At 37.6% G+C, this 144,179-nt stretch overlaps 7 protein-coding genes and 1 long non-coding RNA gene across 10 annotated transcripts in view; 3 read left to right on the plus strand and 5 right to left on the minus strand.

Moving 5' to 3' along the window:
- Nucleotides 1-2,231: 2,231 nt before the first annotated feature.
- Nucleotides 2,232-5,630, minus strand: LOC134822951 (short transient receptor potential channel 4-like). Its single transcript, XM_063834225.1, has 4 exons — nt 3,849-5,630; nt 3,615-3,737; nt 3,103-3,285; nt 2,232-2,989 (listed from the first exon to the last, which is right to left on the minus strand). The coding sequence occupies exons 1-4, from the start codon at nt 5,628-5,630 to the stop codon at nt 2,540-2,542; spliced, it is 2,538 nt and encodes an 845-aa protein (XP_063690295.1). The 3' UTR covers nt 2,232-2,539.
- Nucleotides 5,631-19,890: 14,260 nt separating this feature from the next.
- Nucleotides 19,891-33,391, plus strand: LOC134823027 (nuclear transcription factor Y subunit alpha-like). 2 transcript variants are annotated; one of them, XM_063834346.1, is made up of 9 exons: nt 19,891-20,360; nt 23,474-23,605; nt 23,820-23,936; nt 24,450-24,595; nt 25,589-25,766; nt 29,827-29,931; nt 30,724-30,833; nt 31,775-31,865; nt 32,149-33,391. In XM_063834346.1, the coding sequence occupies exons 1-9, from the start codon at nt 20,076-20,078 to the stop codon at nt 32,179-32,181; spliced, it is 1,197 nt and encodes a 398-aa protein (XP_063690416.1). In that variant the 5' UTR covers nt 19,891-20,075; the 3' UTR covers nt 32,182-33,391. The 2 variants fall into 2 exon arrangements, with proteins under 2 accessions (XP_063690416.1, XP_063690417.1); XM_063834347.1 differs by lacking the exon at nt 19,891-20,360 and adding an exon at nt 21,743-21,874.
- On the minus strand, nt 26,978-28,890 carry LOC134823322 (Golgi-associated plant pathogenesis-related protein 1-like). The gene is made up of 5 exons (XM_063834745.1): nt 28,619-28,890; nt 28,325-28,424; nt 28,002-28,150; nt 27,653-27,757; nt 26,978-27,197 (listed from the first exon to the last, which is right to left on the minus strand). The coding sequence occupies exons 1-5, from the start codon at nt 28,802-28,804 to the stop codon at nt 27,126-27,128; spliced, it is 612 nt and encodes a 203-aa protein (XP_063690815.1). The 5' UTR covers nt 28,805-28,890; the 3' UTR covers nt 26,978-27,125.
- Nucleotides 33,392-35,780: 2,389 nt separating the features above from the next.
- Nucleotides 35,781-74,372, minus strand: LOC134823316 (SH3 and PX domain-containing protein 2B-like). The gene is made up of 18 exons (XM_063834738.1): nt 74,283-74,372; nt 73,885-73,965; nt 73,370-73,436; nt 73,018-73,189; nt 72,783-72,840; nt 72,573-72,669; nt 58,434-58,535; nt 55,401-55,466; nt 55,126-55,223; nt 54,875-54,950; nt 54,666-54,758; nt 50,773-50,837; nt 48,191-48,292; nt 47,466-47,585; nt 41,470-41,701; nt 41,064-41,127; nt 36,915-37,092; nt 35,781-36,692 (listed from the first exon to the last, which is right to left on the minus strand). Exons 1-15 carry the CDS (start codon nt 74,364-74,366, stop codon nt 41,546-41,548), a joined length of 1,437 nt encoding a protein of 478 aa, XP_063690808.1. The 5' UTR covers nt 74,367-74,372; the 3' UTR covers nt 35,781-36,692; nt 36,915-37,092; nt 41,064-41,127; nt 41,470-41,545.
- A 33,325-nt stretch (nt 74,373-107,697) lies between these two features.
- LOC134822673 (uncharacterized) lies at nt 107,698-108,739 on the plus strand. Its single transcript, XR_010161214.1, has 3 exons — nt 107,698-107,768; nt 107,955-108,191; nt 108,611-108,739. It is a non-coding gene; the product is annotated as an uncharacterized LOC134822673 (long non-coding RNA).
- Nucleotides 108,740-111,833: 3,094 nt separating this feature from the next.
- LOC134823029 (coiled-coil domain-containing protein 6-like) lies at nt 111,834-126,996 on the minus strand. 2 transcript variants are annotated; one of them, XM_063834349.1, is made up of 9 exons: nt 126,914-126,996; nt 126,665-126,753; nt 118,373-118,513; nt 117,874-118,002; nt 116,430-116,533; nt 115,854-116,050; nt 115,195-115,348; nt 113,501-113,618; nt 111,834-112,847 (listed from the first exon to the last, which is right to left on the minus strand). In XM_063834349.1, the coding sequence occupies exons 1-9, from the start codon at nt 126,987-126,989 to the stop codon at nt 112,752-112,754; spliced, it is 1,104 nt and encodes a 367-aa protein (XP_063690419.1). In that variant the 5' UTR covers nt 126,990-126,996; the 3' UTR covers nt 111,834-112,751. The 2 variants fall into 2 exon arrangements, with proteins under 2 accessions (XP_063690419.1, XP_063690418.1); XM_063834348.1 differs by having other exon boundaries at nt 115,821-116,050.
- Nucleotides 119,100-144,179, plus strand: part of LOC134823030 (eukaryotic translation initiation factor 4H-like) — a 27,428-nt gene continuing 2,348 nt past the window's right edge. The window contains exon 1 of the mRNA XM_063834350.1: nt 119,100-119,140. Coding sequence (XP_063690420.1) covers nt 119,126-119,140 — 15 coding nt within the window. The 5' untranslated portion in view covers nt 119,100-119,125. The remainder of the gene's footprint in view (nt 119,141-144,179) is intronic.
- LOC134823031 (nuclear nucleic acid-binding protein C1D-like) lies at nt 127,892-129,155 on the minus strand. The gene is made up of 3 exons (XM_063834351.1): nt 128,910-129,155; nt 128,488-128,673; nt 127,892-128,279 (listed from the first exon to the last, which is right to left on the minus strand). Exons 1-3 carry the CDS (start codon nt 129,117-129,119, stop codon nt 128,235-128,237), a joined length of 441 nt encoding a protein of 146 aa, XP_063690421.1. The 5' UTR covers nt 129,120-129,155; the 3' UTR covers nt 127,892-128,234.

A 144,179-nucleotide genomic window follows, 5' to 3' on the forward strand; every position in this document is an offset into this window, starting at 1 on the left:
TTAGAGCATAAACAAGTTATACTGGACGAATCTCACTCGTTAACGGGTGATACTCGTAATTTACTATCACGCGCCGCTTTTTCTCAAAATATTAGTCTAAGCCTATACCAGCCGGCAAAGTTTTTATATGTAACCTACATACAACGTTAAAATTTAGTTGAGTTTTGAACGTTGCTTATTATATAGTTGATAAGGTAACCTTGATCTAACGTAAAATAATAAACGTTTTGAACGTTAAAAATAAAACCTATAACCAACGTTAGATATTTAACGTTTAACAACGTTTTATATGTAACCTACAAACAACTTTAAAATGTAGTTGAATTTTAAACTCTGCTTATAGTTAATAAGGTAACCTTGATCTGACGTCAAATAATAAACGTTTTGCAACGTTAAAAATAAAACTTATAACCAACGTTAGATATTTAACGTTTAACAACTATAGCCATAGCTATAGCTGTCGCCGCGATATCTAGCGCTAGATAGCGCTATCTAGCGCTATCTAGCGTTGACTGTCACAAACCGATATTCTCCGCTAGATAGCGCTATCTAGCGCTAACAAGCGTTATCTAGCGGAGAATGTCGGTTTGTGACAGTTTACGCTAGATAGCGCTATCTAGCGCTAGCTGTCGCCGCGATATCTAGCGCTAGATAGCGCTATCTAGCGCTATCTAGCGTAAACTGTCACAAACCGACAGTCTCCGCTAGATAGCGCCAGATAGCGCTAGATAGCGCCAGATAGCGCTGCGTCAGATGTCGTTGCGACATATAGCGTTAGATAGCGCTAGATACAGCTAGATGTCGCAAAAAAAAGGGCGGAAATTTTATGAAAATAGCGCTATCTGTCGCCTGGCGTCAGTGCTGCGTGCTTAGCGTCATCTAGCGTCATCTAGCGTCATCTAGCGTCATATAGCGTCATATAGCGTCATATAGCGCTAGATAGCGCTAGATAGCGCTAGATAGCGCTAGATAGCGACATTCGAAAGGTGCCGTGCACTTAGCGACAATGTCGCTAATTGGCGTCATCTAGCGTCATCTAGCGTCATCTAGCGTCATCTATCATCATCTGGCGATATTTCACGCTAGATGACGCTAGATGACGCTAGATGACGTCATATGTCAAATTTCAACTATCAGTAAAGGTCCTTTAATTGGCGTTTTTGACACCACTTGGGGGTCCACATTTTCGGCTCTAAAATCATTATTCCTTGGCCAATTTTTTATTTTTTCATGCTGATTTGAAGGCCATTAAAGCATTTGACCCAGCCAAAAAAGTTCAAGTTGTATATCTTTTACGGTTTTTGCGGAAAGTCGCGTTAAAGTTGATGCCGTGGTGTCAGTAAAATGGCACAGATATATATATATATATCGTCTCGCTTTATATATAGTAAGATAATATATATATATATATATATATATTTTGTTGCTGTACTCCTACACATTGTATATATATATGTATACATATACATTCTATACTTTATAGAATGTTTACATACATTATCTATAATATGTATGTAAACATTCTATGAAATAATATGTGTGTACTGTGTATATATGTATCTCATTTGGTTGGATTTATCCAGCGACAGAGGTGCTCAAACCGGAGGAAGCTGGATACAAAATGAAACAACAAAAAACGTAAAGTTTCATGCATTACTACTAATGCAATCATCAGTGTTTAGAAAATAATAACAAAAAAATAGCTGTTTCTGTATATAATATATAGTGTATAGAATATTTATATTATATGATATATATACATATATAAATACATCTGTCCGATCTATTGCCCAACACCAAGTCATTGGGAATCACGTGAATAAGTCTCAATTAAAGCAAAAAATGACCCTAGCAAAGTACATTTAACGAATTAAATACACAATGAACTTACGAGCTTTACCAGACAGCATGTAACTTTAAAGTAAAAGCTGGGTATTCTTGACAACCCTGTTGCTCATCACAATAGGAGTTAATTGTTATTCTGATTGCTGATCAAAGGGCAGTTTTTAATGAGCATTATTTGGCTATTATAGATTCCATGAGTGGGAGCCAGATTAGAATTAGACTATGGATCGTTTTTGCCCACCCCAGATGTGTTATAAATTTGGTATAAAGAGAGAACTATTAGTACTAAGTATTATTAAGCGAGCAATCATAATTTCTGTGGAAATTCCGATTTTGTTGTGGAATTTTGGTCGTAGCCCCAGAAAATAAACAAAAAGTAAGCTTCTGGAGTGAAATTTAAAATTTAAAGATAACAATATAGCTTTTTTCTAATTATAAACAAAAAAAATATAAGACGTAGTCAATCTCACAAAATATACAATTGTCAGGATTAAGTTAAAAGTCGCAAAACCACGTATTTAAGTTTAACGCATTTAAGAATAAAAGACAATAAATAGAGAAAGCTATTTACAAGTCGTTTGTATTTAAAGCAGTTCGAATTGGTATTAGCAGTCATAATCAACAAGCGAAGTGGACTGGTTCTTTAACTACAATCAATCAGGATGAGATCGCGGTGATGAAATGTTTGGCAGTATTACCAAATCATATCACCGCTTTCAAATTCACTTGATTGACTTTTTGAACTTTTTCGGTCGACTGATAAAAAATTTTCACTTTCATGATTATTTTTTTGATTGATCACACAATGTCTCTTTGATTTTTGACTTACGGATCTCCTAGCTTCAACAGTGAAGGAGTTGTGTCGCTGAATAGCGATAGCCTTGGCAAATGTTCGATCGTCCCTTTCGCTGTATAAATCTACAGACGTGTTACTGTTACACATTTCGGAGGTAGCCGTTGATCTTCTGTAACGGTCACAGAGTGTACAGAACAGTTTGTCTCGATCTGTTTGTCCCTCCAGATTCCCTGATGATGTTGGTTGTCTAAGGGTATCACGAGTCTCGATCTCAGACCGGTACCAGATCGTCACAGGTATCAGAACGATGTGCAAGGGAAATACGAAGGGTTGTCCGTTTCTGTACTCCTGATTAATATTGTTAATATAACTTACTCAAAGTCTAGGAATGATTTCAAATAAGTTACTTCCAATCCTTTCTAAGACTTTATCATTGGTATATAATGCTTTCTGTTTCAAACCTTGAGTAGCTGGCTTCTTGCATATTTCCACTCAATGTCACAGTTTCCCTGAATTCTCTCGAAGGTGTTGTTGAGAATAGCTATCAACATGTTCAGCATCAGGACAACAGCGAGGATGATGTAAAAAAGGAGAATCACGTAGACCACGTTAGTTGTCATGCTGTCGTTTTCTACTTTTATGTCCTGTTAAGGTCATTCATTACATGATGTAATTAAATGAGAAGATATGGAATATTTTACATGAATACATGTATGTTCATAAATATGTATAAACATTTTTTTTCAAAAATATATAAATTGAAATAACTTTAGATGACCAAAAGGCCAATGTCTGACTTGATGATTTGACTCCATACATAGAAATATATAATGTGGTTTTCTATTTACAAAAACGGTGTCTGTCAATCTAAGTTTGGATGAACCCTTCAGAGTTGGTTAGCAGCAACCATTTTGTTAGACAAAATAATTGATCAAGCAACTTTCAAGTTATTTTTGTCACTCCAAACACTTACTCCAAATATACCAAATGTGGACCACATCACATTTATAATGCACGTCCCGAAGTCCTGGAAAAATGATGAAATTTCCTTTGGTTTGACTCCTGCCTTGGTAAGGTTTGAATTCGCATCCCACCCCTGAAAATAAGATAAATGTTAATATGAAACACGAACAACAAACATTATAGTTATACTCTAACTCAGCACAGAGATATGCAAATACAGCAGACAAATCAAAGTAACTCTTACCTGACGGTCGGTGATGGTTTTGTTCTGAGATCTTACAGTGTTCACGACCGAATGGACGGCTATAGCAGTACCCATGACACAAGTGAACAACACGATGAGCACAAATCTGAACACCTCAGTTATCAGAGTTCTTAAAGCAATCAAGACCGGTCCCAAACCAGGAAAGAACTCAAGGAAGTTTAACCACCGCAGGATCATAATAAACTCAGTTAAGGCGTACATATAAGTAATCTTTAGAATGTCCTTATGTAGATTATTCAGGTTAATCAAATCGTCATCGGGCTTGTCTTTGTATGTAAAGTACACTATTATTCTATAGACAGCTGCTGCCGAGATCATGACACTGGAGAAGAGTTCAGTGATGTTCCACATGTTTGCCAAGTATCGCCAGAGCTCTTGCTCCAACAACTGATCAATTTCTATCAAGAGTCTGGATATTGTGCAGAACCATAGAGCTATCTCCGTGTTGCTAGGGATGTGAGACTCTTTGGGGCACAGGCATGTTGCTATCAGCAGTCCCAACAGGATCAAATAGTTCAATATATCAGTGAGAAAGCAAATGAATGGGATAAACAGAAAATGAATATGCTGTACCCCCCTTGACAATCTTGGTGGAATTTTCAGCACTTTCTCAACTACCAAGAACTTGATCAAATACCACGGTAGAAGGAAAGGGCTCAGTATATACTTAGCTGCTATTTTTATCTTATCCCAGGTTGATTTGTATGCTTCGTTGCCGTACCATTCTTCTAAAATAATCTGCTGACTAAAAGGATGGCCGACAAACCTCTTCTTCCCCTCATCTATTGCTTTTTTGAGTATTCCATGTGACTTATCAAGAACCTCCTTAGTCTCCCACATCTTTTCACATTGATCCAACATTTTGTAAGCAAAGACGTCAGCGTCTCGGATTAGCAATTCAAACTCCATTCTAAACTCGCTTCTGATCTTAACAATTGCCTCTATACTCTTGCTCACTTCGAAAGATGCTGTAAAGGGATCCCTGCACTGCAAATAAACATCGTTGGACAAAAGAAATGACAAGGACTTCACGCTGAAGCCCGACTCTGCCTGTTGAACATCAGCATCTGTGCTATTACCAAGATCCGAAATGAGTTTGGTTACAGCCGCATTGAGGTTAGCTCCTGCTTGAAGGAGTGCGTCTATAGAGTCCCTGTCACCTCGCGCAGCAGCAATACTGAGAGGACCATCACCCTTCTTGTTTGTTGCGTTTGGATCAGCTCCGTATTTCAAGACAATTTCTACCATCCTGAAGTTGGTTTTAGATGCTGCGATGAGGACCGTGTCTCCTTCCTTGTTTTTGATATTTGCAATGTTCGTGATTGTGTTATAGTGGACCTTAGGGCAGCCTATTTTGGGTAGTATTTCCACTTTGTACCCTCTTTCAGCTAAAGTCGCAGATACCCCATCATAATCTTTCAACTTTATCATATCGAATATCTGACCAGGCAACTGATTCAGGCATATTAGACTTGGGTCTTGGAATATTTCCTGACATTCCAGCAGTGAATTTAGATGAAAGGAAAACGGACTTTTATTATGGTTGACATTTCCTTGCTTGCCGAATGTAAATCTTCGGTTAGCCGATCCGATTTTAGAATTAGTAATGGCTTCTGCCCTTTTGTTCTCGAGATCTTTTGCCTTATCGTCCGCGTCCTCTGGTGTACAACTTACTTCGACAACTGGTAAGTTGTTTGACTGTGCAACAAAGTGATGAGAAAGAGGGTCCTGCTGGCAATATTGGACTGCATCGTTATACATCTAAAAATAAACGGAAAATTAAGGCCCAAGCTATAAAACGGTAGCAACTATTAGGAATCCGACTACTTCTCGAAGTAAGATGCAAATACTTTATAGAATATATAATGTACATATATATATATATACATTATACAGGGGGATGGGGGAGGGGAGGGGCCAAAGTCAGTAAAAATATAATGTGTGGGCTTCTTTCTCAGTCACTGAATGCCCGATTGAAATAATGTTTCTGGTATAACATGCTATTGTCACTCATTTGAGGAATATGTAAAATAAAATAATAACAATGTTAATTTTTTCCGAATGAACGTTTTTAGATGTTTTGAATGATCGGAGCAATTCAAATTGTAATGGATTGTGTTTGGCCTTTTAAAATACACTTTCCTTGAAACTGAAATGGGAGCCCTAGCTACTCAGATGACTGAAATATCAAGCATAAAAGGTTTATTTAATACGTGGTAACAAATGATTGGGTTGACACATATTGGGGTCCGCATATTTGGAATCGTACATGACAGAAAGCCCAATTACGGTTTCCCAGCACGCTATCACATAATTACCCAATCAATTTGGCTAACGAGGTTACTTGATAACTTCATCACTTTTAAACGTTTCAGATCATATTCCACCTATTGCGATATTTTAAAATGGAGTTTCGAGCATGTAAGAACATTATAAAATCGAATTTATAAATTTTACAACAGAATCCTCGAATGAGTAGTTACAATTTATCATCGGAAAAGTTACAGGTTTTAAATTATGAAACATGGAGTGATCCAAATTTATATAAAACATTTGTAAAATTTATTTCGGCTGATCCAAGACAAGGCAGTTAAACCATAATGACATTGGTGCCGACCCTACATAAAATATAGAATTGAAATCATTAATAAATTATCAAGAAATACTTTAGATATTAATACTATACCCACTCACTATACTACTCAACAGACTTACACAACATATCAACAATAACCATAGTGTAATATATCAATATAGATGGTAAAATATGTATTCCCGGATAGGCATTCTAATCAGGCCAACATACGTCAGAAGACCACAGACATTCGGTTAGCTTTGTTTTGAAAATGAATTTTTTTTATTGGACATAGCCACATAGGCTGGCAAGTCATTCCACAAAAGTAATAGTATTGATCTATAAAAGAGGCTGTTTCTGTGTATAATATATAGTTTATAGAATATTTATATTATACATAGATTATATACATCTTTCCGGATCGATATATTGCTCGATCCCAAGCCGTTGGGAAGCTATTGAATATAGGTTTCAATAGGTTTCAATAGCTTTCAATTAAAGAATAAAATAAATCTAGCGAAGTACATTTAAAAAATTAAATAAACAATGAACCCTCGAGGTTTGGTAGGTATAGTTTGGCTATTCTTGACAACCCTGCTGCTCATCACAATAGGAATTAATTGATATTTTGATTGCTGATCAAAGGGCAGTTTTAATGAGCATTATGCCGTTTTTGTGAGTATTACATTGTATAAATGTATGCCATATGGTTATTATAAATTCCGCGAGGATTAGAGCCATACTGATACCACTTTCAAAAAGAATAGAATGGGTATCCCCTCAAAATGTAACCTAATTTTTTCGAGTGATCCTAACACTCCTAAATCTATATTAATATTTTACGTCATTAAGACAGCAGTCGTCTTAAAGTCTTAATAGAGGCAACATCTTACTTATAATTCAAAGAATTATGTTAGTCTGTATGTACTGTACGACCGCCCACGTGCAAATTAGGTAAAAAGCAAAAGATTACATAGTAACCATGGTAACGAGGGTTATTACACGCACGTGCACGTGCAAACATTTGCGAGCGATATTTTCATCGGTTTTGTGGTATGGCAATTACGTTGTGTTTAGTGCGAGCTACATTGTAATCGGCCGTATCTTCGGTTTTGACTTGTGGCGGATATTTTTTGATGCGATAAAAACTGAATACAAAAGAATACTATTACCTTCCTCCATCTCTCCATGTGACCACGGGTTTTCTAGTCTTACTTGTAATTCAAAGAATTATGTTTGTAGAATGTATGTACGGCCGCCTACGTGCAAATAAAAGTTGCATAGTAACCATAGTATAACGGTGGTGAACGTGCACGTGCAAAGATTGGCGAGCGACATTTTGATCGGTTTTGTGGTAATTACATTGTGTTCAGTGCGAGCTACATTCAAATCGGCCGTATCTTCGGTGGGGATGAATACTTTTTGATGCCATTAAAACTGACTGCCAAATAAATAGAAAACTACTAGTTTCATCCCTGTTACCACGGTCTTTCTAGTATTATATATAGGTGAGGCAGAATTTTGCAAAAAGTGCGGTATTACTTACCTTAAACTCTTAAATTGCTCAGTGTGTGGCCTAGGTGTGCGGCAAATTTGACGAATAGTGCGGCTCGAGTGCGGCGAATAATTGCGCAATGTGCAGCAAACGTGCGGCAAATGTCAATGTTTAAACATGAAACTACAATTGCATCAAAGTACAATTACATCTATCTGTCTATGGCGTTGATTTAAATGTGTACCTAAATAACACACAAGTTAATTAATGTTCAAACCTTGGAATCCAAAAATCGTTTGATCACGAACTTAAGCGATGATGGCCGATTACAACATTGCAAGATTTACAAAAAAGGTTTCCCCGTTTTCATACAAGGACGAACTTCAACTAAACTCCTGGGCTGTGAATGAAGTGGAGATATCACCTTGTTTGGAGGAAACTTTCGGCCTTTTAAGAGCTGGCAAACTGGCGATGCAAACTTGCGGTGCAGGACGTTTAAAAAACGATTTATGATTAGCAATCATTATCAATTAGTGTGAAAACAGACGATTTTTCAATAGGCAGATCTAATCACAGTGAATTCGGTAACGTGCTAACAACACATGATAACACGGATATCTTTGCATACTTTAGTAATTTTTATCTGAACTCGACCCGGTTGTCTAAACTCAGTCCAGTTTTTGCCAAACTTGAACCAGTTTTCGTCCAAACTTGAACCAGTTTTCAGTCTAGTTAGCGAAAAAGTTCGGAAAACGACTGTTAGAGCGAATATGTGCGGGAAACGGCTAAAAGTGCGATTCCGGACTTCCTGCACTTATATATTGTCTTGTCTATGTTGCCTCGTCTATTTTGGGTTCACAATAGTACAACGACGTATGGTCGTACGACGGACACAAGCTATCATCCTTACTCTCCTCACGTCCGACAATGGCGTTTCTCTCGTCGCTAATAGTATAATATACAAAATAAATAAATATGTCTATTAGACATATTTGCATTATTGGCTTCTGTGTATTATATTTATAATATTATGTTGAATGCATTATGCAGCATAAAAGATTAAAGGGTGCAGACTACAAGTACAAATGAACATTTCATCCTTCGAGTTTACATTATGTACAAAATAACTTAATTCGGGCCCTCTCCGAGTTCCAAAAAATAATTCGTGTGATAACGGGCAACTAAACGGCTTGCTTCAGCTTATAAAATAAATAATATAAAAGTTACGAACTATTGCCAAACGATTCGGGCAAATCAATATCAGACATGATTCTGTAAAAGATAGCTGATACGATCGTGAACATCCAGTTCTAAATTACTGGGCGGCGCTCAGTCTGTCATTCCGCCGCATCTTTTATCTGTTTATTAAACAGAACAAGCCTGAAGTCACCAGGTAAGTTCTAAATAACTAAAGAGCCGTTTTGTATTGAAAAGCTGAGTGATCGAAAAAATTCCGAATGAAAGTAAATGTGGTTTTGGGAAAAAGTAATTTCCTTTACAGCTTCGTCATTAAATCAAGCTAAGATTGACAATACGATTTACATATGACGTAGAATGACTCATCATGGCTGCTCACTTGTTGCAGAAAAAATGAACAATTGCGGCTACATGTGATTGTGTCACAACTGTATTGACATTGTTGTCATAACTCGAGCGTAGTGCGATTAATCACTTAATTACACTCGAACTTCGAGATGTTTCTTAATGTTCAAACCAACTTGGTTTGATGCATTTTTGAATGCTGATTCCAAATCACCCCACATGACATGGGTTAAAACGCTCCCCTGGCGAGTTATCGGCGAAAACTGTTTCGGTCACGGAAGTTGGCCTAATTTATCGTTAGGGTTAGGCCTAGGCCCTAGGGTTTAGCATATGCATCAGTTATAGGGGTTGGATAACTGGGTAAGGGTTAGGATTGTGGTCAGAGCAGAGGGTTAGGTTTTTGAATAGTCCCTCAATCAGGACCATCTAAAGAACGTGCTTAAGTTTTTTTTGTGGTTTTCTTTGTTGTTCAGGAAGCAGGCTTGCCATAAGCAAAAGTCCGAACACGGAGTCTAGGAAATTCCTGTGAACGAAATAAACAGAATCACGTGTTTAAGTAGATCACGTGATAGTCGAGTGTAGAGTCAATAATCATCACCCGTCATAACACGCGATTCGATTTTTACTTACTTGATACTTGATAAGGTCTCCTCAATCATTCGAGTGGCCTGCACCAAGGAATTGCCGCTTATGTCGTATCATTTCTCTCCAGTGCTTGCGATTTCCTGCCAACTCTCGGACCTTATCAAATACAATGTCTGGATCTCCTGTAAATGTTATTGCGTCTTCCAGGACACAGGTTCGCCAATTCTTTCTTGGCCGCCCACGTGATCTTCGGCCGTGAGCAGGTATCCAGTCAAGTAGATACTTTGGTAGCCTGGTGTCCGGCATTCTAGAAACATGTCCAAACCAGCGAAGACGGTTGGCACTGATGTAGGTTATAACCGGGTTTATTCTTGCCCGCTCCAACACTTGAACATTGCTCGTCCGGTGGAACCACTTAATTCGAAGGATTCTCCTCAAACAGTTTTGATGGAAAACTTCGAAGCGATGTAGTTGCTTTGAAGTAGTGTTCCAGACTTCGCTTCCATAAAGTAATATTGTTAGAAGTAGAACCGCTGCAACATATATCCGTATTTTGGTGTTAGTTTGGATATTGCGATTCTTCCAAATATTACCGAGCTGATTGACTGCTCCTGAGGCTTTCTGGATCCGTGCAGGCAAGTCCCGGTCAATAGTCCCATCACTTGATATAATCGACCCAAGGTAAGTGAAGTTGCTGACTTGCTGGATAGCCGTGTCTCCTACTGTAATGTCCACCGTTGATGCTTCAGTATACGGCCTCTGTGATGTATTCTTGCCGATGGCCATAACCTCTGTTTTCTTCGCATTGATTCTGAGGCCAGCCTGAGCCGCATACTTGCATAAAAGATCAGTCGTCTCCTGGAGACCGTCCTTGGTGTTGTCCATGATAGCCAAATCATCTGCATAGTCAGTATCCAAGACGACTGTATCCTGACCAAAGCTGGTGGTAGCTCTCTGCAGCACTGCCGATTTTTAGATATCATTAAAAATATCGTCACAACATCAATAACAAAAGCGTCTAGCAAGGCGGAAGTTTCTTTGGCTCAATTCCAATCCCAAAAACGTGCTAACGTACTGTTGGTCGACAAACCACTGTTTTGAACGATAATCGATACCATGTTACAATCAAAATCTTTAATACAAATGACAACGTTAAGTTGATACAATAAAATTTACATAAATTGATATGAACAGTCAATGTTCATAAAACAAAAGGTATGACAAAATCATGACCAAATTACAGTGGTCATGATATATCCTATAGTGATAATGACCACAGTCCCCTGCGAAGAAGGAAAATCTGACAATCCGATCGTTGGGTTCAGTTGTCGTATTTCCAATTTAGGTGCAGTTGTGATATGACCTGGGTTCAGTTGTCGTTTTGGGATTTAAGCTGATTGGTCACCCAATTAAGCTGATTGGTCACCCAATTAAGCTGATTGGGTGCCTGTTAACTGCGTGTGAACTAGGTTTAATTGGGTTCAGTTGTCGGTCACCTACATTCCTTCTTCATTGTATTTGTCATTTACCGAATACCAGTCTGCCACTGCAATTGCCTGCAGTTCTCGGGCCTTCTCCGCTATGGTTTCGTGAAGCAAAGAATTAGTACTGACATTGCCTACTTCTCTAAATTTCGGTTAAAATAAAAGATCGTGTGAATCACATACAGTGAAAAATGAAGATGACTCTAAAGTCTAAATGGATATACAAAATATGTAGGTACGTATATACTTACTCTGTCCTTGTCATACCTACTTTTTCAGCTGAATCAGTTATCTACATTCTACAGGGTGGGCCAAAAGTCAGTGTGCAAACGTTGGCCTTAATAGCTCAGTCACTGAGTGCTCAATTGAAATACTTCCTTCTGGTATGACTTAGTACCACTACTGGTTCGAGGAATTTGTCAACTCGAAAAATATTCGCGTTCATTTTTTTCAAATGGAGGTTCATTTTCACATTTATTTGATAGTTTGGATAGTCGGATCAAGCTAAATTTTATTGAATTGTGTTTGGCCATTCGAATTACGTTTGTCCTGAAAGAATTAGAACTGTAGCTTCTCAGATGACCGAGATATGAAGCATAACGAGTTTATTCATTACGTGTGATCAGGTGATTGGTTTACCTAATCACGTGATAAGGTGCCCCCGTTAACTACCCTGTTAAACATTATGGGAATTGTTAAGGGTGCCCAATTAAGGTGTCGTGTCACGGTGTCACATAATCACCCAGTCAATTTTGTTAACGAGATACACAAAATGCTTGATAACTTCGTCATTTCTAATCCGTTTTGCCTCATGTTTTCGGATCATATGCAACATTTGATAATCTACCGTCTCTGAAAAAATTAGGCGTTCAGCATGTTCAGAGAAAACAATATAGGTGTTTTAATATTGAATGGGCGTGGTCTAAAATATTCGAATTTTCAAATTTTGACGACGGAATCCTCGAACCAGTAAGTACAGTATGCCATCTGCAAAGCAACAGCTCTCAAATATAAAACACGGCGGAGGTATAAGACCCAACGTTTGCACACTGACTTTTGGCCCACCCTGTACATTCTCCCCATTTTTGCTAAAACCTCTAATTAACTGAAACTCCAAAGATATATAATTTTGATCATGATGCACGAGTTTAGTCACGTAGTTTTCAAAAACAACGTTAATTGTGATCTATATCTGATATTTGAATCCTTCAATTATGCTATATCAATATGAAACCACCTTAGAAATTGTAACGAGGTCCTAGCATTCCAAAGGTTTAAGGTATTACAATCTCATTAATCTGAGATTTTAATGTCTGGCCCTCTGGCTCTGGGTCGAGTGTCATTAAGACAGTTAATTGCGTGCTAAATTTTACAGTCACCTCATTACAGCAAAGGTAATTAAGAGGTAATTGTGTGTAATTAGCTAATTAGTTATCAAGCACTTCCTAGAAACGTCTACTTAAACCAGCTCTATCTTGAAATTGATTAGATTTGATTGCGTTCATCACACCTGTTGCTTTCGAATCTCATATCCGAAATTTTTACATTTTGTTTTACTTGTTTGATGTTAATATGTCCAAAAACATAGCCAGCTTAATAGCGTTAATTATTTGTGTTTACGTTTATCCATTTACGTTTTAAATAAAAATTGTTTACTTTACGTATATATAGTATACGGACACGTTCATTTGAGTTTGAGGATATTGGTAAATATAAGTGACCCTATTAAAAGGCACAGTGTAGTTGACTTTGTCACACTATGAAATTACACAAACCCTTGATGGTTAGGATAATCGTCTCATCCTCTAGGCTAACTTTGTCACATAACGATATCTTAATCAGGTGATAAGAGTTTGCTTAAATACGGCCGGCACGGAAATGGTTACATTGTCACACTATAAACATGTGACAGAGTAAATATGGACCCCTTGCTGCCGTTTTTTACCAAAATTTTGAGTGTCCAGTTGATTGGATGGGTACATATGACCATTACCTACATATTTGAAGACTTTTTTCGTTAGATGGTGCACTCAGGTTTACTCTGTCACACATTTAAGAAAATATGTGAACAATGTTTAGGGAACCCTGATAAGCAATGCTGAGTAGTGTAGGTTTAGTTAATGGCCTGGAAGTGCTAGGAATTGTTATTATATCATATAGTCGTAAGGAATTAAAACACAGAAGGCACAGACAAGTTTACTTTGTCACATAATCTTGATGATATCTGAACATGTGTGAAATTGAACAAATAATGATATACCAGCTTAAACCTTTTGTATTACGTACTATGGATCAAACAACACTGCTAGTACCATGCACCAGTCACATAAATCATTATCGGGTGGTAATCCGTAATATGGTAACAGTGTCACAATTAAACTACCGCAACATGGTCAAAAATAGGGTAATTTTGTCACAAAAAAATTATTATAACTCTGTCAGCTCCTTGCTGGCAAAATAACTAGTTTATCGAAATTTTTTTGATGATAAAATTACATAGTATTCTAATAGAGGTATATAGTTCTTCAAAATAGGGGCAAGACCTGTTTACTTTGTCACATCAGTTATTATAAGAGTTAGGTAATCGTCATCAGATTAACCGATCTTTTTCGTAGTATGGATCGATTAATATAGGCAATAAAGCATCCTAATTCCTATGCCAATTTTAACACACTGTCTTGATATTGTTGGGGCAGGAAAAGTTAATTTTGTCACATTTTTAGTGATTTTGACAAATTTAACCTAAAATTGTTAAACTTGAGCTCTGATGTTCTGGACAATATTCTACCAATCGTTTCTGAAAGAATGTTGAATTCTAATACAGTTATAGATCTTCAAAATAGGGGCAAGACATGTTTACTTTGTCACATCAGTTATTATTAGAGTTAGGTAATCGTCATCACATTAGCATATTACATTCTTTTGTAGTTTGGATTGATTTATTTAGGTAATAAAGCAGCCTATGCTAATTTTTACACACTATCTTGAAATTGTTGGGGCAGGAAAAGTTAATTTTGTCACATTTTTAGTGACTTTGACAAATTTAACCTAAAATTGCTAAACTTGAGCTCTGATGTTCTGGACAATATTCTACCAATCGTTTCTGAAAGAGTATTGAATTCTAATACAGTCATAGATCTTCAAAATAGGGGCAAGACATGTTTACTTTGTCACATCAGTTATTATTAGAGTTAGGTAATCGTCATCACATTAACATATATTCTTTTGTAGTTTGGATTGATTTATTTAGGTAATAAAGCAGCCTATGCTAATTTTTACACACTATCTTGAAATTGTTGGGGCAGGAAAAGTTAATTTTGTCACATTTTTAGTGACTTTGACAAATTTAACCTAAAATTGCTAAACTTGAGCTCTGATGTTCTGGACAATATTCTACCAATTTTTTCTGAAAGAATTTTGAATTCTAAAAGAGTTATAGAATATATAGATCTTCAAAATAGGGGCAAGACATGTTTACTTTGTCACATCAGTTATTATAAGAGTTAGGTAATCGTCATCAGATTAACCGATCTTTTTCGTAGTATGGATCGATTAATATAGGCAATAAAGCATCCTAATTCCTATGCCAATTTTAACACACTGTCTTGATATTGTTGGGGCAGGAAAAGTTAATTTTGTCACATTTTTAGTGACTTTGACAAATTTAACCTAAAATTGTTAAACTTGAGCTCTGATGTTCTGGACAATATTCTACCAATCGTTTCTGAAAGAATGTTGAATTCTAATAGAGATATAGGTCTTCAAAATAGGGGCAAGACATGTTTACTTTGTCACATCAGTTATTATAAGAGTTATTATAAGAGACTATTTCATTATATAATCATTGTTTTTAACCTATTTATGATTTCGTATAATTTTTTGTGACAATGTAAACATCAACTGATCTTAACTTGCATCAGCTACATTGTCATCATGTAAAGTTTTTCCGCCTTTCAAACCAAAATCAGATATAAATAATTCGCCCAAAATTTTAAATTCCATATATTGTGACAGAATTAACCTCATTTCCCAATAACCAAGTGCCTGTAATAGCTAACTATTCAAAGCAACATATTTTAGGGCTATGATTGGTACTCCGTACTTGGTAGATCAACCATCAAATAATGAGTAAAAAGGGTTTTGAGGACACCTCACAGTAGAATAGAGGTATGGTATTCTGAGTGTGACAAAGTTACCTAAATATTGCCTTGTAACCGTTCCATCCGTGCCCTTTAACCAATGTTGTATCATAATTGTTAGATTGACCTAATCTACTATGTTTCAGACCTAGGAATGATAATTAGACAACTGCAGTTAACTAAGTCACAAAAATGTGACATTTGAAACATTATAGTGCCTAACAACAATAGATTTTCTTTCTGAGCAGTGCATATGGGAGTATGGGTTACGTGGCTAATGTTCAGAACTTCTGAACGTGCTAGGTTAATAGATGTCAAAATTAAGCCTCTATCGTCAAAAACGCTATTATTTTTGTTTACCAATATCCTCAAACTCAAATGAACGTGTCCATATACGACATACAATTTAATTGTTTTTTCTAATTTACTGTTTTAGCCTTTATCCTTAGGTTTTATCACTGCTGGATCTTGAAATGCGCAGCTAATGTTATGACATTGACAGTTAATGTCATCTCAACAATCCACAGACCGCAGCCTTTGTCATTTCTGCAAAATATAGCTATATAAGTATATAGCGATCAACAACATTATTGATCCTGGACCAGAGGTGAGTATAATGAAACACGCATTGCACATACAAATGTCTTTTATTTTATTTGTCTTTGCTCGCGCTGAACACAACGTAATTCTACGTAACAACCACAAAACCGATCAAAAGACAAAATGTCGCTCGCAAATCTTTGCACGTGCATGTGCGTGTAACAATCCTCGTTACCATGGTTACTTTGCAACCTTTTGCTTTTTGGCTCATTTGCACGTGGGCGGTTGTACAGACATTCTACATTATACAGAAACTAGAAAGCCCGTGGTAACAGGGACGAAGCTAGTAGTATTCTTTGAAAGAAAATTGTAATCGCAACAAAAAATATCCATCCCAACCGAAGATACAGCCGATTTAAATATAAAACACTTTAAACACAACATAAAAACAACAAAACCGATCAAAATGACGTTAAAACAATCTTTGCACGTGCACGTGCGCATTAAAACACCGTTGCTATGGAACGTTTTGGTTGTTACCTAAATTCTTATTTTTCATCTAATTTGCACGTGGGCGGTCGTACATACAGACAACAAAAACAATTCTTTGAATTATATACAGAAATAATTCTTTGAATTATAACAGAGACTAGAAGTAGAAAGCCCATGGTCACAGGGCACACTGCACAGGGAGGAAGCTTATAATACTAATAGTATTCTTTGGTAGTAATTTTTATCGCATCAAAAAATATCCGTCACAACCGAAGATACAGCCGATTAAAATGTAGCTCGCACTCATGAACACAACGCAATTACCACAAAACCAATCAAAATGTCGGTTGCAAATCTTTGCACGTGCATGTGCGTTTCAACACCGTTGACTGGTTACTATGCAACTTCTTATTTCTCGTCTAATTTGCACGTGGGCGGTCGTACATATGTTATGTATTTGTAAAACATATGTTTTTTTGTTTTTGTGAAAAACTGTCTCGATCACGTGATATATTTTGACCTTATAAGGAAGTTAGTCTAATTTCTCGTTAGGGTTATATATAATATATAATACATTATAGGGTTTCAGCTTACCTGGGGACCCCAGGCTAGTTCATAAACGAATAAAGATTCGGCGGAATGACAGGCTGAGCGCCGCCCAGTAAGTGGTAAGGTTTTAGCATATGTTTTTGTTAAGGATTGGGTTAGGGTTTTTGTTAAGGATTGCGTTGGGATCAGATTAGAGGGTTCCTGTTAGGGTTTCGAAAAGTCGTTCAGAACCAGCTAGAGAACGGTTTGAAAAAGTCACGTGACAGTCAAGTGTAGAGTAATTAATCATCATCCATTCAGTGAACTTAGCATGTAATAATCTTAAACCCACATGCATGAATGCACGCGCTCCCACTGAATATCGCGAATATTTATATTTTATATGTTAAAGTAGTAGTAGTAGTAAAAAGGCTCTGGTATTATATTATATCAGTGATTATATTGACCATTGTTAATGGTCTGGCCCGGCACGCGCTACTTCGTAGCACTTGCCATCGGGCCAGTAACATTTCGAGAAGAAAGCGGCGCGCGCTACTTCGAAGAAATTTAGACGAGTAACATCCGTTAATGATTATATTACCTGATATATACCTGATATATATTGCTTGATATAATATGAGGACCTCAGGCTTTAAATTTTCTGTTTATAAACAAATTGAAAATCCGGTGGAATGACAGTGGACGGGCTGAGCGCCTCCCAGTTTGACATATTACGTTGCATGCGCCATTGGCCATGCCACTTTTCGCGCGCGAAGCCGCCGAAGATATAATATTTGGGATACGTAACATGTATCAACGCCCAGTAATCATATATGATATAATCAGAAATATAAACATTGATTTGGTGCTGTGGCATGTGGTATGATCTAGTGGAAAGTAAATTTGAGATTAATTTGCAATCAGCAATGTTATAATTTTGGATGCTGATTCAAAATGACTCTCGATCCATGACCTATATAATAGGTCTACTACTAGGTCAGAGGCCTAGGGTCGGTAAAATTTTGACGGATGTTACTCGTCTAAATTTCTTCGAAGTAGCGCGCGCCGCTTTCTTCTCGAAATGGCACGAGCTACGAAGTAGCGCGCGCCGGGCCAGATCATTAACAATGGTCAAGGTAAAATTATGTATTCCTAAGGAGTAATATATTAATCTATATAAACGCAAACGGATTATATTAATATAACGCAAACAGCAAAGGGGTAAAATTAAAAACTATTTTGGCCTTAGTCACACTATTCTGCAAAACCGAAAATGGCCATGGAAAAACCATAATTGATAATAATCCGCACGCGCTGCAATTTGTTGCAGAGCCAGAATTTGGAATTAATGGGTGATACTCGTAAAATATTTGATTAAATTAATTATATTAAACAGTCAACAGTCGACGATCGAGTACAACTCGGCGTGCGCGTGGCGTTTTGATAGCATATAGGGTATAGACCTACAAAGCCAAAACACAAAACAAATAAACACATGTGAAATTTTTTACAAATTTGATATGTTTGACTTAGCTTTGATCATTGATATTACATTTGACGTTACATTTTTCCTTTTTAATTGTTAATTGGCCCTTTTTGCGCGCAAAAAAGCTAAACCATAAACACTAAACACTAAAGGAAATACAACGTGTATCAAGTAAGCAATTTGTATTCATTTTTAGCTCTAATTTTGGTGCTTATTTTATTTTTAAAATCATTTAATATCCATATTACGCGGCACTTTTATTAATTTTCAGAACTACAATTTTTTAATCTGCACACTAATAAATAAATTGTGTGGAATAATCAGCTATATTAGGTTAAGTTTTTTAAACATGTGCATGTAACCGCTTTTACTAAATCGCTCGCCCAAATTTTAAGAAAATTCTTATGAAAAGGCCCTTTCGGTATGAAATTAGTCTCGATCGGTGTATTTTTGGACGCTGATTCCGAATCACCCCCCCCCCCCCATGACGCGACGTAGGGTAAAAATGCTTCCCTGGAGAGTTATGGGCAAAAAACCATTTTGGTCACGTGACAGGCTAGTAAAACATGAATTCGATTGTTTAGGGCTCGGGTTAGGGTAACGGTTGTGGTAAGGGTTATGGATAGCTAGCTTCGGGGTTATGGTTAGGGTTGGGTTTAGAGTTTATGTAAAACCGTTTTCAGTTTTGTACGGCTGCAATACCATAAAAACCAAAGTCACGTGAAATTTTTGGGCGAGCGAATTAGTAAAAGCCGCATGTGACATTAAACGGGTGATACTCGTAAAATATCTGTTCCATATATTCAATATTGGGACCGTCGACAAGTCCAACTCGGTGCGCGTCCTGGTAGGTTGTAAACCTACAAATGTGACATACGCAGTGATTTAGAGTGCTGATATTGATAAGTAGTGGAAACTGATTGCTTAATTTCTGTAATAATATGTTTTATTTCTGACTTCCTCATCAGACTATTATTTATTACTTATATAACTATATTTATTAGCCAGCTACTTATTATATTCATTATTGTACGTCATGTCATGTAACATGTAAGCGCCGCGCATTATATTACGCGCGGCTCACAAGATATTGAATAAAAAACGTGTTGCGCAGGAGTGCCTAACTCGCCCACTAAGGAAGTGCAATTATTCCATATACGGCTCAATTTAGTCACGTGTGTCGAGAGAGCCCTTGCCGTGCTCTCTGTGATTGTGCGGCTGAGTTGTGTTTAGCCAATAGCAGTTTGTAGTTTGTAGTGCATTGTACAATCAGAGTTATTCTGCCCTGGAGGAGGGATATTTGTTTAGATCTGGACAAAATTTAGATCGGGTGCAAAGTAATGACAGAGAGCTGTCGAGAAGCTCAACCTCCCGTTAATTACGTCAGAGTCGCCGGGACCGCCGGAACTTTTCAGAATCTCACTGCAGTTCAGATAATCGGTAATGGAACTGGGGCTGATCAGTTGCAACTGTTCCAAACAACTGGCAGTGATCCATCACAGAGACAGATCTATGCCATCATCGATCCCAACTCAGCCACCGGCCAACAGTTGGCGATGCTAACAGCCTCCAATACCGCCGTGGCCGTTCCTTTGGCGGGAACCATCGATAATAGCCTTATTCAGGTGAATAATGGGATAACGGATCCATTAAGCGCAACAGTTAACAGCCAATTGTTTACACGTTTGTGTACGATTTGTAATTCATTGTGTGGGATCTCCACTTCACGTTTAACTTTTGTGTCCACGTGGTCAGATATGGCCGAATTGTATCTTGATTCATTTAACCTCCGGACCAGAAGCATGTTAATCATATTCTTTATGTTCTGTCAACTTGTCTATACATTGAATGGCAGCACTTTCTTATTCAACCAAGTGTTCATTGTTGATGTTATATTTGGGATATTTTGTACGACGCTATTCTCAGTTACATCATTCAGATCCAAAAGTGTCCACCTAAAAATCAAAATACATCTCTTATCAAATGTAGTGTTCTTGGATTTCAAAGCCGTCTGCCAACTACTCATGAGTATCATTCAAATTGTAGTGTCGTCACACGGCGCCCGGATGTCTCCAATCTTACCTTACTCTTGAACCAAATTGTGTTCTGAGTATGACGTTGTTCAGTGTGTGAGCTGTAGCAAGCAGGGTACGATTATGTGTGAAATTACGGCATTTTCTGTGACCTCATACTATACAAGCTGGTCACTGAACCGATTATCTTCGTTTTGGCCTCTGTGGTTTGTCATTTGGTCAAGTGACTTATTGTCTTTGTTTTCTCTTTTGTTTGAATCCTTACTTTGGTTCACCACTGAGCTTTCCAAAATGCATAATTAAAAGCCAGAACAGCTGTGCTGTTACTCAGAATGTGTGTGTCCCAGAGTTTAAACTTTATCGTATGTGTTTGTAAAATGAAACTTTCTTCTGGCCCGGTACTCCATGCTTTTTAAACTCTAACACATCCTTGTCAATCTTGAAATGTTAGTTTTAACAATCGTGCACTTTAGCGGTGTATGCTGTAATACAATCCTGGCCCGTGCCTGAATTTTCTAGAATGCCAACATATCTCCTTTCTCTAAGGAGAAAATAATCCAACCTGTCTCCTTATTACAAGGAGAAAGTCCAACCTGTCTCCTTGTTACAAGGAGAAAGTCCAACCTGTCTCCTTATTATAAGGAGAAAGTCCAACCTGTCTCCTTAATATAAGGAGAAAGTCCAACCTGTCTCCTTATTACATGGAGAAAGTCCAACCTGTCTCCTTATTACAAGGAGAAAGTCCAACCTGTCTCCTTAATATAAGGATTAAGTCCAACCTGTCTCCTTATTACAAGGAGAAAGTCCAACCTGTATCCTTATTACAAGGAGAAAGTCCAACCTGTCTCCTTAATATAAGGAGAAAGTCCAACCTGCCTCCTTATTACAAGGAGAAAGTCCAACCTGTCTCCTTATTACAAGGAGAAAGTCCAACCTGTCTCCTTATTATAAAGATTCAAGCTCAGATTGTTCCTGTTTGACACTAACCTCTTACAAAACACTTACAGTTGCAATATACACAATATTGAGTATATGTGTCATACTGTGCGTGATATTCGAATGATATGATGGTCTTTTTGTCCCAGTTAATCGGAGGAGCTCAAGAGGTAAATCTTACTCAGACCCCGAGTATATTTATATTAATTAATTTGTTAATGTAATTAATTACTCAGCTTTACAAGTGGTTCAGTACCGACTGATACCTTACTCAGTTTTAGGGTATTGGAATTACCCCTCGAATTGACTCCTTATGCAGTATCTTTTACCAACCTGGAAGTTTTACCCGAATATGGTATGATCAAGGCCTGTCCCAACCCAATAACATACCTATTCAGGCATTTTATTCCTTTATCCCCCGTTAATGAAATAGTGGACCATGGGTGTGCATCATTTTACTCTAGGATTGCAGTAATACAAAAGGCTCACTATCTTAACTCTTAAGATGGAAAACACTATTGCCTCTTGATGTAACCACGACCTTTGTGAGCGACAAGGTAGAACCCGGCCCGTCCCTCACATCTGAAATAGTGAAAAACTATAGCAGACGCGTTAAAAATAACTAAATTATATAGTTTACAATTTACATAACATAATTAACTCTCAATGTCACACACACTCTGTTCTGGAGTGTCTCCGAACAGCTGCACCAGACCACCATCACGGCATCACACAGGTGTTACAGGTGTTGTGACATCTGGGATATTCCATCAAACAGTGTCTTGTGTTAAAATGAAATGTAATGAAAGTACATTGTGTACAATATCTCTCACGTCTCCCTCCGAGACTGTCATGCAATAAAGCAATGTCGCTCTGTACTCTACATGCATATCAAATTTACATGAACTTCTCTTCTACATGCTTATCAGATTAGATTAACTGAAAGTTCACCTCTATGACAAGTGCATATAAGGGTAATCTTATCTTATAAACTAATTAATATACGGTTAATTGACACTAAACCCCGCAAATTTGGTAACTCCGTCTTTATTGGTGTGTTATTATTGTTAATGGCGTTATTCGTGGAATAAACCTAGTTCTTCTATTCGACGGCAATCTGACGGAATGTCTTCTTTCCATTATGTTTGGGTAAGTGCCAGGACAGTGCCAGGACAGTGCCGGAACAGTGCCGGAACAGTGCCGGAAACAGTGCCAGGACAGTGCCGGAACAGTGCCAGGACCCTGGTCCCTGAAAGTCATTACAATCAAGCTGTTCACTGGTCGAGCTTGTTCCACTTCTGACAGTCCGTTCTTACAACAGGGATCTTTAGACCAGATTTGGACTCTTTATTGAATTTGGCTATGAGAGGGATGTGATGCTAGAGATTGATTCGGCATATAATAGCAATTTGTTTATTGTATGGTATGTATCAGCAAAGTATCACTTCCCTCCCGTAAATCAATATATAGATCTGGAATGTGACCATATTTGTTTCGACACGTGACAGTGATTCTGTGTTTTGATAGGTCAATGCTGGAAGCTGATTGTTAATCCCCTCCCATCTATTTAGAATCGCAATTATTCCACGAGCTTCCTTGTAGTTGAATTCAATGACCACCCTTGGTCCACTTTTTCCGAAAAAAATCTCAGCCTACGATGTGATCTAGAGAATTTCCTGTTAATCTCAGCCGCAGTCTTGTGACAGTGTTTATATTGGTAAATTCCACAGGTCCTCTTATCATACCAGGTAACACAGTGCCACTTTCAGAGTAACATCGTATCCAATGTTGATAACGATGAGCCGCTGTACGTGAATGCCAAACAGTATCACCGGATCATGAAGAGGCGACAACAGCGTGCCCGGCTAGAAGCTCAGGGCAAGATACCCAAGAGTCGCCAGGTTTATAGTGTAGTTAATTTTGATGGTTTATTTGATTTTTAAGTCGTTCTAAAAGTCTAAAATAGGTTAATAATTTTACAGATATCTCGCTGCTACCTACTCAAACTACACATTCTAGAGAAACCGAATACATTTAATATTGGATTACATCAATCTTGGTTTAATATGAACATGATCCCATATTAATATTTACTTAATACAACCTTCTCCACAGAAATACTTACACGAATCAAGACATCAGCACGCACTGAGAAGAAGTCGGAATAATGGCGGACGTTTTCTAGCTGGGTTACCGGGGTCAGAATCAGAGGCTGGTGGCAGTCCCGAGAAGGTTAGAATTCCTAGGACTGAGGTTCTTCAGGGTTTTCTTTGAAAATTTTATAGTTCAATATAAGTTAGGAACTTAATTCTTAGGAATGTTTGTTGAAAGATACAGCTAGATAATTATTACAATTATAGTTTATAAATTATATAAATTACATCTTAACATGGAACATTTTACACGTTAATCTAAATGCTGATAACTGAGTAGCAGTTGGTCTGTTGTGTATCTGTGAATCACTTGAAGGGTTTGCACCGCCTCCCCGTTGGTTTACACATGCTCAATGTTAACACTTGATTACCTCACCGTAGTGGTGTTGAGATGAAGCTCCTGACTTCTCCTGACTTTAATTCTCCTGGCAAATGTTTGACAAAATCAACCCGAAATACGCGCACACACTTCGGAATGATTGGATGAAATTTTACCCTTTGATCATTTTAACCTAACTTCACTCTTAGCTATATTTCACTTAATTTCACTGTCTCTCCAGCTATATTTCACCTAACCCAACATTCTCCCCAGCTCTCAGACGCCACAATGTCGGGTAACAACAAGTCACCGACCATCTCAGTACAGCGCCCCCTCCAAGTGAGGCCGGAGAACCTGGGTACCCTGGCTGCTGCTGAGGGTATGAACCAGATCAGTGCTCTCATGACCTCCCAGTTCAGGTGAGATTCGAGGTGGGGGTGGGTGAGACTCCCTTTCTCCTCAATTTAGCAAGTAGTAAGTAGTAAATCTTACTAGTTGCATGGTTTATTTTGCCAACTTCTTGTAAGTTTAACCTTTGGCCTGGTAACTGGCCTGGTAATGGTTTTTAAATTTTCCTGGTCTCCTTCAGAGCTGCCTTCGTTAACTGACCTTAACTGACCTTGTAAGTCGAATTACAGAGACTTTAATTAAAGTTGGAATCAGTCTAGTGTTGAAGTGCGTGCTACATGTGCAATAAGTGCATCCCGTGCCTGTCAGTTTATATCACTTCATGTGGTAAGTGGGTAAGGGCCAATGTCTTAGTTCCACAGAACACAACTGAGTGCCTTGGAAATAAATATGGGGGCGTTGTAAATTTCTGATTTTAACATATTTTAACTTTGATCTCCCACTGATGCGACTTAAACAACACAATATAATAGCGTAGACTGGAGTCCCGTGTTATGTGTTAATACCACATTCTTCTATAAAGTATCATAAGTCTCCCTGTTAATTTTATCACTATTAGCATCTCTTCAACGTCGGAGCCGCTTTCAACGGCTCGCATACGAAATTTTCTAATTTCACTAAGTCCATACTGTCACATATAATGTCATTAGAATCGAATATTTGACATTCCAGCGATCTGTCATCTGTCAAGTCCCTAAATTTCACCATTAAGCGATACTCAAGGATAACTACATGCTGGTGATTAGTGTGCAGTAATAATTGTAGCTGTAAGGTTACATTAAGAATAAGATTAATGGTCAGCAGTTTATGAGTCTGTCAAGGCCAAATTAGTGTCAAAATAAGGGACTGTTACGATAATATAATATGTGTAAATGTAATGTATTTTTAGTAGAGGGATGGGGTAGTCATGCGATTTTAAATCTTGTAAAATATTTGAATTATATTTCGAATTGTACTAAATTGTACTAAATATAACTAAATTATACTAAAAACCCTTGTTTCAGTTCCCCAGCGAGCAGTAGCCTAGCACACACCGTGACTCAGAGCATCGTGCAGGCAATGAACCACACCCCCAACCCTAACAGTAGCAACAGCAGCAACAACAGCAGCAACAACACGGGGAGACACCTACAGGCCATCAACAACCAGATCTCCAACAACAACCAGAACAACAACATCATGGTATGTTAACTGTTAAGATATTATGGTCGGTGTGTTAGAGTAATAGTCCCGTTTAAGTCGTCCAATCAAAGGCTCCGAATCTCACCAATTGTCCAATCACAGAGCGTTTAAATTTTGTTAGAGAACTACTTTTTTGAGCTGATCAATTGGTTTCGCTATTCGTCTGAGCTAGTTTAGATTTTTTAAATGTATTTTTCAAATTTACGAGCGGTTTAACAGTTGAACAGTGGCACGACTTTTTAATGAATGAAGTCACTAAAACGACCTAGACCTGACACTTGTACAACTTTTAAAGTTTAAGATGCTAAATGACATAATAAACGTTCCTAATATTCTAAGCCGATTGTTCAACTTGGTGATCTCAGTTTGGGGACCAATTTAGTTTTAAATACGATCCTTTTATTGTCTCATAATAACTGATGACACAAATTTAGTGATTGTTCTAAAAACGAAGTAAACGAACTTTTTAAACGACCACTTACCCTCATTGTAAGCTACTTAAAGACTTTATCCTACTATACTCGGCTATACTAGTGACTACTGACTCACCACTTATCAACTATTAACTCCGGCCGTTTCAAACAAAGACCAGATTTAGATTTCACTTTAATGGTTCCCTAATCACCTTGACAACCAGCTTGGCTCTTCTGTTATCTCTTTATCATATTATCTGCCTATTTTAATTAGTCAACTCGTTAATTAGCATCAGTAATTAAGTTATTATCGTATTAAAATTGAGTGTAGACTGTTATACTTAGCGGGCATTTTGTGTGACTTGATGTTTCACAATGCTATTATGTAAATTTCTGTATAATGGTTTTTAAACGTTGCATATTATTGCATATTTTGGGTAAGTCCGCATAAGTATTAATGATATTTCAATCAATAGTTTAGCCATCAAACTAAAAGCTAACAGCTATGATATGCTGTATAAAATCACAACAGATCATCTCAACATGATAAAACTGATTTACACAGAGAGCAGCTGTGTGCCAGTCTCCCACTAGAACGCGAGATATCGTTGTGATATTTAATGAACTTTAGAACATCTGTCATTAATATTACTACATGTCATTAATATGACTCGGTATTATTAAACTGAACATTGTCCCTATTACTACACGGGACCAGAGAACACTGTTTATAATACATCTTACAGATCACCGCCTTTGTTCTTTGCTTTTTATAGAGTACAGAAGAATTAAACTCGGTTGTGAGGTAGTGACGTAAATGTTAAAATATTAAATAGATATCAGTAAAAGATGGTTAGTGTTACTGCGGGGGTACACAAAACGTGAGTAGTAATTGTAAAGAGAGTCGAGAGAGGGGTATGTAAGAGGGGGTTGTAAGAGGGGGTTGTCACTTGTCATCATCAGCTTCGTCACTGATTTTGTTACCGATGTTGGTTTCATATTCATATAGCACGTTACCCTGCAATAGATAGATTTGTTACAGTTACTATCATAGTAACACCATGCAAATTGTAAATAAACTCCGGTCACTATGCTGGCAAATTGTAAAGTAACTCCGGTCACTATGCTGGCAAATTGTAAAGTAACTCTGGTCACTATGCTGGCAAATTGTAAAGTAACTCCGGTCACTATGCTGGCAAATTGTAAAGTAACTCTGGTCACTATGCTGGCAAATTGTAAAGTAACTCCGGTCACTATGCTGGCAAATTGTAAAGTAACTCCGGTCACTATGCTGGCAAATTGTAAGGTAACTCTGGTCACTATGCTAGCAAATTCCCAATTCCCACCCTAAAATTGTTACGTAGGTGTCGAAATTGACAACGACACTCTCCCAGAAGGGATTACATTACTACATATTACATAACTAGAACAGATAACACTATCTCTACGTACGGGCCGATAATATCTACTTACAGGTGGATAGTATCTGCAGACTACATATGCACCATGTGCCCCCTGTGCCACAGCACATCCCACAGCTGTTGTTTCTCTCCACACTAGTGCTGTAAAGTGACCCACCTGTCGAAGAGCAACAATTCAACTGCATATCTCATTACAGCTTAAATAGAGTCCTTATGTGTTAATTTGAATAAAAAACTGATGTCTATAATGGCAGACTGCGAAAAGTGTTGTCTCAAATCAAATACTCCTGATAAAGTCCAATTTAAAAAACATATTCCTGCCATATAAAATCCCTTGAAAAACCCCCCAGAAATGCCCCCCTGAAAACCCCCCAGAAATGCCCCATTTGCCCAACACTCACAGTTTCAGTAGGGTTGAACTGCTCCTCCTTGAACATGTAGTTAAAGAGTGGCTCCTCGTCCGAGTACCAGGCGTTAGTGCACTTCTCCACGCAGTGTGCTGCTCCCTGATGTAGCAGCATTTTCTTGTTCACTCTACACAGGTTCTCTCCTGCAGGCATTTCTCTGTTAGTCTGCACGTGAGGAGGGGGTTTCTCTTTCAGCACGTGCAATTATGCAGATTGTGTGAAACAAGAGGCATTCTTGTGTGGGACAGTAAACTTAATGAAAACGTAACATTATGACGCCATGGTAACGTAACATTATGACATCGTAACTTGCAAACCTTCTAGCATATTAGTGGGATCATGTTGGAAATAGCTTATGTCTGTTGCCTGAGAGTCTAGTTCAGCCAGGGTATTTGCGTAAGTTTCTGCCGAATCTTTCTGAAATTTAGATATTCCAAATGTTCACGAATTTTAAAGTTAAAAGTTAGAAAAATAATTCCTTGACCTGTAATGATATGTTATTGATATGACTTGGACTCTTGTGCCCTTGCATAATGCCTCATTTCATGATTTAAGATAATGATATGTAAATGACAAATTAAACATCCAGCCAAGTCAAAATGAAGGCTCACCAGTTCCTGATTGATACATAGATCGCTTGTGTTATCATGATAAGCCCTGAACTCGTTATGAATATGGAGGGTTACATTATCAAAAGTAGAGGTGGTATTCATGCAGGAGTAGCTCATCAGATCCACACTACCAACCCCCTCCACCAACACCACAACCAAGAACAGTAACATGGCTAAACCTGGCATTGTTACACTAACTCGGAACTTGTTACACTAACTCGGAACTTGTTACACTAACTCGGAAAAGTCAGTTGGCGTGTGTGAGGGAGTCCTGGTTGGGTTGGTTGTCCTTAAAATATGGTTAAACAGTTTGTTATGTCTGGTTAAGTTTAACTGTCGAGTACGGGAATAGTGGGTTGTTGTAATACGTGTCTTTTATTCTGCAGAATAAATGTATTGGCTCAGAACACAAATTTAAATAAACATGCCAGTTTTATTGTACAGGAATATAAACGTTTTCGATTTGTTCAAAAGTTGAAACTACTATTCACGATGTATAATGAGTAGTATGTATAATGCATAAAATATCAAGGATACTATTGTTGCCTAACGTACGTATCCATTACTGACATCTCTTAATACTTTGACCAACCATATCAATATACAGCACCACTAATACTCCACGATAAGTATAACTTATTAACTTAAATCCATTTAAATGTATTTAAAATTCGTTACACCCATTTAGTTTTCTGAAACAGTGTTTCAGAATTCCCCCACTTTTCTGAAACAGTGTTTCAGAATTCCCCCACATTAAGTACCACCACAATACTCACAACTTCTAGAGAAGTCTTATATTCGTTATCTAGAACATTTAAAATGTGTAGTACACAACATTACACCTTTATGTTAGACAGACGCACAAACAGTCATATAATGTTATTTTATTATATACTAACGATGTGCTAACATAATATGTAAATGTGATATCTCTGTGTCAATAAGTTAATTTAGCTGCCGGTTCACCGGTTAAGGACTCTACTATACAAATGTGTTGTGTCGACATATTATTATCACACATACCATTATAAATCAAGAGGCTTGCATATAATGAACATATTGACACGGGTGCAGAGTTATATATAATATACCGATTTAGCAGGGGGTGTAACTACCATATTAATGTATAAATAATTACTTAATTCTCAATAATTAATCGTGTGTATGATAGTGTAAGTGTGTAATTACTTATAATTTATTCATTTCAGGGTCTGAGGATAATGCCGGCTGATCGGAGCAAGCTGAATCACATGACCCATTCTAACAACTCTCTTGTTCATCTGCAACCTGTAGCTACACAGATGTTCAGACAGGTAACTTATAAATTAGTCAATTAGTTAATTAGTTAATTGGTAGACTTGGCAGATCATAGTTAATAGCCGATTTTTATTCCTCTCAATATTTTTGATTATTCAACGAAACTTGGCGTGTAAAATGCATGTGTACTCTCTAGCATTAGATGCATATGAACCATTCAAATCATCTTAACAGTTTAACACACGTTAGATTTAGAAGTTAACACACGTTTAAACCACTGTTGTGACAAAATTCGGATAATAAATGTAACATTACAAATGATTACCGACATTTGGGTAAATTGGGTTTAAACCTCATCGAGCAATGTCTTCATCAAACTAATTATAGTGCCGAAATTTTACTTTAAACTCACACTAACTGGCCCCTGCGGCATATGTCACATACTCCAACTATTCATACATATTAAGTTATTACATAGTAATAACATAGTAACTTGGAAAAAAATTTGGTATTCATGAATACCAAATCTAATCTTTCCACGTTTTAATGCCATGTGTAATATACACTATATAGTATATACATTATACAACATATACACTGTATAGTGTATAGATTTGCATTTTTACACGTGTTTAGTTTACACATTGTTAATACACTGTATACACTTTGTATACTGTATACATTGTGAAGAGTGTATACACTATACACTAGTGTACACCGCTATCTGTATACATTGTGAACAGTGTATACACTATACACTAGTGTACACCGCTATCTGTATACATTGTGAACAGTGTATACACTATACACTAGTGTACACCGCTATCTAACATAACCTTGTATTACAGCCGGCCTCTGACAGGTACACTGTCACACAGACCCAACCTCAACCAGTTTACTACAGTACTGTAGCTTCAGAGAATAACAGTACTGTTCCCTCTCCTTCTCTCGTTATCAGGTAACTGCTAGTATTTCACTATTTCACTATTGTTTCACTATTGTTTCACTAGTATTTCGCTATTATTTAAATTATCTGGCGACTATTTCTGCCCCCGCAAAACATAATGCACTTAAGAACTTACAAGTACAATGTACATATTTGTCATTTACTGGTATTTTACATTATTTGACCGTAAAGAATACATTGTATTTGTAATAGTGTAGGATATACATTGTGCGTGTATATTGTCTGTCTTATTAATAATAATATGTACGTGCAAAATATGCTCAAAATGTCAAAACGGTGCGAGTAATGTGGCTCAATACAAAATGTTGCATTTGTTCATATTTAAACCCAATTTATCACAGTTTAGTTTAATGCAAAGCTTACTGCTGTTCAATTTACATATTACGGTTGTGATAAAGCGCGATTTTATTTAGAAAAGATAATGAAATTGTTTCTAGAGGGGTCTCTAGTATATTACAGTATGTTACAGTTCAGTTTACATTGTACTATTTCACTATTATTATATAACACTATTTCATTAAACAATTTCATATTAAATAATAAATACACTATTGTATTATACACTATTATATTACAGTGTAGTGCAATCCTGACTTGTTATTGTTTGTTAAGTGGGTGTAGTATAATCTGTAAGGAAATTAACACACGAGCATCGCACGCCGCTGTAGCTGGATGTTTATGAAATATGCATGCCTCCAATTGTAAATACTATTGATTTCCGGCATATTTTAGCGCACTGAAAGGAAAATAAAGATTCGAGCAGGCTGTAAAGTGCCGTCAAACTTAGTGACTTATGATTGTTATCATTATTTCAGCAACTCATCACTCTTATTTCAGTAACTTATTATTCATTTTATGTCTTGATAATATTGTTATTTCAGCAATTTATTGTTGAACTTATTTTTCAGCTCAACTTACTATTATTATTTCAGCAACGCAAAGCACGTGCGACAAGATGACCCCGTGTTCGCGCACAAAGGTGTAAAACAATACGGTTCTAAAGACGTGAACAAGTCTATACCAGTGAGTCCCAGTCTTTATTTTCCAGCATTCGCGTTGTTCTTATCTGCACGTGTATTTTAACACGTGCATTTAGATTAAAATCTTGATGCTTGTTTTTAAGCTCTTGTTTTGCGGTTGTAGCTGAAATTTACCTGCACACAACACACATGGTACCTTAAAGTGGATGTTGATCTAAGGTACCAGCGCGTCGCCCAATTAGTGTTGATATGTTTAAGTTAGTGTGAAATAACTATTCCTTTTGTTTTGGAAGTAAGCTATTCAATTTAACAACCCCCATTTTCAGAGCCGTTTAGCGTGGGAAGATTTTGGAAGATAAAGTATCGAAGCAACGGCGCCTCCCTCGCTAGAGGGACACATTCCTCACACTCTACAGAGTTCAAGATATTTCAGAGATAAGATAAGGATTGTACAGTGTACAAGATGTTCTCTACACATGATGACATTATGGGTTACACGTGCTGCGTCGCGTGTGAAATATTGGTCAGATTGTCACGTGCTGCGTCACGTGTGACAAATTAGATTTGGTCAGATTGTCAGTGTTTCTGATGATGAAACGGGAATCTAAACGTATGGATTGATATATCAGAAACCGGTCTAAATTTTCAGACATTAAATAGACGTTTTATAGTTATCTGTGTTGATTATAATAATATATTTTATCTGTAACCATGTGTTTTGAGCTGTTATTTAAACATAATTATTAAATTGGTAACAGTAATGATTACGATACCGACCATGTTTTATTAGCATATTATTTGTTAAACGTGTGAAAAAGATTCTTTACTTTTAAATTATTGCAGAGACCGGAACCGTGTACTTTGATAAGGCATTGTTAAAAGGTTAAATTTATTGATGTTTTGTAATATCTCTTAAATCCTTGTAATTATGTTGACCAAGTTTCCCCTTTTTGAGGTACTAAAACGCCAGGATTTGCAAATTTATTAAGTACATACATTACTGGGATTTTCTAATTTTTTTGCCGTTAATTATCAGTTATAGAGTATTAGAAGGTCATTTGACCAAATTATTGATACAGACTTTCTTGAAACAGCCAGTAAAATCTTAATTAATGCAGCATACGTCATCTTAATGCAGTGCCCATGATGCGATCACAACTTTTATTTATTTTTTATAATCTTTTTACAACATTTTAAATCGATTTGTAACGCGCATGTTACGTTTCCCAATCTCGAAGTTTGGCCTGCTTCACTGCTCTGATAATGATTTATTCCCACGACACATATTATGACGTCACTAATTTACCCGATTGAGAGAGAGCCTAACTCATTAAATATATGTTTTTCAGGGAGTAGCATTAGTTTATTAATTCTCAGCACTTCGTAAAATGTTTTACTCACAAGCCTGTATCATTTTATTTTGAATTAAATTTCTCCATATTATGTGGTGCTACGCGGAGATTTTTTAAAGGAAGACACTGGGCCTAACAAAGTTTCCTGGATTGATAATGGCAGTTATGGACCGTTCTAATTTGATTGAAACTTTTATTTTTAATGAATCACAGAAAACCTTGTCTCTTTGAAGTATTTGTTATCAAAAATCGTAGAACTCATCGACCATCGTTAATTAAAACGAACCTTGTCTCTCTCTCTGTGGATAATATAAGTTTTTCTGGTTGGCGACGTAATAGTTCAGATAAGATCTCAGTGGGTGTTTTTAGTGCTCCTGTCGGCTCCCACATGTACCAGAATACACTACTCTCACTGGCACATCACACTGCCTGAATTAATACCAATCAAATTAGCGAACTCGCCCACGTGCTATCAGGTAACCAATGGTAACGTGAGAGTTGGTCACGTGTACTAATTTCTTTAATTACTCCTGTACACGTGATATTTCCTCCTCTCCTCTGCATGTAATGTGGATCACGTGCTACATGAGTGCTGCCGGAGGCGCTCTGTTACTTGCCACTCTTAATTTAATGTATTTTCTTCGGTTTCCATATTCCCAAGAACAGTTCCCTCTCATCACATGTTTTATCACTCTTTAGAATGTTGGAAGGGACTCTCGAATAGGGCGGCTTTCACTCTGAACAAAGGCACGTTCATGTAATTTGAGCTACGGAGGCGGGCTATTGGCTGTTCGCGAAATTTGAGCCTAATTTTCGGTGTTGTTGAGCGCGCGCTGAGCTTTATCGATAAACATGGCGTATTCTTGAACCTAGCTAGCTAGCCCGGCCGCGCACCTACGACCAGTACGCGCTCTATGTAGCCCAGATTATTAACTGAATCCATAGCATCAATCGACAATCATCTCCGCAGTCAACTCCATGTTCCTTATTCCTTAAATTTATAATATTTTATTCTCTTGAATGAAGACTATACTGAACTCTGGCCTAATCTGGATAATGATTCCAAAATCTTCTACTCACACCTATAATACTGCAGCTATTGTTGAACCTATCGAGAACAGTGGTGAGTGGCGTAACGTTAGTGGCTGATTTAACTTGGCGCCCCCCGGTGGCTCGAAAAAGTCGCCCAAATTTTTTGTGTCCCTAAAAAAAATTAAAAAAAAAAAGGTCGGGTACCTTTTTTGGCGCCCCCTACAGCTTTTTTGCGCCCCTGGAGCAAAAAAAGGACCCCAGAAATTTTTTTCACACCGACTGAGCGCTAAATTGGACAGGGGAATACACCAAGGCGTTATTTTCAGTGAGAGGTCATAAAATTCAAGAAAAATTCAAGAAAAAACCTAGGGGCGACTTTTCGTTGAGAAAGGGCGCCTTTTTGGCGCCCCCTGAGGGTGGCGCCCCCCGGCGTAGCCGGGGTGGCCGGGGCAGCGTTACGCCACTGAATTCGAGAAGTTTAGAAGTATGAAATAGGCATCTTCACGATCAACAATCTGTGGACCACTTCCTTCACTGCACCTAGCCTTATATGGATCTGGATACTGGCAGGGAGTTCAGAGTTGACTAAGGAACCATATTTGATTTGAGTACATATCGAGCTCGGAGCTGTTGAAAATTGAATCACAATACGGGCATATACACTCAGTTTGTTTTATAAAAACGCCCTTTATCATTTATAAAGACGGAGCCTTTAAACGGGGGAAAAAAAATTTAGACGCCACTACAGGTCTCAAAATTGAAAATAGATCGGATGTAAACCAGAAAATTTGATGAATTTAAGACGGTGCAGCCTTCAAAATGGTCAAAATTAAATACGCGGACGCCTTCGCCAAAATGAACCGTCATTATAAAACAAACTGGGTGTAATGTCAATGACCTAGCGGCTAGTGCATGGGGTATTGTGTAGGAGACGCTTCACGCTTAATAGGTATTTGAGAGGTCACCGACTCTCAGATACTGAGGATTGGGATCACATGGACCAGTTGGACCTGTCGGCTGTCTATATAACGCGTTTTTTCCGAGCGTGCTAAATCACTCTACAGTCGATCTTTGAGATTGTTCTAAAAGGGCACCCGACAGTTGAAACCAACTTCGATCGATGTATTTTCGGACGCTGATTCCGAATCAACCCCCATGACATAGGGTTAAAATGCTCCCCTGACGAGATATTGGCGAAAAACTGTCTCGATCACGTGATATGACTGTATAAGGAAGTTAGTCTAATTTCTCGTTAGGGTTAGGGTTTCAGTGTATGCTTTTCTTAAAGATTGGGTTAGGGTTAGGGTTGGGATCAGATTAGAGGGCTAGGATTTCGAAAAGTCGTTCAGGACCAGCTAGAGAACGGGTTGAAAAAGTCACGTGACATTCGACTGTAGAGTGATTAATCATCACCCCGTTTTTTCTATACCGTGGACTTTCGTTTCCCCCGAGAGGCCCAGTATATGGAGGTTTGACTGTACTATGTTTTAAATTTATCTTAATTCTTACTGCTATGCATAGAAGATGCCTTGTAATTACTGAAAGTACAGGAAAATAAAAAGTTTAACACTATAAACAGCTGCGATCAGCAACCTAAAATTTAAATATGATGTTGTTCCGTAATTATTTACTATTACATTTACACAACTTTAAATCAACATACATTTTTATTGTCAAGATCTAAATCAACGTTTAAATGGAGCGAACATGCAATATCATGTAATAAGCACTGCAGCCTGCAAAAAAAATTAATTTTCTGGTAATCGGCAAAATAGCAAGAAGAGTTCCATGTACATTATAATCGACTGTCGATCATCGCGTATATCATCGACATACGCGCTATTCAATGCCAATAGTAAAAAATGCAAAAGGTGCTACCCAATCTATTTACCATATAATAAAGTATTAAAAATGATCTAAATTCTGATTCTTTCAATAAAAACAAAGCATTTCAATTCGTTTCAAACCCTTTCCTGCAATCTGACAATTCCATCTTCATACAGTAATCTTTAACACTAATAAACATCAAGTTCACCACCACTTGGATCGCTATAAGATCTAAACCTAATAGATAACTTTCCTCCGGGCAATCTTCAGATTTAGAGGAACTAATTTTGGAGTCCGTCAAACTAATGCATGTCTCTATCTTAGGTAAAACCTTCAAGTGTTGACGCTTATCATAATCGGAGTTCGTTTCAAGGACATTTTTAGAACTGGATGTAAACTTAAAGCCGGATTGTTTGAGCTGGATTGGACTACAATCCTGTTTCAGTTTAGTGTCAGTACTGTGGATCAAGGGGTTAGGAGTAGGTTTTGAGAGAATTAGTTGTGGTTTGGAGGGAATTAGTTGTGGTTTGGAGGGAATTAGTTGTGGTTTGGAGGGATGACAGAAGCCGCTGGTCCTTTTCCTTCCAAGGTCGATGATACAGCTTCGTGAATTCATATCATTACGAGCAGATTCGTCAACTTTTATTGTGATATCGTTTCTGAAACAAACAAAATAGTGTGAGTATAATTTGTTAAAAGGACAAATTGGGCTGTCTGGCTCCAAAAATTAGGTCCAAAAGCCGAAAGAAACATTTAACTTGAATTACAATGAGCATTTTAAACGTTAACTCACAAGTCATAAATGTATCTAAGGTTGAACACCCTTGATAGTTAGTCATATAAGACCACACAGCTAACATTAACACTGTCTAAATAAATACCTGATAGAAGGAATGATGTGGTGACTGCTGATCAGGTGGTTGAGGAGATAGGATTCTGATCTGAAGACCACTCCACACTCCGAGCAAGTTTGGTTTCGGACCTTCTCGTGGTAGCGTTCATGTCGCTTTAGAGTCATGGAGTGTTGGAATACACGGCCACATTCCTTGCAACCTAAATCTGAGGAGAGGACCAGGGTTAGGAGGGTTCAGAAATTAACATTTTTGTTTTTGTAGAATCACATATTGTTATTGTATGTACTATTTGTAGAATCACATATTATTATCACAATGCTGGCAAGCATTACCGTCGCCCTTATATTCACAATACTATTTACCCCCTATACTATTATATCCCCTTTATTGTTTTCCAGGCATTAAGACTCATCGAAAGTAGTTCAGCAGGTATATTTAAGTTCAAAACATTCTAATTCAATGTTAAAGATGACAGGAATAAGAAATAGTGATATGGAGGTTTTTAAGAAATTTGCGCAAAATACGCGCCAGCATGTTATACGAAATTAGGTAAAAAACCCAAAATCGCCATATTCAGGTGCCTTAAAAACCATGTTAAAATTGAGTAAGAGATCTGAAACTTTGCAGGGCGTCTAGACCTTGTCCAAATCGACTGTAAACAAAATTTCATGTTTCAGCAGTATCGGCAAGTGGGTTTTCTGGAACCCCTGTTTTACAACAGATTGTCGTGAAGTATATATCACAATGCTGGCAAGCATAACCGTTGCCCTTATATTCACAACACTATTTACCCCCTATACTATTATATCCCCTTTATTGTTTTCCAGGCATTAAGACTCATCGAAAGTAGTTCAGCAGGTATATTTAAGTTCAAAACATTCTAATTCAATGTTAAAGATGACAGGAATAAGAAATAGTTATGTGGAGGTTCTTAAGAAATTTGCGCAAAATACGCGCCAGCATGTTATACGAAATTAGGTAAAAAACCCAAAATCGCCATATTCAGGTGCCTTAAAAACCATGTTAAAATTAAGTTAGAGATCTGAAACTTTGCAGGGCGTCTAGACCTCGTCCAAATCGACTGTAAAATTTTTTTCATGTTTCAGCAGTATCGGGAAGTGGGTTTTCTGGAACCCCTGTTTTACAACAGATTGTCGTGAAGTATAGTATAGACGCTTTGGCAGTCAATTGGCAGTCAATTGTAGCCTACATTTAAGTGTCCGTAGATTCAAAAGTATAAACGATACAGTCATCTCGAACCACAGGTTTTAAAGATAATCGTTTCAACTTTAGTTTTCATTATATTTTAAAATAATTTAACGCCATCATCATCACTTGATGACGTCATCAAATTAAGTGTTTTTAAAACTTGATTTTTGACAAAGTAAGAACTTTTCAAATCGATTTTACACCATTAAGGAGTAATTTTATTCAAAATCTGAGGACATTTTCATCTTAGATAATTGTTCAAGCATTCCGAAAATCTACCGGAAAATTTTCCTACCTTGCTCCTTCATAAAGATATTTGCTATTGAAGTTAGTGCTTTTTTGAAGAATAATTTTATAAAAACACAAAAGTTGTGAATTAGTATTCTCTGGTGTTGGGCCATCCCTTGGGTTGTGGAGCTCAATTTTGCTTCTTAAAGGTCTAAATTGTGTTATAGGCTAGTTTTAAAGTTAAAAATCGAAAAGTTGCACACGTGGGGACACGCCCAAATTCATTTAAAATAGCTAAAATCACTAAAAATTTTGATTTTCACGATTTTTATCAACTTTGGAGTCCCGTTGTGATCCAAGTTCTTAATGAAATCTTCTGAAACTTTGCATGCTTATCAAACTATATATTAAATACCACTATGCAAAAATTTATGGTGATTCAATATTGGATGCGCACGCAACGTCCGCTCAAAGTTTGCACGTGCGAAAGGTGAGAATTTTGCTCATTCGTGATTTCGAATATATTCTGCTTTCCCACAATATTTAAAATTTAAATGGCATTATATATGAATTTAATGCCAACTTGAATGAGTAAAAAGTGCCATATTCAGTCGGTTATCGACAGATATACCTACCTAAACACAAGGAAACGTTTTCAAAGGCAGAATTTCGAAATCGTTGAAATTACCTCTTTATTAATGAAGTTTCGACTGTGTAAATTATCCTGACATTATAATCAAAAAGAGATGATATTTGACCAAAACCCATAATCATGGGTAGAGTGAACCGCTGCCAGTGTCTCTCTTTTCCAAACAAAAGGAAATGATATTAATTTGAGGAACCGTCCGCAAATGCAAATTGATACCGAGAATGAAATCGGTCGCTCGCTTTTCCCATTCAATAAGCTTTATTACAATTCGTAAGCCGTGAATGAATGGGAAAAGCGAGCGACCGATTTCATTCTCGGTATCAATTTGCATTTGCGGACGGTTCCTCAAATTAATATCATTTCCTTTTGTTTGGAAAAGAGAGACACTGGCAGCGGTTCACTCTACCCATGATTATGGGTTTTGGTCAAATATGTATATATGTATATATGTATGTATAGACGCTTTTGGCAGTCAATTGTAGCCTACATTTAAGTGTCCGTAGATCCAAAAGTATAAACGATACAGTCATCTCGAACCACAGGTTTTAAAGATAATCGTTTAAGCTTTAGTTTACATTGTATTGAAAAATAATTTAACGTCATCATCATCACTTGATGACGTCATCAAATTAAGTGTTTTTAAAACTTAATTTTTGACAAAGTAACAACTTTTCAAATCGATTTTACACCATTAAGGAGTAATTTTATTCAAAATCTGAGGACATTTTCACCTTAGATAATTGTTCAAGCATTCCGAAAATCTACGGGAAAAGTTTCCTACCTTGCTCCTTCATAAAGATATTTGCTATTGAAGTTAGTGCTTTTTTGAAGAATAATTTTATAAAAACACAAAAGTTGTGAATTAGTATTCTCTGGTGTTGGGCCATCCCTTGGGTTGTGGAGCTCAATTTTGCTTCTTAAAGGTCTAAATTGTGTTATAGGCTAGTTTTAAAGTTGAAAATCGAAAAGTTGCACACGTGGGGACACGCCCAAATTGATTTAAAATAGCTAAAATCACTAAAAATTGTTATTTTCACGATTTTTTTCAACTTTGGAGTCCCGTAGTGATCCAAGTTCTTTTTGAAATCTTCTGAAACTTTGCATGCTTATCAAACTATATATTAAATACCACTATGCAAAAATTTACGGTGATTCAATATTGTATGCGCACGCAACGTCCGCTCAAAGTTTGCACGTGCGAAAGGTGAGAATTTTGCTCATTCGTGATTTCGAATATATTCTGCTTTCCACGATATTTAAATGGCATTATATATGAATTTAATGCCAACCTAAATGAGTAAAAAGTGCCATATTCAGTCGGTTATCGACAGATATACCTACCTAAACACAAGGAAAAGTTTTCAAAGGCAGAATATCGAAATCGTTGAAATTATCTCCTTATTTATAATTATGTTAATGAAGTTTCGACTGTGTAAATTATCCTGACATTATAATCAAAAAGAGATGATATTTGACCAAAACCCATAATCATGGGTAGAGTGTACCGCTGCCAGTGTCTCTCTTTTCCAAACAAAAGGAAATGATATTAATTTGAGGAACCGTCCGCTAATGCAAAATGATACCGAGAATGAAATCGGTCGCTCGCTTTTCCCATTTAATAAGCTTTATTACAATTCGTAAGCCGTGAATGAATGGGAAAAGCGAGCGACCGATTTCATTCTCGGTATCATTTTGCATTAGCGGACGGTTCCTCAAATTAATATCATTTCCTTTTGTTTGGAAAAGAGAGACACTGGCAGCGGTACACTCTACCCATGATTATGGGTTTTGGTCAAATTGTATGTACTGTTTGTAGAATCACATACTATTATTGTATGTACTGTTTGTAGAATCACATATTATTATTGTATGTACTGTTTGTAGAATCACATATTATTATTGTATGTACTGTTTGTATTCTTCTTGTCTATCACACTGCCCCAAAGACGGCCCAAGAACAACTGCACAACTTTTGCAACGTGTTTTGGCCTATTGACAGTTGCGCCCCCTTCAGATCTACGACATTGCTCGTATACTTATTTTATCGCTGGATTTTAGAATAATTACTTATGTAATAGAATTAAAATTACCTGGAGTTGTAGTTTTCAGAATCCCTCTTCTTATCTTGGCGGTTCCATGTTGTCTTTTATACGCCTGCGATAAAACAAATATTATTCACAAATTTCGCCCACGTTATTCAGAAACGAGACGTATTCATATAGTTAATTATAATACGTTTGTAAACGAATTATCTTAAGCTTCTAAAAGTAAACGGTAAATTCAACAGCTACGCCACGGCTGCAAAATCTCGAGCTTATGATACAACTAAAATGTTATTTTAATTGTAATTTCAAGTTTTTGCGGCCAGCTATTCGGGGCTGTGATATATGCTCATCCCTATCCATCCCGCTTAGCCCTTACCCACTACACATTCCTTGTTCCGCTATGTAGGACATTGATAACTTTAAATAAATACAGTAAAACAACGTATCTTACCTGCTTGTGGGCTGAGTTGTGACGGCGGAGACGGGTAATATCGGGTAGTACCTTCTGACAGTATTCACACGTCAAATCACGGAAACCGTCCGCTTCCATATTGGCAAATCTTTCCATATTGGCAAATCCTGGCATATTGGCAAATCTTTCCATATTGGCAAATCCTGACATATTGGCAAATCCTTCCATATTGGCAAATCCTGACATCAGAAGGCAAATGTTTAGTATAAAACTCAGAATTAAAACAACGATCCCTAATAGTAATAGTAATACACAAAGTAACGGTTAAACATAAATCGGACAGTTCACCATCAATATACATTATCATTTGTAAGCTTCTTCGTTGATAGGGCGCGGAAGCAAACTACTGAAACTAATCGAGAATATGTAGTAAATATGGGGTCACAGAGACGAGTGCTCATGGGTTCTATCGGTTCACTTGTAAAGTGCCTCATGAGGCTAGTGCAGTGTGTGCGATTGCTTAGTTTAATAGTTAGCATCGATACGATTATTAAATATCGATATATTCTTCCGCCTTTTGTTTGTGTCAGCAAATGTTATGACCCGATCTGTAAACAATAGATCTAGAAGTAATTGAGCTATAAACAATAAAACTAGAAGTGTAACACGATAGTTTACGACTATAAACTATAATAAATGTAGAAGTAAAGCCCGACTAAAAACTATAAAACAGAAGTTTAATCTTCTGTGACGTGGGACTCGTTATTGCTATGTGATACCTAAGTGTATCCTGCAGGAATGTTATCGCAACGCCAATAAGCTGATAGCATGTGACACGTCACCAGATCAGGATTGTAAATCACAATTGGCTTCGACAAGGCTAGTAAATAAAGGGTAATGCTTTTATGACACCGTGGTTATTGTGAAAAGATAACAATGAAGGTATATTTATAATGATTGTCTTATGCTTTTGAACGAACATGATTGAAAGTTGGCACTATGCCTCCAGAGTGCCGCCATAGCGCCACGACAGTACCACGAGGGTGCCACGATCAGAGTGCCGCGACAGTGCCATCGGATGTATGACCCTTGGAGGACTTCGCCGCTTCGACGCGCCGCGCAAACTAGCATTCTTGCTTCGCAACGATCTGGAAGGGTTGACAACGTCAATCAAGTATGACCCAGGCAAGCTTACAGTCGGCACCGACCAATATAACTCAATAAGAAGAAACAATAAAACTAGAACTTCAAAGTAAAGCCCAACAACCCGGAGTGATGTGCCGGGTGATCACGCTGCAGAGAAATCCCTCACAGAACCTTGTCGACTGTATAACAGTGACCCAATGACATGTCAGAGAGGTAATTACATTTCTACTTATAGGCTGGACAGAGGTAGTAATGTGAAAGTTAAGGCGGGTAGTTAGGGCACTAAAGTGACATGACTTCGATCTAGATTCTAGGTGCTGCGTGACGTGGGTAGATTGCTGGGTGTAAATATGGTGCACGTGTGCTTAGTGCACGTGGGCGCAGTACACGTGTGATCATGAGAACAAGTGGTTATAATTGCTCCCTGGGGCCACTAAGCTTGCTCAGAACAAAACCTGATGTGTGGCCTAAAAATACAAAATCTTAATGAGATTAGAGTAAGGTTATTTAATGAATGGACGAACTAATTGGGTTGGTTCGATTTTAAATTGATTTAGCATATAGTAACTGTGGAACAAGAATTGCGACTATTTTTTGAGATGGACCACCGATTTTAATCCGACACTGCTAGTTGCTACCACTTTAAATTATTATGTAAAATGTTCCCCTCAAATCAGTCTATCGTCCACAACATCAGCTGGTTAATAAAATATCACTAAGGTAAACAAACAAACAAAGCAATAATCAAATAGATTTAAGTGGAAGATGACGGCAATTAACTTCAGAATATGTAAGCGAACCGGCAACAACTTCCTCAACATTCAACGCTGGTCGCTGAACACTAGCTAGTGGGAATACTCATGTATTTGGTTCCTCAAACTGATCAAACTGTGGGCATTATTTAAACTTTTGAAGGGGGCCTCATTGAAATTTTAAATTCAAACGTTACCACGAACACAAAGGAGTAAAAACATTTTGCGACAAATTAATATTAATATTATGTGTAAGTCATTGAATTTCAATTACTTACACATTACTTAAATGGGTAAATGTAAAATGCTGTGGAGCAAACTCTCCTATATCTTGTTAATTTATCGTAACAATTTAATAGCAAAATTCGAACTTTTCTCTCTCGACGTTTTGGGACTAATATAAAGGGACTGAGTGTTTCTATAGTGCTATTAATACAGGTAACAGTTAAAGCTTAAAGCTTTAAAGGGCGCCACGTTTGTCGTTTCTATTGCACAGTATTACTATTAATATGTATAATACATACATCAAAAACAGGACACTATTTATGAAACCGAGCGTGCTAAATCACTCTACAGTCGATCTTCGAGATTGTTCTAGAAGAGCCCCCGACAGTAGAAACCAACTTCAATCGATGTATTTTCGGACGCTGATTCCGAATCACCCCTCATGACATAGGGTTAAAATGCTCCCCTGACGAGATATTGGCGAAAAACTGTCTCGATCACGTGATATGACCGTATAAGGAAGTTAGTCTAATTTCTCATTAGGGTTAGGGTTTCAGCATATGCTTTTGTTAAGGATTGGGTTAGGGTTGGGATCAGATTAGAGGGTTAGGGTTTCGAATAGTCGTTCAAGACCAGCTAGAGAACGGGTTGAAAAAGTCACGTGACAGTCGAGTGTAGAGTGATGAATCATCATCCTTATGAAACACCCTGTATAATATGTTAATAGCAATAACATACTTGGTTCTTTTGCGATAGTCTGAATGCGATAGCTAGCGGTAACTAGCGCTTACTGTCGCTAAAACAGCGCTAGCTATCGCATTTCGACTATCGCAAAAGAACCGCATACTTTATGTAGACAAAATGACAATCTTGATAAAAAAGCGGATTTCAGTTTTCGAGGTGAGCTCCAGTTACAGCAACGGATAAGAAATAGAGACTGGTCCACACTCCACTTGGGATTTCGATCTTAACGAATAAATAAAATCAACGATCAGCGCACCTCCAATGACCATTAACAATAGTTCGACTTTAATGGAAATAACTCAGTACTTTTCGCATGATGACTGAATAAGCAAGATGGGGTGTCATGGGGTTGAGACTTGAGAGTCCCATTCATCGCAGCCCGCTAGTTTTACTGCCTCTTAAAGTATAGATAAATGATATATATTATATATATATGTGATATATATATATTAAGTACATAATTATTGACTACACATATATTAATCTGTTATATTAGAACAATCATATCAGAATCAAGATGAAAAGTGACATGGATAACACGAAGATAGAACAATGAGGACCACATCGCAGCGTCCAGAAACAGAGCACGGTAATTAACCACTAGATTAGAGCAATACGGCTTACTGTCTGCTTCGATGTAATGGTCAGGACAACTGCGGCTACTTTTACTGTTCCGGCTCTTTAAGCTTGGGCGCAGAAATTTATATTGTTTGATTTTTAGCGCACGTTTCTCGTTAGGTTTGAGAAGTAACTATCGGAAGCTGGTTTATAAGGTGAACCGACTACTTTTAATTTGAGTGTATCACCTCATTATCGGTTAATATCTTCTGTAATGAGGGTGCTTAAATCTATCGGGAAGGGCTAGTGTGTAGTGGTGAACAAATGAAATTAACAGTACTATTAACTCAAGATTCGGTTTTAATAAACTCACAGTGAAATATCGTTTTAAACACCTCATTGAACAAATAATATGAGGTTGGACACGAAAACATCGGTATTAATGATAGCAGGATACTGTATTAGTGTATTGTTATCACATACGCTATCTGAATTCATTTTTAATTTGTAGATCCTCAAAATCTCATTAACTGGTTAGCCAACACGTAACGAACAATTCCATGAAAGATTTTACAGATACGAAGGAAAGTTAGCTTCGAATTAATTCATATGTCTTATAAAATTGATTTTTCTAAATTGAATACTTCAAATAACTATTTCGCGGAGTAAAATTTACAAAAATTGATATTTCAAAATACAAGATCCCCGTCAGTCAAAGAATCAAAAATATGTTATTAAATTTCAAGTGTCGGATATGGGTCATATGTCAATTGTCATAATAAAGTCAATGGCGGCAGTGTTGTGATAAGGTCGTGTCTCACTCCCACTAGTATCAATATGTCGTGGTCAACTGTCGTGGTAGTTTACCTTTATTTGATCTTCTGGAGGAAAGAAGAAGGTATCCATCCTTCCTTCTTACCTACACTACCATACCACCAGTCACCGTTTGATGTCTGGTCGGTGATCAGAACAGTCTGTCGAAGGGATGATTTATCAAAAATTGTTAGTCAGTTATTTTATCGTTCAATTGTCATGGAACGACCAACTAATTGTTGCAGTGTTTTGATAAATAAAATTTGTCAACTACCGTAATCCGCAAAAATTGTTACAACATTATGTTGGGGCACGAATATTCTTTTATATTAATAGAGTGTTTTTGTTATTCGATTTACACGGAGCCTGTAATGAATTTTATAGAAAACTTTATAAGAATTGGTGACTAGATACATAATATATTAGTAAGTAAAAGTATATTCAACTTTTACCCCACAAAATAGCACCCAATTTTCCCAAAAATGGTGATAGGAAGTATGTACTAATCCAATTGTCAATATTGGACGAGAATCATCTCATGCTCAAAATTCAAAGAAAACCAAGATCCAGAGATTTTGGTCGGCAAAATTGTTGGGCGGGTGTTAGTCCACCAAAAATGTGGGTGTCGAATAACGTTTACGATAAGTATGGGCGAGAGTGCCCCCCAAATTTGTCAAACAGGTATCAATAAAGTAAGACAAGAAAAATTAGCTGCCAGACCACAAAGAAAAGTGGCATCTATGAAAACATTATCAAGAAATGCTGACTGGCGCTGCAGAGGAGATTGGTCCTGAAGAGGATACGGTCAAATGGTCTCCGGAAGTCTATTGTTCTTATAGTTTTCTACTGTTGGTATCTCAGGAATTTGTCAGCTCATTGTTTGCGGTGAAGACGTTTGGCGTGAAGACTGCTGTCCCTAGATTCCTCAAGTCTCCTCTGGTCTGCAGTTATTTAACAGGGGCAAGTATAAACAATGGCGGGTGCCAAACAATAGCAGGTGCCAATAGCGGGTGCCATTAAATCTACAAGTATAAACAATACTACCGGACGCCAGTAATCTACCGAGTATCAATTGAGCTTCTCAAACAAAGCAATTTCAATTTGAATCTTTGCCAGCACTGTTGAGTTCAAGGAAGGTAGGCCACAACACTGCCTGTCATGGCCGATGAGGTAGTCCTGTTTAGACTTTATGCCTTCCTCATGAGCGACGTGAGGAGTTCGGGGCAGCCAAGTCAGCATAATGGTTGTCTGCCTTCAAAATGATATGGAGTAGTCTGACAAGGTGTAGCAGTGACATCATTAGACTAGTCCATGTCTTAGTCAATTAACTTAAATCCATGAATCGCATCATCAATTAATCGTCTCTAAATTATACCTCATTAAATCTCAATTAATCGATCTCTTTGGGAGCTAACTTGCCCATAAAATTGAGATTGGAAGTCTGTTGTTAATTCAAGAGTCGATCTTGAACGAGAGAAAGAAAATTAAAGCTAGAGATTTTGCTCGACAAAATGATTGGGACACTGAAAATTTTGGCGTCACTTGGGCGAGAGTTCTGTCCAAATTTTTTGCTGCCCAAATTTTCGGAAGGTATCGTCAATAAAGCAAGACAGATGAAAAATCACGTTTCAAAATATCTTTGTATCACATCCACGTTCCCTGCGTAGTGCGTAGTGAAATTTACGTGCCAATTAACGAAGATTATTAAAATTTAGCGTATTAAAGTAGGTATTATTACTATTAATAATGATTTAAATAAGTAATATTAGAAAGTGTGTTCAAGTAAATGTTTTTTACCTGTCCTTTTTTGGCTGCCAACTCTTGCGCACTGGCAGCCTTGTAATCGGATATAACCTTAAAACTTTCAGGTTTTTTAATCTCATTCTCGTCCATGAGAAACGCAGCTGGAAACCACCCCTGAGAAGAAAATATTTGTTATTTAAATATTTAGGTCAAGCAATTTTACAGGTATGCTTACAGGAGTTTTTAATATTAAATTTATATGGCGTAACCTTAAACGTTAAAGTGAGTAAGTTATGAATAAAATCGTCTTTCTGAATTTCAATCAAGTATACTACTGTAGTACTGTCTCATAATCATATAATCGATTCGAAAATGCGAATCAGTGAATACACATCACCTCATGAACACATCGTCCTTGAACTAATTGACAATGTTGATATGTTACTATAAATCTATAATAATAATATACTATTGGTTAACGGCTCAACACTAACACTGTAAACTGTTAATTACAGTTACACTTTTTGACGTAGCAACCCCGCCTGCAGACTGCAGAGGGGCGCCCGCCTCAATATTCCCTCATTTTTTATTTTCAATTATATCAGTGTTCTATGTCTAATGTCTATTGACTTTTCTAAAATTTATCGAACATATTAGATGTGGTTCCGGTTGATCACACTTGCACTTGTGTCAACATTTTAAAATATTTAATCGGTGATTCGGTATTATCAAATAAGACGTTAATTAATCAATCACAGAAGAAAGATTATTATAATTACCTGCTTAGTGTCTTTCCAAACATACCACCATTCATCCTTTTCCTGATTAGTGACTATAACCCTGTCTCCAACTGACAGAGACATCTGACCAACTCCTGACGCCTGGGTATTAAACAGTAAACACAGGTGAAATAAAGGTGAAATAAAGGTGAAACACAGGTCAAATACAGGTGAAAAACAGGTGAAACACAGGTTAAATACAGGTGAAACACAGGTGAAATACAGGTAAAACACAGGTTAAATACAGGTTAAACACAGGTTAAATACAGGTGAAACACAGGTTAAATACAGGTGAAACACAGGTTAAATACAGGTGAAACACAGGTTAAATACAGGTGAAACACAGGTTAAATACAGGTGAAACACAGGTTAAATACAGGTGAAACACAGGTTAAATACAGGTGAAACACAGGTTAAATACAGGTGAAATACATGTGAAATACAGGTGAAACACATGTGAAACACATGTGAAATACAGGCGAAACACAGGTGAAATACAGGTGAAATACAGGTGAAACACAGGTTAAATACAGGTGAAACACAGGTGAAATACAGGTGAAACACAGGTTAAATACAGGTGAAACACAGGTTAAACACAGGTGAAACACAGGTTAAATACAGGTGAAACACAGGTTAAATACAGGTGAAACACAGTTTAAATACAGGTGAAACACAGGTTAAATACAGGTGCTATACAGGTGAAATACAGGTGAAACACAGGTTAAATACAGGTGAAACACAGGTTAAATACAGGTGAAACACAGGTTAAATACAGGTGAAACACAGGTTAAATACAGGTGAAACACAGGTTAAACACAGGTGAAATACAGGTGAAACACAGGTTAAATACAGGTGAAACACAGGTTAAATACAGGTGAAATACATGTGAAATACAGGTGAAACACATGTGAAACACATGTGAAATACAGGTGAAACACAGGTTAAATACAGGTGAAATACAGGTGAAACACAGGTTAAATACATGTGAAACACAGGTTAAATACAGGTGAAACACAGGTTAAATACAGGTGAAACACAGGTTAAATACAGGTGAAACACAGGTTAAATACAGGTAAAACACAGGTTAAATACAGGTGAAACACAGGTTAAACACAGGTGAAATACAGGTGAAACACAGGTTAAATACAGGTGAAATACAGGTGAAATACAGGTGAAACACAGGTTAAATACAGGTGAAACATAGGTTAAATACAGGTGAAACACAGGTTAAATACAGGTGAAACACAGGTTAAATACAGGTGAAACACAGGTTAAATACAGGTGAAACACAGGTTAAATACATGTTAAACACAGGTGAAACACAGGTTAAATACAGGTGAAACACAGGTTAAATACAGGTGAAACACATTAATTCGAGGATCACTAAAATCGTACAATTGCTGACAAAGAAGAGCCTATCAGAGAAGTAGAAACCATTAAAACCTGGTCAATAGATGAATTGATAAGGTTATCGAAAAGTGCCAGCTACCTAGCGCCCAATTGATCTACCGATTATATTTCATGTGGGTGAGAGTACTTGTGCTGCATACAAACTGTTACCAGAAGGCCAGTTCAACAGCAAGCTACTGACAGATGAGAAGGTACAACAACCAAATAATGCAATTTTTGAGCTTTGAAGAAATTTACCCGAAAACTGCCAAGAACTGTGACCTGATGTTAGCTATAAAAAGGATGATTGTACAAATGGTATTCGAAGTGACTTCAAATTTTTGCAGCCCACAACAATAATTTGCCTTGAATGTTTTTCGAGATAATTACTCAGCATTCGTCCCATAAACGATTTGCAACATCGAAAACATTACCGAGAAATACTGACTGGTGTTGACTGCCGAATGATTGATGTTCAAAAAGATAAATCCCCTCCGCGCCGGATAGTTTTTTTGTGAAAGTCTATGGAATTCTATTCTATATAGACGTTTAAATTGTTCTTAAAGCTTTAAAACAAAGTTGACACTTGACAACTGTTGGTATTTTAGGAATTTGTCAGTTCATTGTTTGTCTATTAGCTGGCTTGAACCACGGTTTGAGCGCTATCTTTAAATATTTGTGTAAGATTGCTGTCCCTAAATTCCTCAAGTCTCCTCTGATCATTGAACAAGTGTAAACTAGAAAAATTTAGCTTATAGTTATACACACAATGTGTTGTAAAGTTAAAATATTGTAAAGTTACATCAGGAATATCCTGCCTCGATCACGACCAGCTCAACTAACCCCAGTTATCCTGGCAATCTATTATCTAATCGCAAAAACTTCTACGAGGTTAATTCTAGATTTGTACATCTTAAATTGTCAGGAAACTCAGTGTATGATATTAACCTAGTGAAAGTTAATTGTTGTGTTAATCTCAACGATAGTGTAAGGCAGCATCATATACTACGCTGTTGACTAATCCAACCTGAAATTGCCGAAATGCTGCAAATTCTGAGAATCGTTCAGCTTAATTGCGGTTTTTTTGTATCCAAATTTTCCGCATATAAAAAAAATCCACCTGCACTATTTGCAAAATATTATCGCAAACCATAGTAACGATGAATGGACACAAACAGTTTCCCAGCTAATACCTGGTATTCCTCCAGAACAACCATCTCGTCACCTTCGGGGATTGCAGCGGGAATGTTGGCAGCGTCTGCAAATAGGAATTTACTTTTGAGAATGCTGGAAGTTTAGTTATTAGTTTAGTTGTCGTGCAAAAACACGAACGGTGATCACGTGATACAGGAACTATTACAGAGGTGTATCCCAATACAAAGATTTCATGATTTTGTATATCACACGGATAGTATGTGCATTATGTATAATGTATACACTACATGTATAATGTATACACTACATGTATAATGTATATACTACATGTATAATGTATACACTACATGTATAATGTATACACTACATGTATAATGTATACACTACATGTTTATGTACGTACTACTACTAGAAACCAGCTGGTAAAAACGGACATAATATATCAAAGGATTTTAATTAATTCAGTTATTTCAAGTTCAAGTTCTTTTCAATTTTCCTCGTACAGCACCACTGACAACTATGAGCTTAAATTGTGCAAAGTTCTATAAGTACTCCCTATCCCTACCATTTAATACATCCGAGAATATTGATTACAACAAGTTATGAACAGTTATAACTGTTCCTATAAATAGGATGTGAGATATAGTAAGTGCTTTATAATAAATCTATTAAATGAACTTCATTGGACCGAAATTTCACAGTTTTTACACAATTTCTGTACAGTGACCAGTTAGTGAGGTAGCTGTGAGTAGCACAATACATAATTGAGGTACTAGAAGCTAGAATTCCAGAGAAAGCCAAGATGGGACGAAAATGGAACACATTGGGAACCTTTTTCAACAACTTATGACGTTGCCAGGGAGATTTTGTCAATTTAAAAATATATGTATAGATATATTTAGCTTTGATTTTGAAAACTTGACAAGTGACTCAAGAAAGAAAACGACATAATTATTTATAAAATTATGCATCCAAAAGGAAAAAATATAAATGTCCGCTGAGTTATTTGAGCCAATCCCTCCTAATCAATATGAAAAGGAATGTCATAGAAAACAACACGTGGTAAGATCAGAATTATTTAAATTAAGAGCAAGTTTCTTAACATGAACCCAAACTGTGCATCACATATAGGCGTCGTCCACCAGAACGACTTCCATGCGCTGCCTCCCGAACCCATGATGAGTCCATCCGCCAGTTAGTCTCGCGTGAGGAAATGGAGTAATGTTATCCCGTTCCAGTGATGATTTCAGTAAGGCGAACTGGTTGAAGTACTCAGGATCCTCCCTGTAACCTCCAAACGCCCGGGAGTAGATTTTATAGTCAGGATATTCACTGACCCACACTTTCTTGGTAGTGGATGCCGGAGGGTTGTTCTGGAACTGTTGAGGAATGTAAACGGACATTACAGCGTTCACAACTTTGGAGTTCTGGTCGAGCCAGTATGTCTCGACGACGGGTGAGAGGAAGGACATCTTTTCTCCACGATCGTTGTTAGCTCCACTGCTGTAGCGGTACAGGCGAATGTACGCCTCTCTTAACCCCTCTGGTCTGTCCAGGTCGACCGTTGTAACGGTCCAGTTTGCACGTGCAAGCAGTCTCGTTTCATACCCGCATCCTGAAGACTCGAGTTTCTCAAACACCGGGCACTCCTTCTTGTTGCAAATTTGTTCAACCGGCTTCGGTTTGTGACGCTTCAGCAGATGATGCTGTCCATTAGGAGCAGTATTAGTTTCGTTTGCAGCGTTTTCGTAAAGATCTTCGTTATCTGGATCAGTCAGGTACTCCTCGCATTCCTTGTAGCCATCCGCCTCTTCACGGGTAAAATTCCCTTGTGCCTCTTCTTCTATGCTGAAATGTTGCCTGTACTTTGGAGACTTGTACCGGTGCGCTTCAACAAGTTTGAGAAGTGAAACAGTCAGTAGTCCTAGCACCACGAATAGTTGAGACATTTTAGTCAATCTAGATATTATGTATATTATTAAGTAAATCAATGTTGAAACAATTAAGTATAACATAAATCATTTATCGCGAATAGATAACCGTACAGAGAATTTAATTTACAGATGTCAAGTGTTAGGGAAAGTTATAGAAAAGTAGCAAAGTGTTTCTCTTAACACACAAAAAAGGAGACCGTACTTCAATAATACAGTGCAATTATACGAATTCTTTGGACACTGCTTCTTTTATACCGTTGAGAACTTGTTTGAGCCTAATAGTACGTTGCCTAACCATAATCGAACGATGCAAAATATGAAAGTAAAAGTTCAGGAAATTGAATAAAATTGGGTTCGTTCTTCATCGAGGAAAATTCGATTTAGTGGCTAAAGAGGGGGAAAACTTAATTTAACGGATACTTGTATATTGTATAATTAGGCTCAAAGCGATAAGCTCTCTTCTGATTATATTTCTATCCTCTTAATCAGAGAAATAAGAATTTTCACCCGAATTTGTCTTGATCTGTCCCCAATCCCCATGACGTATATGGCTTGGGAGTATTTTAATTGTTTTTGCACTTTATCCCTCCCTGATATCAAGACACCATTTACTTGAGAGATAACAGTTATCAGTTGCCGGTCATTATTGAAGTCCCAGACGGAAAATGATAAAACAAAACAAAAAGTCCTCAATAGGAAATTAAACTTCCAGCTCAGTACTAAATAAGAACTGTACTTACTAGGAGCAGGTCGTTTAGAGCGCATGCTCTTCCTAACTAGTACTAAATAAGAACTGTACTTACTAGGAGCAGGTCGTTTAGAGCGCATGCTCTTCCTAACTAGTACTAAATAAGAACTGTACTTACTAGAAGCAGGTCGTTTAGAGCGCATGCTCTTCCTAGCTAGTACTAAATAAGAACTGTACTTACTAGGAGCAGGTCGTTTAGAGCGCATGCTCTTCCTAACTAGTACTAAATAAGAACTGTACTTACTAGGAGCAGGTCGTTTAGAGCGCATGCTCTTCCTAACTAGTACTAAATAAGAACTGTACTTACTAGAAGCAGGTCGTTTAGAGCGCATGCTCTTCCTAACTAGTACTAAATAAGAACTGTACTTACTAGAAGCAGGTCGTTTAGAGCGCATGCTCTTCCTAAATAGTACTAAATAAGAACTGTACTTACTAGGAGCAGGTCGTTTAGAGCGCATGCTCTTCCTAACTAGTACTAAATAAGAACTGTACTTACTAAATAAGAACTGTACTTACTAGAAGCAGGTCGTTTAGAGCGCATGCTCTTCCTAAATAGTACTAAATAAGAACTGTACTTACTAGGAGCAGGTAGTTTAGAGCGCATGCTCTTCCTAAATAGTACTAAATAAGAACTGTACTTACTAGGAGCAGGTCGTTTAGAGCGCATGCTCTTCCTAACTAGTACTAAATAAGAACTGTACTTACTAGGAGCAGGTCGTTTAGAGCGCATGCTCTTCCTAACTAGTACTAAATAAGAACTGTACTTACTAGGAGCAGGTCGTTTAGAGCGCATGCTCTTCCTAACTAGTACTAAATAAGAACTGTACTTACTAGAAGCAGGTCGTTTAGAGCGCATGCTCTTCCTAACTAGTACTAAATAAGAACTGTACTTACTAGAAGCAGGTCGTTTAGAGCGCATGCTCTTCCTAAATAGTACTAAATAAGAACTGTACTTACTAGGAGCAGGTCGTTTAGAGCGCATGCTCTTCCTAACTAGTACTAAATAAGAACTGTACTTACTAAATAAGAACTGTACTTACTAGAAGCAGGTCGTTTAGAGCGCATGCTCTTCCTAAATAGTACTAAATAAGAACTGTACTTACTAGGAGCAGGTAGTTTAGAGCGCATGCTCTTCCTAAATAGTACTAAATAAGAACTGTACTTACTAGAAGCAGGTCGTTTAGAGCGCATGCTCTTCCTAACTAGTACTAAATAAGAACTGTACTTACTAAATAAGAACTGTACTTACTAGGAGCAGGCCGTTTAGAGCGCATGCTCTTCCTAACACGTCTGGTTGACGTTCTCTTGTGCTGGTTAGACCGTGGTACCAAGCTGCTCGCATCTGGTGTTGAAATTTTGGGGTATGTTTATTCTTGAATTTATCATGGCTTAACCAAGAGAAACAGAAAACACAGAGAATTCGTTTTCAGGGAGAGATAGAACCTACTAAGAACCTACTAGCTTTTGATGTCTGTTCTGGATCAAGAGCAGGAGGGTTTTCTATCAGATCTTCTAGCAGAAGATCTCCCTCTACCTGGTACGATAAAGTTATTAAGTTTAAACAACTATACTGCTATTTTTCTAGGACTCACATCTCACAGTCAAGAAAAACTCTGAAAAGTTACACGACTATCATGCATAGAAGGAAAAAACGCCAAAAGATGAGCACTCTAAAAATACTTGAAGCTAGCCTCCTATCTCTGAGATACCTTTTTAAGAAACTGGGCGGGACCAAGCCCTTTCTTTCCACCGACGGTAATGTACCACCATCCGTCGTGAGACATAAGTTCCACTGTTGTTATCTCACCTGTGCAATCCAGTGTTAACAAGGGTACAGGTTAGATAGCAAGTTCAATCGTAAATTTGTGTATTTTGTGGTTTTCGAAGGGGATTTATTTTATTATTTTTGTGTGTAGATAATAACGTGCTCTTAAAAAAAAAGAATTTTCAAGTGATGTTTTATACATTTTTGTAAATATTTTACCTTTGGAGAACGATACTTCATCTCGACTAGAAGCTTTAAAATTAGAAACACACTGATAGAAGCTACCTGAAATGAAGAAGGGTAGTATCGCATAAAAATACTGATATAATCCTGTATCTGGTTACAAACACATGCACAACTGAGCTCTCATCAATCGTTGTGAAACGCTCAGTCGGCCATTATCAGGTCGATTTGATTCTTGGGACGATATTTCCATTTAACACAACATGGCAACAAACAATCAACTTCCATATCGGGCCCATAACAAAAGAAAAATCAGCGACTGGTTGCACTAAGCCTCATAGAGTCTCAGAGCAGTGAATACGTTGGAACGTGTTCAGCATCTGATTCGTTCTTGTGACTCACACCTAACATTTCGAGGGATACCCCGGCCCTGCCCTCATAGCCCCAGCGTGTGGCTCTTTATTGACACTATGAATCAGCTATATTATAACGCTCTTGCAACTAATGTAAACGTATGTTAGCGTATGGGCAGCAAATTGCGGAACACGATGTTATCATTGCAGAAAATCAGCGCGATTAGTTTTGTAATTGCACCGACTATGTTTTCGGTTGTTCTCATAAAACTGCGATTACTTTTGGTTATAACATCCTAGTCCCCAGAGGTCTCCCTGACAACAGCTCAGATGCGTACTAGTAACGAAGTTGCACTCTGTATATTTTATAAAGATGCCCTGTTTATAAAGACGATCAAGGATGAAGCCTTCAAGTGAACAAAATTAAAGACAGGTCTCAAAATATATCGGATGTTTCATATTGTTCTCATTATGACAATTGTTGGTCAAATTGATAAGAGAGTTGTCTTAACTGACTTTCGTACACTTAATTTTGCTCATTTATATTGATTACTGAAGTTTGTAATGTAAACTTAGGATTCTTGCACGTTGAATATGGTGAAGCCCTTAAAGTGGACAAAATTAAAGATACTGAAGCCTTCGCCAAAATTAACCACCTTTATATTGTAAAACGGGTGTATCACTTTGAGTAACTCTGAACTCCAGTACTATATACCTACTTGAAACAAATTAAACTGTTGTAGGTTTATGACATACCAAGACGCGCACCGAGTTGGACTCGTCGACGGTCTTGAAACAAATATTTTACGAGTATCACCCGTTAAATGAAGCTGTAACTGACGGTTAGTTCAGCCACTGAGCTAGGTTGCACTCTATTTTCTGGTTGCGGCCAAACTGCAAGCGGCGGTCATGCACACCATGTGGTTCCGGGAAAACGCGCGTGCGCGATGCTTCTCCAATGTCTTCGCGTGTTACGTAAAGTAGCCATAACAAGTAACCAGTTCGCAAGGTCACATCAATTCAAGTTGCTTCTTCTTTTCACCAATCAAGACAGAAGACGTTTCCCTGAAATGTGTATGCGATTTTGTATGCGATTTGCGAGCCGCACGTACGTTAAAATATTTATATTTGTAGAATTTATTACGGTAACCCTTCAGAAGTCAAAAAAATCAAGATAAGAGATTGCAGACCAATTCGATCTATATTTTTTTCAAAAAGTTTCAATTTATTTTTCTTTACTTAGTTAAAGAAGCTGAAATAACCAACGATTTAATGTTTAGACCTATAATATGTAAAACAATGATAGAAACCTGTCATGTCACTACACAATTTACGTGCAATGTTTTCATAGCTTTGTTTACCTAGGCAACTTATACTGAAGTGTCAAACATTACTACAGTTTGTGTAGACATTACGTAAGCATCCGGAGACCAATTCAACGGTGAACAGGTCAGAAATTGAGACTTCATGGTCTGAATAGTCTAAACTGAACCAAACTCGATTATAAACACAATACCAACATAATACCGAATAGACGTGGGTAAAAGATGGGATGTCGTGCAAGTTTTTTTTTAAGAAGATGGACCAATTAGATTGTTATCTTGCAGAATCAATCAGTCAAGTCCCAATAAGCCAAAATTGCAGTCCCATGTCAAAACAAACCTGTTTCAGAGTATAATTAGAGAGTATAACTTATAAGTATTAATATTAAAAATTAACTGTGTATCATACAAATTTTGATATAGACGATATATTGATAGACAGTGTATGACGATATACAGTGTGATTACCCTACTACAGTAAAAGCCCGATTTACCGCGGGTTTGGGAGAAAGAAAAGAGCAGCAGCAAATCGGGGTGCGGTAAATCGGTGCACGGTAAATCAGGGCGCGGTAAATCGGGGCGCGGTAAATTGGGGCGCGGTAAATGGGAGCACAGTAAATCGGGGCACGATAAATCGGGGTTTTACTGTATAATCCACGCTCATTAATTAAACTGAAGTTTTACTGAACTCTCCAACAACACTAAAGCACCCCTGCAGATTTCGTCGATTTCAGGTGCCGTCGGCACCATAAAAATTAAAAGCAAACATAAATTTTTTCCCCTAAAATCGAACGCTTTCTGCGCAAAAAATTGACCTCAACAGAAAAAATTAAACATGGCTTCAAAGTTCAAATCCAAATTTGAACCAGAGATTTTTCACTTCCTCTCGATAAACTTAATTTTCAGCCCAAAATAAAGTCTCAAAGGGGTAAATTACTCAGGTCAGGATTGTAGGCAATGATTATGCCAAACCATACATTTTTGTAAATTCATTAAACTTTCAATTTAGCCTAAAACACCCTATTTCGCAAAAATTTTCCGGGGGGCTGCGCCCCCCTAGCCCCCGCCAATGTGGTCCGCCCCTTACCTGGACCCCGCTGGGGGCCGCGCCCCCAGACCCCTGCCACAGCTTGCAGCTTCGCTCGCCGACAGCCCCCCCCCCCCAAGGAAAATCCTGGCTACGTGCCTGAGCAAAATATAGGTTAAGGGCTTTTCAGATGATTTGGCTCCTCAACAGATACCGACGTACATAACTGTCAATATGTAGTTTAGGTTTACCTGGCCCGTAGGTTACGAATGTGCCCGAGGAGGAAAAAAAAGCAAACTTATGAAAATTTCTCGGGAACTTAAAAGTTCACCTCAAAACGAAATCTGCACCTATGCACTAAACGTACCTGCTTGACAGGCTATCATGTCGGGCACTCCACCATCCAGAGGACGCAGGTAGTTAGCTGGAACCCACCCGATACCACCTGACCAGGATATGTACCACCAACCTGCACAAACACAGTTAGTGGGGTATTTAGGGTGGGCGGTGAAGGAATGTGGGTTGTGGGGTATAGGTCCCACAGCCTCCAGCCAAAACTAGCCTTAACCGTAGACATGATCGTACCTAAAATCACTTCTGTGAAAATCCGATCAAATTAGAGCTTCTACAGCCCCCCTTCTTAATCAGAATCACGAATTGCAAAGACTGCAGCACCAAGCACCAAGTTTAATGTATATTAGAATAATGTATAATGTATAATGTATAATGTATAATGTATAATGTATAATGTATAATGTATAATGTATAATGTATAATGTATATTGTATATGTATATTAGAATACGTGTTATTGATGTCATGTAAAAACGACGTATCCCGAGGCATGCCGCTTTTAACTCGACAAGTTTCGGCTTTTTACGGCCATCCAGAAGGGACTATCACCTCAATAAATGTAATAGACTTGTAGTGTTGTAATTAGTTTAAAACGTGTGAAGTCATTCATCCAAATTAGTAGCATACACACGCCTCGGTGAACGCTTTTTGTTTCTTGTTTCTTCTGCAGATAGCACGATGATCGTTTTGCCAATAAAAAGTTGGTCAAATTTTATGACGAACCGTTCTGATTATTAATTTGATTAATTGTTAATTTATTGTTAATTTACTGTATTATATATATGTATAATGTATATATATGGATACATTCAATTGAGTTTGAGGATATTGGTAAACAAAAATAATAGTGTTTTTGACGATAGTGCCAGTGGCTTAATTTTGGCATCTATTAACCTAGCGAGTTCAGAAGTTCTGAACATTAGCCACGTGACCCATACTCCCATATACAGTGTATATTTTATTTCTGAGCAGTGTATATTATACACAGATCAGAAATAAAATGTATTGTTGTTAGGCACTATAATGTTTAAAATGTCACATTTTTGTGACTTAGTTAACTGCAGTAGCTGCCCAATTAACATTCCTTGGTCTTAAATACAGTAGATTAGGTCAATCTAACAATTGTGATACAACATTGGTTAAAGGGCACGGATCGAGCGGCTATACGGCAATATTTGGATTACTTTGTCACACTCATAATACGATACCTCTTTTTTACTGTGAAGTGTCCTCAAAACCCTTTTAACTTATTATATGATGGTTCTTCTATCAATTGCAGCCCTAAGATATGCTGTTTTGAATGGTTGCCTAATACACGCACTTGGCTATTGGGAAATGAGATTAATTCTGTCACATTTTATAGAATTTTCAATTTTGGGTGCATTGCCGAAATCATTTATATCTAATTTTGGTTTGGAAAGCGTATGGACAATACAGGAGTATGGACGATACAGTCGATTCAAGAGAGGGCAGTTCATGTTAACATTGTCACAAAAATGATGTGACGAAGTCAACATTGCTTGCCCTATTTTGAAGTTCACCATACCTCTATTAGAGTTCAATATTCTTTCAGAAATAATTGGTAGATTATTGTCCAGCACATCAGAGCTCAAGTTTAATATTGTTAAGTTAAATTTTGCTAAGTCACTAAAAATGTGACAGAATTAAAATTTTGTGCCCCAACAATATAAATTTAATGCAGCAAACTGGTATGGGCTGCTATATTTCTTGTATTAATCAATTCCAACCATATAATAATAAGAATGTTAATGTGAATGAAAAATTATCAAACGTTTAAAAAAACTTATGTTACGAAATTAACATTGCTTGCCCTATTTTGAAGTTCACCATATCTCTATAAGAATTCAATATAACTTTATCATGCTAAAAATTTCGATAAACAAGTTATCTTCCAGCGCAAGGAGCAAACAGAGTTATAATATTTTTTTGTGACAAAATTAATCTATTTTTTACCATGTTGCGATGTTTCAATTGTGACACTGTAAACATATTACTACCATATAATAATTTATGTGACTGGTGCGTGGTTGTAATAGTGTTGATTGATCCAGTATATAGTAAGTAATATAGGGTGTTTAAGCTGGCATATCAATATTTGCTCAATTTCACCAAAATTTGGTCAAACACAGCAGCAAGGGGTCCATATTTACTCCGTTACATGTTTGTAGTGTGACAAAGTAAACATTTCCGTGCCGGCCGTATTTAGGCGATATCTTATCACCTGATTAGGATATCGTTATGTGTCAAAGTTTGCCTAGAGGATAAATAATTTCATAATGTGACAAAGTCAGCTACACCGTGCCTTTTGATAGGGCCACTAATATTTACCACTATCCTCAAACTCAAATGAACGTGTCCATATAAACACAAAGTATCAATGTGCGTTTCGTTGCTTTATGATAATAATGTCCATCGCACGATAAGCTGAAATTTTCGTTATGAATGTGCTATAACCGTAAACTATCACATTTGCTGGAAATTTTTGACATGAGAATCTTCTGCCCGCTCTCGAGATTTTATGCATCACTGATCTTAGTTGGAACTAATGTCTGACATTGTTCTTTTTTCTAAATCTTAGCGTTATTGAGCGCTATGGAATTATTGCACTTTTTAGATTTGTCTAAAATTAGAATATTCACCCAGATCCATTACTATCGCGGGAAATTATCAGCGCTCAGTCTTCACGACTTTTCGGGGATAAAAGAGAAAATAGAGACGTAAAATATTGATTAGGGAATATTTAGAACTTTATTATTATCGACGAATAAAACTGCGTACGGTTTATACTGGTAATATATGACGAATAAGGACATTGTACTGATATTAAAAGTTGGAACTAGTGCTTTGAAAAATGTCTGACATTGTTCGTTTTCCTATATCTAAGCGTTGATGGGCGTTATTAAATTATAATACTTTTTAAATTTGTTAAAAATTAGAAAAGATTATTCACTCAATGACTCCGCAATCCATTTTTTTGAAAAAACAAAATTAAATAATAATCACGAGGAGTACACAAACACACGCTAAATATAACAATTATGGAATTGGTAGTTATGTATTAATTTGGTATTCCATAATGATCGGAATCTGTCGAACAAAATTGTGATAAAGTGATTAAAGACACATTTCATATAGAAACATATATTATCATGACAGTCAAACGAAAAAGGAGAAATAATAATTCTGACAGTTAATTTTAAAGATATAACAAACATCTTCTTTCAAGGCGATATTGTCTTTTTCGTAAAATAATTCACAAAATAGAAATGCATTCGAATATCAATCGAGCAAATTTAATTTTTGTTGATCATCTTAATCATTGATCCATAATGTTTTGTTTTTTTCGTCTTTTTATCTTTCTTTTTTCTTTTAATTTAAAATATTAACCATCTTGATCAATGGCTTTTTATTTTTCATCAATCATCTTAATCAATATGTTTGTAAAAAAATCGATCATCTTATTAGATCATGGTTAAGATTATTAACCAATTTTAGTCCACACAGCACTTAGAGGTGGACCATTTCATGAGACAAAATCATTATCAATAAATTTAACCGATCATCTTAATCATTGCAAATTTAAATATTCGCCTAAATCAGAGTTGTAAAGCAAAATTAATCACTTTATGTCATAAATATCATAGTCTTTTTTGAGCCAGATAACAAACTTTGCCGAGTATGTACTATGTTTGTAGTTCTGATGAGATCTCTGTATATCCTCGTCTTCTTTGAGCCAGATGACGAACTTTTCCATAGATGGTGAGTGGTAGAAGGAGAACTTTTGCTATGTAGTTTCTGTACCGTGCTCTCATTTCCGGTTTATGCAGGATCAGGATGGTTGGGAACAGTGCTGCGTTCATCAGAGGAAGTGTGAATCGTAACATTACCAGGATGGGTAATGGCAATACGTTCAAAATATACAATATCAAGGGGTATGTCATAATATAGTACAAAGAGACGCTACACAAGTACAGTAACGAGATTAGAAACACTGTTAAGTTAACTTGGTTTGCAGTGTTCAGCTGTGGATTTTCGTGACCTCCAAATGCTTTCTTTATATGGATCATCTGAAGAACCATGCATACAAGCACGATCAAGCAAGGCAGACCAAACTGAACTAAAGATATAACTATGTCCATGATAATCATCATGTGATTTGCTGCGCCATCAGACAATGCAAAGTAACGCATCATCAACCTTAGTACAAGAGATGTTGTGCCTTTTCCAATTGTTTCTAAGGTAGTGATAACGTTCCATGGACCCACAAAAACACCACATTTTGGGCTATCATTAACACTAGATATGAGATCATTCAAGAACCAAACATCAATAATGCACAGGACCAGGAGAATGGACGGGTAAATGAAGAGGACTATTTTCAAAAGTCGGTTATTCTGCGTGTAAAATGGACGCATTATGTTAATAGTCTTCACAACCGTTAGCACAAGAACACAAAACGTCGAAGTAACGTAGCAGAGTACACCAAACTTTTGACAGACCACAAATGTCCACGGATGCATCCTCATAGAAGGGTCCTTCAAGCACAGTAGTGATATTGAGCCTCGTCCTATCTCTAAACACGCACTTCCAATGTCCATAGCACCAATCAGAATGAAGAATAGGCAAGAAATCCTTCTCCAGTCCTTGCGGTAATCATATATGATCACAGAGTTCTGGATCATGATATAAAGAGCAATCGTGATATTGATTGGGGATATATACTGATAGCCATTTAGTAATGACCGTCAAAAACTATGGAGGTACTGGGAGGCGAGTTAGCGGTAGTCATATTATTAGTCCAGATCATTGTTCTGCAGCGTAACTTTACGAGGATTTGGAGGAAACGAACTAACTATACGATCCCGAAATGAACTGCGGAAAAATACTAGGAAACTTGCTCTTTTGTATCAAATTATCTGTGACGAAGATAATGCACCATGATAATCTTACTTATAGTAGCTACAGTGACATTTGGATTGTTGCGACGTTATTTCCTATTATCAAACTATACCAATATTTGTATCCTAAAAACTTTATCAGCTTTTGTATCAAATTTCTTATATTAGGAAGATAACGCACCATGGAAATTTCACATATAGTAGCTACAGTGAGTTCTGGATTGTCGTCAGAGGCAACATATAAGTCATCATAAGTGCTAAATTGAAATACAGGAAAGTAACTTGAAAGTATTAGATAATAGATGCTAACCCTCAAATTTAACACCCTCAGTTAATAATGCTTGCGACAAATCGACTTCTGAATCACTTCAGGGTGTCTTGTTATTATTTGTAGCTACAGTCATCAATCCTTGGAAGTTCACGAACACACTGTAACGCAGTAATGATAGACTAATCGACGATGCTAGCTAAATATTTCAGGGTAAATGTTCTATCCGAAGCCGATTGGTCATGCAGTAATAAACATAAGACATGTTGCATAACTGATGACCACCAAGCGAGTCCTAAACAATTAATAATCTTAACTATATGAACATAATTATTGTATAAGGTGTAATAGATAAGAGTATATTTTAGGGGTTTTGAGAACGTTTAGAATACTGTGAGACCATAAATAAAACTATCGTATATTATGAAAATCAGCCATCTTTGATTTTCCCGTCCGTGTCACAGGTCCAGGCAAAATTTCCTGCGGAATCCATCACAATTGATAATATATCTTGCCTAGAATCCCTCTTTCCTGGAACTAAGTTGAACTGAAATATTTCGATTGTTTTGACTACTGATATAATATCCACGACAGTATACTGTATGCGACATTATGATAATTTGATCTTAAAAACGTCGAATTTAGAAGGCTAAAAGTGGATAAACGCTCTAGTCATTATTCTGGTTTAACCGTGCACTAGGCTTGTCATATAAAGGCCATTGTCTTGATTGAATAAATAATAAGGGGTTTGCAAAGGTTTACAGACAATAGTACCAAGTACAAACAGTATGTATTTATCGCGAATACTCGACCATTTGAAACATATCAATGAGTTGTGTGCCATTCTTAAGAATCAATATTCTTAGAATCAAGATTCAATCGAGAGTGAAAAGTTTCATCTCTTTAGATTCAAGTGTTGTCTATTTCTGTTATTGGCTAAGGTTAGGTTTGGAACGTTATGACTAGTTACGACAAGTTAATTTTATATGCGACTATTAACACAGGTCAACTGGTACATTGCATGGTTGCTTAGTTATGAAGTAATTAATGCATGAATACCAATGCTTACCTTATTAACGACACAATATTACCTTTATTGGGGGATGGAGGGGTGAAGGGGATGGAGGGGGTGGATGGGGTGGAGGGGGAGGAGGGGGTGGAGGGGGTGGAGGGGGTTGAGGGGGTGAAGGGGGTGGAGGGGGTGGAGGGGTGGAGGGGGTGGAGGGGTGGAGGGGATGGAGGGGTGGATGGGGTGGAGGGTGTGGATGGGGTGGAGGGGGTGGAGGGGGTGGAGGGGATGGAGGGGTGGATGGGGTGGAAGGGGTGGAGGGGGTGGATGGGGTGGAGGGGTGGATGGGGTGGAGGGGGTGGAAGGGGTGGAGGGGGTGGAGGGGGTGGAGGGGGTGGAGGGGTGGAGGGGGTGGAGGGGGTGGAGGGGGTGGAGGGGGTGGAGGGGGTGGAGGGGTGGAGGGGGTGGAGGGGGTGGAGGGGGTGGAGGGGGTGGAGGGGGTGGAGGGGGTGGAGGGAGTGGAGGGGGTGGAGGGGGTGGAGGGGTGGAGGGAGTGGAGGGGGTGGAGGGGGTGGAGGGGGTGGAGGGGTGGAGGGGGTGGAGGGGTGGAGGGGTGGAGGGGGTGGAGGGGATAGGGGGATGGAGGGGTGGATGGGGTGGAGGGGGTTGAGGGGGTGGAGGGGGTGGAGGGGGTGGAAGGGGTGGAGGGTCAGACATAGACAAAAATGGCTAACGTAACATGACGTGACTAATCCCTTACCAACGATATGATTTATACTTTCAATACCAATATATAACAGATGTTTTGAATATGCACTATGACGTTAAGTATGACGTTAAGTTGTAAGTTTTAACGTAACTTCTTCTTATCAAGTAACATTTTGTCCTTACTCGGGTCGATCAGAAAACATTGTGTTCAACACAATATCATTCGAGACTCAATAACTGTGCACAATTTCATCACATTATTATGATTAAGTTTTTAATGTCATGTTGTGAGTCTAGTACCACATGTTTTGTGAGTACTAGACCCCCCCCCCCCCCCCCCCCCCCCCCCCCCCCCGACAGTGCTAATTATTGCGCTTATTATGAGCTTAGTTCATTAACTTGACTCACAATTCCTTTTTAGACGCAAGTCAAGTTTTCCGTCCTACTCTTTTCTCACCATCCGTTAAAAAGTAACACAGTAGGCCTTACCCGACATCATGTTCACAACTAGCTGTCGAGTGAGCGGCGCTCTGTAGGAAATTTATTTGCAGTGTTAATAAATCACTTGACTTAGGCATTACGAGTCTTAAAGTTCCGTTTCGATAAGTTAATTTAGTTTGACTGCGTCAATGCGGGTTTTAGTTTTTACTGCGTGGGTTCATAGTATTTCACCCTCTTTAACGGCGACACTGGATTTCGGCCGTGTTACTCTTGTAGGATGAATAATTTTCTAAATAGCACAATTATCTTATTGCTTGTCTGAGATTGTACAGTTTTATATATTGCGGTAGACCATTGATATTTTTATAAAAATAGCAGGTGTTGATGATTTTACTGAAATTTTAACTGAATCTAGGACTTTATTTCACGATAAATATTTCATCCTAAAAACCGCATTATAAAGTACTTAGTGTTCCAAGTATGACAGTATGACTCATACAATAAAGAGGCTGTGTAATTATAAATATTTTACTCGTTTTGTACTTAATTAACAAGATACATTTTTGTAACCAGAAATCCTGGACCCAGTTTTAATACCGGTCCCTGCTTTAGCCGTAGCCCCGGTCCCTTTGAGTCCCGATCCCGGCTTAGTCTCGGTCCTAGCACTTTTTTCCAGTCCCGGTCGCGGTCCCAGCCGGTCGACCCTTGACTCTATTGTAACATGTTGTTTATCATCATGTTTTAGTTTTAATTTGTCTGACTCTATTTTTGTGAATGGGAAGCATTATCAGACCTTCCACCACTTCGGATATTTTAATTCATAAAACATTTTACCGAAATCACAAAACGTATTCCTCTTTTTTTTTAAACTTTTCGATCAGTTAATCAACTTTAGAGTGTTCGTAAATTTAACAAAAACCTCTCTTGATATTTCCATAATAGTTAGGGATAATTAACTTTAATACAGATTACAGAACCATCTGGACAAGCATTTTTTACAGGAATGTGTTGTCCATAGTCTCAGGAACCACCCCAAAGAGTTTTAAATCTGGATCTGACGGGGGGAAAAAAGTTAGAGCACATTTTCTCCAGCCGCCTAAAGATCGCGCTTGAAAAACTCGTAACTACCGTCAAAAAGACACCCAGGAGCCCCATAGGGTGTGCAAAATGACCGCAATAGTAATATTTGTGTCAGATCTTTATGTATTGAAATAAATTTATTATTATGGACTACGCTCTCGAAAATTTACTAAAATTTGAAAAAATTTACTAAAATTTTGAAGATTTACAAAAAATTTGGACAGCAAAGTATATCAGTATCCTCTGCTTAGTGCTTTTACCTCAACATTTTTGTTTGAGGACAAGTTCAAAGCTTTAATAGCTACCGTTGTATCAGCATCATCAGTATAGCTACATGTACCATGGTGTCTGCGGTTGATGCTGCTGTAAAAACGTTGGACAAGAGCTGAGCCTTATAAGCTCATGCTTGTTGAGCTGATGAACAGTTTGCTAAGTTGCAAAACAGCAGAAATCAATATTTTCACTGATCTTACTGATCATACAAATCATATAAAGATGTAATTTAAACCTAATTCTGATAAATCAGAGGATACTGATATACTTTGCCTCCTTATACATCGTTTTAGTGAGAACGATAATGAAATTGTGATGACGACAAGAAACAGCTCACACTCAATCTTACTTACTTTGATACTTTGATGAGGTGTGGCCCGAATGTCAGGGCCATCGTACATCACGTAGAAAACCCGATCACATAGACAACCCGACTGGAGGTTCCAGTTTATAAGAGAGTTGCTGCAGACAGCAGTGTAGCCTGCCGTTGGAGGATTGTCAGGAACTTTGTCTAGGGCAGTATTCACGGATATTTATGTTCAATCAATAGTGTTCACAGATTTTGGCAGTAGGTTCCATAATTTTGCAGCTTTGACAGAAAAAGGGTTCTCATACATGGTTTTTATGTAGGAAGGGCAGTTCTTAGCAAGTGGAGGTATTCTAACTTTGGTTCCTAGGCGATCATTTAGATTGAACTTCATTTCAATGTTATTTGTGATTTTTCCATTGAGGAACTTCCAGGCATTTTTAATATGTATCTCTCTCGTCTTCTTAGGAGGGATGGGAGGTTGAGAGTTTTAGTCTTTCCCATTAGTCCAAGTTCTGGCAGCCTGATATCCTGCGGGTGAAGGATCCTTTGAACTGCTTCCAGTGCTTGGAATTCGTGTACTTTGTGAGGATTCCAGAGGGCGGAGCAGTACTCAAGCCTAATTCGGACAATCTTTAATATAATTCTAAAGATTTTTTCTGTATGTACGTTTGTCTGTACGACCGCCCACGTGCCAATTTGGTGAGTAATAGGAAGTTAGGTAAAAACCAAAAGATTGCATAGCAACGGTGTTGTAATGCACACGTGCAAAGATTGTTGGAACAGCATTTTTATCGGTTTTGTGGTAATTACATTGTGTTTATATTAAGGTGATTTACATTTAAATCGGCTGTATCTTCGGTTAAGATGAACACTTTTTGATGCGATTAAAACTTTCTTTCAAAGAACACTACTTCTACGTCATCCCTGTTACCACGGGCTTTCTAGTATTCTTATAATTACCATGCAAGTTGGGCCAGTTGCACTAGACATGGGACAGTTTAGCTACTCAACATGGTATTTAATACAGCAAGCTTTCTCATAACTCGGAGGAACAATTACATCTCCTTCCCTAGGCTCTCTGTTCAAGAAGGAAGGAGATTAGCTCTAAGTTATTACATTAGCTTCTTGTAGGTGGGTAGTAACCTAGTAACAACGTGACCAGCCTCTGCCCCCTGTCACGTTTTGAGAGTTTACTAATCAACCTCGGTTGCATGCACCATCGCTCCTTAAACTACCTCAACATTGACACCACTAAAACATATATAACTCTTCACTCTACTGTCCCCGGCCCTGATGATAAAAACACGTTGTTTGAATCAAACAACCTGTTACATTTCACTTATATTATGTTTCCAGAACCTCCTCCAGTTTACTAAGTACTATGTTAGTCAGTAATGGTTAATTTTACAATCTTATTTATAAAAAGGTTAAAAACACTGTTCAACAAGCTTAATAACCATTTTCAATTATTTCTGTCACTCCTTGACGTACATTCATCAAGGAATTTAGATATGATTTAACTCCATAGGTAAATCTGTAAATATTGTGCTATACTACAGCTTCAGTGACCAAGTTTATTGGTAAGATCCCAAGTCCTGATCAGATCTGTCGCTAAATGTCTGTCTGCTGTCAAAATAAATTAATGTAAAACTTATTAATCACAATTTTAATGTTATGGTCAGCCTGACATAATAAATTGTGATAATTCCAAGTAACTTCGTTCTCATTTTATATCATTGTTCTAAAATGTACAAAAAAGGAATTAACCAAAACTCAGAGCTCATCAGGCTGCTCACCAGTGTTCCAAGGATCCGGACCATGTGATTACACTACAGGTTATATGTATAATTCCGCGAGCAGTTGACTGTTGAGTAATTCTTAAAAAGGAAGTTGATTAGACTTAAGCTTCCATCCCCCTGATGGAAACTCTGGATCGTGCTTGAATTAATATATTCAAAATTGCTTCTGCAGATGCGAGAGCTTATCAAATTAAAAGCAAAACTTGAGTTGAGTAAAGATGACGTCATGTACAGTGTACACTGTACACCTTCCTTGTGTCAATTTCGCTGAATTTAATTATTATTGATTACCTTTACAATATTATGTGGATGATTAGAAAGTGATCTGTTCAATCGATGTTAAAAGACCTCGCATGATTAGTGATTACCATTTATGTTTATAAACATAAAACAATGAAATGATAATAAAATCCAGCTTTTCCAGCTTTGGGACTGTAAATTAATGCTTTTCATACAAAGTTACAACAAAGTCTTCTTGTTATGTATCCTGGGTTTGGACAGGATATTACCCGCTTAAAATATTTCCATCTCGTTACATAATACTGAAATATAATATATTTACAATAAATTATGCAATCACAACATTATAATCAACAAAATAAATTTAATCACAGAATCTCAGACTATATCTCTACTATGTTATTATGTTATAGTTTCCAATAATGTTTAAAATTCTGGGCCTTGAGAGATCTTATACATTAAGTTTTGGGATGATTGTAGTACCTGAATCCTAAAATCCTTATAACTAGACAACGTTTTGATTAAATTGTACTACAATTTTTTCGAAATTTTAGTAAATTTTTCAAAGTTTAGTAAATTTTTGAGAGCATAGCCTATAAAGATGAAATTATTTCATTAGATCTGACGACCCTGAAACACTGACTCGCCTCACATAATGTCACTATTGTGGTTATTTTGTACCACCTATGGGGCTCCTGGGTGACTTTTTGACGGTAGTTACGAGTTTTTCAATTGCTGTCATTAGACGCCTGGAGAAATTTTGCTCTAGCTTTGTTTCCCCATCAGATCAAGATTCAAAACTCTTTGGGATTGGTTCCTCAGGCTATTATATGGCTATTACATGACTATTATGTGGCTATTATATGGACAACACATTCCTGTAGAAAACCGCTTGTCGCAAATTTTTCCCAGACATTGTGCACATAATTCCGTAACTATAAGTCAGAAAACCTCAAAGGTCGCGTAACACATGAAACTTTAGCAGTTTAGCAAGTTTATAATATGAGATGGTAATGACATTATTGAGTTAACATGCTTATAATGGGTGTATGAGATTTAGATATCAACTTTCGATCAATTTCTCATTACATCATATAAGCGTCTTGTTACATTATGTTGATCAGTTTCAGAGTTTTAAATGGTCTGAACTTCCCGGTTTTTGTCACCAGCCATTAGTTGGTAACTCATCTTACTCCCTGGCTCCGATTTTTAGCTGTTTTGAATTCGAAAATGCTACTCATCACTTCCGATTAATATAATTTTCGAGCTGTACCTTTTAACTTCCAAATGTGTCACACTAAAATAAAGGTGTTCAGCTGAACAGGATTAGAATGAACGCAACGCAGAAGTACAACCCCCACGTTATAATGGACGAGATGGACTTATCTGGTGGACCCGCGGCAGACAAACTCCTGGGAGTTCTCCTCCTCCTGTTTGGACTTATTGGTACCCCTGGAAACATTCTAGCTTTAAGATACTTCCACTCCACTGGAAGGAAGGACTTGTCAGCTGTGTTGTATATGATAAACTGTTTTTGTGATTTTTTGATTAGTTTGGGGCATTACCCGGCAACAATAGCACTTCTTAGGGGTCGAATCCCAGGAATTTTCAATAATCTTATCTTTTGTGGTTTTTGGAATGTTGTTTTCTTTTTCTTGCAGAAATTCACCATTTTCACGGTCATGCTGCTGAGTGTATCAAGGACTGTTGCCATCGTACTACCATTCTACAAAGTCAACAAGTTCTGGGCATTGTTGAGTCTAGGGAGCTATGCAATAATGTTGCTAGTAATAGAGATAACAGGAGCAATCTTCAAAGCAAGGTTTATCTACCTTTCCGTGGGACCATTCTGTCTCCTCCAGCCTGATGCAGATATATTGGAAAGAGTCACGATCAGGTTGGTCCTGCTCGTCGCAGTCCCTTCAATCATCACCTTCATAAGCTTCGTCGTCTCAGTCATTCGACTTACTTGTCAGGATAAAATAAGAGGAGCTCAAAACCAGAAGAAGGAGGCATCCAACACAATCGCTATCTTCACAGGTTGTTTCATCTTCTGCAACATGCCCTACTGCATCATGCTTACCCTGGAGAATGTTAGAGTCCATTCTCATCTACCATACCCTGGACCGTACTTAAAGAACAGGGTGATGTTCTGGTACGCATGGCCAGTGTCCTGTGTGGCGTTCATCGTGCTCAATTCTGCCATCAACCCCGTCCTATACTACATGAGAATGACTGGTTTCAAGAAATGGAGCAAGGAGGGGAGGAAAAGCATATTAAAGCTTCAATCAACATCGTCCAGCATCGTTGCCACATTTATCACCGTAAAGGAGCGTGATAGTCGCCATGGTCGCCATAGCATGAACACTATCGACAGAAGCGCTATCTCTAGCCAGCCGAGCCAGGAAACCTTGGTCAGTGGCGACAGGATACCCAGGTCTAACAAGCGGAGATGGCACAGCACAGGAATTATCGATAGGACCAAGTTGAAAAGTAAACAGGAGAGCTCGAGCAATATCGACTCAATCAGCATGCGAAACAATCGAGAAGAAAACAGTGTGAGCAACATCGTCAAAAACAGAGTCGCCCAGTAGCAGATTTAGAAACTGAGAAAAAATGTCTTATCGAAAGGACTAAGGACGTTACTTTAAGTCAAGTTATGTCAGCACTAAGCAGCTTGATATCTGAGGTAAATTTTCCAACAGAAATAAGAAAATACCCAGCTCAGGGACCTTCTCTGCGTGTCCTCCTGAATGAGCAGTGCGAGACTGATTGTAGCATACTTGGATCCTTTGAAGAGACCTGCTACGAAGTCATTTTGGCCATATGGAAGGTTAAAAGTGCAATAATGAACCTTGCTCGAACCCCTAGTGGTTCTTCGGACATTACTTTGATGAATATGGTACGAGGATGAAACATTGGGACAATTATTGTGCTGTAAGAGTAGTTAATTTGTGTGTTTTTACTTCTGTTTGTGTAATGATCCCTTCACGTGTGATAAATCTGGTAAAGATTCTGTACATTTTCAGTAGAAATACGTTTTTGTTGTGTACAAAAGTAGATCACAAATAAAAAAGAAATATCCAATATTAAAACTGTCACAAACCTGATTCACTTTTTTCCACGACCTCAACGATTTCACCAGCAATAAGTTTGACACTTTTCTTGTCTTTCGGGTTGAAATCTTCTATAGCCTCAAATTCCTGCCGGAATGAGTAAATTTAATAAATATGCATGGTTAAAACGATAGAAAACATTTTTCAAACGTGAATTAAAAAAATGTTGTGCCATATTTATTATCATATATATTCCCTACCTCAAGCGCAACTGGGCCCCCTATCTCCTCAGCAGCGTTCTTAGTGTCGGCGTCATCACTGAGGGAATGTTAATAAGCACAAAAGTTCATATGATATAAGTAAAGAAAAAACCTTCAGTCTGACCGATTCAGTAAAAGGTTTTCATAGGGACACTACGTCAAAAAAAAACTTCAATTAATGTAATAATGGTAAAACTTAAAGTAGTGGGAAAAAACCACAATTATTGACCCTTACTCTGCGCTCTTCATGAAAAGAAGATCATCATCGTTAACAGTGAAGAACTCCTCCATGATCTCACAAGAAATATACTTCACGTCCAGTTTCATCAGGGCCTCCAAGTATTCTCTCAGAGATGACATACGCTCTTCTGCCACCTTAGCAGTCGTCCGACTGATAGCACTACCCTCTGAGAATCGGTGTGTTTTTAATACAAGAATAATCATATATTGTGTTATGTGCTTGTATGGACTAGCTGATAATCAGAACGATATTATCATCGCTTCGGGCGTGCCCATTGCTGGATTATGAATAACAGAAGAGTAAACAATTATTCTTCAACTAAAAAGTTCCGTTTTGACTAGCTCACTCGGGAGGGGTGGTAACAATCTCGGTTTAGAACTTATCAGTTCCCTGTAGGCTTCTATCATGTCACACTGAGAAGTAAGTATTGGAGGAATTTAAAATAACTGTTGCTGGGCAATGATAAAACAGGGTTTCAAGATAAAATTCATTATGAGTTTTATGTTGACTGATTGAGGAGTACTACCCGGAGGCATTACTTGGCACTAACGCCTTAAAATCTTAAATTACAATCAAATATTAATATATGCACACATGTATAAATATATCCAATACAATAACGCTATTATCAAAATTAAATAGTACTATTAACAATTTTTTTTAATAAGACTTATCTCTTGTAGCAATAGTATTGTAAAAATGCTATTAAACATGTTCTACTGTTATTGATGTTAACTAGGACAATTATTTCTGATTTAATATAGTTGACATAAGCTGTCTGATTGTAACCAGTCCTTTCATCGAAAGGCAATTTCATCCTATTGTATACAAAATTAAAGAACTGCAATTCGAAGTCCTCACATGCATTTGGAAGAACTCTGAGTAACGTCTGTAAATCACTGAGACACTTTTATTCTTCCTTGTTAACCGCATAACGTACACCTGAATTGATAAAGAGTGAAACTTCAGTGTGGAATTGTGGGGGGAGGGGTGGGGGCTGCCAAATCCACTTCTTCAATAAGACGCAGTGTTTTCTCTGACTCCACCGTAACTTATACTAAGGAGGTGGTTACCAAGGGTCAGATCTATAAGATTGGCATGATGGTAGACAAATGACTGAATACCATTGCTACTTAACAACTCTAGATAGGTAGGTACCTTATAATTGGCATCATAGCTATGTCTAACATTACAATTCTGATAACCACAAGTATTTAAAGTAAAAAACGGACAACAAACTGATTTCAAAATACACTTACATAATACTTGTCTGGATTCCGTATTTTCTTAGTAGCAACTATAGCAGCAGTCACTACAGAGTTCTTCTCCTCTGGTTCACCCATATTCCTACACCTACAGAGATATTACAGACAAAAGAGTTTTTATCTATTTCTCCTCATCAGATTCAGGGAATAATTTGAAGTTTTGTGCCAAATTGTTTTCTCTATCATTAGCATACCGATTCTAGCCTTCTTCAAATCTTCATGTTCGCAACTTTTTAGACACGATATACCTTCATTTTGATCAAATTAAAAAGCATCGTTTGTGATGGTTGTCTGATGTCTAGACTCTAGTGTCTACCTCATTTTACTGCTAGAGTCACCACCCAATTAAGGCAAAAATGGCATTATTCTATCGGATCAGTTACACGGGACCGAAAATGGAGTCGAGTTAGGCTAATCAATTGAAGAAAAATTCAGTTAAAACAAATTTGGGTCGAGGAAAGCTGATGTCTGAAAATATCCTACCGCAGTAGTATATATATATAATAGGACATATTCAAAATTTTCATTGCATCAAAGTTTTCTCCGGATATACTGCTTCCAGTACCTTGATGCCTGATGGGGACTTGCGTCGCTCTCACCGACCTCACTGATTGGTCACTGGTACAAATTTCAGTAAAAACCGCGAAATTTCGGTTAAGGGGACACAAGAAAAACTTCTTTTCAAAAATCTTCCAAAACCTCTTTTTATATTCTGATAATTTTTCGTTTATCAAAGCTTTTTTGGGAATAGGACTTTGGGTAACTCAATCGTGTCTTGTGGCATCCTTAGTGACCTTGTAAAATGGTCATTGAAGAGAAATTCAGTCAAAACAGTGAAATTTGGGTCGCGGAAAGCTGAAATTTGAAAATGTCCCTCCAGTTGGAGACAAGGATATTACTTGAACCAAATAAAATTGTTGGGAGAGATTTACTGGGCCGCGCTCAGCCTGTCATTCCGCCTAATCTCTATTTATGAACATAATAGCCTGAGATCCCCAGGTAAGGAGAGATAAGGTGTTTTTATTAAGGATTGTACCGTCTTGTTTTTTTATATATCCTGTCATCACTCCTGGAGTAATGGATATTGTATGTTTATTTCAATAAATATAATAATCAGTAAATTAGAATAGAAACTTGTCTTCTTTTCAGCTCACTCTTCTGAAACCTCTTCCTCTACATTCTCAACCTCATCTCCAACTTCCTCATCTTCATCATCAACATCATCACCCCTGTCTTCATCGCTGGTGGTGTGTGCGAGATTTAGGTCCAGTTCATCAACAGGTATTGCTTTCTCATAATACCGTCCTGGCTAATATTAAATACTAGTGGACTCTATGCAGCTCTTCCAGCACCCCTAATTTTACTGATCTGGAGGTCACATTTTATTGGGCCAGTACAGGCTAATATTAAATACTAGTGGACTCTATGCAGCTCTTCCAGCACCCCTAATTTTACTGATCTGGAGGTCACATTTTATTGGGCCAGTACAGGCTAATATTAAATACTAGTGGACTCTATGCAGCTCTTCCAGCACCCCTAATTTTACTGATCTGGAGGTCACATTTTATTGGGCCAGTACAGGCTAATATTAAATACTAGTGGACTCTATGCAGCTCTTCCAGCACCCCTAATTTTACTGATCTGGAGGTCACATTTTATTGGGCCAGTACAGGCTAATATTAAATACTAGTGGACTCTATGCAGCTCTTCCAGCACCCCTAATTTTACTGATCTGGAGGTCACATTTTATTGGGCCAGTACAGGCTAATATTAAATACTAGTGGACTCTATGCAGCTCTTCCAGCACCCCTAATTTTACTGATCTGGAGGTCACATTTTATTGGGCCAGTACAGGCTAATATTAAATACTAGTGGACTCTATGCAGCTCTTCCAGCACCCCTAATTTTACTGATCTGGAGGTCACATTTTATTGGGCCAGTACAGGCTAATATTAAATACTAGTGGACTCTATGCAGCTCTTCCAGCACCCCTAATTTTACTGATCTGGAGGTCACATTTTATTGGGCCAGTACAGGCTAATATTAAATACTAGTGGACTCTATGCAGCTCTTCCAGCACCCCTAATTTTACTGATCTGGAGGTCACATTTTATTGGGCCAGTACAGGCTAATATTAAATACTAGTGGACTCTATGCAGCTCTTCCAGCACCCCTAATTTTACTGATCTGGAGGTCACATTTTATTGGGCCAGTACAGGCTAATATTAAATACTAGTGGACTCTATGCAGCTCTTCCAGCACCCCTAATTTTACTGATCTGGAGGTCACATTTTATTGGGCCAGTACAGGCTAATATTAAATACTAGTGGACTCTATGCAGCTCTTCCAGCACCCCTAATTTTACTGATCTGGAGGTCACATTTTATTGGGCCAGTACAGGCTAATATTAAATACTAGTGGACTCTATGCAGCTCTTCCAGCACCCCTAATTTTACTGATCTGGAGGTCACATTTTATTGGGCCAGTACAGGCTAATATTAAATACTAGTGGACTCTATGCAGCTCTTCCAGCACCCCTAATTTTACTGATCTGGAGGTCACATTTTATTGGGCCAGTACAGGCTAATATTAAATACTAGTGGACTCTATGCAGCTCTTCCAGCACCCCTAATTTTACTGATCTGGAGGTCACATTTTATTGGGCCAGTACAGGCTAATATTAAATACTAGTGGACTCTATGCAGCTCTTCCAGCACCCCTAATTTTACTGATCTGGAGGTCACATTTTATTGGGCCAGTACAGGCTAATATTAAATACTAGTGGACTCTATGCAGCTCTTCCAGCACCCCTAATTTTACTGATCTGGAGGTCACATTTTATTGGGCCAGTACAGGCTAATATTAAATACTAGTGGACTCTATGCAGCTCTTCCAGCACCCCTAATTTTACTGATCTGGAGGTCACATTTTATTGGGCCAGTACAGGCTAATATTAAATACTAGTGGACTCTATGCAGCTCTTCCAGCACCCCTAATTTTACTGATCTGGAGGTCACATTTTATTGGGCCAGTACAGGCTAATATTAAATACTAGTGGACTCTATGCAGCTCTTCCAGCACCCCTAATTTTACTGATCTGGAGGTCACATTTTATTGGGCCAGTACAGGCTAATATTAAATACTAGTGGACTCTATGCAGCTCTTCCAGCACCCCTAATTTTACTGATCTGGAGGTCACATTTTATTGGGCCAGTACAGGCTAATATTAAATACTAGTGGACTCTATGCAGCTCTTCCAGCACCCCTAATTTTACTGATCTGGAGGTCACATTTTATTGGGCCAGTACAGGCTAATATTAAATACTAGTGGACTCTATGCAGCTCTTCCAGCACCCCTAATTTTACTGATCTGGAGGTCACATTTTATTGGGCCAGTACAGGCTAATATTAAATACTAGTGGACTCTATGCAGCTCTTCCAGCACCCCTAATTTTACTGATCTGGAGGTCACATTTTATTGGGCCAGTACAGGCTAATATTAAATACTAGTGGACTCTATGCAGCTCTTCCAGCACCCCTAATTTTACTGATCTGGAGGTCACATTTTATTGGGCCAGTACAGGCTAATATTAAATACTAGTGGACTCTATGCAGCTCTTCCAGCACCCCTAATTTTACTGATCTGGAGGTCACATTTTATTGGGCCAGTACAGGCTAATATTAAATACTAGTGGACTCTATGCAGCTCTTCCAGCACCCCTAATTTTACTGATCTGGAGGTCACATTTTATTGGGCCAGTACAGGCTAATATTAAATACTAGTGGACTCTATGCAGCTCTTCCAGCACCCCTAATTTTACTGATCTGGAGGTCACATTTTATTGGGCCAGTACAGGCTAATATTAAATACTAGTGGACTCTATGCAGCTCTTCCAGCACCCCTAATTTTACTGATCTGGAGGTCACATTTTATTGGGCCAGTACAGGCTAATATTAAATACTAGTGGACTCTATGCAGCTCTTCCAGCACCCCTAATTTTACTGATCTGGAGGTCACATTTTATTGGGCCAGTACAGGCTAATATTAAATACTAGTGGACTCTATGCAGCTCTTCCAGCACCCCTAATTTTACTGATCTGGAGGTCACATTTTATTGGGCCAGTACAGGCTAATATTAAATACTAGTGGACTCTATGCAGCTCTTCCAGCACCCCTAATTTTACTGATCTGGAGGTCACATTTTATTGGGCCAGTACAGGCTAATATTAAATACTAGTGGACTCTATGCAGCTCTTCCAGCACCCCTAATTTTACTGATCTGGAGGTCACATTTTATTGGGCCAGTACAGGCTAATATTAAATACTAGTGGACTCTATGCAGCTCTTCCAGCACCCCTAATTTTACTGATCTGGAGGTCACATTTTATTGGGCCAGTACAGGCTAATATTAAATACTAGTGGACTCTATGCAGCTCTTCCAGCACCCCTAATTTTACTGATCTGGAGGTCACATTTTATTGGGCCAGTACAGGCTAATATTAAATACTAGTGGACTCTATGCAGCTCTTCCAGCACCCCTAATTTTACTGATCTGGAGGTCACATTTTATTGGGCCAGTACAGGCTAATATTAAATACTAGTGGACTCTATGCAGCTCTTCCAGCACCCCTAATTTTACTGATCTGGAGGTCACATTTTATTGGGCCAGTACAGGCTAATATTAAATACTAGTGGACTCTATGCAGCTCTTCCAGCACCCCTAATTTTACTGATCTGGAGGTCACATTTTATTGGGCCAGTACAGGCTAATATTAAATACTAGTGGACTCTATGCAGCTCTTCCAGCACCCCTAATTTTACTGATCTGGAGGTCACATTTTATTGGGCCAGTACAGGCTAATATTAAATACTAGTGGACTCTATGCAGCTCTTCCAGCACCCCTAATTTTACTGATCTGGAGGTCACATTTTATTGGGCCAGTACAGGCTAATATTAAATACTAGTGGACTCTATGCAGCTCTTCCAGCACCCCTAATTTTACTGATCTGGAGGTCACATTTTATTGGGCCAGTACAGGCTAATATTAAATACTAGTGGACTCTATGCAGCTCTTCCAGCACCCCTAATTTTACTGATCTGGAGGTCACATTTTATTGGGCCAGTACAGGCTAATATTAAATACTAGTGGACTCTATGCAGCTCTTCCAGCACCCCTAATTTTACTGATCTGGAGGTCACATTTTATTGGGCCAGTACAGGCTAATATTAAATACTAGTGGACTCTATGCAGCTCTTCCAGCACCCCTAATTTTACTGATCTGGAGGTCACATTTTATTGGGCCAGTACAGGCTAATATTAAATACTAGTGGACTCTATGCAGCTCTTCCAGCACCCCTAATTTTACTGATCTGGAGGTCACATTTTATTGGGCCAGTACAGGCTAATATTAAATACTAGTGGACTCTATGCAGCTCTTCCAGCACCCCTAATTTTACTGATCTGGAGGTCACATTTTATTGGGCCAGTACAGGCTAATATTAAATACTAGTGGACTCTATGCAGCTCTTCCAGCACCCCTAATTTTACTGATCTGGAGGTCACATTTTATTGGGCCAGTACAGGCTAATATTAAATACTAGTGGACTCTATGCAGCTCTTCCAGCACCCCTAATTTTACTGATCTGGAGGTCACATTTTATTGGGCCAGTACAGGCTAATATTAAATACTAGTGGACTCTATGCAGCTCTTCCAGCACCCCTAATTTTACTGATCTGGAGGTCACATTTTATTGGGCCAGTACAGGCTAATATTAAATACTAGTGGACTCTATGCAGCTCTTCCAGCACCCCTAATTTTACTGATCTGGAGGTCACATTTTATTGGGCCAGTACAGGCTAATATTAAATACTAGTGGACTCTATGCAGCTCTTCCAGCACCCCTAATTTTACTGATCTGGAGGTCACATTTTATTGGGCCAGTACAGGCTAATATTAAATACTAGTGGACTCTATGCAGCTCTTCCAGCACCCCTAATTTTACTGATCTGGAGGTCACATTTTATTGGGCCAGTACAGGCTAATATTAAATACTAGTGGACTCTATGCAGCTCTTCAGCACCCCTAATTTTACTGATCTGGAGGTCACATTTTATTGGGCCAGTACAGGCTAATATTAAATACTAGTGGACTCTATGCAGCTCTTCCAGCACCCCTAATTTTACTGATCTGGAGGTCACATTTTATTGGGCCAGTACAGGCTAATATTAAATACTAGTGGACTCTATGCAGCTCTTCCAGCACCCCTAATTTTACTGATCTGGAGGTCACATTTTATTGGGCCAGTACAGGCTAATATTAAATACTAGTGGACTCTATGCAGCTCTTCCAGCACCCCTAATTTTACTGATCTGGAGGTCACATTTTATTGGGCCAGTACAGGCTAATATTAAATACTAGTGGACTCTATGCAGCTCTTCCAGCACCCCTAATTTTACTGATCTGGAGGTCACATTTTATTGGGCCAGTACAGGCTAATATTAAATACTAGTGGACTCTATGCAGCTCTTCCAGCACCCCTAATTTTACTGATCTGGAGGTCACATTTTATTGGGCCAGTACAGGCTAATATTAAATACTAGTGGACTCTATGCAGCTCTTCCAGCACCCCTAATTTTACTGATCTGGAGGTCACATTTTATTGGGCCAGTACAGGCTAATATTAAATACTAGTGGACTCTATGCAGCTCTTCCAGCACCCCTAATTTTACTGATCTGGAGGTCACATTTTATTGGGCCAGTACAGGCTAATATTAAATACTAGTGGACTCTATGCAGCTCTTCCAGCACCCCTAATTTTACTGATCTGGAGGTCACATTTTATTGGGCCAGTACAGGCTAATATTAAATACTAGTGGACTCTATGCAGCTCTTCCAGCACCCCTAATTTTACTGATCTGGAGGTCACATTTTATTGGGCCAGTACAGGCTAATATTAAATACTAGTGGACTCTATGCAGCTCTTCTAGCACCCCTAATTTTACTGATCTGGAGGTCACATTTTATTGGGCCAGTACAGGCTAATATTAAATACTAGTGGACTCTATGCAGCTCTTCAGCACCCCTAATTTTACTGATCTGGAGGTCACATTTTATTGGGCCAGTACAGGCTAATATTAAATACTAGTGGACTCTATGCAGCTCTTCCAGCACCCCTAATTTTACTGATCTGGAGGTCACATTTTATTGGGCCAGTACAGGCTAATATTAAATACTAGTGGACTCTATGCAGCTCTTCCAGCACCCCTAATTTTACTGATCTGGAGGTCACATTTTATTGGGCCAGTACAGGCTAATATTAAATACTAGTGGACTCTATGCAGCTCTTCCAGCACCCCTAATTTTACTGATCTGGAGGTCACATTTTATTGGGCCAGTACAGGCTAATATTAAATACTAGTGGACTCTATGCAGCTCTTCCAGCACCCCTAATTTTACTGATCTGGAGGTCACATTTTATTGGGCCAGTACAGGCTAATATTAAATACTAGTGGACTCTATGCAGCTCTTCCAGCACCCCTAATTTTACTGATCTGGAGGTCACATTTTATTGGGCCAGTACAGGCTAATATTAAATACTAGTGGACTCTATGCAGCTCTTCCAGCACCCCTAATTTTACTGATCTGGAGGTCACATTTTATTGGGCCAGTACAGGCTAATATTAAATACTAGTGGACTCTATGCAGCTCTTCCAGCACCCCTAATTTTACTGATCTGGAGGTCACATTTTATTGGGCCAGTACAGGCTAATATTAAATACTAGTGGACTCTATGCAGCTCTTCCAGCACCCCTAATTTTACTGATCTGGAGGTCACATTTTATTGGGCCAGTACAGGCTAATATTAAATACTAGTGGACTCTATGCAGCTCTTCCAGCACCCCTAATTTTACTGATCTGGAGGTCACATTTTATTGGGCCAGTACAGGCTAATATTAAATACTAGTGGACTCTATGCAGCTCTTCCAGTACCCCTAATTTTACTGTCAGTATTCCTAAATTTTGCAAAACTGACATTGACATTAATTGACATTAATTGACATTAATTGACATTAATTGACATTAATTGACATTAATTGACGTTGCATCCCCCCCTTTACAATTATTTAGTTTCGAAAAACGGAGCAAGCTTTTCGATCACAGGTTCACAAGAAATCACTTGATGAAGCTGTTAAAGAGATCAAGAACAATTTGGTCAAAGAAGAAGGACTGAATTGGCCGATTTCAGATTCCCGAAAGACGAAACTAACTGGTAAATAAATATCTGTAATTTTTAAGATTTGTATTTAATACTCTTCAAAACTTTACGGAATCCAGCAATTATAACGTATAAGAATCGAATAAACTATTTCCCCGTCTGTAAAATCTGACGGGAAACCCATCACGGTAATGCACAGTGAACTGTTCTATATGTAGTCAGTCTGAGCTGAGCCTTAAAAGCTCTCCTTTTCCCACTGATCTGTCCGGGCAAATGTAGCTACTGTAGTCGCCCTCTGTTTTGCGTTGACGTTTAGCTTTTGTCAGCACCTGAGATGCCGTATCAGTTCTATTCAACGAAAGCTGAAGCTGAATAGTTCTTGATGTGTTGGCTCTCTTTAAACAAACTCTACAATTATCACGTAGTGCAGTTTTCTCGTTAATCTCGGCGAGAAGTTTGACAACCTTGTCTTCTAACTGCTCATCGTCGGATTCACTTATTCCATAGATAACTGTCGTCATTTTCAGCTATTGTCTCGACTGCAGCTCAATACAGATCTTTTTTGGCATAAGAGCAGCTGCACAAGTTTTCTTTAGGACAGAAGAATATTTTTTATCTCTTCTCTGTCATTTGTGTATAGTCCATAGTACAGTTTATGTATACAGATTACAGGCTACACAACGATCACACTAAAGCACTAAAAGACGAGCAGTTCTTACAGCAGCTGATAACAGATCTCGCTAATTGAAATAAAATTAAAAAACGACTACACGCTAATTATGACTGAAAATCAAGAAATTAAAAAGTCGTATTATAATCATACATCTTAAACATATAATAACAAAACAGCATTTTATTATCATAAGTACATTTTGCAGGCTTACAAAATCATATGAACTAAAATAGCACACATTTGTCTGGTACTTTTTTGACCTAAGTTGATTTAATCAGGTAATAAACTCGGCGTGGCGTTTTCCCACGGTCAAGTAGAGTTCGAGGACGCTCCCTTCGTTAAAAGCAGACAGTGCTTTCTGAGGTGCCCCCATGGTGTCTCAAACAAAAAGAAACCTATAAATGTTGGTTATAAGTTAATTTTTAAAATCTTTCTTTTGTTAATTCTTTTCTTATGTTACCAGTCGGCAGTCCTATATTTTATCATGAAAGTTTCTGGGATGACTAAATTAAACACTGCTTAATATAAGTATATCTTAATAGTGGTGTTCTTTAACTTCAATTTATTATTATTACTAAGCTTAGAAGTTACGGCGCTGTTCTGAACTTTAAGTAGTCCGATCTCATATAACATTTTATTTCAGGATAAGGGAAAGCAGCGGATTAGAAAGCTAACCATCAAAGCTACGAAGTGTGAGGCAGAGATACGTCTGTATGAATATAGAGTTTATACAATTAACCGGGTAATAATTTCTTTACTGATCTGTAAAAACAACACACTTATTTGTTAGATACGTGCTATTTGATCTTATGTAGTAGTAGAAGTAATATTAATAAACCCGTGATGGGGAGTACATCGAGAGTATACTACATCAATTTATATATCGAAAATATCAATAGCGACAAGAGAAACGCCATTGTTTGACGTGAGGAGAGTGAGGGCTCCTCAAACTACATTAATTTAATTCCTCCTGTAACGTCCTCAATAATAATAATAAATTTGCAGTTTATATTAGTATCAAGGCGGTAGAATTCCAAGAATTTTATTAGCACGCACTGCGCACGTAATTGAGTAAATATTTGTGCAGATTAGCTTAAGCGTGGCAGTGAAAATTAAAAGATGGCAGTGACTGACTAATAGATGCTTTATCGCAGTTCATTTTATTTGATGGCAATATTGTTTGGACTTAACTCGAACAGATGGTATAGTTTCTTTGTAATTCTGTTACGAGCTGTAGAGAACGACGTTTTTTTCAGCGGCAAGTTTTTGTTTATCGAGTAAATAATAAATATCGTTGTTCCTAAACGAATTAATGAACTTATCCTGTAACTTTAAAGGGAAGGATTTTATTTATTTCGTTCTGAATCCTAATAATCGTTACCTTAAATATGAGAGAGGCTATAATCGTTAATCGTTATCAAGATAATGAGTTTGATTACGTGTCTGCCATCTGCGAAAAAAACACATATATTGGGATATATCTCTTACATTTGCAAGATCGTTTATGTAATCAATAGTCAATAACTAGACAATAATAATGAACAACATCGGACCAAGAATGGCCTGGATGACACGTAGTCAAGCAAACATTAACGATTTTAAATCAAATAGTGGACGAAGACACTACAAGACAGTAGAATAATAGGGGTGTGTATAAGCAAGAAGATGGCTCGCAGGAGGTTGAACTACCGCTTCCCGCCGGCATGTCATCCGTGACGTCATCCCACACGGCTTGAAGTGGTGTGACGTCATCTCACGTGGTGTAACGTGGTGCAATGCATCCTCAAATCCTGTCACATGATGTGACATCATCTCACGTGGTGTGACGTGGTTCATCTCACGTGGTATGTCATCACCTCACATACTGTCACGTGATGTGATCTCATCTCACGTGGTTACTGCTCTCTTGCTTGCACCAGGGGGATAAATCATACCACGTGGTGTGACCCATCTCACGTGCTGTCTCATCACCTCACACACTGCCACATGGAGTGGTCTCATCTCACGTGGTATAGTGTCATCTCACATCATGACTCATGGCTTAACCCAGGTCATGTGACCCACACAGTTATCCTATCATTATACCTTAACGTATACAGCCTGTCACGTGATTAGTCACATGATACCAGACATGTCCTAATATGGAATAATTCTAGTCTTATCGTCAATGTGCCTGGATCTTGTTTCAGTGCAAACACATTCAGCTTGACACGTGATTACATCAAATATTTGAATGTGATATAAGACTGCTATAACCCTTCAGATGTGCTGCAACCCCTATCTAACCACATAATTGCATCAATTATTATAATGTTATATAATGCTGCTTGTACCCTTCAAATGTGTTTTAATTTTATCTAGTCACGTGATTACATCAATTATTAGAATGAGATTAAGACTGCTTTAACCCTTCAGATGTGCTTTGACTGTATCTAGTCACGTGATTATATTTGTGTAATGCGAACTAGCAGGATTAGGTACCATATCCCTCCATATGACACACCAGTGTAGCATGAATCTGCTTCTTACTCCCCTCATATATATTTAAACCATGCATCTAGTCTCATAATTACATCAATTATACTAGGCTATATATTATTTTGTTTGTATCTAATTTTGTAATGTCACCCTCCGCCCCGGAGGGGCGGAGGGTGAGGGTGACTACTGATTTCCCCGGGGCAATTCACAAAGAATCATTTGATTAATGCTGATTGTGTGGTGGTCACTTTGAGCAAGCAAATCCATGTCTGAAAAATTGCATGTAATGTAGGAGTGTTATTCAATATATGAGGCTGACGTAGAGTGAGAGTACAGCTGTAACAAGACCCAGATTCTGAATTTAGCAGTCTTTACCCAGATGAAGCATCATGTGACTAATCACGTGACAAGCTGTATGTATTGGGGTGAAACAACCGACCTTAGCGTGAATAATTAAGTCCGTGAAAATAATATCTGTGACATTAAGGTCCGTGAATAATAAAGTGCCCCGGTAATTATTTCCATTAATTTTAGTGTGTGTATCCCTACATAGTACATATGCATAGATATGTGTAATAGCCGATTACTATATTAGTTTATAGTAAACTAGGACAAATATAATCACTTTTCAGTCACATTCTAGAGTTCAGAAAAAGAGTAATACACTTATTACAAAATCACCAAAAATGTTCAAAATTTGTTGGACATTTTTGGGCAGTCGTGAGCGTGAATAATTATGTCCGTGAAAAATTTGATCCGTGAAAAATTTGGTTCGTGACAATTATGTCCGATAGTATAGATTACATATCACAATGTGATTTGTGACCTCTTGAAAAGGCTGAGTTCTAACCATGACCCCTACAATCTACACAATACATGAAACAAACTCCGTCACTTTAGACAGGATTTACTTTTCAATACCCAAGAATTATCTAAGAATCGTGATGACATATTTAATATTGGTCATGAAAGTCAATATACAATTTCTTTGAATTATTCTGGTAAAATGTTAGAAGGAAAAATTAGAAGGAAAATAATGTGCTTTTGAAGTAACTTTTAATATTAACTCCCCTTAAAATTAACATACATAGTTTACATAGTCTAATTCATGATCTAATTACCCAAAAAGAAATTTACCCAAGAAAACATTTCAACTATGCGACTCATAAATCCAATCCGGATTTTACATGGGTCACATAGTATAATTCGAAATTTACGAAAAATAACAATCCTCTCAGGGTTTTAAGCTTTCGGGGACATAAAATTTCCAAGATTTCCGAGAATTTTCAGTTTTTGCTTCAACCAGGATCATTGGCCGAATATTCACTTCAATCACCAATCGTCTAATGAAAAAAGGAGGTTTTCTTGGAAATCAAACAATATTCCCGTTGCGAGTCTTGCAGCAGTTTAAATGAATTATGAAAGTGTCCCTGTCTTAATGTTACTCCTGGTTAAAGAATATCGTTTGTTCCTGTGTCTGTATGAGTATCCTTATCTTCAGTCAACTAACCATCTGTTTGTATGATAATTGGAACAATCGGGACACAGGACCTGCGTGACTTAGACTAGATACCAGGATGAACGTGTACTCTCACATACGTACATGCCCATATTAGGGTATAACGTGCTCCCTCTTCTTAGAAATCGTCATATCTACTCCGAAAGCATGCTTTTAAGATTTAACCCCCGATTGATAAATGTGACTAGCCACGCTCTTCTACCACTTTACTAATAATAGCCTTACTCTTTCTGTTGTGGTACCCCTCAAATGTTATGGTACCCATAACATGTGGTAGTACTCCTCCAATTTGGGGGTACTCCATCTAGTCGCTGGTTTTAAGCCCACCTTCAAAGTGACAAAGCGAACAAAAGTTATGATAAAATACCACGTACAGGAACACCCCGAGGTTTCACCTTCTCGCCCCGAGCAGCCGTACCCATCGCCCCCCCACGGACCGACACGGACATGATTAATTGCTTGAACTTTTCGATACCTGACTTTTTTATCTGAGTACTGGTTATGAATGGTAATTCAGAAAGTGATAAATCTCGAAGATGATCTCCGTCTGACTAATTGACATAGAATTTGCGATGATCCCCTTGTACCATCTGGTGTGACCCTTTAATGTCCCCACTGGGGAGTATTCCTACATGTTGGGTGCAGTGCTCGACAGACTCAAGAGTTACAGCTCCATCTCCAGGATGGTGCTTGCTAATCAGTGTGAAAATAAATCTATATGTATATGTTTTCACATTCATTCAGAGGCACATATTAGGTGCAGTAAAAAAATCTAAATTATGCGGTACCGCACCCGACTATAAAGGTAAAATGTGCGGTAAGGTGCGGTAAATTTTTACCAATTATGCGGACTTTTTCTGAAGGACTTTGGAACTTCTAAACGTATAACCGCCGCTCTTATCAAAAATAGATCTGTTTAACTTTATGTGTTACTGAGGGTGTAGTTCTTTACTAAGACCATGATTGAACCTATATTGAGATTCAGTTATCTGAGAACAGTGACTTGATCTGGTAGAGATCAGGAGATAGTTATTTGAAGATGCCTCTTGATAAAGTCGATCAGATCCCATGCCTGATCGCAAATATGTGACACGCTTGTTGGCATTGATCGTCAGTACTTGTAATCCATTTGATTCAAGATCCATTAAGCCCACTATAAAGCCAACGCTACAACGAATAGAGCTCATTACCCGATAAAAAGGCTGCAGCTATGATCGAAGTACGGTAACGGCGAGGGTTCCATAACGGTCTGGGTCACGGTCCCGAAAGGGCCTGGGTCAGGGTCCCGAAAGGGCCTGGGTCACGATCCTAAAAGAGCACGACTTTTAAAATATTTTGGTTTTTACACTCGAAAATCTTAACGCGAAAATTTCAAAATTATGTGAAATTACGCGGAAAATTCTAGATTATGCGGAAATATGCAGAAAATTACAAAATGTGCGGAAATGTGCGGAAAACAATAAATTATGCGGAAATGTGCGGAAAACAGTAAATTGTGCGATCCCGCACCCATCGCACCTAATATGTGCCTCTGTAAATCATTAATATCCTGTTTATATCCATTATTGCTTTTATCAAGTCGTTTACTGAGATGTTTTGGAATTCGTAAATCCAAGGAGAAGTATATGTTTTCACATTCATTAGCTTTGAATTTTTGGGGTAGGTTACCTTCAGTGGAAAGGAAAGAAATGGATTCACAAAACTTTGAGAGAAAGTGATAAATCTCGAAGATGATCTCCGTCTGACTAATTGACATGATTTGCGATGATCCCCTTGTACCATCTGGTATGATTCTTTAATGTCCCCACTGGGAAGTATTCCTACATGTTGGGTGCAGTGCTCGACAGACTCAAGAGTTACAGTTCCATCTCCATGATGGTGCTTGCTAATCAGTGTGAAAATAAATCTTTGAAAGGATCTTTAATAAGTTGTATGTATAAGTTGGATTATTCCCTCCCTGCTATTATATATGTGATTATTTACAATTATATGCGATTATTTGCGAGTATAAACAATAAAATGTGATTTTAAGATATAATATACGTGATTATATACATAAATGAATGCGATTATATGTGATTATATGCGATTATATGCTATTATATGCGATTATATGTTATTATATGCTATTATATACTAATGTTATATGCTATTTCGTGCGATTATATGCGATTATATGCGATTATATGCTATTGTATGTTATTATATACTAATGTTATATGTTATTTCATGCAATTATATGCGATTATATGCGATTATTTGCGATTATATGTGATTATTTGCGAGTATAAACATTAAAATGTGATTTTACTAGATATAATATACGTGATTATATACATAAATGAATGTGATTATATGCGATTATATACTATTATATGCAATTATAGTATCAGTATTGGAAAAACTAGATATTGCTCACAGACGTCATCTGCGATCAATTATGAATTACAAATACCCTCACATCATCTCCAACAAGAACTTGTATAAACGCTGCAATAGCGAACCATTGCCAGCTAAAGTGACTCATAGTCGGAGGAGGATGCTCGGACATGTACTGCGTGGGTCTACAGATGGTTCAGCCTATTCGTCGCTTGTTTTTGCTGTTAACACCTTACAGCTTCAAGGGCGGCGTGGAAGACCGCAGTCAAACCTTTTCTCACTGATTCTACACGACCTTAGTGTTCGAAAATTATCGTTAAATAATTGTGATTTGAACTATTTAACGTTAATTGCTCAAATAGAGTTAAATGGAGAAGTATGCAAATTGCATGACTTTCGTTTGAGAAAGATTAGGGGGGCAGAAATGTTTACTTTGTTTACTATCTGTTTCTTAGAGCTTTTGTTTATATATATGGGATTATATGCTATTATATGTTATTATAAGCTATTATATACCAATGTAATATGTTATTTCATGCAATTATATGCGATTATTTGCGATTATCGCTATATAATGGCTGTTGCTTAACATTCTAAAACGCTTGCACTGCAATCATGAGTTCTGTAACCTGCTCATTCTGTGACAAGTCTTATGCCAATAAATATAGTCTGTATTCACACATTAGTAGGTATCATCGAGAGAACCGAGAGTCGAATGAAAGTTCTACCATTCTGCAACCACTGTCAAAAGCTAATTCAGATGCAGCTGATGTCAAATTGGATAGTTCTGATTCCATACACTCAGATTCTGATACAATTGTATCTGAAGAATCTCAGCAAGGTAGTTCTAACTCTGATGTAGCAGCTAGTGATGATGAGGAATCTCAGCAAGATAGTTCTAACTCTGATGTATCAGGTAGTGATGATGAGGAATATAGTGATGTAACAAGTAGCGACGATGATTCTAGCAAAGAATATAGTACTGATGAGTTAGAATCTGACACTATCTGGCAACATAAAGACAAGCGGAAAGGAGTGGCAATCAAACAATCAATAAACAAAAGGATAAAGATATCGAAATTAGATGTTCGGGGGTTGAGCACCGGTGAGATTGATGAGTATTTGAGAAACGGAAGCAAGTTTAAAGGTGCATATCCATGCGATCAAATCCCCAATTTTCCGGATAGTGAATATTCCCTCATAATTAATACAGATAATTCATCTTTACCTGGCTCACACTGGACTGCTTTGGTAGTAAGAGGAAACAATGCATATTACTTTGATAGCTTTGGACGATTATATAATAATGGTTCATTTCCATCTGAATACATTGAGAATTTAGGTAAAATTTGCTTTGAAAAAAAGATTGTGTTTCAAAATAAAGTTTTGCAGAGTTTTCATAGTAATACTTGTGGTGAATTTTGCATTTATTTTATTAAACAGTTTGAGAAAAATGTTACTTTTTCAAGAATATTTCATGATTTTACTGTAAATTTAAATTCAAATGATGTCAAGATTATGAAATTGTTCAAGAAATGAATTGTAGTGATTTACTTTTAATTTTTAATAAATTTTTCTGTTTCATTTAGACAAATTCAACAACATTTTATGATAAGCAAAATAAACATGTTTTTAAATTATACATTTACAAAAATAAAATTAAAAAATAAAAAATCTGATCTTTCTTAATGGAAAATCCCTCTCTCCAATCATGCGGTATATCAGCAATCATAGTCAATCTCGCGTTGTAGATCAATATATTCTACAAGTCTTCTTCTTATCCGAATGGCCTTGGCATTCAACCACCCCCACTCCTCCTCTGCATCTCGTCTCCGTTCCTCTGCTTCATGTTGCAATATCTCTACCTCGCGTAGCCTTTCGCCAACTTCTTTTAACGCTTTTTCCTATGAAGATGAATGAAAAAATAAAAAAAATAAAAGTATGATACTAAGATATCACATTAAAAATATGATCAATCATTGAAAAAATATCAGCCCATAGAAAGTGGAAAGGATGTCTAATGAAAGCTCTGATATGAAGAAAAACAAAACTGTTAAATATAAAACTCACAATTACACTCTCAGCAGCATCAGGATCCACAGTGGCGTTCTCATAGTAATCATTAATCGATTGAATATCCTCCTCCTGAAATATAAAAACAGATGGTGTTAAGATAAAACTATTGTTAGGAGTCTATGAAAGTTCTCAGATAGAAGAAGTTATAAAACAACATGTTTTTTTAAACTTGAATAATGTCACGCCACTGTTAGCAGAATGGCTGTAAAGAATACTAACCTCACTATGAGGGGGAGGAGTAGCTCTGTTACCAGAACTGTGTGTTGCGGAGATCGCATGATTATCTGAAGTAACCGTGGAGGGTATGAAGGATGTAGAGCAGGGCATGGTGGTTACTGGGGTGGGTGGGGCTGAGCTGGGTTGTCGCGCTGACTCCGCATTCATCTCCACACCTTCACAATTCATGTTGCGACTAGAATTTTTGTGTTAGGCATATATATATATATATATATATTATATATATGATATATAATTGGTGGTTATGCTTATTAAAACACACAAGTTTTTTCATGGATATTTCATGATTTTACGGTAAATTTAAATTCGAATGATGTCAAGATTATGAAATTGTTGAAGAAATGAACTGTAGTGATTTACTTTTTATCTTTAATAAATTTTTCGGTTTCATTTAAACACATAAAAATAAAAATAAAAAATAAATGGAATGAAATAGAATAAAATGTCGTTTATAAAAAAATTAAATAAAAAAAAATTAAACAGTTTCTTTTTTGTTTCTGCAAATGATCCGTGCCCCCTGAAAAAAATAAAAATTTAATGATGAGTAAAATACAGAATCGCGACTATCAGAGGTTAACTTTAAGTAAATGAGAGAGGTTAAGTTTTTCGATGTTTAAACTTACTGCTATTTCTCTATACAGGAGGCTGTGCTCCTCGGGGATGAGTAGTAACATCCATTCGCAATAGCAAACATGTACTATTTCCTCTCTTATCCGTACCGGGAAACGGTTGGCTCCGCAATTGATGACTATACCGCAGTTATCCATGATACTAATTGGCTGATAGATGATAAGATACAAAATTAAGAAAGTGTAACCAAAATGAAAAATTTATATGGAGTATGACGCTCTGCAACAAAAGTACATTCTTCCTAGATCAAGAGCATCTTGAGATTTGTTCATGTGGAGTGTGACACAACATGGTAAAGTAGTAAAAGTACATTCTCCCTAGATCTATAACACCTTGAGATTTACTCATATGGAGTGTGACACACCACAGCAAAAGTGCATTCTTCCTAGATCAAGAGCATCGTGAGAAGCATGTTAAGGAGTGATGAGCATTCCTTCGCTCTTGAGAAGAAGTCATCAAGTTAAACAATAAAATGCATAAGAGTACCAGCTATCATCTGAAAGCAAAAAATCATCGATGTGCTAACTACTGGTTATGAATGCTAAATCAGAAAGTGATGAATCTCGAGGATAATCTCTGTCCAACTAGATGATATTTTCAATGACCCCTATTCACTCCTCTGGGGTAATCTATTAATGCACCTCCCTACTGAGAAATATTCATACATGTTGGATGCAGTGCTCGACAGACTCAAGAGTTATAGATCCTTCTCCAGAATGATGTATGTTAAACAGCATGGAGATAGACCTTTGGAGGGGGGGTCTTTAATAGGTAATAATTTGCAATTATAGGGTGGTTTAAACAGCAGAAAAGCTTAGAGTTCATTTTTTAAATTTCTATCGAAACAAAGAAAACAAGTCAATATGAAACCATGAAGTTACTTGATAGCCCCATTCACTGGTTTTTATACTACAATCAATTAGATTGTCATTGAAATATGAGTCTACTTCTCCAAAAGCTCGCTCAATTCAATTATTTCTCAAGCAGACAGATTGCAAGCTGTAACGTGTTTTTGATAAGATATCTTCATATCAGATGTTAATTTTGGTACCAAGGCATGATGGGTTATCTTGATTAACAGTATACAATCTCCCCATGGCATGACTTTGAAATTCCACTGTTATCTGACAACTGACAATTATCAGCTGTTTAACGCCTTAGTCAGCTTATGATACATCACAAGACAGGCTGTGGACGTGTTGCTTTGAAACAGGATATTTCTTCAAGCAGTAAACTGCAACGTGTTTTTGATATGAAATCTGTATATTAGTTGATAATTTTATCTGCACCAAGGCATGCCATGGTATCTTGACTACCAACACATAACCTCCTCATGGTGTGACTTTGAAATTCCACTGTCATCTTGCAACTGACAATTATCAGCTGTTTACCACCTTAGTCAACTCATGATACAACACAGATTATTTGCATACATGATCAGTTATACGTGATTATATAAGATTATATGTGATTTATATACGTGAGTAAATGCAATTATCTCTGATTGTGTGTAATTATATGCGATTATATGGGATTATTTGCATGTATATGAACAATTATACGTGAGTATATGGGATTATATATTATGATTTATGTATGTGAGTGAATGCGATAATCTGAGATTATGTATAATTACATGCGATTATATAGTATATATGCGATTATGTGTGATCGCAGGGTATAATACATGACAAGTTTAACCAACCATCAATGTCGGTGCAGTTGAAGACCTCAAAGTTTTGTGAATCCATTTCTTTCCTTTCCACTGAAGGTAACCTACCCCAAAAATTCAAAGCTAATGAATGTGAAAACATATACTTCTCCTTGGATTTACGAATTCCAAAACATCTCAGTAAACGACTTGATAAAAGCAATAATGGATATAAACAGGATATTAATGATTTACAGAGGCACATATTAGGTGCGATGGGTGCGGGATCGCACAATTTACTGTTTTCCACACATTTCCGCATAATTTATTGTTTTCCGCACATTTCCGCACATTTTGTAATTTTCTGCATATTTCCGCATAATCTAGAATTTTCCGCGTAATTTCACATAATTTTGAAATTTTCGCGTTAAGATTTTCGAGTGTAAAAACCAAAATATTTTAAAAGTCGTGCTCTTTTAGGATCGTGACCCAGGCCCTTTCGGGACCCTGACCCAGGCCCTTTCGGGACCGTGACCCAGACCGTTATGGAACCCTCGCCGTTACCGTACTTCGATCATAGCTGCAGCCTTTTTATCGGGTAATGAGCTCTATTCGTTGTAGCGTTGGCTTTATAGTGGGCTTAATGGATCTTGAATCAAATGGATTACAAGTACTGACGATCAATGCCAACAAGCGTGTCACATATTTGCGATCAGGCATGGGATCTGATCGACTTTATCAAGAGGCATCTTCAAATAACTATCTCCTGATCTCTACCAGATCAAGTCACTGTTCTCAGATAACTGAATCTCAATATAGGTTCAATCATGGTCTTAGTAAAGAACTACACCCTCAGTAACACATAAAGTTAAACAGATCTATTTTTGATAAGAGCGGCGGTTATACGTTTAGAAGTTCCAAAGTCCTTCAGAAAAAGTCCGCATAATTGGTAAAAATTTACCGCACCTTACCGCACATTTTACCTTTATAGTCGGGTGCGGTACCGCATAATTTAGATTTTTTTACTGCACCTAATATGTGCCTCTGAATGAATGTGAAAACATATACATATAGATTTATTTTCACACTGATTAGCAAGCACCATCCTGGAGATGGAGCTGTAACTCTTGAGTCTGTCGAGCACTGCACCCAACATGTAGGAATACTCCCCAGTGGGGACATTAAAGGGTCACACCAGATGGTACAAGGGGATCATCGCAAATTCTATGTCAATTAGTCAGATGGAGATCATCTTCGAGATTTATCACTTTCTCTCAAAGTTTTGTGAATCCATTTCTTTCCTTTCCACTGAAGGTAACCTACCCCAAAAATTCAAAGCTAATGAATGTGAAAACATATACTTCTCCTTGGATTTACGAATTCCAAAACATCTCAGTAAACGACTTGATAAAAGCAATAATGGATATAAACAGGATATTAATGATTTACAGAGGCACATATTAGGTGCGATGGGTGCGGGATCGCACAATTTACTGTTTTCCGCACATTTCCGCATAATTTATTGTTTTCCGCACATTTCCGCACATTTTGTAATTTTCTGCATATTTCCGCATAATCTAGAATTTTCCGCGTAATTTCACATAATTTTGAAATTTTCGCGTTAAGATTTTCGAGTGTAAAAACCAAAATATTTTAAAAGTCGTGCTCTTTTAGGATCGTGACCCAGGCCCTTTCGGGACCCTGACCCAGGCCCTTTCGGGACCGTGACCCAGACCGTTATGGAACCCTCGCCGTTACCGTACTTCGATCATAGCTGCAGCCTTTTTATCGGGTAATGAGCTCTATTCGTTGTAGCGTTGGCTTTATAGTGGGCTTAATGGATCTTGAATCAAATGGATTACAAGTACTGACGATCAATGCCAACAAGCGTGTCACATATTTGCGATCAGGCATGGGATCTGATCGACTTTATCAAGAGGCATCTTCAAATAACTATCTCCTGATCTCTACCAGATCAAGTCACTGTTCTCAGATAACTGAATCTCAATATAGGTTCAATCATGGTCTTAGTAAAGAACTACACCCTCAGTAACACATAAAGTTAAACAGATCTATTTTTGATAAGAGCGGCGGTTATACGTTTAGAAGTTCCAAAGTCCTTCAGAAAAAGTCCGCATAATTGGTAAAAATTTACCGCACCTTACCGCACATTTTACCTTTATAGTCGGGTGCGGTACCGCATAATTTAGATTTTTTTACTGCACCTAATATGTGCCTCTGAATGAATGTGAAAACATATACATATAGATTTATTTTCACACTGATTAGCAAGCACCATCCTGGAGATGGAGCTGTAACTCTTGAGTCTGTCGAGCACTGCACCCAACATGTAGGAATACTCCCCAGTGGGGACATTAAAGGGTCACACCAGATGGTACAAGGGGATCATCGCAAATTCTATGTCAATTAGTCAGACGGAGATCATCTTCGAGATTTATCACTTTCTGAATTACCATTCATAACCAGTACTCAGATAAAAAAGTCAGGTATCGAAAAGTTCAAGCAATTAATCATGTCCGTGTCGGTCCGTGGGGGGGCGATGGGTACGGCTGCTCGGGGCGAGAAGGTGAAACCTCGGGGTGTTCCTGTACGTGGTATTTTATCATAACTTTTGTTCGCTTTGTCACTTTGAAGGTGGGCTTAAAACCAGCGACTAGATGGAGTACCCCCAAATTGGAGGAGTACTACCACATGTTATGGGTACCATAACATTTGAGGGGTACCACAACAGAAAGAGTAAGGCTATTATTAGTAAAGTGGTAGAAGAGCGTGGCTAGTCACATTTATCAATCGGGGGTTAAATCTTAAAAGCATGCTTTCGGAGTAGATATGACGATTTCTAAGAAGAGGGAGCACGTTATACCCTAATATGGGCATGTACGTATGTGAGAGTACACGTTCATCCTGGTATCTAGTCTAAGTCACGCAGGTCCTGTGTCCCGATTGTTCCAATTATCATACAAACAGATGGTTAGTTGACTGAAGATAAGGATACTCATACAGACACAGGAACAAACGATATTCTTTAACCAGGAGTAACATTAAGACAGGGACACTTTCATAATTCATTTAAACTGCTGCAAGACTCGCAACGGGAATATTGTTTGATTTCCAAGAAAACCTCCTTTTTTCATTAGACGATTGGTGATTGAAGTGAATATTCGGCCAATGATCCTGGTTGAAGCAAAAACTGAAAATTCTCGGAAATCTTGGAAATTTTATGTCCCCGAAAGCTTAAAACCCTGAGAGGATTGTTATTTTTCGTAAATTTCGAATTATACTATGTGACCCATGTAAAATCCGGATTGGATTTATGAGTCGCATAGTTGAAATGTTTTCTTGGGTAAATTTCTTTTTGGGTAATTAGATCATGAATTAGACTATGTAAACTATGTATGTTAATTTTAAGGGGAGTTAATATTAAAAGTTACTTCAAAAGCACATTATTTTCCTTCTAATTTTTCCTTCTAACATTTTACCAGAATAATTCAAAGAAATTGTATATTGACTTTCATGACCAATATTAAATATGTCATCACGATTCTTAGATAATTCTTGGGTATTGAAAAGTAAATCCTGTCTAAAGTGACGGAGTTTGTTTCATGTATTGTGTAGATTGTAGGGGTCATGGTTAGAACTCAGCCTTTTCAAGAGGTCACAAATCACATTGTGATATGTAATCTATACTATCGGACATAATTGTCACGAACCAAATTTTTCACGGATCAAATTTTTCACGGACATAATTATTCACGCTCACGACTGCCCAAAAATGTCCAACAAATTTTGAACATTTTTGGTGATTTTGTAATAAGTGTATTACTCTTTTTCTGAACTCTAGAATGTGACTGAAAAGTGATTATATTTGTCCTAGTTTACTATAAACTAATATAGTAATCGGCTATTACACATATCTATGCATATGTACTATGTAGGGATACACACTAAAATTAATGGAAATAATTACCGGGGCACTTTATTATTCACGGACCTTAATGTCACAGATATTATTTTCACGGACTTAATTATTCACGCTAAGGTCGGTTGTTTCACCCCAATACATACAGCTTGTCACGTGATTAGTCACATGATGCTTCATCTGGGTAAAGACTGCTAAATTCAGAATCTGGGTCTTGTTACAGCTGTACTCTCACTCTACGTCAGCCTCATATATTGAATAACACTCCTACATTACATGCAATTTTTCAGACATGGATTTGCTTGCTCAAAGTGACCACCACACAATCAGCATTAATCAAATGATTCTTTGTGAATTGCCCCGGGGAAATCAGTAGTCACCCTCACCCTCCGCCCCTCCGGGGCGGAGGGTGACATTACAAAATTAGATACAAACAAAATAATATATAGCCTAGTATAATTGATGTAATTATGAGACTAGATGCATGGTTTAAATATATATGAGGGGAGTAAGAAGCAGATTCATGCTACACTGGTGTGTCATATGGAGGGATATGGTACCTAATCCTGCTAGTTCGCATTACACAAATATAATCACGTGACTAGATACAGTCAAAGCACATCTGAAGGGTTAAAGCAGTCTTAATCTCATTCTAATAATTGATGTAATCACGTGACTAGATAAAATTAAAACACATTTGAAGGGTACAAGCAGCATTATATAACATTATAATAATTGATGCAATTATGTGGTTAGATAGGGGTTGCAGCACATCTGAAGGGTTATAGCAGTCTTATATCACATTCAAATATTTGATGTAATCACGTGTCAAGCTGAATGTGTTTGCACTGAAACAAGATCCAGGCACATTGACGATAAGACTAGAATTATTCCATATTAGGACATGTCTGGCATCATGTGAGTAATCACGTGACAGGCTGTATACGTTAAGGTATAATGATAGGATAACTGTGTGGGTCACATGACCTGGGTCAAGCCATGAGTCATGATGTGAGATGACACTATACCACGTGAGATGAGACCACTCCATGTGGCAGTGTGTGAGGTGATGAGACAGCACGTGAGATGAGTCACACCACGTGGTATGATTTATCCCCCTGGTGCAAGCAAGAGAGCAGTAACCACGTGAGATGAGATCACATCACGTGACAGTATGTGAGGTGATGACATACCACGTGAGATGAACCACGTCACACCACGTGAGATGATGTCACATCATGTGACAGGATTTGAGGATGCATTGCACCACGTTACACCACGTGAGATGACGTCACACCACTTCAAGCCGTGTGGGATGACGTCACGGATGACATGCCGGCGGGAAGCGGTAGTTCAACCTCCTGCGAGCCATCTTCTTGCTTATACACACCCCTATTATTCTACTCAAGACGTATTATATGATTATAATAGTAGACCAATTTTAATTTTAAATTTAAACCAAAGAAATGTGCAAATTTCGAGAGAATGGAACGCAGACATGCCCATAGTCATTTCTACGTAACTTACAATAATTGTAATAATAATAACACTTTACCAGGTTCCTAAAGGAGCTACCAGGGCGCAGAGAGCGGATGCAATAGCAGCAGTGAGGGAAAGTGCTGAAGACACATCCGAATTTGAGCTTCACACTGTGGTTTACCAAACATGCAGAAACCACAACCACAAAATTGTTCCACAACGGAACGCTATATCATCTGGTTTGTTCTGTCACAAACACTATTATACTATATACCTCTTTCTACCTCCTTCCTACGTCCATTACTTCAAGCTTCCGGCCTCCAATTGTTTGTGCATCCTAAGGCTTACTATCACAACAATCTGTTTAACTTACCCCTTCTTTTTATTGATAGCATATCTATTATTAAATGAATTGATAATTATTTTACTGCAATTGTTGTTACTATGATTTATAAAAGAGTTGTCCTTACATTTCAAAATTGCAGAGGACACAGAATTCCTTACAAAAATAACCAGCATCGGAGTAGTAGGAGACTCGACCCTGACTGCTCAGATGAATTACCAGGCTCAGTTAGGAGCAACAAGTTCGGTTATCTCCTCCTTTGATGTGCAAACTGTTGCCAACAAAAGACGAAAGATTCAACACAGGAAACGTAAGTTCTGTTTAATTACATCTCCGTGCCGGGTGGGCGACAGTTAACCCCCGAAAAATGACCCCCCGACAATTGACCCCCGAAAAATGACCCCCCGACAATCTAATCCAATACAATTAACCATAACCCTAACCCAGTATAACCCTAACCCAGTATAACCCTTACCCAGTATAACCCTAACCCAGTATAACCCTTACCCAGTATAACCATAACCCAGTATAACCATAACGCAGTATAACCCTTACCCAGTAACCCTAACCCAGTATAAACCTAACCCAGTAACCCTAACCCAGTATAACCCTAACCCAGTATAACCCTTACCCAGTAACCCTAACCCAGTATTACCCTTACCCAGTAACCCTAACCCAGTATAAACCTAACCCAGTAACCCTAACCCAGTATAACCCTTACCCAGTAACCCTAACCCAGTATAAACCTAACCCAGTAACCCTAACCCAGTATAAGTATCCCTAACCCATTAACCCTAACCCAGTAACCCTAACCCAGTAACCCTAACCCAGTAACCCTAACCCAGTATAACCCTAACCCAGTATAAACCTAACCCAGTAACCCTAACCCAGTAACCCTAAACCCAGTAACCCTAACCCAGTAACCCTAACCCAGTAACCCTAACCCAGTATAACCCTTACCCAGTAACCCTAACCCAGTAACCCTAACCCAGTAACCCTAACCCTAACCCGATCAATTGACTCAGTGTACATGGGGGGGGGTCAATTATTGTCGAGGGGTCAATTCTCGTACTGAGCCCTAGATTTTGCGACAATTGACCCCAGTGTACTTATATTGCATTATAGGGGGCCAATTGTCGGGGGTCGATTGTTGGGGGGTCAATTGTTGCGGTACCCTCCGTGCCGTACAGTTCTGTTTTGTACGGCGGTTTCACGCCGTAGTGTCTCGGATCCGGTAGAATTATATTAAACATTGAAATAGTCAGGTAGTTTTTTTCTTGATACTTAAAATTTAAGTAGAAAAAGTCTGTATGTACTGCTTGTCTTGATGCTCTAAGTGCTAAAAGTGTTACAAGCAAGAAATGTGATATGGCATTCATTTCTCTAAAATGAATTTAATGCAATTTTGAAAATTCATTATGCGTAAATCTGTCAGCTGGACTGGAAGGAGATATGAAACGTTTAGAAGAAATTGTTGAAAAAGAAAGGGAAAACAAAGACAGCCTAATCTTTGTTCGGTACCCGACAGAGGAGAATCGTGAATTTGGGTTTCTGTATCAAAGTGGTGAGTACTTTGTGCTAAATATCGTTCACTGACCATTAAACAACAATTTGGTGTTTTTATTCTTCTGATTCTTTTAAATCTTGCAATTGCTATTTTTTTCGGTAAACTTAATGATATTTCAGCATTTATGAAGCACTTACTGTCCGTGTATGGCAGTATGACGGTTTATTTAGATGCAACACATAATGTGTGTGACTTAGCAGATATCTCGCTGTTTATTTTGGCTGTCAGAACCAACTGCGGCTTTCAGGTATTACCAAAGGTGTTATCAATTTTATTTATAGCTCCGTTATTATTAGTCTATTCGTTCGATTCAGCGAGTGAATGAAATCACAATAAGAATATAATCGTGAACATTTCAGCCAGTGGCTGTGTGGCTCTCCAGTAAAGAGGAAGGTTCTAACATAGCAGAGTACTTGCAAATGCTGAAAGATGCCAACCCAAATTGGTCACCGCGATTCGCGATGTGCGACAATTGCGGAGCAGAATTCAATGCTTTTTTGAGTGTTTTCCCAGCAAACTCGAGTGAGTTGAAATACGAAATCTCACAATTGATAAATTGGTTTAAGACTAAGTCTGATAGTATTCAGGGGTCATCAATTCAATTTACTGTGAGGTACTCTTCAGCCCAGACACAACTAAGAATCTTTTTTTACATAGCCATTTTATATTTATATGTCTGGTTAAATTAGCATTATCACGACTAGCGTTATTCATTTCACTGTGTCGTTGCAGGTGAAAACTATGGAGGAGTGAAGTGTCTCATTTGTACTTTCCATTTACTCCAGGTAAAATTCACTACACTGCTACTAGTTATTTAATTTGCCAGTCCCTGTTTGCTTATTATGATAACTTAAACAATAATCTCAGAATGTGTGTTTTCTGGGTGTGCGTGCGTATGTAATTTCCGAGCGGCTTAATCAAGAAAACGAAACCATTTCGCCAGAATCATTCGGGATCCAGAGTTCCCTCGAACCTCGAACATGGTTGAGGGCTTTCACAGAGGATTTAAATCCTGAGTGCATCGCCCAAAGCCCTCTGTTCAAGAGTATGTGCGAGCTATCAAAGAGCAGCAAGTGACTGACTTTCACATCGACAGGTTGAGTGTTGGCAAGACACCCGCTAAGAGGCGAAGGAATTTAAATCAAAAATAAGGGGTAACACTGGGCTAGATGTAGGGTAGAGTTCACATGTTCTGTAAATCGTAGTTAATTATACGTCATATGATCTGACCCCTAATAATAGAGGGGGCCTGGAAGTCGTGCAGCCGTCCGAGTAACGGGGCTGGTATAGTGCCAACAAAACTATGAGGAAGCCAAATGGTAAAGGGTTTTTAAATCGGTCGGTGGTAAGTAGTTTAATTGATGGTTTTGTACCACAATATACATACAAATGTTACATAAAATGGCTTGAGCAGCTTAATCAAGAAAACGGTAAGAATTACGGGGCTCGCTCTCTATCCCATAACTGTTAGAGTCTGTTAAGAGTTAGATCCTAGGTTTACACGAGACGTGGTAGCCTGTGAGCGTGTTAGAGTCTGTTAAGAGTTGGAGTCCTAGGTTTACACGAGACATGGTAGTCTGTAAGCGTGTTAGAGTCTGTTAAGAGTTAGATCCTAGGTTTACACGAGACGTGGTAGCCTGTGAGCGTTTTAAATCCTGGGGTTACACGAGACGTGGTAGCCTGTGAACGTGTTAGAGTCTGTTAAGTGTTAAGAGTCCTAGGGTTACACGAGACATGGTAGCCTGTGAGCGTGTTAGAGTCTGTTAAGAGTTGGAGTCCTAGGTTTACACGAGACATGGTAGCCTGTGAACGTGTTAGAGTCTGTTAAGTGTTAGAATCCTAGGGTTACACGAGACATGGTAGCATGTGAGCGTGTTAGAGTCTGTTAAGAGTTATAGTCCTAGAGTTACACGAGACATGGTAGCCTGTGAGCGTGTTAGAGTCTGTTAAGTGTTAGAGTCCTAGGGTTACACGAGACATGGTAGCATGTGAGCGTGTTAGAGTCTGTTAAGTGTTAGAGTCCTAGGGTTACACGAGACATGGTAGCATGTGAGCGTGTTAGAGTCTGTTAAGAGTTATAGTCATAGGTTTACACGAGATATGGTAGCCTGTGAGCGTGTTAAATCCTGGGGTTACACGAGACGTGGTAGCCTGTGAGCGTGTTAGAGTCTGTTAAGTGTTAGAGTCCTAGGGTTACACGACTCACGAGACATGGTAGCATGTGAACGTGTTAGAGTCTGTTAAGAGTTATAGTCCTAGAGTTACACGAGACATGGTAGCCTGTGAGCGTGTTAGAGTCTGTTAAGTGTTAGAGTCCTAGGGTTACACGAGACATGGTAGCATGTGAGCGTGTTAGAGTCTGTTAAGAGTTATAGTCATAGGTTTATACGAGACGTGGTAGCCTGTGAGCGTGTTTAATCCTGGGGTTACAAGAGACGTGGTAGCCTGTGAACGTGTTAGAGCCTGTTAAGTGTTAGAGTCCTAGGGTTACACGAGACGTGGTAGCCTGTGAGCGTGTTAAATCCTAGGGGTTACACGAGACGTGGTAGCCTGTGAATGTGTTAGAGCCTGTTAAGTGTTAGAGTCCTAGGGTTACACGAGACGTGGTAGCCTGTGAGCGTGTCAAATCCTGGAGTTACACGAGACATGGTAGCCTGTGAGCGTGTTAGAGTCTGTTAAGTGTTAGAGTCCTAGGGTTACACGAGACATGGTAGCATGTGAGCGTGTTAGAGTCTGTTAAGAGTTATAGTCATAGGTTTATACGAGACGTGGTAGCCTGTGAGCGTGTTTAATCCTGGGGTTACAAGAGACGTGGTAGCCTGTGAACGTGTTAGAGCCTGTTAAGTGTTAGAGTCCTAGGGTTACACGAGACGTGGTAGCCTGTGAGCGTGTTAAATCCTAGGGGTTACACGAGACGTGGTAGCCTGTGAACGTGTTAGAGCCTGTTAAGTGTTAGAGTCCTAGGGTTACACGAGACGTGGTAGCCTGTGAGCGTGTCAAATCCTGGAGTTACACGAGACATGGTAGCCTGTGAGCGTGTAGACCGCTCCTCTATCGTTGTTTTGAGTGTCCGATCCAAAACGAAATCCTAGGGTTCACGAACGTGGAAGCCTGTGAGCGTGTCAAATCCTGGGGTTAAACGAGATGTGGGAGCCTGTGAGTGTGTTAGTTTCCTGCGGAAGGTGTTATTTGCCTGTGGGAAAAGCGGTTATGCTGCGGTTCTAAGGTTAGTAGAGGCTATTAGAGCCTTTCCTTTGTTGTAGAGATGGCTAATCCCTTCCTTTGCATAGGTTAGAAACACCCATGCACCTCCCGTTCGAGCCACCCACCCCACACCGCGTGGAGGTTCGGTGAGGTTTTCGTGGGGCTCGATGTCATGTTATACTTTAATCTTATTAGGGGAGGGAGCACTGTTTGGGGTATGTTTGAACTGCAGAGAGAGTTCATACTTTCATACGACAATGTTATGCGTGTTTTCAAATATAATAGACAGGTGTGGTGTGGAGTTAACAAGGGTTAATTTCTAAACCGATAAAAAATGGAAAGCGGTTCAAGACGGGAGTGATGAGGTGTAATAGTCGGTGTTCGGACCTTAAGATCTTGGAATGTGTTATGTGGTGCCTAATAATGACTTAATTATCCACGAGAATGAACTGATTATGAGATTATTGTTTAAGATACTATTGGATACGTGGGACACTCCGAATAGAATTGCTCACATAATGCGGGTTTTGAATCAGCGGGTAATTACTTCTTTACTTCTACCCTTTTTAACTGCGGCAGTTAAAAATATAATATACACAACTATCTTTTATTATTAACCTAATCCCCCCAATCCCCGTATCTTACGTCGTTAATTTTAGGCTTGGAGAAAGTGGATGTATAAGAGTGAGAACGACGTTCACCCTAATCGGCGAGAAGCAGATCTCGACCTACTTCGAAATATTCTGTATGCCAAAGATTGGTTAGAAGTACAATCAAAGGTCAACGAGCTGAAGGATAAAGCATCACCACAAGTAAAGCGGTATTACATGTCAACCTACGATCCTATAATAGAAGTAAGTTTACTCTCCTGGAACAGTTCTGATTTGCTGTCAAAATAAACCAGTTACCAGAGATTGTGGCTGTAGTCCTTCACTCTTTAACAATAGCTTAGGTTTTAAAGAAGAACTTATACATCTTCAATAAATTTTATGCATTTTAAATAATCAATTTCAAAGAGATGGGCATTGCGCTATCGAACAAAAAGGATAGATAAAAGCAACACGAACAACGGTGTTGAGATTATGAACAAGGTGTTCAAGTACAGCAGCGAGGGGAAAAGAGGAAAAGTCATCCCAGTGCCAGAAATGATAACGGTGGGTTATACTTATGGTGCCTCTACCTTTTCAGCTGAACATGATATTTTATTGAATTGGTTCAAATAAATTGAAATTGATTGGATTGGTTTTTATGTATGTATATTTTCAAAGTCTGAACTGATTAACAATTTTGAATTTTAGATATTTTCCCCCGCTTACGACTGGAATTGTTTGGTTGAACACGTATTACGGGCGCAATGTCCCCCTTTCCTATTATCTCGTTCTTCTTCGTTTGATCGAAGTTGTCTGACTAGATATTGATGGCTTAATACTAACATGCTTGTTTGACAGATTTTTGTCTATCAGACATTGTCACGATAAATAGTTGTGGACTGTGGTTAGCACTTCAACCTCCCTGCGTTGTCAAATACCACGAATCACCTACATCATAAATCTGATGTTTGTTTTGTTAAAGTGTAGTGCAAAACCTCTTTGGGTTTGCCGTTTTCTCCTCTATAGTCAACCCCGAGGCCAGAACACAATGATACATGCGTATTCGGGGAGTACCTAGACCTAGATAGTGAACCATCTCTCTGAAGTAGAGTCCTTCTTGGTGATCTTGTAGCTCTTCTGGGTAACTTCAGTTCTTTCTTTAATACTTTACTTCTTCAGCTTCTTCTGCGAGACTTTCTGAGGAAGAAAAAAGAATCATATAAAGTGGAGAACTTCTCCAACGAGGAGAAAATGAAAGAGCCGACCAGTGAAAGCAGGATTAATGAACGAATAGTGTGACATTGGGTTCTCAACCATGGAAATTTAGAAGTCCCTACATGCTGTTCTTTCTGGCTCCATGTGCTAGTTAGGGGTCTGAGGTATCCGAAAAATCATGTTTTGAGTACCCAAAGTGTTCTGGGTGCCAGGAATGAGGTTATTAAAGCGGCGAAAATGACCGATTTTGGACTATTTATGAGCTTTTTTGCCCATTTTCATGAGATAAAGAATCAGGAAAGCTGCTCTAGATGATTGAAATGGTTGATACCAATGAGGATACACCCAACACACATAAATATTCGTGATATATGTGATTTTAATGAGAAAAATATGATCTCAGGGCCCATTTTATACCAAAATTTGCCAAAACCACTCGCACTTGTCAAAGCTTCCTCATTTTAGACACATTTAATGATTATTATGGTATCTAACTTATGGTGGATCTGATACGAGTATGTCTTAGCTTCATTTTAAGCCATCAATGAGCATGCTGGTGTGTATGAAAGTACTTTTATCCTCCCGTGGCCGTCCATTGATATAGTCTGGGCCATGCGCGCGCGCGCGCGCTTTTACAAACATGAATTTTCTCCCTCAGTATCTATCTAAATCTTTTAAAGACATGATTTGAATGCTATCCTACTCAGCACATGAGTGCTACAGGATGGTGAAAGAATTTCTATAAAAAATCGTTAAATGTGGAAGATATGAGGTCATTATATGTGTGTGCGCGCGCGCGCGCGCGCGCTTTTACAAACTTGATATCCTCAGTCCTTTCACATATACTGAGATTTTGTTTCAAACTTAATTGACTCTGAACCGAAATTGCCAAAGGAAACAGATAGTGTAACTCAGAAAGACCACAAATGTATAGTTTGTGAGATATTGAGGTTATACTCCAAATAATTTACAATGATGTCACACCAGAAAACCTCTATTTTTGGTATATTTAACCTCATATCTTGAACGCGCAGTACTGGATTGAGCTAAACTTGGTCAGGTTTTGTAGCCCTGACTATCCTCGATCATATGGAACAGGAATAAAACTGTTTAGATGTTCTATCTTAATTATATTAGGCACTTAGTTCTGAAAAGTGAGAATGTCATTAATACTGCTTTCACTGCGACGAGTAATGTACCCAGTTACATGGTGGAGGCACCAAAACTTCTCTGGGATTGGTGGAAAAAGGAGAGAAAACTTCGACTGAAATACGATAAGGGTGAGTTAAAAGTTTCAAACCCGCTTAAAAATACGACACTAACTTGGTGCTATATCACTACATTATATGTGTAAGGCAAATTTCTGGAGAATCGAGTATTTTTTGTAATAATTTGAATTATAAAGCGACAAAATATTATGTGTTCTCTCTTGGTTTGATTTTTTGAATAACAGCCAGTAATTTTAGAAGGTAAACGGTCAAGCAAAGTGTGCAAGGTCGTTGATGGAGTATTCCATGTGAAATCCTCTCACCGGTCTGAGCCCCACCAACTGAACATCAGAGGACCAACTTGCACCTGCAGAAACTTCAGCAGGACCCACTTCCCCTGCAGACATATTTTTCAAGCTATCGATGATGGTTTAATGAAATGGGAGGACCTACCTGAAGATTACAGAAACATACCGTTCTTCGTAAAAGATAAAGGTCTGGGAAGGTCTGTTAAATTGATCTGTATGCATGTTTACATTCCAATTTGAATAGACAAGACAAAATTGAGGTTTATAACTCGTTCATGTGCTATGGCCGTGCGTCAGCGTCGATGTAGGAGGTGTGCATGTGGAGCCTGCTAGTAGAGAAAATATGAAGTTTCCAACAGTAAATATTATTATCAATATCAAAGGCAGGGTATTACTTCGACCTCCGAGGCGAGGTATCCGTGTGGACCCTGGTTGTTATCAGGGTTGGAAAGACAAAGATAATTTTGTCTGTTAAAGTGGGTTATCACTCTCTGCCATCAGAGTCATAAATCACATCTCCGCAGGGTTTGCCAGGTTTTCCCTAATATTGCTTTGCTTCCAATTCTTATAATAGTCAAAATATAAAATCCAATATTATTTTTTCAGGAAGTGATATTGGGATATGGCCAACTGATGCAGATGTAAACAAATGCTGCGATTATCCAGCATCAGAAGACGAGGATGAAGAAGTAGAAGATGATGAGGTTGGAGAAAATGGGGATAAAAGAAAGAAGAAACGGGACATAGACTATAAAGGAGATTGGCGGGAGCTTTCAAACAGAATAGCTTCCTTCGTTAATGATCCCGAGTTTGACGTGATGGACGATGATGTCCGTGCATTATGTTTAAAAAAACTGTCAGATACCGCCAATGATGTGGCATCCTATATTTACAAAAGAAACTAATTATATAGATAACATAGATACGATTATATTTGATAATATATTACTTTAAAAGCCGTGCAATCATTTTAGATATTAGATATTAAACTAACCATATTATGATATTCTCCGTCTAACTTTTCGATCTGTCTCCATCTCACTATTCAATCTGTCTCAACGTTCATTCTCTGTTTAACTATTCAATCTCTGTCTCAGTGTTCATTTTCTTGTTTAACTATTCAATCTTTGTCTCAGCGTTCATTCTCTGTCTCGACATTCATTCTCCGTCTCACTATTCAATCTGTCCCAATGTTCATTCTCTGTCTCGACGTTCATTCTCCGTCTCACTATTCAATATCTGTCTCACTGTTCATTCTCTGTCTCGACGTTCATTCTCCGTCTCACTATTCAATCTGTCTCAACGTTCATTATCTGTTTAACTGTTCAATCTCTGTCTCAGTGTTCATTTTCTTGTTTAACTATTCAATCTTTGTCTCAGCGTTCATTCTCTGTCTCGACATTCATTCTCCGTCTCACTATTCAATCTGTCTCAACGTCCATTATCTGTTTAACTATTTAATCTCTTTCTCAGTGATCATTCTCTGTTTAACTATTAAATCACTGTTCATTCCTGTCTCGACGTTAATTCTCCATCTCATTATTCAATCTCTGCATCAGTGTTCATTCTCTATTTTAGGGTTAATTCCCTGTCTTACCCTTCAATCTTTCTCGGTGTTCATTCTCTGTCTCACTGTTCAATTTCTGTCTCACTGTCCATGCTCTGTCTCGCTGTCCAATCTTCGTGTTTCTTTCCAAGTGTTACAGCGACAAGAAGACGGAATGATATTGTTGTAAAATAAAAAGCTTGTCCGCTTTAGTTATAGTGATATTAAAACATATACAACACCATGTATTATGAAATTTTAGATTTTGTTACAAAATATGGACAGTGAATTTGATGTTGTTGTCTAATAATACAAGACGTGAGGCGCGGCGACATTATAAATTTTAGAATTGCCCGCGCATTTTAGTACTTTGCCGCGGCTCCACTAGTTTTTAACGTTTACCTACCGTCCTCTGTGTCCTCTCACTGCAATCAAAACCGTCTTGTACCGTCTTGTTGTGACAAATAGTCTACACTATCATACAGTAATAGTATAATATCTTAATAATGTAATACATCATATATGACAACGACACCAATTGGAAGTTCCCTGATATGATTGCCGTTTGAATCTCTGGATCTATTTTTTGATCTATTTTTATATTGATATGATTTTTATATACCTATATATTCCTCGCATAATTTCCATGTCCGCCTAAATAAACCTGGCACCATCAAATCTTGACGGATGTTACTCGTCTGAATTTCTTCGAAGTAGCGCGCGCCGCTTTCTTCTCGAAATGTTATGGCAAGTGCTACGAAGTAGCGCGCGCCGGGCCAGACAATTAACAATGGTCAACATCAAATCTTACCTCTAGAAACCCCAGAACTCATCAAGCCTAATTTGAATTCAAAACTAGTTGACCAGCTACGTACAGTTTCCTGGACAATTGGAACCTTTTTGGCCATGCACAAGCTAATATAGCATGTATGGTCCTGCAGTGGGGTCTCCGACCTCCGTGTCCTTGGATATCTGTGTACAACTCGTGGCGCGCATGTAATTTAGGTAGGGGGTCGTTCACATATTACGTAATCATTTTTGAACATTTTTACCCCCCTCTGTGATCAGTTTTACACATAGCTATTGTGTCAAAATTACACTTGTAGGTTTGTACAACCTACCAGAACGAGCGCAGAGTTGGACTCGTCGACGGTCCTGGAACAGATATTTTAAGAGTATCACCCGTTAAAATTACACTAGCGTAATCTTTCGGAAACCCCCCCTCAGCTCATATCACAGCTGATTACGTAATATGTGAACGACCCCTAGGTTATAATTCGCGCTCACTAAATTGTAAATCGCTCGCCCAAACTTTTGCCATTCAACTGTTAACGGCGCACATTTTTGTATTGGATAAATTGCAAAATATTATTCATAACACTATATTTTCCAATTATAGTGAAGAATAGTGTGCTATATTTTCCAATTATATTGGAGAATAGTATGCTATATTTTCCGTTATTATATTGGAGAATAGTGTGCTATATTTTCCAATTGTATTGGAGAATATTGCGCTTTATTCTCCATTATATCTGAGAATATTGCGCTTTATTCTCCGTTATGTCTGAGAATAGTACACTATATTCTTCATTATATCGGAGAATAGTACGTTATATTCTCCAATTATATTGGAGATAGTGTGCTGTACTGTCCAATTATATTCAAGAATAGCCAAGTTTAGTCGTAAAATCACGAAAAAGTCCAATTCTTTTGCAAGTGCAACAATCTAATCAATAAAACCCTTTTTGACATGGAAATTTGACCAGTTCAAGGGCCAATATTAAAGAAGAAAACAGCTTATTGAAATATATACAAATTCTCGCTTCTTGATCTCAGCTTTGTTGAAGCATTTTATATCATCAGGGTAAAATTCATAGGTTTTCTTTTGAATAAAATATAAAGTCGTATTTCGTAATCGAAGTGCCTAAAATGTTGGTAATATTTCGAAGGTTGATAAGCTAGTCACAGAAGCGTCATATTTCAAATTGATACCTGTTTAACTATAGTCGGATATCCGTTCAATCCCCCCCCCCCCCCCCCCCCCCCCGGCCTCGGCTGATTACGTAATATGCGAACAACCCCTAAGGTAATACCGTGCTTTCCGTTCGATTGCAGTGACTTCCATATTTACGTTTAATACCATTCTGAAACCAGAAATATTGTGACAGTGAACAGGTAGCTGGAAAAAGGATATTTTTGTTTGCTTTTATTGATCAAATATGATCATCAAAATTTCAACCGCATCAAAATGAGAATAAATCACTGAAACCTCCAAACACTGTATTTTGAAAATGTTTCAAATTACATTGGAAAATACAACGACTGTTCAATTACATATTCGATCGACACATTTTCATTCAGTACTTGCAACATAATTTTAAGCGGTTACCTTGTCCGTAATTTGGTACTATTAACTGCCGTGAATAATCTCCATAGTAGAGATATAACCGTAATATTATAATTATATCTCTTCTTTATTGCTATTATTACACTAATTGATCCTAAAAACCCATATTTAATAAAATGAAATCATCAACACCGACACTAAAATTGAAAAGCCATAACCTCCAAATTTAACATCATTTTCATCAATAAAAATGTACATCACGTGTTTGCACCGGGCAAAGTCTTTTATCACAAATATAGGAGCATCATGCACAAAAAATAAATATAACTTATTCACTTTCAAGTTTGTTCAAATATCAGGCAATTAAAGCGGTTTTGATTTCGGTTTGTGAGTGTAAGGAGAGCTCCCACAGTCTTTTGAAAATGGAGATAGCCGACGACGATTGAGTTTTCAAATACGTACTATAGAATCTAACGATCGAACAACATATGACAAAGTCGTTTTTCTACAGTAATACTTAATAGCTCTTGAGTAGTAGGAGTAAAAATAAACATGATTTACCATGACACTAAAAGATACACACAAGGACTTAGAAGTTCAGAAAGGTAGCTAATATTTCACAGGAAACCGCTTTACTTACTACAGTTTTATTTCTTTAATAATAAATTATTGAGCTCGTTAATAGCGTGAGTAATGATAACTGCCTCAAATCTCAAACATCACACACGTACAACTTTTTAATAATAAACTTAACAACCGAACCAAGCGCCATATCGTCTCCGTAACGTCGGAGATCCCTGATGACGTCAGAGATCTCGCTGATGAAGACACGTGATGAGTCACGTGGTGTCACCTCATCCGGGATTGTTGTTCTGCAGGGACATGGTGCGAGTCCTGCTGTTTCCCGCTGAATCTCTGCTCCCTTCCGACAGGTGTCGCACTCTTGAGAACTGAAACAAATTCTGTTAGAAGTATTGTACTTTTGAGAGGGAACTGCGCTGAATCAAAATATAGGCTCAAATAATTTATTTCAAATCTAAAATCAACATAAACAGTTTAAAGTTAAAGGTCAGAATACAAAATGAACATTTTTTACATCTTCAAAAGATTATATCTGAACGACTAAACGCGATGAAACATCAACTAATAGACTAGATTTAAAAAAAGATAATCAAATTCCACAAAAGTAAACAGTCGCCTCAGCAAAAATAAAACGAGCTGTATGGCATGCCATAAAAGGTCGCATGCGTATGACACACTCACTCATCAATCCATCTGATTCTTAGATCATTTTATTCAATGATAATACTCCTAAAACATGCTTAATTGTAGAATTGTAATATTCAAGGGGTCATTAATTTCCTTCTCTAGATTTCTTTATCAGGATTTCTTAAAACCCCACACTTATAGTTTTTCAGCCATTATCATTGGTGTGTCAACAATAATCCTAACACTGGCTAAAACCATTGCCCTAAAATATGCAAACTATAATTGTGGGGCTTTCTCTATAAACAACGGCCATCCAACGGATTAGTGCAAGACGACGGATCGTGAAATATAGAGACAAAAGAGCGGTTTGGGGGACGAATAGAAAGTTGCTTACATGATGAGGCCGAAGGGCGGGGGAGGGACTGCGGGCCCCCATGGGGACACAGTACGCATTACCGGGAGAAGAGAGAGTCAGCGGGTTGATTCCCTGAGAGAGTTGTTCGTTCATGTGCCTGAAATGATTCCATGTTTAGACAATTATTCGGCTATAAACTCTTATCACACAACTTGCATAACTCAGTGCTAATGCAGCTGAGACAAGCAATGATTTCAATGTGACGATAAGCAAAGTTATTTTAACTGTATGAGGTGTCCATATGATAACAAAACACTCATGACTGCTTGTACGTGGTATTACTGGCAAGAATTCTTGTGAAATGACGACGCAGTGTAGAGACTGCACGTGATAAATTCGATTTAAGATGGTGGTACGTAGTCGAGGGTTTTGAAAACTTCCAATTAGGGGCCCAAGTCGTCGACTATACGTCAGTTAGCGTTAATTTAGTGAATCTTTCGGAAAGCCCGCATGGTTTTAGACGGAAATAAGACTAAACGTGCGCGCGAAGTTTACTTTGCTTTTAATGCAGGCCAAGACAAAATCTGCTAGTACCAAAAGATGCATCAACTGAAAATGTGAGTATCTGCTTGAGGGATGCGCTTCGCAAGTTTTAACAAAAACCGATACAATTGACCAATAGGAAAGCTATAACGATTAAAATAGGTTATTATGTCACCTACATCTAATTCATCACGAGACATTCACAATATCGGCGACACGGTCACTGGTCAGGATCATTTAATAACCGCCACTGCTTATTATGTATTATTTATTACGTTCCCACTCACATGCAATGAGGCGAATATAATTCATAATTATAAATTCACCCTTCAGCTTCCCATTCTGTGTGTATGACATAATCAAGAACGGAAACATTGTACATTCTCAAATCTGAACGTGTCATGCTCCCATCAGTCATGAGAAATTAACACTCTGTCAACTATTCAGCACTGTGAGTGAGGTCTTATGATTTCTGGGCTCGTCGAAATGAAGAGTAAATTCTGGTTCTGAATGTGACAAAAGATGTATGTGGCAGCTGATACGCAAATGTTCACATTATTATATTGTACGCGACCTTAAATAACTAGCCTCTCAATCCACCAAACGCTTTGACACGAAGTTAAAAGTTTGGACCAGCTTATTAAGGCATCATGTAGCCTCCAGGCTCGAAAAACCCCGACAAACCCCGACAAATCCCGACGTGTCGAGATATGTCGTATCATGTCGGGCCCACTGGCTACATGAGGCCTAATAGGGTATTGTTGGTATTAAACAATTTTTAAAAAATTTAAAAAAAAAAAAAAAGAAAAAAAGAAAGAAGAAAAAGACAAGACAAGCCTCATCAACAGCCCGTGACTGCCATTGATCAATCTTCTTTAGGCAACTTCTAATCACTTTTCATCCATTATTAACGAATCCCGACAAACCCCGACAAACCCTGACAAACCCCGACGTGTCGAGATATGTCGTATCATGTCGGGCCCACCGACTACATGATGCCTTTATTATCTTACTTAATTAGTAACGGACTGGAGCTGAATTCCAGGCCTTGATGACAATATCACTACAGACTTAAAACGAACAGCCAGTTTTGGATCAATATATTCCCAACATAATTCCACTCGAGTCGTGGTTAAAGTGAAAGCGAAAGTGAAAGTGAAAGTGAAAGCGAAAGCACACACTAAACTAACCTCTCCTCGTCCATTTCTAGACTGCTATTACTCTCACTAAGGGCTCTGCTGAGCTTCAGTCTCTGTTCACGTTCCCAGTACAGCTGTCTGTTTAACTTGAGGTTCTCCTCTCGTAGTCTGCATTCCTCAGCGCTCATGTTGCTCGCTTCACTGTCTGAGAGGTGTGGGGTAAGGGGGTAGAGTTTATCTCTGGTTCTAGTACAGACAATAATTATATAGTATAACGATTTAGAATATGTTATTATATATGTAGTAATAATAGAGGGCCCTACGGTATTTCCTATCGAAAAGCTAGGAAATCTGAACTCTAAACATAGATTAGTAAACGAATTTTTGACCGTAGAAACGGTTAAAATTGGTCCGGTAATTATTGGATTGATTTTTATTTGTATTTTAATTGGCTGAACCGCCAATTCTAAATCGGTAGTACACTATACATGTGCGTAAAAGTTGAGGAGGATACAATATGTGATATCGAAAGTGAAGTATAATCACTAATTAGTATACACTGAAAATGTAACTATACCCCCACCCACAAATACAGACCACAGGTAAATTACACTTAAAACCATTTCCAGATCAAAAGCCCACGTTACACAGCTCTGCCACTGATTTATGCAAATTACCGTAGCCACCAGAATGCTGGAATGTACCAGTACCTCCTCTAGCTCTGCCGCTGCCGCCGTTGCTGAGCCGGAGCTGGCGGTTAAGTCGCTGCACCTCTGTTTGTAGCTCCTTGACGCGGAGCACTAGGTCGGTGTTGTTTGTTCGCAGGGAGTTGTCCTCCATTAGCGTGGTGGAGTGACAGGGTGACGCTGGGGGCGTGCTGTCTTGACCCATCTTAGCTATCAGCACACTGGGAGTAATGTGGCATTATTTTACGGTGTTTTAAGGAAATATTATTATTATCGAACTTTACACAAATTTGAAGTAGCTAGAAATATAAACATCTGCATCCTAAAGCTCTAAAGATCTGATAAGTCTACAACGGAGGTCGGAGACCGGTAAAACATCTTAAATGCCAATAACTTAAATACTAAAACTTCTTTATCATATTTATTTAAATACTACTACAACTGCTAGTCAGAAAATGTGTGACATTTATGTAAATTAGATAGGATTGTGAACTTAGTGTCTTGAAAATCGTGGATTAACGATTCATTGTACAGTCCTAATACTTCATTTAACGAAAGAGTAATGGAAAAAACGGAAGATTAAGCTAAGGGTGAACTTACCTCTTCTCGTTTTCTAGCTGCTCCATTCTCTTCCAGAGTCTATTTACAAACTGTTCTTGTTCAGCTTCCAGATGGTTCTCTAGATCAATCTTCTCCTTTCTTAGCTGAGCAGGAAGTAATTATGTCATTAAAGCAATTATCAGCGGTAATTGGTAAAAGAGGGCCAATGCATTCTCAGGATAGAAAATTTGTTGTATAATTTGAAATTTCATGATTTCTTACTGATCTGATTTTAAAAGTTAAATTCTTGAATAACGGCCACAACAAATTTAGAGTTTTTATGTTGATAATTCCTTCGCTATGTTAATAATTAAAGGTATTAACGTAATATAAGGTGTTAAAGTAAAAAGACGATTGACCGAAATAAAGCAAAAAAAACTTTTCTTCAAATTAATACAAAAGAGTCCACCATCAAACAGACAATTCTACAGCTCAAAGTAAAATTTAGTAGATAACGTATAATATGACCACTGTAGAAGGACTCTGAAAAAGTGCAGCATTTCACTGGTAACTTAATCCTGGATTACAAGAGGTTATCATTCGAGTTCACTAGTACCTGCATAGTACGTGTGTTCATGCAACATGATATCAGGCTGGAGCCGGTGGTGAAGGGGGCTAGTAGGGGAGAGCTGAGGTGGTGGCATGGGGGCAGAGGGAGGAGAGGGCAGCAGATGGGAAGGGGCGTGTGGAGGGGAGGGCTGATGGCAAATGAGGGAGAGAATGCAGGGGAGGGGCGGGAAGAGGGGGCTTGAGAGGGGATGATTACCCTTACCTTTATATTACCTTGTATATGATCTAACCATTACCAGTATCGTACAGCTTTTCTATTAAGCAGCCTATAATAACCTAGCACAACATTACACATTATATAAAGAGATGGTGGACACAGTGTGATGCTCGGTAACGAGCAGCTCAATTATACTGAGTTTGGTTATCAGAGTCCTGGTGCTACGATACATTGTAGGTGCGCTGTGGTGCTTCCATTTTATAGGTTATCACAGTCCTGGTGCCACGATACATTGTAGGTGCGCTGTGATGCTTCCATCTTATAGGCTATCAGAGTCCTGGTGCTACGATACATTGTAGGTGCGCTGTGGTGCTTCCATCTTATATGCTATCTTCTCACATTTTGAACTTTTGGCATTATGTAACACGGCGAATATTTCAACGTTTCAGACTCGTTCCTTCTTATCGTTATGATAGGAATGATCTAGAGTGAACTGATAAGATGGAATGCAAGAACCCAGTAAATGAAACATTAAGTGTCATTACATGATAAACGATGAGCTGTTAATCAGCTGATTTAGTGCGGGAACGCATTTTGGAGATTATAAAAACTCTAGACTTTTCGAGATCCTAACTAAATCTGCATTATAGCTAAAGACATTAGTTATAACAATTTAGCGATACCCAGGGTTTCCCTCTTAACCCTCCCTATACACACCTCGAGAAGTGCTTCCTGTTTTCTGACAACTTCACTCTCCAGTTTCAGTATTTTCCTCTGAAGATGTTGAACTTGCGACAACTGCTCCGATTCTAATGTCTCTTCAAGCTCACGTTTCTCTTTTCGTAACTGAAGATACAAAGATATCATTAGGTAATAGTTTTCTAAGCTTAGAAAGAAGACCTCACGTAACAAATGAAGTAGCAGCTCAGTAGTGCTAATGAAATGATTTCACAGAGGACTTTATTTAGCAGCTGGCATGTGTGTCGTGCTAACCGCTAACGTTGCACTGCGAGTGTACTTGCACGTGTATGTGCAAAATCAGCGTGCAAAATTAGCGTGCAAAATTAGCGTGCATGTGTGTTTGTGTGTTACTGCACGTGTACTTGTGTGCACGTGCGGAAATGCGTGTGTATGTGTGTGCGTGTGTGTACCTACATGTGTCTGTGCGCACCTGCACGTGTGTGTATGTGTGTGTGTACTGTGTATATGTGTGTACCTGCATGAGTTTCCTAGAGAGGTCGTTAGTAAGACACTCTTCCTCTTGCTCGTAGTCTTTAGCTAGCTGTTCTTTATCTTTCTTTAGTTTGGAGATGGTCTTCATCAGCGTGTTGGAGATAAACTCTTCTTCTTGTTCCGCCTGGAAATAATATTGTGAAAACTTGTTGTGATTGGCTGTTTTTTTGTCGATTAGTTTATTTCTTATAATTCAGAAATAAACTGTATTCAAATTATTATAACCTGTCATGAGACACACTTGTTGACTTATCCATAAACTTAAATTTTTATTAAACAAGAGCTGTTTTCTTAAAAATAACAAAATTATTTTTCATTGAATTTTTGACGTTTTGACAGTATGTACAAAGCAATAGATAAGGTTTTAGTCCACAAAATGATAAACTGACGTAGGAAAAACTAGGACAAACTAGAACCTGTGAACAAACTCATGACTTCATGAGGGTGTCCCGGACCCCAACCACCCACCGGTGCCCAAATAGGCCAAATCACCTTAACATACCCAACACCCAGATTTCAGGTGTTCTACCTGTAGCTAGTGGTCCCCTGAAGGGGGACCACTATACATATATCTCAGAGAATGTATAGTTTAGGCTTACCATTCATATAAAGTTGGTTTCATTCAAAAATATTGATATTTGACCATTTAATGTATGTATTAATGGGCCAAATTCTATCAAATTTGGTGCGTATGCCCAAATACTTTCAACACTACTATATAACAAATAATTTGAGGATGTCGAAAAAGAATGTCAGTCAAGCAAGTTCGCAAGTAATGCAGCACTAATTGGAAAAGGTGTGTGGGGGTGATGCGGGGTGGCCGGGTCGTGTACTCAGAAGACTAGCCATGGACTCCTGAAGCAAGTTGAGTAATTATCATTTTTCTACAATCAGCATCAGCACCGCCATAAACATCATCATTCAAATCCACGTCCACGTGACCCTACCCTGACCCTACTTTTAACCCTGCGAACTTGCTTGGCTACAGTCTGGATATCCTTAAATATTTGTATATATATGATACTGCTGTATGTAGTGTTGAAATGTATGGTGACTACGGTCTGCACTTGAAATAGAAGAGCCTCAATAAAATAGCAGTTATTATAAGTAATGGTTTTGTGAACCACTGCAAATAGCAAATTTACTAAAACGTATTGATATGTAATTACTTTATTGCTCATTTAATGTATGACAAATTCAAATTTAAATTATACTTTAAATTTATACTGATATCTTTGATTGTCATAACTCTAAAAGTATTAACAGATGAATATTAATTTTTTCTAAATGTTTAAAATTGCACTTGAGGTTTAGCTGTGCTTTTATCATTATGCTGTCCTATTCGTGTTAGAGTGAGAAGATTATTTAACCCAAGACAGTTATTCAATGGAAATCTAAAAAGTAAAGATATCCACCTGCAGTCTTGCAAAATCCCTCTCCCCATTTTTTCCCCTGTTATCTGCCTCCCCACACATTTTTTATTAAAAAATTTATATATAATACCCTCAGACTATTTACCCTTTATATGTGTACATTCATTCAGATTTGAGATTCTAACTAATATTTGTGTGGGATTGTTTATTGATAAAGTTGAAAATTTACATTGAATTTGAATTGATAGCCCTTCCTTACCCCAACCCCTCCGATCCTTACCCCAGCCCCTTCCCCCTCATTGCACATTCACTCCATTTTACATCTCATCCAAAACAATTGACGTTTCGATATACTTTATTCATTTTCAATCAACAATCGTACTTAATAACTCATTAACTAGCCTTAAATATACTGGTGATTCCTGCTAAGCTTAACGTGATCACTGATAAATTTATGTTACTCATCTCACTGCCGCCTAGCTTGTTTCAGGTTTACTGGTCTGGTTCGATGGGTCTGACCCTGGCCCCCTCCGCTCACCCCTGTACTCCGCATCCATTATCATCATGAAAAAGACCGACAAGAAACTCGACAGGAGATCGGACCTCTTTAATTCCACGTCTCGAGGGTGCAAGTCAGCTGGATCCACCCCTATTTCGAGCCCAGCTTTAAGCCGAAAAGTCACTAGCAGAATACATAATAGGAACACAGAGCCAGATGCAGATCTAACATCTGATGGAGACTTTGTAGATGTAGAGAGCAACGAACCAGCATCGATCCCAGGAACGCTACTCTCTAAGTGTCCCTGCTTTGTAGAGTCAAAGAACCCTGCAATCTTATGTGTTACTTGTAAGCAGACCTTCCATTCTAACTGTGTTAACCTTGCTGGCCTCACAGCAACTTCTCTAAAGAAGCTCAGCACTTCCTGGAAGTGCCCGGACTGCTTTATCTTTCCTTACACAAGAAGATTGAAGGAGGAGGAAAAATCCAAAGCGTTAACAGAATTCTTTAGCAATATTTCTAAGATATCAAAGTGTAATGAGGAACTCAAAGAAAGTACAACAACCATAGAGTTCTTCAACGAGCATATCAAACACCTCATACTCAAGGATCAGGACAGTTTCAAAGAACACTCCAAAAGAACAGAACGATTAGTGACTGGAATTGAAGATATCACTGAAGACATAGCTTCTATCAAGGGTGTACTTACGAAAGTAAAGGAGAGTGGCTCAGCTCTTGAGACAACCAGCAACTCTCTCAAACAGGAGATTGATGGCCTGAAGGACTCTCTCAAAAATATACCTATGACAGAGCAACCTCCGACTAACAGCAGTACTTTCGATCATGTTGACAACCTGATGACCCAGATCAAAGTGCAATTGGAAAAGATCAATGATCATGTATGTCCCTCAACGTCCACACAGAACTTTGATGAAGGTGAACTACCTTACAATGAATCTATCCTTATGACCCCTAACACTACTTCTCCTCACTTTGCTGCATCTCAAATTCCTGAAGGCCCTGCATGTGACCCTTATCTAACTTATCAGGAAGATATAGTGCCTGTTGAGCTTCACAGCAAACTTATAAAGCTGCTGGAGGACAATAGTGCGGATTTTTCTTCGGTTGGTGGCAGCAGGGATGTTGTCTACTTTGGTGAACATGGATACTGGTACACAGGAGCCTATCATCAGGCAAAGGAAACTCCACCGGAGATACAAGATCTTTTGGACTGTGTGCGTCCCTCTCTCCCCAATAGGAAGAGCTGGCTGAACTCTTGCCTTGTTACAAGATATACAGGCAATAGTAGCCATATCCCCCAACACTGCGACAATGAGGTTCTTATTGACCCAGAATCGATAATAGTCACTGTGTCCCTTGGTGAAGAACGCACAATAAAGTTCACACATAAGTCGACTGAAAAGTCCTTAAAGCTCAAAGATGGAAGTGTATACGTGATGTCCAGAATGTCCCAGGAAATCTGGAATCATGGTATTGAACCCCTCGCTAATGAAGAAGATGGCGAGGAATCTGAAGAGAAAACTTCTGTGAGGTACAGCTTTACCTTTAGGCATATTGCGCCTTTCTACAAAAATAGCACAGTGTTAATTGGAGACTCAAACACTAAGTACATTAAATTTGGTAAAGATGTTGGAACTCTAGGAAAATGGGTTCCCGGTAAGCGAATGTGGGCTGCTAAAATCGACGATATTCCTGCTCCCAAAGACATAGGCCCCTTTCGGAACATTGTTATACATACGGGAATCAATGATATTCGAGATGATTCCAACAGACCATCCACTAGAACACTTATTGCTAAGCTTAAGAAGAAATGTTGTGAAATTCAGCAATTTTATCCTAATAGTAAAGTTCATATTAGTTTACTCTTGCCCACCAAATCACAGTTTGTTAACTCACGTATAGGGGAGTTAAACAGTTTAATTGTCGACATGGTTTATAATAGGAAAAACATGTTTATTATAGATAACTCTGTACTAGGTTCTGTTAACGGATGTATGCCCTCTAAGTATGGTAGATTCTCACGTGATGGCACACCATTGGTCAATGATGTTGTTCATCTCGGGAGAGAAGGCCTGAAAATATTTTGTATGAACATAAAACGGTGTATTGTACAACGTGGTGGAAGTCAGTCCACGGAAAGATTTAAAGGTGGAAATGGTGACTATAGGAGTGCCCTAAGTAGGGGTAGTAGGGGTGATATCTTACCGATATGACCTCAATAAACTTCAATATTACAAGAGAGAGATGTCCAGGTTGTGATAGCAATGTACTAAGCCATCATAAAATCATAATATGTGAGAGTTGCGATACAATATATCATGCCAAATGTTCTGAACAGAGTTTTAAATTTGATCATGTTAAACAAATGTGGCACTGCAGTCAGTGTTACGCCTTCAAATCCCAAAGGTACAATCCTTTTAACTCAATTATTTATGACAAATATGATCCCAACACTGTAGAAAGAGACGAGGATATGGAGACTATTTCAAACATTCTAAAAGACTGTAGGTATTATAACATGACAAATTTCAACCGGCTGTCAAAAAACATACTTAACCATAACAAGCCGTTTATATCTATTGTGTTTAACAACATTGATGGGAACGCATCTAACTTTGACAGCTTTATTACTGATATGAGTCAATATGATGAGAAATTTGCAGTTATTGCGCTAGCTGAAACAAACATTAATGAGGAAAATAAAGATCTATACAAAATTGATGGTTACAGCAGTGAGTACAACTCTAAAACTGATGGGAAAAAGAAAGGTAGTGGCCTTGGTATATATATTGACAATCAGTACCAATACAGCCGAATCGAAAAGTTATGTAAATGCTCTGACAATCTTGAAACACTTTTCGTTGAGATCACTAACACAGAGGTTCCACAGATTGCTGGTGTTGTTTACAGGCCCCCTAGTGGTGATATTCAAGATGCACTTGCTGAGCTTGATGTGTTGATGAAATTTCTACCGTCTAATAACGTAGCCTTGACAGGTGACTTCAATGTTGATCTTTTGGCCCAGGGACGAAACATAGCTGAATTTGAACAAACTATCTACAGTAACAATTTAATCCCTTTGATATCGATTGCCACCCATGCCAAGCCGGGTTGCAATGAAAGCTTAATTGATAATATTTTAGTGAACTCTACTGAGCGTGTGTTAGGATCTGGAATTCTTGAATCCAAGATTTCCCATCATAACCCCATCTTCTGTTTCATATCGTGTAATATTAAAGAGAGTTCAAATACTGCCAAACTTAAACCTAAGTATGATTACTGTGAGTCTAATATAGAAAGTTTCCTTAATGATATTGGAAAGGATATCTACCAATCGAACTTTTCGTATGATGAGGAAGGTTTTGAAAAATTTGTCAAAACTGTCCACGAAAAAATCGAACTGAATTTCAAAGTGGACTGTACTGCTGGTTTTCAATCAAAACGCAATAGATTGATGAATCCATGGATCACTTCTGCGTTAATTAAATCTGTGTTTACTAAAGGCTTTCACTACAAGCGATGGAAGGCTTCGTGTACCAAAATCAACCCATTAGGTGAGGAAACTTTATATCTTAAGTATAAGGAGTATCGTTCTATCTTAAACAAAGCTATAAAATCTGCGAAAAAAGCCCACTATGGGAAAAAATTTGAACTTGCTAAAGGAAATATTAAAAAAACCTGGGAATTGATCAACGAACTCAGGGGTAAATCTAAAAAAGATATAAAAGCATCATTCTTAATTGATGGTAGAATTGTAACTGAACGCCGTGAGATTGCCAACGGATTTAACATCTACTTCTCGTCTATTGCTCGTAATCTTAATTCAAAAGTTCAATCTTCTGTACCATCTCGTACGGTAACTGATGGCAATTTCAATAAAACGAAGTTTAAACAATACCTCAAGGGCAGAGAAAGAATAGTGAACTCTTTTTTTCTCAGCCCCTGTGACGAGGAAGAGATAAGTAAAATTATTGGTAGCCTTGAAAATGGGAAGGCAAGTGATATCTCTGTTAAAGTCTTGAAAAAGAGTGTAAATTATCTGTCTGGTCATATCTCTAGATTCTTTAATTGGTTCTTGGACAATGGGGTCTTTCCAAACAAGCTTAAAACGGGCTCTATTACACCAATTTATAAAAAAGGAGACTCACGATGCCTTGATAACTATCGACCTGTTTCTACATTACCGATATTTGGCAAAATACTTGAAAAAATAATTTATAATAGGTTATATAATTACCTCAGTGCTATGAACGTGATTTATGATCGACAATTTGGTTTTAGAAAACAACACTCAACATCTCATGCCGTAAACTATTCTGTCAATAAAATACTTAATGAGATTGAACAGAAAAATCATGTAATTGGAATATTTATTGATCTAAGTAAAGCATTTGACACAATTGAGCACGATAAACTCCTGCATAAACTTGAACACTATGGAGTAAGAGGTATTGCACTAAAAACTCTTGCTAGCTATCTAACAAACCGTAGCCAAGTAACTTCTTTTCAAACTGAAAAATCGGACAAGTGTTCAGTTGAGTATGGTGTACCCCAGGGGTCAGTGTTAGGACCTCTACTATTTCTGATTTATATAAATGATATTGTGAGCTCCTCAAGTTTGGCAGAATTCGTCCTGTTTGCTGATGATACAAATATTTTTGTGATAGGTCGTTCAGCACAGGAAGCTTTTGAAAAAGCTAATCATGTAATGAAACAGGTCAGTAACTATATGGAGTCTAACAAGTTACATATAAATGCAGGGAAAAGTTGTTTTATGCATTTTCAGCCAGGTTTGTCAAGAGCAACACAGACCTGTGCTAGAACACGGCCCTTTAACAGGAATCTAACGATTTCAATAGATGGCAAAAAGCTAGAAAAAGTTCAATGTACAAAATTTCTTGGGGTGATAATAGACGAACAGCTATGTTGGGAACCACATCTTAATCATTTATCTTTAAAGCTGAACTCCAGTATTGTATCGATTAAGAGAATTTGCAAATTCATTCCCAAATCTGAATATTTGAAACTATACAATGCTCTTTTTATGTCACATCTTAGCTATTGTATAAGTTGCTGGGGTGGGATCCCTAAACATAAGCTGAATAAAATCTTTGCTATTCAAAAACGATGTATACGACTGCTATTTGGTAACATTCCCAATTTTGATCATAAAGAATACTACTTAACCTGTGCACGTTCAAGAACTTATAACGAACATATGGCTAAAAAGAACTACTGTCTTGAACACACTAAACCGCTATTCACTGAGCAGAAAATTATGAACCTGGAGAATCTGCACATGTACCATACATTTATGGAGCTATTCAAAATTCTTAAATTTGATGTCCCCCAGTCGATTAAAGATCTTTTCAAGTTCTGTCCTAGAAATGAAAAACTTCGTCTGATTGTCCCATTACTGAGGTTAGATATCTCCCAACAGAACTTTTTGTACACCACTACAAAAATATGGAATGATCTCATCCCCTATGTATTCGAAATATGTGATGCTAATGTAGATGGGATAATAATCCCGGGGTCTTCCAAAAATTCAGACTTATCAGCCTCGTCAGGTATTATTAAATCTAACCTTAAAAAGCACTTGCTATCCCTCCAAAATCGAGGTGACCCTAATATATGGTAACTAATCTATATTATATCTCAAATTCTACATCTGGTACGGCTCTGCACACATGATATCTCTCTCTGCCATGAAACATGGCTAACCTTTCAAACTATGATTTAAAACATAAACCTAAACTAAAACTCAACTGGGCTCTCCTATGTCACCAAACTAGACCAATAAGCAATTTTAGCTTAGATAATTATATTTTTCTATATTTGTATAATAAGTATTATATTGACGTAGTGGATGGTTGAGGGGGTTTCAAGCACAGGTCACTCTCAAATCCTAAAGATAAGCAGTGGCCTTCGGCACTTGAAACCTCTTCAAACCTCCCCTGATTTATTTATTATTGATATTGTTTGATTGTGCCGTAAAAATAAATATTTGTTTTATTAAAATATTTGTTTTATTAAAATATGGGCATATGGCTTTTGGCTTAAATAACTCAGTCATTTTTTGTCCAATGCTCCAATGGAAAACTGTCTGGATGAAAATCCATATACGAGTTCAGGGGACCACTATACTAGCTACAAGTAGACCACCTGAAATCTGGGTTTTGGGCATGTTAAGGTGATTTTGCCTAATTGGGCACAAATATGGACGCGGCTGCACCGTAGGCACCGGTGGGCGGTTGGCGTCCGGGACCCCCTCAAAAGTTTGGTCACAGGTCCTAGTTTGTTGGTCAACTGCTATGTCAGAATCAAGTTTCACAAAAATTTCATGCTACTTAAAACGTAGTGTAAACAGCTAAATTAATACCTGGGCCTGAATATCAACAGAAGCACGTTTAAGTTGTTCCACTTGACATTCCAGACCTTTGACTTTCATTTTTAACATACTGTTATCCACTGAAATAAACGGAACAACGTGAGTTTAGATAAACATTAATGGCCATGACATTGTTATTATTTGTGACCGGATAAAAATACTGAATGTTTATATTTTCTAGTTAAAACAGCAAATCAGAGCTTTGATCAATTCTTATCTGTCTTTTCTTAAGTTACTCACCCTGTAACATAGTGCTCTCCCCTTTCAAGGTCTCATATCTCGCTAACAGATCCCCGCTCTCTGAATCTGATTCCATTCTAGCTGAGATTGCGATTATAAATATAATAATAATAAATTAAAATTTAATAACACCGCTATTAAGATAAAACTTATACTCAGCAGTGTTTAAAATATAATGATACAACTTTTAAAATGTTTTATGAATGAACAGTGAACACTATGTTAGTCAAGAATTCGGGTTAAAAACGAAATAATTTTCCGAAAAACTAATTACAACTACAAATATTCTAGAAGGATTTAAGGATATTAAAATATTAAGATCAATTTTTAACAAGGGTAAAAAACCATTGAGTTATCATTATAACACCTGATAAAAATATGTCAACGTCAAAGTGCATGTGCGATCAAATTTATACATAATTATATGGTTTATTAGTGCGTGCAATGTGGTATAATTCCATGATCAGTGGTCACTGTAAAAGAGGGTGTAGACTATTGTAATAACTAATATTGCGAACAATTTAAAAACTTAGACCAATAAAATCGAGTAGCGAGTTAGTTAAAACTAAAATATATTCGCATTTCAACTCTGCAATTTTAATGACGAAAAATGTGACACTGTTTATTATACCTCATCACTCATCAGTTATTATACGTGAGTTGTTGATAGATGAATAAATTAATTATGTATCTATTACAGTGAGTCTAAAACAAAGTGATAAAATTTAATAAATTAAACGATTTCTTGTATTGTATGTGACTTTTTGTTTCATTCTTGAAGATCGATCGAACTTTATCATTGATAAAAAATGTGAACCTTATGCTTGTGGCCTTATGGCCTTTAATTGGATTTGACAGTATATTTTGGTTATATATTGGTTGCCGAACATAACGAACGCAAACGGTCCCGGTCCTATTAGTGCAGAAATGAACTAAAACGCTTAATCAATTCCATAAAACGCAAGTTAAACCCAGTGCAATGAATAGTATAATCTGAAATTACCAAAAATAAATAAACATCAAAAGATGGTTAAGCCTAAAACGATGAACAGAATTGCAATAGAAATAAAAACCCTTTAAAAACAGCATTTTTCATAGTTATCTATTTACGATAGAACTTTGACCGAGTTTAATACATACAAATATAATGCCATCGGTTAATATCTGTTACAATATTGTATTTAATCATTGTTCATTATCTCGGGTCTCCAGTTTCTGTTTTACTGATTTTAAGCAAATTCAAACTAAATACTGCCAGTCCTGTTCAGGACGTAATATCCAGCAGCAGATCTGTCAGATTGTTTACAAAGATACTTGATCATCAGGTTTCATCAACTTTTCGTTTCTTTGGTAACTTATCTTCTTCCTGTACAAAATGTATCACAAATAACTCCCATTATTAAGTGATAAAGTACTCATAATTAAGCTTCTTTATCTTATCATCTAATTATAATTGACATGTCACCTTATCGCAATTTTAAATTGATATCTACCAAACTTTTCAGAATCCAATAATATAACCCAGACAGGTACCGAAACCAAATATTAAAGTTAACGGGACTTTAAAGGCAAACCTGGCCGATGCCACGCTTGATGAACCGAGCAGCAGCATATTTATCTACAGTCTGATTAACAGGCACATTGTTCCCAGTGGGTGGCCTGACACCTTTAAGAGCACTTTCAAGCAACTTCACTTTCCTCATGTACATCTGTATCCTCTCCATTTCCTTCTTCAGAGGATGCTGCTCTAATTTAGCTCCCTGGGTTAAAGGATGTGATCGAACAACTCGATTTTAAGTGACTAAAAAACTTTCTTCTGTTATTACAGATCATACTTTCAATATTTCAATATCTAAATATTTCAGTCAGCTTGAAGTGCAATTACTTGAATCAAGCGCAAGCATAATTTTGAGCATTCCATGGTTGACAGTAGTTCTAGTAGATCTGAAAATGTTCACTAAGGTACCTTACAATATTACATAATGTTGGGTTTTACCTGAGTAGTCAAAAAAGACCAATACAACGAGTTCACTGTATATGCTGTGACAAGCTCTGACTTAGCTTGCTCAATAGGAGATAACAGATCATACATCTCGTCTAGTGGTGTATCAAGGTAGGGATCAAGGAGCTGTTCAACTGACTTCAGAGAGTTGTGGAAGTCGTGGAAAGTTCCAACCATTTCGTCTGGGAGTGCATCATCAGACATATCTAATGCTAACCCTGCTACAGTGAATTATTGTTACTTTTAAAAATTTAAGAGGATGTTCAGTGTCTGAAAACTTATTATCTTGTTTAAAGTAGAAGCATTTCAAAAGTGAAGCTTGTGAAGAAATTTGTCCCCATGGCGTCTTCAGCCATGATCCCTGTTTCCCTTTCCAATTTCCACTATCATCAATCATCATGCCAGTGTTGGCATGATGATGATAGTTCTGTAGCATTAACATTTGTTAAGCTTCTAAAGGAGTGGTGGACCAACCTATGTGGAAAAAAAACCCTGCCGTGATCATTATCCCAAGCCTTCCAAATCGATTCTTTTAGTTAAAGAGGAATACATTAAAACATATTATGCAACTCTTTTTTAAGACATGCATTTCAGCATGGAAACAACTAGGCTGGATTGGGTTCCTCTGATATTATTTAATACATGAATGTTTTCATTAATGAACCGACTCTGAAACCTGATTGGATGGAGTTACTTCAACATATTTGGGCCTTGCTCTTGCACAATCATGAATCGACTACACTCTAAGAGCTGATTGGAGATTACACCTAAACGTTCCAACGAACTCAAAGAAGCACTAAGCAATTGTGTCCACTAGCTTGCTACTGTAACGCGAGAGTACAGAGTAACGACAGAGGTTAGGTCACATTAAGTATTAATCATCCTGAAAGGACAGGTATATTAGTATAAATATAATCTTAGAACATTCTCCCCGGCTGAAAAATCAGATCACACCTTATATAGTTTATTAAAATTAATTAAATCTCTCATGACATCACAAAATCCATAAAACAGGGATATAAAATTAACAGGAAATTCATAAAACGGTAATAAAAATTCATAAAAACAGGGATACAAATTCAAACGCACAAGAATCGTCTCCGCGCAGCTCTATCATAAAATAGATCACCAATGTTTATTAGACATCTTCATGATAAAACCAAGTTCTCGTGCGTTACGTAAAAGTAATCAGATTGCTACAAAAGTGTGACGGCACAACGTGCACACGCATAAATATAATTTTAGGTTTTAAAACTGCCAATAATAAAAATGTCTCATCAATAATGAAATAATCTAGGCTTTAAAACTGCCAATAATAAAAAATGTCTCCTCAAAAATGAAATAGTCTCAAAATCATGCAGTGATCAAACACGATCCAATGTCTAACCAGCCTGGAAGCGGTCAGGAGGACGAGATTCCCTAGCTGAACGGCAAGGGAGGGGCTCAGGCCGTTCGGAGAGATGACTTGAGGTTCAGGGATGCAGGAGGAGGTTGGAGGGTTAGAGGGAGCAGGTGTAGAGGGAGCGACCGTAGCAGAGGCACTGGCGGTATTTTTCTGGGGCACTGGCGGTATTTCTCTTACAGCAGATCATGTGGAGTTTTTGGCATTAGATTCGCTGACTGGTAGACGTGCCAAGTCCCTCAACGAAACAGTGTCCTCACGGCCCCCTGGGTACCTGACTCTAGCATTTGCGGGGTTGACTGAGACAAGGTCGACCTAGTCACATAATGGGTCATACTGAGACCTTCGAACATGCCTCTTGGCCAGCACCTTCTTTTGAGTCAATAGCCATGAGGGGACTGGTTTACCGGAAGCGGATCGCCTTTAGAAGGAGAAAAGGCATTCATGGGGAGTCTGGTTAGTGGCCGTACAGAGCGGAGTCCTTTGAGCATGAAGTACCTCGGGTAGGACTATCTCCCAATGGGTCAGAGGGAGCTTTTTACTTGATAGAGCTAGCTGAATAGCCTTCCATATGACGCCATTGTATCGTTCAACCTGGCTGTTTCCACAGGGGTTGTACTTCGAACTATGACTAAACCCTATCCTGTGATCTAGGAAGAATTTACGGAGCTCACTGCTTATCAAGGAGGGGCCAAAGGGGAACCTGCTATACTCATCTATGATGACCAGCATATACTTATTCTTCGTACTCGATGGCAGGGGTCCCTTGAAATCAATACTAATTCGGTCCAGGGGTTTTGTTGCTTCTATTAGCGGGGGGTTAAGAGGTCTAATGAACTTTGGCTTAATCCTAGCACAGTCCCCACAATCGGCAGTTACTTTCTTGACTTGATCGATGGAGAAAGAAATGTTTCTGACCCTAACAAAGTGATATAACCTGGCCACACCGGGATGACAGAGATTTTCATGAATATCAACCAGGTCAGGGTAACCGTAAGCGAGGGCTGAACAGTAGGCTCGCGAAAGGCAGTCAGCTGTGACGTTTTCGGGCACGGGCCGATACTTGATATCAAAGTCCTGTGTTGAGAGCTCGATCCTCCAGCGCTGTATCTTATTGTTTTTGATCTTCCCGTGGGTCTGATGACTAAAAGAAAGAGATAGCCTGTTGATCGGTGATGAGAGTGAATTTTATCTGAAAACTGGCCACGGGCCTAAATATTACATGTCAATCAATTACAATTCATTAACATTACCAATATTTAAAACTGATAGCGGTCAGGGGTGAGAGAGGGAGACGGCAATCGTATACATTGCCAGTCAGTGTAACATCGTTTAACTTGATACCTGCCACCATGGACTATGCATGTTTCTAGACACTATCCTTTTGATATTGAGATATTGGTATCTCAGATCACGTGTACATCGTTCCTTTTTTCTGACACAGTAATTTATTGACACTCACAGCTATAATTTTAATCATTGAATCAGTTTTTTAACTGTGCTCTGCGTAATGCATCACATGAATCAGTTTTTTAATCTATTAACTTATTACACATTTGTGCTCTGCTTTAGCATCACTTGACTATTTTTTTATAAATTGTTTGTTCAGGCCATGACCTTATAGTCAGCCAATTGGCCATTGCTATAATATGTGTATATTGTTTGAATATTCTTTCTTCTTGTGAAAAAAAAAAAAAAATAATATATATATATATATATTTAAAACTATCGAAAATATTCAAAAAAGTATTCTCTAGCCAAAGGGCTCACTATTTAAATCTAAATCTTCAATATTGTCTGGTTTATATCGCAACTTGGGCCCTCTGTCCCCCCTTAGTGTGAATTTTATTAGAGCTTGCAGTCTTGTTGTGACCAAAATTCTACACTAAAACATTCTTTAGTTTATATTGTGTAGTTCAAGGATATAAATTTTTTATTTTTTTGTAAAATTATTCAAACAATATACACATAATATAGCAATGACCCTATATAAAATCTACCCTTTAAGAATTAAAAAAGTTTCCTAAACAATCAAAAATTACCCTTGGCCTTGTGGCTCCAAGTTAAGATCTAGACTGTTTATATCAACAATGTTTTTTCTTGCACCTCTGTCTCCACGGAGAGAAATCACTGTTGTTCTTAGGATTTCAAAGCGAAGGCGCTTTCTAATGTATCCTACATCATCCGAGGATATAAAATGAGGCTTCAAGCTAGGTGGATATTGGAGAGCTGGCGAAAGATTATGGCCTTTGTATCAATGGTTATAATCAAACATGCCTTTACTTTTAATAATGTATTAAAACATGCTTGATCATAAATTTACTTTCAGAATGCAGCGAAATTCTTTTAATTGAGTTGCGGCAATGACGTTTAAACATTGTGCATTAAAAATTATAAACGAATAATTACCCAATAACATATTAATGCATGAAGCAATTTTACAAATACCGCGGGAAACAAAACGCAATTTTTCGTGCCGCATGTCGGTAAATTTGACATTACATTTGTTAAACAGCGCAGCCAGTACAATTTACAAATTTTTAAAGAAAAAACACTTTTTAAGCGGCATGCGCGGCTTTTGTAAGTCACAAGTTTTGTATCAACATCTGAACCATAAAATCAGTTAAAGCTGTGTAAGTTTTGAATATCGTAATTTAATGTTCAAACTAATTTGTTTCATAAATTATAAATTAGTGATTAGACTATACGTAAATGTTTTTAATGTTTCCGTGATTTAAATATTTATATTATAATACCTATGCAACTATTATTTTAGGTGCGCCGAGTATATTTCAGTTGTGCGTTGCCAAGTATGTATAGGGATTGGCGTGTCGGGTAAATTTACGAGCCGCGCATAATTTTACAGGTTTTTCGTACTTTTAAAATTGAGCACCGGCCAAACTAGAATTTGTATGATTTTAACAAGGATTAATTGATCGTCGTATTGGGGGCCGGCTACCGGCTTATTTTGGCTGCTTCATGCATGTATGTTGCCTGTTTTCAATACTGTTTTCTTGTCTCAGTGAAGACCTTGTGATATTTTGACTGACATCGGTCTCCATCTCGATCTTAAATTTTTTGTCTTTACAACCTCAATCCATTACAATTGTTCGATTGATCGGGGAACCCTCAACGGAGAGTTAAACGAAAAACAGTCATGAAAAAGTAACTTGGATGTTTTTCAGTGTACAGTATTAACATTATAACCTCACGTGTCTGAGTCTTTTTTCTTGAAATTGTTGTTTTCTTGAACAATCCAGCTATCGGGTACAGAGTCATCACTCATCATGCATGTCCCGTTGTGAATGTATTAATATACAATGAAGTCCTTCATCTTATTATGTTTTCATACGATACAATTTCAAATTTGTCAATTTGTCAACTTACAAAAATGAGAAATTTGGGTATAAGTGGTAACACTTTAGATATTGTGAAAGACTTTTTATCTGGAAGAAGATTTAAAACATTTGTTGGTGGAGCATATTCCTACCTTCGTGATGTTTTATCAGGCGTCCCACAAGGGTCTGTTTTAGGTCCTTTATTGTTTGTCATTTTTATCAATGACTTGCCTGATTGTATTAATGGTATATCAAAACTGTTTGCAGATGATCTTAAAGTTATTATGGATGCCAATGACACTGAAAGCACTTTCAATATGTTAGAAAGCTTGCAAAACTGGCAAAATGTGTGGCTGTTAAAGTTTAATCCTAGCAAATGCAAAATAATGCATGTTCCATTTAATGAAAATCCCCTTCAAGAATATGTATTTAGTGGTGTTACACTTGAATGTATTGAAGCAGAGAAAGATCTTGGAGTTTTAACTTCTTCAGATTTGAAATGGTCGAAACATATTAAAAATTGTATTAGTAAAGCAAACAGTATGATCGCACGGGTTACAAGGAATCTCATTATAAGAGAAATTAATGTTATGAGAAATGTTTATAAAACTATAATAAGACCCCACTTGGAGTATTGTGCTCAGTTGTGGTCTCCACCTGCCTGCCATGGGAATTGGGCTACTATCATTGAACTGGAAAATGTCCAGAGAAGGTTCACACGCCTTATTGATGATATTGGAACACTTCCTTACAGTGAAAGGTTGGATGCCTTACAGATTACAACACTCGCAGAGAGACGGGTTAGAGGAGATTTGATTGAAGCCTACAAAATTGTAAATGGATTGGTTGAGTATGGAAAAGATATTTTCAATTTAAGTAGATCGGGAGATAAAATTGTTAGCACTAAATCTAACAATATTGATAGAAATATTAAAACTTTGTCTAATAATTTTTTATCAGAGCGTGTTATCAGCTTTTGGAATAAATTGCCATCTTTTGTTAGAAATTCAGTGTCTGTTATTGATTTTAAAATTAATCTAGAAGAATTTAAAAAGACTAATAGTTTAGTAGACACAGGCAACTTTTGGGAAGTGTCAAATATAGTTTTAGCAAAAATAGAGGGTGTAAATTATATCGAAAAGAAGAAGCAACAAGTCCAATATTTATATAAAAATCCTCGTGTTGCCAAGAGAAAGGGAATAAATATCTCATGAATTTGTTTTTATTTATTTATTTTTAAATTAACGGTTTTTAACTTTTTAAACTTTTTTATATGTAAATAAATTATGACAATTATGTTAGTTATAGAATTTGTTTGTTTTTTTAATGACGAAGGCTGTGAAATGTTCACAGTTCTGATAATGAGGAAATCAGAAAGAATGTTTAAAACTAGTGATGATGTTTATGTCATTATTCTTAATCTAATCTAATCTAATCTAAAATTTCACCATGATTAACCTTAAATGCTAAATACTGATCTGTCAAATGTGTAGATGGAATAATAAGAGGTTTCAGTAAAGACGATTTGAAAATTTGGCCTCTGTATATTATTATTAAATCTAAAATAGCTAATAATTTAATAAATTATTAACAGGCCCCTTAACGTGGGCAATAATATACGCTTTATAAATTATATAAACAAATTGAAGTCTATTTCTCCAATGTTGTTAAGTGTCTCTTTAGATCTGTTTTGGTCTTTCGTGGGAGTTCCCACATTTGTTGGTTGAGAATACTCATCATAACATACATGATGCTTGACTGCTTTATTGACCCGGACAGGCACCGGGGGCAGACATCCCAACATCAGTGCGTTGGGACATAGTGTTGGTCTGCTTCAGGACGTGTTAGATCCTAGAGAAGCCGCCATCCCCTCTACTGCTTTAGCTCAGCGGCAGCATGAGCCCTGGTTTCCTGCCACATTAATACCTCTGAAAGCACAGAAAAGTGGTGGATTTCGGGGTCCAGGATACTCCCTCTTTGTTCTTTATGGTGGTAATATTTCTCTGAGATGTTTGCAGAGTCTTTATTTCATGATCTTTCTAGTCGGATAAATCCTGGAGAGCATCATTTTGTCCCCAGAGAAAATCGACTCTCCTAATGAATGCTTCTTGTGTGCTGCTTTTTGTTAACACTTCATCTAGATAGGAATGTGTGTCTGCCCCACCTAGCTCTTCTTTCAGTTGCAGGTAACTCGAGTCTTGCACCTCCAGACACAATAGGAGCTGGTGTACGGGAGAATCAATGAAGCTGTTACAGAAACAACAGGCCTCACCAATGCCACCACCCATGATCTTTTGGATATTCGCAAAGAGTGGTGAGCTGCCGTGAATGTAGTCCATTATTCGGCTGTCCAGATTTTTACTCGTGTTGTGCCCGAATAAAATCATTGTCACACCATGAATAGTTTCAATCCCCTATTTTAAGGGGTCGTTCACATATCACGTCATCATTTTTTGGATAATTTTCATCCCCGCCTCTGTTATCAGTTTTTTAACATAGTACAGCAGCGTAATCATTTGGAAATCCCCCTCCCTGGGCTGATAACGTTATGTGTGAACGACCCCTAAAAGGATACATTATATATCCAAAATTAGTCATAATTGAAAATTCAAATAGGTAGGGCCAGGTCTTTATGAACATTCTCTCTGAATCGAGTTTTTAGTTATATCTGGTCTATCAGCTACTTTTGATCCTATGGAAAAATTTCGTTCCTAGACGAAGTTATAGCTAGTCAAAGGTTAGCATTTGTGTGTATTTATATTGCGCAAGCGATTTTCCCAAAAATCTGATCTGAAACAATTTTTTTAGTCTTCTAAATTTTTATCAATCAACCTGAAACGTTCAGGATATGTTCCAAGGATCATTTAAAAGAGATCTCCAGAGCCAGAATTTGTAGAAAGGCCTTCAAATATTTTTAGTCGATTTTGAAAGCTTTAACCTTTGAATTTCATTAAAAAATGAAAACTGGCCACGGGCCTAAATATTACATATCAATCAATTACAATTCATTAACATTACCAGTATTAATAACTGTCCAAAATATCTAAGAAAGTATTCTCTAGCCAAAGGGCTCAATGTTTAAATCTAAATCTTCAATATTGAATCTTCATTAAAAAATGAGGTTTAAGATTTTCAAAATCGAATGATAATGTTTAAAGGCTCATCTCAAAATTCTGGCTCAATTGATCTCTTCTAAATGATCATAAGAACATGAAAATACACTGAAAGTTTGAGGTTGATAGCTCAAAAAATACAGAAGAAAATGAGAAAAAACAATTTTTGAGAAGAGACAATTTTATTATTTATCACCAATTTATTAAATAGATTTTTAGACTATATTTCATTAAGTAAAGTAACGTAAATGTATGACATCACATCATCACACATCTACAAAATGTCATTGCACTATGTGAAAAAATATATATTAAATATTTCCCCACCAACATTAATTGTTTACCAAATACGATATTGTAAAAATTAATCAAATATCACATCTTTGTAATGAGAGAAAAGTTAAAGCCTTCCATTTTTAGATATAGGTTGAAAACTTGAAATTTTGGCACAAATTTTTATTTATCTAATAATGGGTATCTAGAAAACGTAAGCTCCTAGCTCAAAATGTTCTTGTTGTGTGAGTGAGCATTGTTTAAGAAATTACAGATGCAGATGAGTCGGAATGGTGACAGGACGGTGGCGTTATTGGGGCGCCAATATGCAACGTTACGCCACTGTGAATGGAGGGTTTCCAGGAGCATTAGAATTAATTAATTAAATTATCACAGCTCAGTTATACAATATACATCACCTACATGAGTCACATGGCTATGGTATAGGAGTCAAATAATAATCAAATAGGGCAAAGTGGTGAAGAGTTTGACAATGGAATGTTATTCACTGTGACAAAGAAATGTTATTCAACTTGTTTTTGATAGCAATGAAGTAATGTCAGCTGTAGTTTCAACATAGTTTCAATACACGGATCACACAAATTTGAAGTACCGTGAACATTCTAGTGTCTATCAAATTCCAGGAAATTGACAGCAGATCTTCCTAGAAATTCTCACTCACTATCCTGAACGAATCTGTGTAGCGACTAAATAGAGATATAAGAGAGCTCAGGCTGCCTGACTCAGGCTGATAGAGATATAATAAGAGAGCTCACTGCCTGACTCAACTTACCTTGGACTAAAATTGCATATTTTTGACATCCCTCTCTTCTGACCTGATGCCATTTTTCACTATATGGTTCTATACTTCTCGGTATATATAATATATATAACATCTATGTAATGTTCGTATCATTTTAATGGTTACCTTCATAGTGAGTTCATACCCACAGTTTAATGTTAAATCTCACTGTACCACATTCAATATTCATTAACTTATAACTTATTACATATTATAGTTAAACTCTGATTTAAAACCCCAGTAAATCGGGGTTTTACTGTTTATTATGTCCCTAGAAGGGTATTCTTTTAAGAGTTTTTTACTGACTTAAATGTCATGCACAGCAGTTTGAAGCTTCTTTAAATTATTTTCATCTTATTGTATTGCTGTGTAAATTCAATTCTAATCCTAATTCTAATTCTAGTTATCTTAATATATTGTACTAGGTAGTGTTGTTTTAAATCCAAATTTAATACTGCAAAGATTCTCTAATTTTATTGCTCCGAAGTAATAGCAGTTAAAAAAAAGTACCCGGTTTTAGCCTTGTAGTTGTAAGTTGTGTTTGTCACTTGGTTGGTGTAAAATACAACCTAACTGGCAACTATTGAGTTTAAGTACAATTGAACAACTAATTTGTAACACCTCAGGAGGGTTCCTAAATATGGCAACTATCTTTGGGATAAACCTACCGGATGTTTCATTGAAAATATTCATTCTCCTACACTTCTGCTTGTTAATGTTCTGTGGATGGGGTCTACCACTCCCCTACCATATCTCCAACTACGCCGTACTTGGACTGGGATTCTGGATGTTGTCAGACAAGGCAAACACCACCGCCTCGCTATTCTTTGCCACTTTTGTTGCTGCAACAGCAGCCGGGGACGTTTTGCTCATGATATTTTTCCACATTAGCGAGAATTTGAATGGGAACATGAAATTCAGCCTTTTCATGACATGTATGAATCTTTTCCTCAAACCAGCGACCTTCATTTACGGGTTCTCAGAGCACAAGCGACGGGCAGGTGACAGCGAGGGTAGCGGATACACAAATTTCGACTCGGATGTTTCCCCGACTTATCTACCCGATCACATTGCTCCACCAATCCCTGGTGTTGATATCGGAAACCCAGTATAAACCCTCCTTCTGTACAGATCGTTTCCTACTCACGTACTCTTAGTGAACGATTCATTATGCTTGATGATCTGCAGTCTGTATCTACATCTGTTCTTTACATACAGAACAGATACAGTTCAATATATTACGTAAAAATGCGTAATATGATTATGAATTGTTCTTTGCATGTTGTTATTCATTTGATTAAACATTTAAAGGGAGATACACCAAAACCGTTTTTGCTCCGAACATCGATTTTATTTTATATTATTTTTAAATAGACAAAAAGAATAAGATTGTACACCTTCAAAATTTTTTAAAAATATTCCCTCATCTAGAAAAAAAATATTTTTCTTTTTCGAAAATTTTTAAAATTTGGAGAAGTCTGTCACTGTAATACCGATAGTTCGGCCATTTAAAAAGTTTTTTGGCTGATTTTTTTACTGAACATTACTTACACTCCGTACTAGAAGCCATTGAAAGGATTATATAATTGAACAATAAATGACCAAGTTACAGACCGAACAAGGTGAAAAAAGAAAAATTGGGATTTTTGCCTACCACCAAAGTTGTACATTTCACCACCCGCCCAGGTCATCAGATATCGCTTCAAAAATTCTTGTGAGTGTAGTTGATGATCATGGCAAGCTTTTTGGAACCGGATTTCTCTCAATTTTGAGTTTTAAGCTATGCAATGTGGCCTCAAACGACTTAGTAAAATTCATCGTAAAAAAGGGCAAAAAAGGCAGATTTAAGGCTTAAAATGCCTATAACTCAAAAAGTATCAGTTTTTTTGAAATAATTTTTACAGGATCGTAATCAGCTTGGTAAGACGAATCTTTTAGTACGACATTTATAATATTCAAAGCCACAAAATTTGTAAAAAAATGTGTACAATTTGTACAAAATTTATACAAGGGGGGACCCTTGTGTTCGAGCTAGAAAATGATTTAAGACAATTTGTCTTCTAAAAGCACCTATTTGGTACTAAAAGATTCGTCTTACCAAGCTGATTACGATCCTGTAAAAATTATTTCAAAAAAACTGATACTTTTTGAGTTATAGGCATTTTAAGCCTTAAATCTGCCTTTTTTGCCCTTTTTTACGATGAATTTTACTAAGTCGTTTGAGGCCACATTGCATAGCTTAAAACTCAAAATTGAGAGAAATCCGGTTCCAAAAAGCTTGCCATGATCATCAACTACACTCACGAGAATTTTTGAAGCGATATCTGATGACCTGGGCGGGTGGTGAAATGTACAACTTTGGTGGTAGGCAAAAATCCAAATTTTTCTTTTTTCACCTTGTTCGGTCTGTAACTTTGTCATTTATTGTTCAATTATATAATCCTTTCAATGGCTTCTAGTACGGAGTGTAAGTAATGTTCAGTAAAAAAATCAGCCAAAAAACTTTTTAAATGGCCGAACTATCGGTATTACAGAGACAGACTTCTCCAAATTTTAAAAATTTTCGAAAAAGAAAAATATTTTTTTTCTCGATGAGGGAATATTTTTAAAAATTTTTGAAGGTGTACAATCTTATTCTTTTTGTCTATTTAAAAATAATATAAAATAAAATCGATGTTCGGAGCAAAAACGGTTTTGGTGTATCTCCCCTTAAGTAGTTGTTAGTATATGGACACGTTCATTGAAGTTTGAGGATATTGGTAAATTTCTAATATAGCGTTTTCGACGATAGTGGCTTAATTTTAGCATCTATTAATCTAGCGTGTTCATAAGTTCTGAACATTAGCCACGTGACCCATACTCCCATATGCACTGCTCAGAAATAAAATATATTGCTTTTAGGCACTATAATGTAAAAAATGTCACATTTTTGTGACATTGTTTACCATATCTGCCCAATTATCATTCCTTGACCAAGCTTGGTCTGAAATATAGTAGATTAGGTCAATCTAACAATTATGATACAACATTGGTTAAAGGGCACGGATCGAACGGATTTAAGGCAATATTTCGTAAACTTTGTCACACTCAGAATACGAGACCTCTTTTCTACTGTGAGGTGTCCTCAAAACCCTTTCAACTCATTATTTGATGGTTCTTCTGCCAATCATAGCCCTAAAATATGTTGTTTTGAAAAGTTAGCAAATACATGCACTTGGTTATTGGGAAATGATGTAAATTCTGTCACATTATATGGAATTTGAAATTCTGGGTGAATTTCCGAAATCATTTATATCTGATTTTGGTTTGGAAGGCGGGAAAACTCTATATATAAGGACGATACACGGATACAGTTGATTCAAGTATAGGGCAGTTGATGTAAACATCGTCACAAAATGATACGACATCGCAAATAAGTTAAATTTTGCGGGAAAACTCTATATACTTATATAAGGACGATACACGGATACAGTTGATTCAAGTATAGGGCAGTTGATGTAAACATCGTCACAAAATGATAAGACATCATAAATAGGTTAAATTTGGAAACAATGGTTATAGAATGAAATAGTCTGTGATTAACATATTACATACATTATAAAATGGGCAGGGGTTTTTATATTTCCTGTATCTCTGTATTAATCATTTCGGATTGTAATTAGGACTGTTCACGTGAAAGAAATTGTATCTAAATTTTACAATGACGCACTCGTATGTGACGAAATTTACATTTCTTGACCCTATTTTGAAGAACCATACCTCGGTAAGAATTCAATGTTCTTCCAGGAATTATTGGTTGGTTATTGTTTAGCAAAATAGAACTAAAGTTTAACAATGCTGAGTTTAATTTTACTAAGTTACTGAAATGTGACGAAATTTACTTTTCCTGCCCCAACAGTATAATTTCAATGTGATGAAAAATTGGCATGGGTTTCTATATTTCCTGTATAAATCCATTCTAACTATAATAAGGACTATTGATATGAAAGAAAATCGATCTAAATTTTAAAATGACGTATGTGACGAAATTTACATTTCTTGCCCCTATTTTGAAGAACCATACCTCGGTTAAAATTCAATTTTCTTCCAGGAATTATTGGTTGGTTATTGTTCAGCAAATTAGAACTCAAGTTTAACAATGCTGAGTTTAATTTTACTAAGTTACTGAAATGTGACGAAATTTACTTTTCCTGCCCCAACAGTATAATTTCAATGTGATGAAAAATTGGCATGGGTTTCTATATTTCCTGTGTAAATCCATTCTAACTATAATAAGGACTGTTGATATGAAAGAAAATCTATCTAACTAATGCAAGGGCTGATGTGACGAAATTTACATTTCTTGCCCCCTATTTTGAAGAATCATACCTCGAATAGGATATAATTTTACTTTATCACCATACCTATGTCGATAAACTAGTTATTTTGCCAACAAATAGCAAATAAAGTTAATATATTTTTGTGTGACGAAATTCACAAATTTTTACCATGTTCAGATGTTGAAATTTTGCCAATGTTAACATATCACTGCCATATAATAATTTATATGACCGGTGTGTGGTTGAAATATTGTTAATTGATCAATAGTACGTAATATAGGGTGTTTAAGTTGGTATACTAATATTTACTCAATTTCACACATGTTGAGATATCATACAAATGTATGTGACAAAGTTTACCCATTTCTGCCTTCTGTATTTGTATTTGCCTATAACAATGAAATATGTGAACAATTCCAAACACATTCAGCTCACAAAATAATGCTAGACTATTCGGCATTTCTTGTCAGGATGTCATAAACAATAAAAACATCCCTCATATAAATTTCTTAAATGTGTGACAGAGTTTACATGGTGCTACCATTTAACGAAAAAAGTCGCTAAATATGTAGATAATAGTCATATGCAACTATCCTATAAATTTGAAATTCGAAAATTTGGTCAAACACGGCAACAAGGGGTCCATATAAACTCTGTCACGTTTTTATAGTGTGACAAAGTTTACAACTCACTGCCGGCCGCATTTAAGCGATATCTTATCGTCTGATAAAGATATCGTTATGCGACAAAGTTTATCTAGAGGATGAAACGATTATCCTAACCATTGAGGGTTTATATAGATTTATAGTGTGACACATTTTACATCATCGTGCCATTTAGTAGGGTCACTAATATTTACCAATATCCTCAAACTTCAATGAACGTGTCCATATACTGTGTATTGTTTAATGTTTCCTCTGAGAAAGTCAGTAGGTCATGTTTTGCAGTTTGTTTTGTGTGTTGTTTTCTCAAGTTGAATTTTATTGTTATGTATGTATTGGCAGTACAATTTGTTACGTGGTGTTATTTCTGCTCAACTTTTAGTTGTTAATGTAGAGTAAAACACCTAGCCTCTTAAATTATTTTAGGCAAGTTAATGCCTGGGACATATATTTCCACGGCAATCTACAGACCGTTCAAGAGATTTCTTCCTCAAGAGAAAAATGTGCTGGAACAAAAAGCTCTTGTAGTATTTAGTTGCCTGAACAGCATGGGTGTTTTGTAATTTTGGTATGTTAACTAAGTTTTCTATTAGATTAAATACTGTTACTGTAAAGGGTTGCTGCTGTTTCAAAAGAAAATTTTGCACCATTATTCGATTGTTAAACTTTAGCACGATTGTAAGTTTTATTAATTGATGATAGATATTTAACTAATATTAAGTAATAAGTAATAACTGTACCTGTTAATTGCCTTGACACGTGATCTAGTGAGTATCTTCTCTGATTGTAATGCAGGCAATGTATAATGTTTAATCATGTAGCCCCTTGATCTTTGTCGACTGATTGGAACTGGAAATTAGAACTGTTATTTCTCTCCTAGCCTCTGTAGTTAATTCATAGGATGTCTGCAGCTTTGATTTGCATATGTGTCAAAAAATTCATTCAAACTTTTTCAGATTTATCAGATCAGAGTTTTGCATGTAAATGGGTTTGGTTTTCATAATTGTATGATATTGGCTCCTCAAGCTTATGTAAATTTTGGTAATTTTAGGTGGATAAACTGATAAATTTATCAGTGTTTCCTCCATCGATGATAGGTGGCTCCACATTTGGCATTTCTGTACATTGATGTTGTGATATATTTACTTATGTTCACCGACTTTCTGGGTTTGTTTTCATTTTATGTTTGAAAGTCGAGTTTAAAAGCTGTAGTTTCCAGCTCGTTTCTTTGTAAAAAATGACAGAATATTTCGATATATCATTCAGTATTATGGTTTGTGTTTTATTTCGTCGTTAAAAAAGTTGAATGGCTTGCTTGCACCTAATTTTAATGATTCCAGCATAATATCATTAAT

Source organism: Bolinopsis microptera, chromosome 11 (assembly GCF_026151205.1).
Source record: "Bolinopsis microptera isolate Bmic1 chromosome 11, MBARI_Bmic_1.0, whole genome shotgun sequence".
NCBI lineage: Eukaryota > Metazoa > Ctenophora > Tentaculata > Lobata > Bolinopsidae > Bolinopsis > Bolinopsis microptera.

Bases quoted from the DNA above. Each gene is read 5' to 3' on its own strand.
- LOC134823029 (XM_063834348.1), bottom strand. From the start codon at position 126,989: ATGGAATCAGATTCAGAGAGCGGGGATCTGTTAGCGAGATATGAGACC. The intron at 118,003-118,372 runs GTACACACATAT...TTGTATCTTCAG, and splicing joins TCTCTAGGAAACTCATGCAG to TTACGAAAAGAGAAACGTGA. The intron at 112,848-113,500 runs GTAAGCAACTTT...AATTTGTTTCAG, and splicing joins CCGCCCTTCGGCCTCATCAT to TTCTCAAGAGTGCGACACCT.
- LOC134823322 (XM_063834745.1), bottom strand. From the start codon at position 28,804: ATGCCAGGTTTAGCCATGTTACTGTTCTTGGTTGTGGTGTTGGTGGAG. The intron at 28,151-28,324 runs GTTTGCAAGTTA...AAATGCCTGCAG, and splicing joins TCCCACTAATATGCTAGAAG to GAGAGAACCTGTGTAGAGTG. The intron at 27,198-27,652 runs GTAAGTAGATAT...TATCTATTGCAG, and splicing joins TCTGCAGATACTATCCACCT to GGTAACGTGCTATATGAATA.
- LOC134823031 (XM_063834351.1), bottom strand. From the start codon at position 129,119: ATGTCTGATGATGCACTCCCAGACGAAATGGTTGGAACTTTCCACGAC. The intron at 128,674-128,909 runs GTAAAACCCAAC...CCTTTAACCCAG, and splicing joins GGTCTTTTTTGACTACTCAG to GGAGCTAAATTAGAGCAGCA. The intron at 128,280-128,487 runs GTTTGCCTTTAA...CATTTTGTACAG, and splicing joins TCAAGCGTGGCATCGGCCAG to GAAGAAGATAAGTTACCAAA.
- LOC134823316 (XM_063834738.1), bottom strand. From the start codon at position 74,366: ATGGGTGAACCAGAGGAGAAGAACTCTGTAGTGACTGCTGCTATAGTT. The intron at 72,670-72,782 runs GTAGGGAATATA...TCATTCCGGCAG, and splicing joins GGGGCCCAGTTGCGCTTGAG to GAATTTGAGGCTATAGAAGA. The intron at 48,293-50,772 runs GTATTAGCTGGG...TTTAATACCCAG, and splicing joins TTGTTCTGGAGGAATACCAG to GCGTCAGGAGTTGGTCAGAT.
- LOC134823027 (XM_063834346.1), top strand. From the start codon at position 20,076: ATGACAGAGAGCTGTCGAGAAGCTCAACCTCCCGTTAATTACGTCAGA. The intron at 23,937-24,449 runs GTTAGAATTCCT...CATTCTCCCCAG, and splicing joins CTGGTGGCAGTCCCGAGAAG to CTCTCAGACGCCACAATGTC. The intron at 29,932-30,723 runs GTAACTTATAAA...CTTGTATTACAG, and splicing joins CTACACAGATGTTCAGACAG to CCGGCCTCTGACAGGTACAC.
- LOC134822951 (XM_063834225.1), bottom strand. From the start codon at position 5,630: ATGTATAACGATGCAGTCCAATATTGCCAGCAGGACCCTCTTTCTCAT. The intron at 3,738-3,848 runs GTAAGAGTTACT...TCTTATTTTCAG, and splicing joins AAACCATCACCGACCGTCAG to GGGTGGGATGCGAATTCAAA. The intron at 3,286-3,614 runs GTAAGTGTTTGG...TGACCTTAACAG, and splicing joins CCACATTTGGTATATTTGGA to GACATAAAAGTAGAAAACGA.